Raw genomic sequence first — 138,568 nt, 5'->3', positions numbered from 1 at the left:
ATGAATCACATACTTTGGTTTGCAAAGGAGCCAAAAAATGAAGGATATTAGCACCTTCAACCAATGATAATCTTACACTTGAATCCAGGATAGCACAATTCAGCATCAAACATTGTAAATTGATTATGATGGTGTATTGTAAAGTTGCTGTCAGAGAATGTAAATGAAGCCTTCTCACAAAGATCCTTCATCAAGACTCAAAACAGTTGTGATTAATATAAATATCATAAAGTTAAGCCTAAAAATATTGCAGACTGGAGTAGGACTTCAAAACTGCAAAGGTCTTGAAAAACGTTTATATGAAACTAAAGAAACATGGGAAAATTACACATGCCATGCCCCTCAAAGACAAGAACCAAGAACCTCTAGTAGAAGAACCAAGTGAGGAATGAGAGACTTTTTGAAACACCAGCAGCTCCCAACTAGTCAGTCCTTTTATGTGTAGGCCGGATGTACTTCAAAAGACCAATGCACGCAAGGATGAGTACAACTAATCTGAAGGTGAGTAGCAGACCTACTGTGCCTACTAGAATTTGGAAAAATGGTATAACTAGGTGAAATCAGGTATTAAAACCAATTGAGTAGGGAGTTAGTGACTATAATAAATGCAAAGAGCCTAACAGTTCTATGCCTCTCCAACTGTTAACTGGTAACAGTAGGTTTATAATCTTCCACTTTCTATGTGCAATCAGTCAGAAACAAAATTAACAGATAAATGTATTCTTAAGCACAAACCCCTGTCATATCTTCTGTACAAAGTAACATAGGCTAACCCACACTGAATCTGCCTTGTACTTTCCTGAAGGATAGGTGCTAGTAAGTACTTCCTTTAGGACTAAAGTTAGCCAAGGAGGAGTAGTTATCTTTGTAAATAATGTGTTTAACATTAGCTACGACACACAAAATGTTAATATGTTTTCTCAGCAGGAAGTTTTTGAAATTGCAGTGGTATAATTTTCAAGTATTAAGTTAATACTTGTCTCTTTCTAACATAACTCATACTCTGATGTTACTGTGTTTACTGAACATGTTGAGAATCTCACTAATTACCTGGAGATGAAATATGGCAACTTTAAGCTTTTGTTTATTCCAGACATTAATATTGATATTATGTGTAAGATGCAAACTGCAGTCAGTGCTTCCAATTTGTATTGTACTAATGAACATCCAACAAGACAAGACATATGCTAGAATAACTATGACAGTACTGGCAGTGCGTTTGACATTTTTGTTGATACAGTAACTTAGTAAATGGATATTGTGCTCAAATAACTGAAAGGGTCAAAACTGACTGTGCACCAAACAGAAGAAACTACATTGGTTCATTCCATATCTGAAGCAACTTAGAGATTTTTTTAATTTTTTTTTTTTTTTTACTTGTACACCATGACAAAAGCTGGCAATCCTATTCTGAAACAGATATACAGAACAACATAAAAAGGCAGGGAGGAAACACAAGTAGCAAAGAGTTTATAAATTGTGCAAGTCATGAGAAACCTGCAACCTCAGAAACAGATGAAATTAAATTCTGGAGATAGTGTAGACAATATAGCTGGTCTGACACATGTTACTTTCAGGTTGACTCATGTTAATTGCCAGATTGAGTATCAAGTTGTCTCTAAACTAGGTAACTCACACAGCAAAGCTATATATGGCTTCTCAGACTTCATCCTAACCCACATCATTGATATTTTAGTGACTCCTCTGGCTTGCTTTACAAACTGCATGTTTCAAACCAGAAAATTCCCTGATATCTCAAAATACACATTTTTCCCAATTCTTAAAAATGGAGATAAAAACAATATTGACAGTTACAGGCTAGTATCTCCCGTTCCCATAATATCTACAGTCATAGAACATCGCATGAAAGAGAAATTATGCATCTACTTAAGGAACACTAAACTCTCTTCTTCGTTCTATCACTTCAGGGCTAGTCTGACCAACATAAGCTCTGTGAGATCTCTGGTGATCAACCTTTGTAATGGTGATTCCAATATAGATGAGGTGAATGGAAAAAACAATGGTTGATAAGTCTACAAGGTGGCTACACAAAAACAAATTAATATTAAATAAAAGCAAAACTGAGACTGCATGCTTTTCCTTTCTAATGTGAGTAAAAAATAAATGAGTCTCACTCTGTCAGACATGGGTGAATTAATTTGGATCCACAGCTGAAATGGCATGCAGAGACAGGCCAGATATTCATTAAATTATCACAAGTGATTTACCAATTATGGCAACTGTTCTGGTGTGAAAACAGTGTTCATGTGGGGCCTGGACAGACCGTGCAGGTATTTATACAAACATCAAATATTCCACAATATACAAACATAAGATATTTCAAGAACCTTCCAGAAATTATAAATACTATGTACCTATACCATGTATATCAGATTTGAACTGGCGACTCACAGCATGCTTGCCAGTGATGCTTATCCTATGTTATACTGCACGCATCTCACCTTGCAGTATTGCATCTATACCTGCAGAAACAGCAACCCACTGTTTCAGAAGTTCTCATTGGAGTCAGTTACAGCACCCCACATTTAGAAATAATCAATGGTCCACAGTATGGTGGCACTGGTGGATCCTCATGTTCTGGTCATGTTGCTACATCCCCCTGACTTTGAGAAGCATAAAAGGTAGCCCTTCCTGTCAAAGCTTCCCAACCATCACATGGGTCTGCACTTTCATAGAACCTCTCATTGCCAATTTGTGACTCTGAACAGTAGTACAGCTTAATACAGAGGACATAGATGATGTCTTTGCACTTTTGTCTTCTTGATGAAGTGTCATAATTCTTTATTTCATTTGTGACTTCCAACATAGATGTGATATGTCCCAAGGTAGCCCTTTAGTAACTTTTTTGGTAGTTCCACTTTCTGCACAGGTGTAAAAATCCATATCAAGTTTCCCGGGCTATCTCTCATTGGATGGTGCTTGCTGTTACAAGCTCTTGGTGTTCCTCTTGAGCATCCAGTGTCCATATGCAAGCTAGCTACCTTGCTTCTTTTGTGCTGGTGATGACGTGTTTCCTGTAGTCATACTGAGAGTCATACAATTGAAATGGGAACAATGTATCTATTATCATATAGGCCTCACAGTCATGGAACAGAAAATAAATCATGATGTGAAACTTGTAGTGCCTTGCTTCACTGTGTTGCATATGAATGTCACAACAGGTAGTGTTGTATCCCAATCTTTCTGTTTGACATCAATGTACATTGAGAGAATATCTGCCAACGTCTTCTCAAAGTGTTCTGTGAGGCCATTAGTCTGTGGATGTTAGGCAGTTGTCATCCTGTGAGTGATGTCTCAAGGTGAGATTATCTTTGATACAGTGTTGACTGGATAAGATTTCCACACTCTGAGATCATCACAGGGGGTGATCCATGCATCAAAACGGTGTCCTCTACAAGAGAATTTGCCACTTTCCAGAGCTTTGGCAGTCATTACAGCTTCAGTGGCAGTGTAGCAGATGAGGCAGTCACTGCAGACTATTATCCATCAATTCTTACTTGTTGACTTTGGGAACCACCTGAAGAGCTCAATTCCAATTCAGTGAAATGGCAGTGCTGCAGGCAGAATTAGTATCAGGCAGCATGTGCTTCCATCAGTGGCATTATTTACAGTGGCTCACATAGTGTCCAATAGATTGGTAAAGACTTGGTCAGTGGTATCTGATTTAGTCTCGTCTCTTCATGAATACCAAGTGCCCTGATACTGGAGCTTTGTGGAAATACTTCAGGAGCACTGGCCGTAGATGAATTGGGATGATGAGCAACCATTTCCACCCGTCAGATCATAGTTCCTCTTATACAATGTTCTGTTTATTGATTGAAATCCTCCTTTGGTTGGTTTCTCTTTCTCCAAGGCTTTTATGGTTTTCATCAATGATGGATCTTATCTCTATTCAGTAGTAACATTTAATGCAACAATGCCCAAGATTTCATACACACTGCTGTGTTCTGCCAAAGGTTTGCATGAAAGGCAGTCAGCGTACTTGTGTTTGTGACCATTTTCATATACCATTGTGTCCCATTCACAAGTCAACCCAGCAGATCCTTCAGGCTAGTCAGCCAGTGCAGAGAATAGTCATCTCACAACACTGAATGGTTTGCCAAATAAATATGATCAGAGCTTGTTGATGGCCCAAGTGTTGCAAGGCACTTTTTCTTTGGGTTGTATAGTAGTTCTTCTCAGACTTGGAGAGTACTCTGGAAACAAAGCCTACCACATATCCTGAACCTTCTTGAATTTTTACTAGAACTTCCCCTATGCCAAAACCACTAGAGTTAGTGTGAAATTCAGTCTACGCTTTCTTGTCATACAATGCTAGAACTGGAGATGTTAGCACATCCTTAAGGACAAGGACATATCTTTCTTGCATCTTATTCCAAGAAAATTTGGTGGTTCCCTGCAGTACTCGTTGCACACTTCTACTTGGCTCCTCTGTGATTAGTAGAAGTTGGTTGACTTGCGCTGGTCTGGAATGTTTATGTTCATGTTCATTGCCAACCTTACCTATGTGACAGTATGGCGCGCCTCAACAGTAAGTGGCCATGGTGAATATAGTGTCAATCTGTGTGCATTGTTGTGTGTAGTGATTGTTAACCTTATTTACAAACATGAATGAAGAGGCTATACCTGGTCCTTATAGTGATTCGCCAAAATTTTCGTGTCACTTCTGCAATGCATTAAGCCATTACATGTTCATTTCTTTAATACACTAAAAGCTCACTGTTCTGGAAAAAGGATGATGATGATGATGATGATGATGATATTTGGTTTGTGGGGGTACTCAATGATGTGGTTGTTTGTGCCCATACAAATTCACAATCTTTCACTGCCTAGTCTTGCCATTTTCCTTAAAGATAATGAGATGATGAGGGCAACACAAAAATCCAGTCCCCAGGCAAAGAAAAGCCCTGGTCCAGTCAGGAATTGAATCCAGGACACTGTGATCCATAGGTAGCAATGCTAACCACTAGACCACGAGCTGTGGACTGGAAAAAGGAGGCAGGGCTTGTCTCTGCATCCAATGTACTACAAGCCAATCACAAGCTTCCGCTCCCAGCATCCTCAGGTCAGAGGTCAAGTAAAACTGTGCAGTAAGTAGTCCTTGCAAGGGTTGTAAAAGCACATTTTGAGAAAATTTTTCACATGAATGTGCTGAGGAGTCAGAATATCTGTGACTGCTCTTATTTTCTCTGGCTCGTGACAGACTCCATCACCATTTACTATGTGCCCAAAGATTTTCATTTCTTGGGTGGTGAACAGTAATTTTTTGGATTCAGTCCGAGATCTAAATTCTAAATACATTTCAACACTGTCATCATTTGGCTTAGATGTTCTTCAGATTTGTCTGCAAAAACACAAATGTCATCCAGATAGGAAAGACACATTACCCGTTTAAGGCAACAATGTAGGTTGTCCACTGTAAGCTCAAAGGTGGCTGGAGTATTACATAAGCCAAACAGCTTAACTTTGAATTCAGAGAGACCATCAGAAGTTATGAAGGCAGTCTTTTCTTGGTCGGCCTTGATTTGCCAGAAGCCTGTTCAAATGTCCATAGTTGAGAAATTCTTTGCTTCTTTAAACAGTCCAGTGTGTCATTAATGTGAAGCAATGGATAGACACCTTTCTTTGTGATTTTATTCAGTCATCAGTAGTTTATGCAGGAATGCCATGTGCTGTTCTTTTTCTTTGCAAGGACCATCGGAGAGGACCAAGGACACTCTGAAGGCTCAATGGTGTCATTCTGCAGCATCTTCTCGACTTCCTCGGCTAGTGACACACTACATGAGTGCTAGCTGATTGGTGGATCATTCCCACTGTTGATATGATGTTTTATCGTAGGCTACTTGGTCTGTCTTTTCTCCACTCCAGGTAGCATCCAGAAACTGATGCAGAATGGCTATTACTTGTTGGTGTTGCTCCTCAGTCAGTCCAGATCCTGTTTGCAGTAGCTTCCTCACCTGCATTGTCTATAGAGGTAGCGGAGCATGATTCTTTATTAAGATGCCTTTCCTGGACTCGTTTGGCTGTCCCTATGCAGATACCTTTAGGGATGAGTTGTGGCTGATTGTGACAATTAGAGATCCAAATATCTTCTTCAACACCTACAATGCTTACGATCATTGCTGGCATGTAGATTTCTTTTGTGAGCCTGAAGCATTCTGCAATTGACACAAGATTCACAGTTTGAATATGCATCTCAGCTGATGACTGGGACTGGTCTCCTTGATGGCAGAATAACGTCGCCTTCAATGACAGACAACCACTCAGAGCAATCTTTGTTATGTGTGCTTGTTGAAATAGCTTTGTCAGTCTGGAGCTCTGATCTTCCACAGTCTATGACTGCCTGTATGCCCACAAGACATCCCACTTGAGAATACAATCATGACTACATTCTGTTAAAATGACAAATCGGAAGGGCTGTGTTCCGTCACTGACAGTTATTCTTGCAGTACATGTTCCTACCAGCTAGACATATGAGATCTGTTCAGAACATTTGTAATTTCTCACCAATGGTGTGTTGGAGTGAAATGCAATTGGCAAATAACACTAACCTGCTGTGACATAAGCTAATGTTATCCTCTGGAAGGATTTTGAGTTTTGACCACGCGCGTGTCTAATGGATGAAGGTATAGGACTATAACTTTCAATAGAGTGCAGTTAACAGAAAAACTAAACACACTTTAACTTTAGGTTTAATGAAAGTAGTAAAATTCATATACGAATGAAAAATCGAACAGTTGCCAGCCCAATTAGGCACATTAATTTGAAAATATATGTTTAAGAAAATTTAATATTAATTACTGAAGTTAGTTTCACTAAATTTCCCTTTGAATAGCACATAGAATACAAACTGACACAGGGCACTCTGAACTGTCTGTAGTAGTAGTCACCAGTAATGTACATGCTAGTAATCACAGAAAGAAAAATGGTACCAAACTCACACTAATAAGAGCTACACTCAATATTCTTACTTGGATCAATACTGAAATGTTTCTGCAAGAAGTGTGGAACTAAAATTGGGCAGGATGGGCTTCTGACTTAACTGACAAATACCACAATTAAAATAAATAATACCACAATCTCACTGTTTATACTCCCATTTATAGAAATATATCAGATTTCCTTAGTAGTAATAATAGTCCATTTACCTTTTTAATATGTGAAGAATATGATGTGGACCTATAAACTAGTATGGTGTCACTAGTCAAGCTCTAAGATTACTTCAGTAGCAAAGACTAATTCAAACAAAATTAACTCTTCACTTCACTTGGAATAGTATATATTTTTACTTTTTAAGGAAAATTATGCAACACTGAGCTCAATTAACTTCAAAAATTCGTTCATGATAGTAATCAAAGCTAAATTAAGTTTCAAATGAGTACAACTTATTTGCCTTTTTTCATCACCTGTGAAGCAGGTATTTTAGACAGTAACATTTACACAGTCTGGCACTGAATTTTTCAAAACAATACTTCACAATAAGCTGAGAGTACTTTAGGGTTGGGTTGTTTGGGGGAGGAGACCAGACAGCGAGGTCATCGGTCTCATCGGATTAGGGAAGGATGGGGAAGGATATCGCCCATGCCCTTTCGAAGGAACCATCCCGGCATTTGCCTGGAGCGATTTAGGTAAATCACAGAAAACCTAAATCAGGATGGCCGGACGCGGGATTGAACCGTCGTCCTCCTGAATGCGAGTCCAGTGTGCTAACCACTGCGCCACCTCGCTCGGTGAGAGTACTTTAGTAAAATTCTAAATAGCTTCACTTTTACTAATCCTTGCATATCTGACAAACATCAGTAAACAATAATAGTGCATTTGAAACAGGATACTAAGTTTAATAAACACTTAGGAGGGTATCCTGCATAGGTTCATGATCAGGATAAAAGATACAGTTCCAAACACTGATTTATAGTATTTGTATTATTGTTAAAATCACTCTCACAAATTAACTGGTCCACGCTCTGATACATATCTGTGTGCATGAAGTTGGTGGAGCAGTGGCGAAGTTATGGTGGCAAGCGACGTGGTGGCTAACCATACTCACAGCTCTTGTTGTTTGAATGCTCTATAAAATTTCTTCTTGGCAACAGATTTTTAACACATTAGAGCCATTCCTTATTGTCGAGAGTACCAAGCAACAGCCAAATCCTCATTTGAGGCAAATTTCCTTGCAAAACGGCTTCCAACTGCCTCTCTTGGCACCGCCGATACGTACCGTGCAACGACCAGCCACTGACTGCATACTGTTCACACCAAGGAGCTGCCCAGTTCGACCACCAAAACCATCTTTTACATTGCGCCACACCACTTCCATTGTGAAGGGACTTCACTACATCTTTTACATTTTACAATACAAGTGCCCTAAGCATGAACCAGTTTCCAATACACATTTTTTATCTTATAAACTTACACATATTATAAAATTTCATTACTTTAAACAATCATTTATATTTTTCCATATATACATTACAAACTCTAAATTTTCTGTCACAAATCAATGACTTTAACTAACAAAGAATAACCACTTCATAATAAGAGACATACAAATTTACATAATATAAACCTACTTCTAATCGATGTAAGTGTTACAGGCATTCCTGCAGATGCCTGTGTTTAATGTGTAACTGCCAGATGTTTCATTTTTATATGCCTGTTAGTTATTGTTCAGTGCTGTATAGAGTGGACATTGTGTCGCACAGTTTGTGAATTTCTAGATGGCACAGTCAGAGGAGCAACATGTCTGCATTAGAGTTTGTGTGACACTTGAGAAAACCTTTACAGAGACGCCAAATGATGCAGAAAGCCTACAGTGATGAGTGCTTAAGCTGTACTTGGTGTTATGAATGGTTCACAGAGTTTAAAAATGATTGGCAGATGTTAAAGATCACCCTTGTTCAGGACGCCCTTTGACATCTACCAATGACACTCATGTCAGGAACGTCAACGAAATTGTGCATGACAACTGAAGACAGACTTCTCGAGAGATTGCAGAAGAATGTAACGTTTCAGTTGGATCATGTGATGAAATCCTGATACAGCATCTTGCAATGCATCATGTTGCCATCAAGTACGTCCCATGGCTCATGAGTCGAGACCAGAAATACCTTTGCCTCGCAATCAGTGAACAGCTTTTAGATCGCGCAAATGAGAATGAGATGTTCCTTAAGAGAATTATAGCTGGTGTCGAGATGTGGGTCTATGGCTATGACGCTGAGACCTATGTTCAATCTTATGGGTTGGAAAAGGTTCTTCAAGACCAAAAATAGCTTGTCAGGTCAGGTCACATGTCAAAGCCATGCTAATAGTTTTCTTTGGCTTTGAAGGATTAGTTCATCATGAACTGAAGACACAGGGACAAACTGTTAATCAATGGTACTATTAGGATGTGTTGCGATGCCTGCAAGAAAATGTGAGGAGGAAATGGCCTGAAACGTGACAAGACAATTCACAGCTCTTGCATCATAACGCACTCAAACATTCATCCCTGTTGGTTCGTAACTAATGCACAAAAAATGAAATCACTTTGTTGCCTCATCCTCTGTACTCTCCAGACCCGGCCCTGCAGTCTATTTTTATTTCCAAAGTTGAAAACACTGTTGGAAAGATGAATATTTGCAACAATAGATGAAAGAAAATTTGCAGATGGCACTTTGTGTGCTCCAGCAAGAGGTGTGCGAAGACTGCTTTTGGAAATGGAAACAGCAATGGGAGCAGTGTATTAATTGTGGAGGAGAGTATTCCAAAGAAATAGTAAGGTGAAAGGTACATGCAGAAAAATTTTGTGGACAAAGTTCTAGAATTTTTTGAACAGATCTTGTATATCCCACTTGCAACGTTTAGCACAATTGCTTTTGTATCATAGAACATAGTCTCTTTGTGCTGGCGATGATCAGAATTTGACATTACAGAAAAAAAAGTCACCGTGTCAATTAGTGCCCAGACTGGTTGGCCATCAATGAGAATTCCTGTCGTCTTGGTAGCTGTCATTCATGGAGGATTTTCATTTGCGGCAGCCTCACCTCGGTAAATGGTCACCCTCCTTAGATTTTCTGAATTGAGCAGCTAGGTAAGTGGCTGGTACCTCTGTATGTCGATGGGGAATGGCTGTGGGAGCAACCTTGTCCAGAGTAAGGTGATGAGCTCAGGCCCACAAATCGACTATAATGGTCTGCAGTTGACTGGTGTGAATAGGATTGGAGTGATGGTTGATGTCTTTCAGCATAATATAATTCAGACACTCGTCTTCTTTCTCTGCAGTAACAAACATCATATCTAGGATGCCTGTTGGCCTGTGGGCATTTTACTTGGTAGAATAGAAAGTCTGAGTTGGCCAAGTCCACTCTTTGTGGTGCATTTGAATGGTGCAAACTGATACACCACTTCCTCAAAAGTCTCTATCAGCTCCTGACAAAAGAGGTTGTTCATGGCCATTATCTCTTGTGTACTCCATCCAAAATTTCTTGCTGCCATATACTGCCGTATCTCTTCTCCTGCTATTTGGCATATGAGAGGGCAATCTCATGGCAGTGTTCCCCCGCTGCCACGGGGACCACATTCAGCAATAAATAATACTCTTTTATCAGATTCTTTTCTGTTGCATTTGCTCAATATACTGGCACAACTTGATGACTAAGTATTTCATTGTTACATCCTTCAGCAGAAAAGCTTGGTACACCTTCTGCAACTCCTTTCGTCAAATGTGTGATTTTGTTGGCTTTTGATGTATTCAGATTCACAATGTTGCAAAGGGTCAAAACATTCTGTATGTATGACTGTGTCATTTTGCTATGACATTGGCACCTCTGCTTCTGGTAAGTGGACTTTTTCCTTGATTGTCACCAAATGTTTTTTCCCAGTGTGGCCTGGAGCTTGTCACACCTATTGAGCTACTCTTTGTTGTTCTCAAACCATTGCTTGTCTGTGCCATTTAAGTTAAAAGTATACATTTGCCAAATATATCACATCACCCCGTCTGTTGTATTTGACAACTTGGTTGAATCCTTTCAGCCATTTCATCAGGTCATGACCTGCGCTTCTGGAAAATAGTGTTGGATGCCTGATGTTCAACTGACTTACTGCTGTTTTGGAATCCATCTGCCTCTTTAATATGCAGATCTTAGGAATGATGTACTGCTTGTATATTGGTTTTTAACCATTTAGGAATCGGCTTTTACGTTGCCTAATTAGAGTCAAAGTGATATACAGGGTGTTACGAGAAGGTACGGCCAAACTTTCAGGAAACATTCCTCACACGCACAGAAATAAAATATGTTATGTGGACATGTGTCCGGAAACGCTTACCTTCCATGTTAGAGCTCATTTTATTGCTTCTCTTCAAATCACATTAATCATGGAATGGAAACACACAGCAACAGAACGTACCAGCGTGACTTCAAACACTTTGTTACAGGAAATGTTCAAAATGTCCTCCGTTAGCAAGGATACATGCATCCACCCTCCGTCGCATGGAATCCCTGATGCGCTGATGCAGCCCTGGAGAATGGCGTATTGTATCACAGCCGTCCACAATACGAGCACAAAGAGTCTCCACATTTGGTACCGGGGTTGCGTAGACAAGAGCTTTCAAATGCCCCCATAAATGAAAGTCAAGAGGGTTGAGGTCAGGAGAGCGTGGAGGCCATGGAATTGGTCCGCCTCTACCAATCCATCGGTCACTGAATCTGTTGTTGAGAAGCATACAAACACTTCAATTGAAATGTGCAGGAGCTCCATCGTGCATGAACCACATGTTGTGTCGTACTTGTAAAGGCACATGTTCTAGCAGCACAGGTAGAGTATCCAGTATGAAATCATGGTAACGTGCTCCATTGAGCGTAGGTGGAAGAACATGGGGCCCAATCAAGACATCACCAACAATGCCTGCCCAAATGTTCACAGAAAATCTGTGTTGATGACATGATTGCACAATTGCGTGCGGATTCTCATCAGCCCACACATGTTGATTGTCAAAATTTACAATTTGATCACGTTGGAATGAAGCCTCATCCGTAAAGAGAACATTTGCAGTGAAATGAGGATTGACACATTGTTGGATGAACCATTCGCAGAAGTACCCGTGGAGGCCAATCAGCTGCTGATAGTGCCTGCACACGCTGTACATGGTACGGAAACAACTGGTTCTCCCGTAGCACTCTCCATACAGTGATGTGGTCAACGTTACCTTGTACAGCAGCAACTTCTCTGATGCTGACATTAGGGTTATCGTCAACTGCACGAAGAATTGCCTCATCCATTGCAGGTGTCCTCATCATTCTAGGTTTTCCCCAGTCGTGAGTCATAGGCTGGAATGTTCCGTGCTCCCTAAGATGCAGATCAATTGCTTCAAACATCTTCCTGTTGGGACACCTTCATTCTGGAAATCTGTCTTGATACAAACGTACCGCGCCATGGCCATTGCCCTGTGATAATCCATACATCAAATGGGCATCTGCCAACTCCGCATTTGTAAACATTGCACTGACTGCAAAACCACGTTCGTGATGAACACTAACCTGTTGATGCTACGTACTGATGTGCTTGATGCTAGTACTGTAGAGCAATGAGTCGCATGTCAACACAAGCACCTAAGTCAACATTACCTTCCTTCAATTGGGCCAACTGGCGGTGAATCGAGGAAGTACAGTACATTCTGACGAAACTAAAATGAGCTCTAACATGGAAATTAAGCGTTTCTGGACACATGTCCACATAACATCTTTTCTTTATTTGTGTGTGAGGAATGTTTCCTGAAAGTTTGGCTGTACCTTTTTGTAACACCCTGTAGATGTTTTCAAATAGCCAGTGTCTCCTCTAAAAATGTCGATGTGAAGTCATAATAAGTCCAAATCCTAAGGCAGGGTCATTGACGAAGTAAAACACCCAGAATCACATTCATTATTGACAACAATGTGCAGCTAGATGGGAAGTGAGTTCCTGGACAGAGTGTGCAGTTAATTATACAAACACAGAATATTCCAGAATGCTGGAGTTTATGCAAACATCAAATGTTCCCAATCACACAAACATCACAAGTGTAAGGTATTTCAGGAACCTTCCAGAAATGTCAAATACTAAATAACATACAGTTTCTGGCAGTTGGGTATGAACTGGCATCCCGCACCATGCCAGCCAGCGGTGCTAACCACTACACTACACTGCATGCACCACAGCTCAAAGCCATATCTTAAAGCAGCTTTGTATCCCCAGTGTGTCAAAAGAAATCAAAAGAAATGTGTATTAGATAATGATTTTGTATAAATTCAACCTTAATGGATATGGTGAAGCCACTAGTGAGAATAAATAAAATCATAGACGATGTAGACTTAGAAGGCAAAATGTTGTACAATAGTGATTTTTTTCAGCTGTATTAATTGTTACAAATAATGTGGAAAGTAATGAGGCTGATGTTTGTATTGTAGGCCAACAAATTTTGTAAAGTGAAACAAATTGAAAAATAATATTGTTGCTACCATTCCACATTGATATGGTTTAATTTAAAACTTATGTGTTAAGAGAGATACAAGAAAAAAACATATGCGAGAATTGGAATATTATGTTAAGATTATGAAAAATGTTCTAGATGCAGAAAAATTAGATAAAAGTCTGCAAACCAGACACAGGCTGCATTTGAACTGTGGGGTAAGTGTTTTTCATGCGAAAAACAAGGCAACAATAATTAAAAGGCAAGATCAAACTGAATAACCAAATGTATGAAGACAGTTCATTTGTCAGTGAACTTTAAGTCCATTTTTAGAGTAAAGCTGTCTTAAGCACACACATATGAAGACTAAACATCTGCTAACACCACCATAGAAGACAAAAACTTAAAATATTGCTCCAAAATACACATTGCCTTACTAATAAAGCCAAACATGTAGCTGAATTTTTGTAATAGTGTAAACCACACTTATATATTGTGAATGAACTTGGACACAAGACTGAAGAGATTCATTAGCTAAATAATTATAAAATTGTCAGTGTATGTTGTAGAAAGACAAACATGAGTATGGGTGTGGGTGTTTATGCTAAAAATAACATCAGTGTGAAAAACTTGATTGGGAAGATGAACTTACTGCAATGACAGCCATTTAACCAGCAGGAGTGAAAATAAAGCAAGGCAAGAACAGCTTAATAATATATAGTTGGCTTGTATAGATCACCAAACAGTAACGTGGATGAATTATTCCATCATTTAGAAGAGCTTCTGGACAAACTCTCAAATCATATGAGATGTGACTCTTAAGCTGGAACAAACTGTCTTGTGTACTCTGACATTTTATAGTGTTATAACCTTATCCGCATAAAATTGTTATGAACAACAATGACACGGCCGACAAACATCCACTGACCATGTTACAAATTAAAATATGAAATAATTAGTGGTCAGAACAACTGAATATTATATAAACAAAATTTGACCAAAATAATCTTGAGGAGGTCCTTGCACATTGAGAGTGCGGGATGGAACACAAAGCAGATGATACTAATGAAAAGCACGGACATTTCCACAAAATATTTAGCAACAGTTTTAATCAGTCCAGTGGCAAAAATACTAAGAGGAAAAAAGACATTTAAAATTCCTTCAAAAATTATCAAATTATATAAGATACGAAAGATCTATATTTTTGTCATGCACATCTCACTGCAGTATTTCCTAATAAAGTAAAAACCCCGAAGAGAAACACACAGAGCATCCCTAAAGAATCTAAAAGCATAGAAAGGGTATCTAGACAGCAGTCATACAATTCTACAAATTTGGTGAGTGAGCCAAAGACAATATATGATTCTTTAATAGAACAATTTTGTAAGCCACGCAGGGAAAATGGATGTTTAACAGTACTAATAAACTCAACTAAAATGGAAATTCCCCTTTTCCTGAGAAGTTTTAAGGAACATGATTTCAAATAGTCAGTGGTTGTTATGATGAATCATGTAGATTGCTTAAAGACTGCATAAATGAATTCCTAACATGATTTCAAATAGCCAGTGGTTGTTATGATGAATCATGTAGATTACTTAAAGACTGCATAAATGAATTCCTAAGTCCATTTAACACAATTAATAAACAGATCAGTTGACCAAGGGACTTTTCCTGATCTTTAAACATCACTGACAAGGGAACCTCCCCATCGCACCCCCCTCAGATTTAGTTATAAGTTGGCAGAGTTGATAGGCCTTGAAAAACTGAACACAGATCAATCAAGAAAACAGGAAGAAGTTATGTAGAACTATGAAAAAAATAAGCAAAATACACAAACTGAGTAGTCCATGTGAGATAAGCAATATCAAGGAAAGTGTGAGGGTAGGAGCGCCGTGGTCCTGTGGTTAGCGTGAGCAGCAGTGAAACGAGAGGACCTTGGTTCAAGTCTTCCCTCGAGTGAAAATTTTAATTTTTTGTTTTCAGACAATTATATCTCCAAGTGTACAAGTTAGGTGGGTCGACAACATATTACTGTCATATGACGCACATGCCATCACCAGTATCGTATAGAATATATCAGACGTGTTTTCCTGTGGAGGAATCGTTTGACCTATGACCTTGCGATCAAATGTTTTCGGTTCCCATTGGAGAGACACGTCCTTTCGTCTACTAATCGCACGGTTTTGCGGTGCGGTCGCAAAACACAGACACTAAACTTATTACAGTGAACAGAGACGTGAATGAACGAACGGACAGATCATAACTTTGCGAAAATAAAGAAAGTAAATTTTTCACTCGAGGGAGGACTTGAACCAAGGACCTCTGGTTTCGCAGCTGCTCACGCTAACCACGGCGCTCCTGAACTTCCGTCGTCCATGTTGTTGCCTATGGCGCAAGGACTACTCAGTTTGTACATTTTGCTTATTTTTTCGTAGTTCCACACAACTTCTTCCTGTTTTCTCGATTGATCTGTGTTCAGTTTTTCAAGGCCTATCCACTATTCCAACTTATAACTAAATCTGAGGGGGGGGGGGGGTGATGGGGAGGTTCCCTTGTGAGATAGGACTATTTTATAAAATGGGAACAACCATTAACAAACAATTACAGGTCAATTTTATTGATGTAAACATATCATAAATTATTGTTTGAACAGAACCTTATTTTCCATGAACATAAGGTATTAAATAATTCACAGTACAGATGTCGCAAAAGGTTGACAGGTAATAACAGCAGTAACAACTTTTTCCGGTGGATAAAGGAAACAAACATTGGGATAAAGGGAACAAACATTGGGATAAAGGGAACAAACATTGGGATAAAGGGAACAAACATTGGGACTTCTGTAGATTTGTCGACTCCCTTTCATCTGGTATTCTCACGTGAACTAGCAAATTATGGGATAAGAGGGTTAGAACTCTGTGATGTCAAACATGCCAATTTCGAAATTTTAGCAAACTTTCTCAGCAAAAACATATGGCTATTACTACACACAGAGAAATTGAAGTAGTTTTGTGTTTCAAATTAATTTTATAATCTGTTAATTTTTTTACGTCCCTGGGTACGTGGTCAAAGATTTTTATGCTCCAATACCTCAATCCTTTCTGTATCATACTAACACTGGGTGCTGGATAGTGTAAGTCATATATGAATGCTACTGTTGTTTTCAAACGATGATTGATTGCTGATGACAAATTTCATAAGGGAATATATGTAGTGTTATCCTCTGGTCTGTTGTTGTTGCCATTGTGATCTTCAATTCAAAGACTGGTTTCATGCACCTCTCCACTCTCCTGCACAAATCTCTTCATCTCTGCATAACCACTGCAACCTACATCTACTTGAACCTGCCTCCTGTAGTCAAGATTTAGTCTCTCTCTGCAGTTTTGCCCCCCCCCCCCCTCTCTCTCTCTCTTTCTCCACAACATTACCAAATTGACCATTCCTTGATGCCTCAGTATTTTTCATATCAATAAATCCCTCCTTTATTCAAGTTTTGGCACAAATTTCTTTTCTTCCCAATTTGATTCAGTACCTCTCCATTAGTTACTCAATCTACCGACCTAATCTTCAGTGTTCTCCTGTAGTAGCACATTTCCAGTGGTTCCATTCTTTCATTTATCGGGTTCCATGGGACCATGCAAGCCAAAGCTGCTTGGTCATAGAACAAGTCAGTCTGTAGTTTACAAAATGCTGATAATGTAAGTTCACAAATTTACACTGCATATCAATCTAGTGGCCCTTTTCTGGGCTAAAAATATTCCTGGTGAGTGCACAGAGTTGCCCAAGAATATAACACCATATGGGGTAATAGAATGAAAGTATGCAAAAATAAACAAGCCCTAATGCTTCAGTGTCAGAAATGGGGGGAGTGTATTCTTATAGCGAAGATCACAGCATTCAGTTTCTGCGTAAGATCTTGAACGTGAAACTTCCAAGACAGCCTTTCACCTACCCTCAGGTCTAAGAATTTAAAATGGTTGACTTCACTGACTGATTATCTTCACAAAATAAAATTTCATTTTTATAAGAGTTACGTGTCAGAAGCTGTATGCATTGTATTGTGTTGTGTTCCAGTTAAGCGTTAATCTGTTTTAAAGCCACGTGCAAATGTTACTGACTACCCTATTAGCAACACCGTTTATATTGCATCCATATCTTTGACGGTAACACTTGTGTCATTTGCAAAGAGAAATTATTTTCTCTGGAGAATCTGTCAGAAAGTTTATACTGGAATCCCCACACAAAATAAATCCTCTCTTCTGCAACAAAGTCCTTGCAGAGAAATCAGGAAAAATGTACCCCTTCAAAACAGCCCTCTTATTTCTTCGTTATGTAAATGATGTTCTCAGATACAAATAATGTCAGTGTCAACATCTATTATCAGTTCATCTATTTTGCCTTTAATGACTAATATTTTGATGAAATAAGGTTACTGTGCCTTCTGATCGGCATTCCCCACTTACTGAACTAACTTCCAGCACTAAAGGAACCTTCATCAAACAGGAATACCTCCTACCTGATTCCATACTAAAAAGTTTTGCATTACTACATGTCATCACTGAACTTAGCCTTGGGTGACCCATTATCATCTACTTCTACTGTAATGTCACTTACAGGCTTCACCAACCACCCCAATCCTATTCAGGTGCAGGCCATGTGTAGTATAGCCCACCCTCTGATACTCTCACCTGGTACTATCAAAGTGTGTGTCTTGTCAGTATTCACAATACCCTCTCAAGTCCGACACTGACCTGCCTCACTGCACTGTCAAGATGTGGTTAACTGTTATGGCAGAATAGCTGTGACCATTATGGTCCAGGTCTCAATCCTGTCAGGCACATTCGACTTGGATACCCCAACAAGTCAGCGGTTGCAGAGCACTGTTTGTCTGAAAATCACAAAATGGACTACCAACATACCAGGGTCTTGGCACAGACATCTAAATACTGGGACAGCGTTGTCAGAGACGCTATCAAAATTCATACCAGGGACAGACTCATCAACCGAGATTGCGGCTACAACCTCAGCAGGGCATGGGAACCAGCTTTGAGTCTAATTAAAAAGACGCTCAGCAAAGGAAACGAATGAGTGACTAGGGCGGACGAGGCAATTAAATCGACGCCACCACAAACGATGACGCCAGCGTCTCACCGACCGCTGAAGCACGGGTGTGGAGCGCGGAGAGAATGCCTTGCGATGGGAGGAGATTTAAGACAGCCACCCGTCCTCAGGAACTCAGTTCGTCAGCACACCAGACGATGGCGACGTGTCTGTTCACCGAGATATTGTGCTCGTTGGACACTATGGTCCGGCAGTACACCCGTTGACTGTTCGAGCAAGCAGTATGCCAGGAGAAACAGAAGAATCACATCATGTGTCCTGGTTCTCTCTCACTGTCAGGTCTCCTAGCGACTTCATACTTTCACAACTTCACGTTTCAAAAGCTTTTTTCTGTTGGTTTGGCACCTGAATACTTATTGTTGTGTTGTACCAAGGCCTCCTTATGACACGCTTCTTTGCCTCTAGTATGACGGTATCTCTTGGCTTCCATGTTGTCATTATGCTTCGCTTGCAGACTTGGGCGCTCAGTCATTCCCCCATGCTGCAATAGCTTCCGTGTCTGCCACAACTCGCTCACTATTTCCCCCTAGCAGCTGATTAATACTGGTGGTTCAGCTCCTGGGAGCTGCCAAGGAAGAATTTGGGCAAATTTTTAGTGTCTGCTGGGAATACTAACCTGGGACATAAAATTATAATCAGAATCCATCAGCAGTGGCAGTGAGAAGGTGGTGGAATAGTGTAGCTATCAATGATCTGCTTCATGCAACTGCCCCAAGAGAAACTGATTTCCATCCACTCTGTGGTTGGTTGTATTTTCATTTTGGTAGTTCCCAGATGACTGCTTTGTGTGGTCAGAGATCACGTAGCATAGTTACCACTGCTTGTGGTGTCGCCATTAAATCTATGACGTACATGTCTCTGCCATCAATATATCTTCGTTCCTTGATAGCAAAGATAAAAGATGTTACAAGATTTTACATGTGTTCTGTGTAGCAAGTGACTGTACGTAACTGCATGAATGGCTTTCTGAAAGTTAAGTCCTATGATTCTGGTTTTGTAGATGCTGTAACGATACATTATGAGCTGAGTTTCACATGACCTGTGCCTGTGTGGTCAATGTTGGTCTCTACAGACACACTGATTATCTCTAAGAAATCTCCATACAAGAGCACATAACAGCTTTACAAAAATCTAATGTGATACAGGTTCATAATTGTGACAGAATAAAGTAGTGCAATGGTTGAGACACTTAAACTCAGACAGGGTAATGTCCAAATTCCCATTTGTTCTACCTTTTCTCGATTTTCAACAGTTACCTCAAACACTTCAGGCGGATGCTGGAATGGTTCCTTCCAAAAGTCTGAGGGCTGTTACCTACTATATCATTGTTGAGTCGAAGTTTGTACTCAGTTTCTAATGAACCGATTGTCAATGGAAATTCAAATCCCTAAGATATCTTTTTTCCTATACTTTTGCTCATCTGTTCCTGTGATCGTCTTAAAAAACTGGAATGATGTGCATCTCCTATCATACAGAATGGTCCTTTGCTTCAAAGACTAATGACAAAAACTACTGCTTGAAAAGAGGGTGGTGGGGGCAGTTCTTGTGTAAGACTGTGAGAGGTACCCCTCAGTTCCAATAGCCTTCCTTCACTTGAAGGAGAGTAGTTACTTTCCAGTTCTATAGTTTTATATCTGAGTGCAAGGAGGAATTTTTAGTGTAGTTTTCTTCAGTGAGACCACTTTGTATGTATTTCAACATTATCTTCAGTTCTGAAATATGATCAATGAGTGACTGGATAGACAATTTTTCCTACAGACATTTTATGTAGGAGCATTTTAGCATTTCTTCTTTTTTAAAGAATTTGGCACACAGTATTTTCTTTAACAGTTACTGAATGCTTTCCATATAGAAGTCCTCATTTTGAGCTTGCACTTTCTTCCCCCCTTCACTGAAGCTTCAGCTTTATTTGAATCTCTGTTCTTGTGATAACATTTTAAGACTGTTATTGAAATATGGGATTAGTGATCATGTTATCACCACAGTGCCAAGTTAATAAATCCGTCAAGAAGGCTTGGAGAGTTTTTATGCTGGAAAGAAAAGATACACTGTTGTTAGCATTCTACTTACACAATGAATGTACATCATTTAGTTCAAATATTATGGACAAAGAGGAATTACGAGCAATGTTTACATGGATTGTAAATTACGCTCTGGAAAAGTATGTGCTGAGTACATTGATTAAGGACCAGAAAGGCTCACTGTAGTTTAATAACAAAACTCTGAAAATGCTGAGGAGCAGTTACTGTTGCAGTCTCAGTTCAAAAAAGGACATGCAAATGTTGACAGGTAAAAGCTGGTAGAAATTAAAAGTGTCTGTAAAAAGATCAACGTGGAACGCATTCAAAAACTTCTGACAGTATAGGCTGGCGAAAGATAGTTACAGTCCCATGTAAAATCACCAAGTGGGTCGAAAGCTTCTATCCAATCATTCTTCAACCAGTCTGGTTTGGCAATAGAAGACAGCAAAAGGGAAGATGAAGTTTTACATTTTGGATTTACAAAAGCATTCAAACAGGAGGATCATACAGACACGCAGTCAATCATTTGAGTGTCACAGAGATTCCTGTATGGAGGACATAGAAATAGGCATCCCTGGTGTCAAGAAGCAACTGAGATAGTTAAAAACTACTGAGTCGCCCTATCCAAATAGAATCCGAATTCAGTTTTTACAGAGGGTACTCTCTGCAACTGGCACCTTACCTTGGCAGCTTGCCAAGCTTCACCCAGCACAAAGACCCAAGTGGCTGGAAAAAATCGCAGGTGACTCTTGTGTATACGAAGGGCAAAAGGGCAAAGAAACGAAACTGAAAAATTACAGATCACAATCCTTAAACATCAATTTGCTGCAAAATTCCTGACCACATTCTAAGTTTGAGTATAATAAATTTCATTGAGCAAAAAAACTTCTATTCACAAATCAGCACAGATTTAGAAAGCATTACTCATGCGAATCTCATTTTACCCTTTTCTCACATGATGTGCCACAAACCATGGCTGACGGGCAACAGGCAGACTACATCCCTAGCTTAGTGGGAGGTGTTTGACACAGTGCCCCACTGCAAATTGTCAACAATGGTCTGAACCAATGGATTAGGTCCACGAGTATGAGTGTGACTCAAAGTCGTCTTAAGTAACAGAACCTAGTAGGTTATCCTGGTGGTTAGTGTTCATCAGAGACAAGGATATCATCAGTTCCCAAGTGAAGTGTGGTAGGGCCTCTCTTCTTCACTATATACATACATGATTTGAGTGACAGGGTGAGCAGCAATCTGTGACTGCTGCTGCTGCTAATGTGTTTTATGGGAAAGTGTTGTCATCGTGTGACTGTAGGAGGTTACAGAATTTCTGTCTGGTGTGATGAACGGCACTTTGCTTCAATGTAAGTGTAGAAAAATGTAAGTTAATGGAGATGAATAGGAAAAACAATCCTTCAGTATTCAAATATATTGGGTTGGTGTACAAGTTCATAGAATTTTTCCATACGTTTAATGAACACATCAAATACGCATAGAAGAGACTAGTCATTAATAATATAGTCTCCTTCACTATTTACAACAGTCTGCCAATGTTGGGGTAACTTTTCGATTCTGCAACTGTAGAAATCGTGTAGTTTTGAGGCTAAGAATTGATAGAGCCATGTTCGGAGCATTTTCATCCCAAGAGGAAGTCCCTTGAAGGTTGTTTGATAGAGCGCAGAAAAGGTGACAATTTGAGGGAGCAAGATTAGATGAGTAAGGTGGATGCAGAATGATTTCCCAACCCAATTCCTGTATAGCATTTTTTTGTCAGTTGAGAAGAAGGCAGGCAGCCATTGTCATGGAGTAGCATCACTTCACGCAGTCTTCCTGGTCATTGTTCTTTGACTGCATCTATAAGACATCTCAGTTGTTGAAAATAAATGTCAGCAGTGATGGTTACACCTCGGTGAAGCAATTCTTAGTACACCACAATGTCACAGTTCCAACAGATACATAACATTACCTTTTGGGGATTTGCGTAGGTCTAAGTACAGCGAGTTGCTGCTTTGTTTGGTCAGCCATTCCTTTCTTTTCCTTGTGTTAGCATAAGGACACCATTTCTCATCACCAGTAATGATACAGGATAGAAATGGTGGTTGTTGTTCAGGAGCCAATTGATGATGAGCAAGCAGAGATGCACATATTAACCACCCACTGATTTTTGTGATTTTGGCTTAGAACATGTAGTACCAAAACACCCAATTTTTCAACTTTCCCCATTGTATGTAAATGCTGGACAATGGAGGAATGGTCACAGTTCATCGCAGTTGCAAGATCTTGAGTAAACTAATATCACTAATGTCAAAATGGCCCTCCTTAAAACAAAAACCACTTTCTTGTTGTGCTCTGTCAAACGGCTTTATCCCCATACACAGCACAAATATTTCTGGCTGCCTCTGCTGTTGTCACCCCTCTACTGAAATAGAAGAATGTTAGAAATGGTCTGACTTCACCACCTGGCAATTCATTTTCTAGCATCCAAAGCTCTATCAACTATCTCTAGATCACAAAGTGACTTATATGTATACACAAATAGCGACAGTGAACTACAAATAAAAAATAACCATCGATAAATAAACTCATAGCAACTGGAATACCAACATACAAGACAAGAACACTACAAAACTTATGCACGAACCTATTAGTATTGGTGGTGTGCTGCTTGACAGTCATGACAAATATCTAGGTGTAACATACCAAAGTGATATGAATTGGAACAAGCATGTAAGGTTGGTAGTAGGGAAGCCGAATGGTCTGCTTTGGTTTACTGGGAAAATTTTTGTAACGTGCAATTCACTTATAAAGGAAACCACAAACAGAACACTACTGTGATCCATTCTTGAGTTCTGCTCGAGTGTTTGGGATACCCATTGCACACACATCAAAGTCATTCAGAGGCATGCTGCTAGATTTGTTATCAGCAGGTCTGATCAACACGCATGCATTATGGGGATCCTTTGAGAACTCAAATGGAAATCCCTGGAGGGAAGAGGACATTCTTTTCTTAAAACACTATTGAGAAAATTTAGAGGACCAGCATTTGCGGCTGACTGCAGAACATTTCTACTGCTACCGATATATATTTCATGTAAGAATCACGGGTGAGATAGGAGAAATTAGGGCGAGTATGGAAATATACAGACAGGTGTTTTTCCCTTGCTTCATTTGCAAGTGGAATAAAGGGTCTGACCAATAGTGACAAAAGGTATGCTCTACTATACACCATACAGTGGTTCGCAGAGTATGTATGAAGATGCAGATGTAGATTTTGTAGAGAATGTAACTATCCACTGCATACCCTACTAAACATTTTGAGTGTGTTCACACTGTGATTAATTTCATTTCTGTTTTTCACTGGACAGAAAGACTTGGGTGATGGTCTAAATAAGCAACAGATATCATAAACAAAGTCAGCCATTTCAAAGTGTGAGTACTCTCAAGATAAACTGCAATACCAGGGAATATGTACAACCTGATGTGTTACCCTTCCTTTACCTCATTCATTGCACTGTGTCTCAATCAGGCAATTTTCAACATGTTGCTAGAAATATCGAAGACATTTAAAATGCATAATAGATATCATTTCTTCCTTGGCCTGCCTCTCACCTGATATATCACACACTGTGAGTGTTTTGTATTGTGTCAGTATCATGATGATGATACTAGCCCAGCAGTCAATACAGCTGAATGTTTAGCTTTGACAAAAGATATCTTGAATACCATACCTTGGTAATACAATCATAGTCTGCTCGATTCAAAGACATTAAATGTAGCTCCTATCACAGGATTGATGACATCAAATATTGATTTTGGTCCTGAAATGTGACTGGATTTATCGTTACATTCAAACTTTTCTTTGTTGATATGTGGATTATACCTCATTCATTTATGATTATTTGCTCATGGTGTTGCAATTTCCATTTGTCATACAACAGTGAACCAGATCATTGGAAAGCTCATATTAATTTGACTATGTAGAAGAATTTTTTTTTTTTTCCCTCTGATGGGCATCACATTTCTAATAGAGATTTGTGTGTTTAATTATGAGATGTACTGTGTTGTGCTTGGAATACACACTAGAAGTTAACATTGCTTGACTGTTGAAAATGAAGTATTTTACTGCTTTCATGACTGGATTCTCAAGGCTCATATCTTAGATCTTTTCATGGTATTGGAAGAACCCCATCAGGAAAGCTATTTGTTGTTCTGGGAACATTAGTACAAATGAAACGTCAAAATATGTCAAATTCTTGAAAAGCTGAGTACCTAGACATACATAGACACGTAAAACTTCTCTTGTGATTTTCTTGGAATTGCCAGAGGAGTGCACCTTACTATTTGCACATTATGTTGTTTCAGTGGCCTACTACAGGCATACAAAGTTTGAAGTAAATACATGATCCCAACATCGTGGCCTCCCCTTGTAAGATAATGTGTATATGTGTATCCTGGTTGACTCTTCCCTTCATGATAAAAGCTATGAAGTATGATAAACGAATGATTGGATAGAATTCTTTGGGAAAAAAAGGTAAAGTATGATCTTGAAATCAAGCAATATATTTCAATAACTTGTGGGACCAGTGGTGTCAGACATGTGCAAAAATAAATCATCAATTTTACATTACACTGAATTATTTATTCACCTTTAAGGATTTTCATTATTACAGCTGATTTTCATAAGATCAATTGTCTCATGAATCATTAGTTTTCACTTCAAATAAATATAATTCATACACCTATAAAAATATTACCCCCAAAAACAAAGTACACATGAATGCATACTGCATAGACAAAGCACAGGGTTTTGTACACAAAACCTTTCTGCCACATACAGTCTACACAATTCCTCTCACTGATCCAGTATAAGTCAAAGACTGTACAAAAAAATAAAGCTAATTTCTTGTATTTTCACACTGTCATAAATAAAATTTGGTACATAAGAGGCCAACATAACCAATAAATGCTATTTAAGAACCACGATCCATAAAAACTGTGCACATATATAGAATATACTACCAATTTTCTAAAATACGTATGCCACAAACCTTATTGTCGAAAAGGAATGGTGTTATAAAATCCTGAAACAAACATAAAAACATTAATAGTCAAACAATTATAAAATGTATGAGTTAATTTTACTTAGATGAACTCCGCTACTTTATACGTAATTGATGAGATTACAATATAAAAATTTTTTAGATTTTTAATATTGGGAACTGAAAGAAGCTGAAGATTTTTTTCAATAATAGATACACCGACAAGTTGTGAAGCTTGAATAATGTCCTTGTTTCTTGCATTTGGGACACACAATAATGCGTTTATTAGAGCCTTCACTAAAACAGCCTGAGACCAATGAGATTCAACTGTTCAAATGGCTCTGAGCACTATGGGACTTAACATCTGTGGTCATCAGTCCCCTAGAACTTAGAACTACTTAAACCTAACTAACCTAAGGACATCACACACATCCATGCCCGAGGCAGGATTCGAACCTGCGACCGTAGCAGTCGCGCGGTTCCGGACTGAGCGCCTGAACCGCTAGACCACCGCGGCCGGCAGATTCAACTGTTAAAAGCGAAAAATTCTAAAAGCAGAAATTCCAAAACTGTCACTCTCTTCTTATTCATTCACACTGACTTCAACATGATATTCAAACAAAGAGTAGGTAGAATGATTTCACCTGTCTGCACTAAACTTTGCAGTTAAAACATTGATAGACTGATGGGGGAAAGTGTAAAAGAAGTACTCACGCAAGTGTGACTGGTTGATCATTAGCAACACAAACTGATGACAAAGCTACTATTCAGTTTTATCATGTTAAATCTGTACACCAATAGCACTGCAGATTGGTGGGGAATACTGCCCATTTGATGTTATATTCATTTTAGACTTAGTTTCTACAGCAGGTGGTACCATTTTGTTGACAACTTTTAGTTTTTGAAGGATGTTCACACTACGGAACTGCTCAGCGCCAATTTCTAGATCATTTAAAATAGTCTCCAAGCATTTCAAACTGGATAAACAAAGGTTCTGTAGTGTTTCCAAGGGAACCTTATACCATTTTTCCTACAAATAGTCACACATTCAGGTAAGGATGATGGAGGTGGATGGTCATTGAAGGGAGAAGGAAGGAGGACTAAGAGTTTAACATTCTGTCGACTGTGCAGTCATTAGAGATGGAGCACCAACTTGGACTACAAAAAGATGGGGAAGGAAACTGGCCATGCACTTTCCAAAACGAAACATACCAGCATTTGCCTGGAGTGATTTAGGAAAAGTACGAAAAACCTATTTTGGATGGCTGGACAGGGATTGTGCTTTCATCCTCCCAAACATGAGTCCAGTGTGTCACTGAAGAGGATTGTGGCCATGATCAGGCACCCTTCTCTCCAAAGCAGAACACAAAGGCTGGATAATATCAAGATCTAGTGACTGTGGTGGTCAGGGGAGATGTGACAATTCATCCTCATGCTCAAAAAATCAATCCCGAGCAATGTAAGCTGTGTGAACAGGGGCAATGCCATCTCCGATCACATCCCCATTGGGGAACCAAGACTGTACCATAGGATGGACCTTATCAGCCAAAATGGTCACACAACCATGGCAGTATTGTGATCTTGCAGAGTAAGTATGGGGATCCATGGAATACCATGATATGGCTTGCCAAATCATCACTAAACCCTCACCATGTTTCACTCTTTGGACACAAACAAGCCAGAAGTTGGAAACAGTGTGAAACAAGACTCATCCAACGTAATGACTTTCTTCCATTGTTCTATAGTTAAGATTTTATGGCTTTGGCATGATGTTTTCCTGCTACAGGCATTTTCATCACTAATGAGTGGTATTGGAATTCCAGCTTGCCCTGCAACTCCCTGCTTATGAAGTTCCATTTGTATTGTTTTGAGGCTGATAGGGTTTTTGAGTGTCATATTTAGTTCTACAATGACTTTTGCAGATGTTGTGCTCTTATTACGGCCACAATCCTCTTCAGTGACACACTGGACTCATGTTTGGGATGATGAAAGTGCAATCCCTGTCCAGCCATCCAAAATTAGGTTTTTCGTACTTTTCCTAAATCACTCCAGGCAAATGCTGGTATGCTTCCTTTTGGAAAGTGCATGGCCAATTTCCTTCCCCATCTTTTTGTAGTCAAGTTTGTGCTCCGTCTCTAATGACTGCACAGTCGACAGAATGTTAAACTCTTAGTCCTCCTTCCTTCTCCCTTCAATGACCGTCTATCACCATCACTTACACACTTTTGTCCCTGTCGTGACTTTGCAGATGATGTTTTCGCACTCTTCCTGCATGCAGCATAAATCTTTGATATGGTGCCTCTTGAGACAGTTAACACTTCAGCTAACTCGGTTATGGAAGCACCCACCATACGAGCACCAACAATTTGCTCTGACATGATGCACTCATAACTACACAGAACACTGTTCTGACCATGATTGATACCTGCAACATACTGAGGATATTTCACAGGTGCTGTTTGGGGTCAAATACAACAGCACAACCTGCAAGCTTGCCTAACATCTGTATTTACATTCAAACATGCACATCTTGCAATGCTTTTGTAGTTTCGTACAACCCACAGTTATGCCATAGCCAAATGTATTCATGTTGCTGAACACCGTCATAAACATTTCTCAAAAGTAGTGACTGAGGACACTGTTTTACATTTGCATAATGTTTCTACTTTTCTGGTGTGTAATGCATTTTGATTTGGCACTTCACTCACTGCAGTCATTATTTTGATGTCCCTACAATGGCAACACACCAGCTGGTATCCTGCAATGTGATTTAAACAACAATTTTGAAACATTTATGTCAAAACAGGCAGTCTTTTCCAATAAGTGCTCACAAGTAAATACATGTTTAAGAAAAGATTAAATATTCATGAACTTACTTTTATTATGTAATTGACAATATATTTATCTTTAGACCAAATTTTGAAACATATTCTGACCTTCTGTTGAAACTAGCCATTTTCTAGATACTCCATTGATATATCCTAACAAATCTCATTGGGCATATAATGTGGCACATCATAGCAATTGACAATAGTATAATACACACCAATCATTCTGCTGATGACTCATCTCACAATGGACATGGTTGAGACTAGACATGAAAGTGATTAATGTAACTTGCCAAAAAACTTTCATCCAACATGTTTGAAGTTTTATATAATTTTGTTAGTTAACCTGAATGGCAAATATCCATATCATAACTTTCAGTTCAATTTGATTATAATTTTATGATATTACCGATAACTGATACGCACTTCATAGCTGTAGCTATCTTCATCGGATACGTCAATTAGTGCGACACTATTAGTTGCTATATTACCAAACATTTCAGTGATCACTATCACCATGTTTCAGCACTGCTTTTGCAGAAGCACAAAACATGGGTGTGAAACAAAGGCTGAGCTTGTTCCCCGCACCAATATTCTCCCTGTGACTGTCTAAGTGTTCACTTTTTGACTGTTCATGATTACTTGCTACATTAAAGTATCTGCGCAATAGAAATGAAATGTGTGTAAGTAAGCACTGTAAACTTTTCTTTCGATGATGACTATGACTAGGTGCAAAGGTCTGGTAATCTCATGCACTTAAGCAGGTATATGTATACATGTTTGTGTTTTTCTAAGTTTTTTATTATTTTCTGAATGAAAAAATTTAACAGTTGTTACTTATTCCACATCACTGAAGGCCACTGTACTTAGGACCTGTGTAAGGGACATATAGGATGTCAGTGTCCTGTAAATGTTTATTGAGCATTTTTTCTAAGGATCTCCTCACTATAAGAAATATTTGAGTTTTGTGTTTCATTAATAATGATGATATCAGAAGTTTGTTCATGCTCAAAGCACAAGGATAGGGATGGAAACTGGCCATATTCTTTTCAATGAAACCATCCCAAAATATGTCAATCAGTTTACAGAAATCCTTGAGAAGCTAAACCTGGACTGTCAGACAGGAGTTTGAACCCAAACTTTTCCAAATGAACGTCCTGTGGTGCAACCACTGCACCATATGGCTCAATTCCTCAGTTTGGGTCGGAGAATTGAACAAAGTTTGTGATTCTATGGAAAGAACGGAAAATCTAATCTAATTTCATCTTCTGAGTAATCTCTATGGTGACTGCTTCTCACAGTGGATATATGCAGCTGAGTGAATCTGGATTCTATCTCTGAAAAACTGATTACATAGTTGCCTCAAAATAAATTAATACTGCATTGCTATCAGTCCAAAAATTTCTCAGAATTTCCTAATTTAAAAAGGCAAATGTCTTAATTTAACTCCAATTTCCAGAATATTCTTCAAATTAGTGCCCTCAGACTTCTACATAGCAACTGCAGTGATTTTCTGAATTTTGGAGGCACTGGTAGGAGGAGTCCATTTGCTGTAGGATGTTCAATTCTTGTTTTCAATCAATTTTGACCTCTTCAATGGAGATAACATTTTAACACAAATCATAAAGGGTTAGACCATATGAGCAGCTGACAGTGGTCACACTGTCTTCAACACTGAGTCAAAAAATAAGCAGTGTGTTGCACAGGTACAGCATTCTGTTCAAGCAACTGCTTTTAGTTGTTATATGTTTCAGGCCACTTACATTCAACATATTCCCTGAATATCCTCAAACTGCAATGTAACAACATGGCAAGCTGAAATAAGTTTCTTCTAGACAGTTCCACAAATGATGGGAAGAAAACGTGATAGTTCAATGGCTTTACAGTCTTTACCTGTCTGCTTCCTGTTCCCACACATATCTTCTTCATACACTTTTACAATCAGTTCAGTATTACATGACAGTCAAGCAAAATTTTTGCCATCCTCCACAAACTCTCAGTCGTTTTTGAATTTTCTGAACGGTCAGTCAAGTAGAATACAATATGGCTTACACACTAGAGTGTATGTGCTATTCATCCAAAATTACCAAATGTTACTCCTGTTAAAGACATGGGAAACACAAGAAAAACTAAATCACTTTATGAATTTCCTTATAGTGCCTAATAAAAACTAATTTTTTAAATTATCTATATAATTTTTAAAGAGACAGTGGACTCAGTCTATGAGAATGTAAAAACTCAAATTTTTCCTAGCATTCCTGATGTGACTTGTGAACAGAATAAACCTACAAACAGAGGCTGTTGAGTTACTTGGTCAATGAGAATGATTTTGAAACTTCTTGGCAGATTAAGACTGTGTATCAAATCTAGACTTGATATTGGGATCTTTTCCTTTCACAAGCAAGTGCTCTTGGCTGCCAATGAAGGGCAAAGATCTAGAGTTCACGTCTCGGTCTGGCACACAGTTTCAATCTTCCAGGAAGCCTTCATATCAGCACTCACTCCACTTCAGAGTGAAATTTTCATTCTGTGAATTAAATTAATTTCCTTGCTTTCTGCAATCATCAATAGTCATCACTATTTCACTGGCAATGGAGTGACTGTTTTATCATGGATAAAGAATGTATAAAGATACCAGGGGAGAGTTTGCTATTGTTATGTTTACATTTACAGTGAAACCAACCCCGCTTTTACACTTTTCAAGGGACAAGGTGTAAAATGCGGGAAATAATGTTTAAAGCTGTAAAAGTTACATATAGGATATAACATTGCATTTTTGCACATTATGTATTGCATATGTACATAACAGGCATCAAAAGACTTGTCTGGGACGTGTTTATTATCTAATAAAAACTGCTGATATAACTGGAACTGATGGTTTTGGAAAGCCAGCAGCTGTCATTCATTATTTAAATAATGAAATATTGCACTAGCTACATATTTTTTCAGGCTTAGCATGATGCATTTCGAGAATTTTTTCTCGTTGTCAAATGCAAAAATGTATATAAGTTTTTGTGTGCTGTTTGAATATGTGTTATTCTGCCTCTCATGCACTGTAGTCATCTTTTTGATGTTATCAGGCACTACACCTCCTTAGTTATGCAGAAACCCCCTCCCCCCTTACACACACACACACACACACACACACACACACACACACACACACACACACACACCTCTCACTGTTTGTGTAACATCACAAAAAATACATACGAAAATACTGCACTTGACAACGAGAATAAATTCTTGAAAGACGTTTTACTCAGCATGGAGAAAAATAATAATAATAATAATTTTAAAAAAAAGTAACCGGAATTGTGTTTCAACTAAAAACATTTGAGCAATGCAATGTGAATGACTGTGTCAACTAGCGCTACAAGTGGCCAAAGGCCGAAACACGCTAAATATGGTTCGACAAAGGTGTCACGATGATCACAACAATCACAAAACTGCATTTGCACGGTAAAGACAGTGTGGAAATGGTTGTGATTGGTCATGATATCTTCATTCAAATGAACCTAGTTACTCCCATCAGCCATCACTCGAAGTAGAGCTTGGCATTAGCGGGAGATATTGGCATGAGTTGTTTCAACTTTTACATGTTTACTAGTTCAAATCTTCTGAGTAGAGTGCCCTGGTGTCAAGAAATTTAACCACATAATACTTGTAAACACTACTGGACAGTCAACATCATGCCAGTGCCAGTTTGTTTCCTCCATGAATATTTTTTCGTAGCGTGTAAATCGCTGAAAATTATAAATACGTTGAGGCAAAATCGGGTGCAAATTAACATTGTAGACATAGAAAATTTGACAGGAATGATAAAAAAAATGTCAAACGGCAGGAAAACAATAATTCCGGGAACATAAAAGTGGGGTTATAGTGTACTTTACATCAAGCAACGTGTTTGACATAATGACACCATCTACACATTAAATTTTGTATTTTCTTTCTGCTGTTATACTCAAGCAGTCCAAAACTGTATCTATAAACAAGTGTTAATTTTAGTCAGATGTTACTGTTAATGGGATTGTTGATATCGTCTCCAGTGTTTACTGTACAGACAGCCACGTCAATCGACTCTGTTTGCATTTACAATTGCACTTACAAATCCTACTGTTCACTGATCATTTTATTAGCTCAGAGCTTGCCTTTTTACATATGTATGATTTGCGATGCATTAAGAATGCAATGACGAGACACTATTAAACATGACAAAAAATAAAAACACACCTACAGCCGTCCTTATGATTTTATTTTATTTTGTCGCTACCAGTTTCGATGCTTCATTGCGTCATCTTCAGGCCGTTTTGATGTGGTACAGGTTGATATGATCCCCATGCATAACCCATCAGTTGCCAGCATTACTGGATTCACAGATAATGTGTCAACACTCCAACCATCAACTGTCAACTGGCGCTTGGTTGGAGACCTGACACATTATCTGTGAATCCAGTAATGCTGGCAATTGATGGGTTATGCATGGGGATCATATCAACCTGTACCGCATCAAAACAGCCTGAAGATGATGCAATGAAGCGTCGAAACTGGTAGCGACAAAATAAAATAAAATCATAAGGACGTCTGTAGGTGTTTTTATTTTTTGCCATGATAGTAAACGGCCATCGTCCCAGAGATGTCCTGCAAAAAGAATAAACATACACAAGACACTTAACCATGACCTCAGACTGACTGACTTCCTTTGTCAGATTTTAGTTAGTTTTAATGTTTGATTTCAACAAATTTGAGCTGATTAAATGTTAACCTAAAACAAGATGGACAGAAAACATCGCCCATGCAGCCTCTTTTCTTACTGCTATGGGTATGGCCAGAGAACAGAGTATGTCTGCCCTAAGAAGCCAAGATAGCAGGACATGTGTATCAGCTTTTCTGAATAACTATAAAGGCACACTGATGAAATGACAGAGCTCTTATCACATGTACAAGTACAATATGTCTTTCCAGTTTCTTGAACATCAGTGACTCCAAGAAGTCTCCGATTTCCCATTCACACTCCTTCCCTCCTAAACTAAATCCAATATGTTCCTGTCTACAGAGTTTAGATTCGTTGAGGTTGTTTTCCACTATAGTGTACAACCAGTGGTTTGATCTTCAATATTCTAGCCCTTGCTGACCATATTTTCTCTGCTGTCAATATGAAAGATTGAAGGTGACTGTTTCTATGTATGTGATTGTGTGACACTTACTGGAATATTTCCTACAATTGCAAAATTTCCACATGTTTCAAAAACCAAAGTTCATTCTTGTGATACTATCTATTCTGACACAAGCTAGGTGATGGTTATACTTCCAGTGACTTTGTAACTTTGACATAAAGCTTTGAGAATCTCATATAAAAAATAAAAGTGGGCTTCACATAAGTGCTGCTTCTAAAAATTAAGTTCTTTAATCATTAATGAATAGTTATTTTAAACTTGGGAAAAGTTTGCAGATTTCTGTACAATACAATCGAGAGTGACTCTGAACAACTGCATGTGTATTACTTTTCATATTGTTGAATGGTATATTAGTTCTGCTTATTATAAAAATAATCATCATTGTGTGTGGATGTGTAAGAAGGGGAGGAGGATTGTGCTTGTGTGAATGAGAGGGAGGGCTGTCTGCTGCTGTGCCTGGCAGTAGCAAATGCTGTATTTGTTTTCCTTAAATGAAATGGCACATTCACTAACTCTCGCAAACTGTTAGGAGCCTACAAATAAATTTAATACCTGTGTTGATGAAAAAATGAATACTTCCAAAAATTGATTGTTTTGATGGTACCACATAATTTTACTTACCTACAAAACACATCCTTCTCTTGATTATTGCCAAATCTGCCATAATCTCAGCACATTTCAATGCCAATAGCAATACCCATTCCACCTCCAATACAGAGAGCGGCAACACCTCGCCTGCCTCTGGTCCTTTGAAGAGCATGAAGTAAAGTCACTATTATCCGTGCTCCTGAAATGTATATCATCACAATTATAGCAGATTTCTTCAGATAGTGGATATCTAACGCAAGGTAAATGAATGAGGTTATGTTAAGGCATTATCAAGCTAAGGGACTACAATAATGATGGATTGGTTTGTATTATAGTTATAGATGATTTAGCTTTTATGAGTTATACATTCCACTACCAATATTACATTTTTCTCTAAAGAATGTTTTGATTGGTCTACTTCAACTACATCTCTGTACTCCCTGTCTATTCCAAATATTATCTACTTGACAAAAATAAGGTAAGGATTTGCCCATGTGACATCAATACACATGCTGCCTTCATTATAGTGCTTAAAATCTGCACTGTATGAGCCATATCTCTAATATGCAAGTGACAAATGTGTGCAAATTGGATCAACCATGTGTTATAATGATTCTGTGCTGACAAATTATTTCCTTCAATGATTCAAAATATTGTTCTAGTAATGACGCTGATTTTGCACATAGTTAATAATATGGTTGTCACTTGTTGGCAAGCAGGTGTATAAAACATTCTTGAAATTGGAGCCATAGTCGTTATCTACTAATGACTAAAACTCAAATCAGCTCCATATTGTGACTCAAATTAACGGAAGAAGACAATATTAAATTTTAAAGCCAGTTTTACAAAATAACATGCCACCGCTGACACAATGGCTCATACTCATGCAGTTAAGTAGAAGAGGTTGAGTAGAAGCATTTACAAATAGAACATCTTGAAAGCAAGTACATACCAGAAGCCCCCAGTGGATGCCCTAGGGCTACTGCACCACCACTAACATTAACTTTTGCTGGATTAAGACCCAACTGCTTCAATACTGCTATGGCTTGGCAAGCAAAGGCTTCATTTATCTCAAACAGATCTACATCAGATATGCCCCAGTGTACCTTCTCTAACTAGAATGAAGAATAAAACAACACTTTAGACAAAAGCAGTCCCCTTTTCACAACACAGTGTTCTCCATTAGTAATTTACTACAGGAACTTCAAACAAATAAACAACATCTGACAAACCAATACTGATACAAAAATACAGAGACACAGTAACAGCACAATAATACTGTGGACTTCACACAGCACCAGAATTACTAAAGCTCAAAGAAATGCCATTATCTATACAGGGTGTCTCTCCTAAGACTCAACTGGCACATTTTCTCTGGTGTTTCAACAGATATTTGCAATTTTGTTTCTGTGCTATGTAACTGGAGCCAGCCCAAATGAAAATGTTTATGTGAAGCCCAATTTTGGCGGAAAGTGTTTGCTAGTTCGACTTACAAGCAAAATGAATTTTAAATCAGAATTTTATGTGCCCATTTGACAGAGTGGTCCCAGGTTAGTCTAGTCTGATATTTGTTTTATCAGTATGTGTTAACACAAACAGTAAAACACAAAGAATAAGCAGAAATCAAGCACCTACTCAGTACTGCAACATGCTTGGCAGTAGCAGTCAGTGCATGCCAGGGCAGTGCTGTCACTGCAGGAGTACTAGTTACTCTTCGAGTTTTACTGTCCCTGTTAATATATAACAACAAAATAAATATCGCACTACACTAATCTGTGACACTCTATCAAATGGGCACATAAAATTCTGATTTTAAAATCATTTTGTTTGTAACAGGAAACAAACTGATGTTTTCTATCTTCACCAGGAGTTACTTGAAAGAGGTGATGAGCACTATTTGTTTGGGCTGACTACAGATACACAATGCAAAAATTAAATGGCAAATACCTGCTGAAACAGCAGAGAAAATGCACCTGATGATTCTTAGGAGTGACACCCTGTATTAAATAATTGCCAAGGGATGTAAAATTGGAAAATACTACCTATAAAACTAGGAGAGGAGCAGACAAAGGGTAAATATAGCCAACAGGCTGTTCCAGGTCTAGTGCCCACTCGGTGGCAGCAGCGGGCTAGGCAGGTCAGGGCAAACACAGCTTACAAGTGGGCAGTCAAGCAGACATGACGAGACATACTAGATCGTACTACATGGCCGAGAGTCTGTAGCTGCACCTGCCTTCTGATGAGCTGATGGGTGCCCTTGCCTTATGGGATAGTGCTGGAAAAGCCTGGGGCAGATAGAAGGGGCAGTTCAGCATAAGATATGGGGGATTGTAATGTTGGATCATCAGATGGCTGATTTAGTAAATTTTGGGCTTACAACCATGCAAATTCCACCTCTCCCACTGGTATATTTGCCATTTATCAAGAGTCTCTTGGTTCACTCCCAGGTGGTCTGGGAGATACACAGCCAAAATATCAGTGGAAGCGGAATTTACACAGCTACATGCTCAAAATTTGATTATTCATGATGCCTTGAAAAGCTGAAAATGCACATCCAATAATTAGTTCAGTATCACAATGTTTTAATAAGAATGGTCATATAGGATACGCCTATGCCCCTGCTAGATGGATTGAACCTATTGATACTTGTTGTTGGCTCTGTCTTTTGATGCAATGATGATGTACTCTTTTGACATCATATGTGTGCAAATATAAATAGAACATAACATTGAAAATTATTTGCATTCATATTATTTTCTAGAATACATACTATCATGTAATACTGACCTGTAATGTGCCCTGAGGTCTAGGTTAAGTTGGAAACTGACAGTTTGGTTCCAAGTTGGTGAAGTTCGCAAATTAGGATATGAAACATTAATTGTGATGAATGTATAATTCAATTAGTGGTTTATATCCATTCTTTTGATGGATTCATGTTGCAAAGATGTTGGATGCTATTGGCTGATTAAGTATTTCCACCCCTGCCTTCCTTTGATCCAATAACCAGATTACCCTGGTGATTAAACACTCTACAATGAATGTCTTAAATGCTGTTACAGTTGCTTACAAGCTGCAACAGCGTGCAGAACATGATGCAAACTGTACACTTACAGTTTATCATGGAATATACACTATGGTGCAACTTATAAGCAACAGTGAGAGCATTTTAAGCGACTGATGGGAGAGTGTTTAATTGAGTGGCCATACTCCACATTGTTGTACAACACATCTGAATGGAAATGACAAGACATTAGAAAGATGTAAAGAGATAGAGAACAAGTGTACAATGATAAAATGAAGACAGGGCAAACTACACTATTACACATTATTTGAAGTTCCAACCCACAAAAACGTAGATCCCTCAGTGCTGACACATGTAACTATGAAGAATTTTATGTTGTGCATTTTAACAGATAAATGATCAGCAGTAGATTATTAGTTGACACTGGTCAAAACTTGCAAGAGTAATAAACTGTAGCACTGAAAGAGAACAACGTGGTAGTCATCTAGTTAAAGAAACTGAAGAAAACTTGTATTTCTTTTGATTGCATTTCTGGGATGCAAAGCAAAAACCTTCTTCATGTGTTCAGCATTTTACTGCTGAGTCACCTAACGTAATTTCTCAATTACTAGAGAAAGGAGTTTAATTAAAAGGCTCTGTTACAATTTTCCACAGCAGAGAGGAGACTATTATGTAACATCTATCACATTAAAAAAAGTTTTGAAACCTATGCAGTCAGCACACCAGCTACCAAGAAGAAATGATACAGACCTTTCACACAGTAAAAGGGTAGTAAATGTCTACACCAATAAGAAATATCTCACATCACGAGTGCAACCTCACTTACTGTAGGGGAAAAAGGTTTCTGCATGACATGCAACCTAAATAACAAGATTTAAGTTAAGCATTTAAGCTGTGCCTGCTGTCTGTTAGTTCCAAGGAAGGACATTGCCCAAAAGCTTAGTTACAATATAAATCTAACTAGTGTGTATTTGTCACTCAACACCTCATCTACAAGAAGAGTGGTCACCTTCACTCCCTATGTTGTTAGTATTCTTTTTACGACTTTCCAGTATCATTAAGCTAATATTACTGAGATAATATTTTCTGTTTAGATCATCACAAAAGTATGGAGAAGGGCTCTACGTTATGTGGCATGCACGAACTACACCTTCCACCTTGACTGATTAACAGAAGGAGGTTATGGGACTAAATGGCGAGGTCATCAGTCCCACGATTCCAAAGCTCCACACAGAAGAGAGAGGGTCCACTAAAAGTGGACGGATCCAGTCAGAGGAGTCAAACTATAAAACAAGGAAGTTAAAACACACACATTAGAAGGTATAAAAGGGTACCCCCAACTCTAAAAACTGGGAAAACGGCGGGATGAAAGAGCGGTCTTTACAAGAGGGAGTGGTCATGGGTCCCAGATCAATAAAACGTGAAGAGACACCCCACCACAACCACCCTGCCCCTGCTCCAGGAGTAAAGCAAAAAACTTATATCTGAAGATAAAAACCACTTTCACAGAGGAAACAGAGGACCAGATCTACCATCCATGAACAGTCTGCTAAAATTAAATTTATGTAATCTGGAAGACTGTACTTAGTATGAGGGACCAAAAGAAGGGGACATTCCACTAATATATGGGATACCGTCAGTCTGCCTCCACAACCAAATTGTGGGCGTAGTTCGTTATGTAAGAGGAAACAATGAGTGAGTCTGGTATGACTAATGTGTAGACAGCATAAGACAGTGGATGACAGTGGACTCCCAGAGGAGCAGAAGAAAGAGTGCCAAACCGCAGTAGACTCCTTGATTGTGTGAAGTTTATTACTGAGAGCAGTAGTGCACCAGATGTCATTCCAGTTTTGGGCAACATGAGATTTCACTCAGATCTGCATATCCGGAGCTGGAATCATGAAAGGGAACAGGTGGTAAGTATCTACTACTCTGGCTGAACGGTCAGCCAGTACATTCCCTGGGATGCCCATACGACTTGTGACCCAGAGAAAGACAACTGAGCAGGCGGCACAGCCAAGCACAGAGAAAGGGTCATGGATAGCAGAGACCCAAGGGTGACGAGAGTAGCATCAGTCGATAGCCTCAAGGCTGCTCACGGAGTCGGTACATTATAAAACACTGTGGAGGGAGACCTGAGAAACAAAATGGAGGGCCCTGTTGATGGCTGGTAGCCTTCTGTGAACATACTAGAGGATCCCAGCAATAAATTGTGTTCTAAGCTAGGAGGAGACGTGAAAGAGTATGCCACCTTATCTGTCGTCTTAGAACCATCAGTGTAGAAGATGGTGGCAGCCTGGAACTCTGCAAGGATGGAATGTACAAGATGCTGGAAAACCATAGTGGTGACAGAGACCTCAGCACCCTGGACTAGGTCGGTCCTAATACGTGGTCTAGGCACCACCCGGGGTTGAGGGGCGAGGAGGAAATAGACAGGGCACATTCCAGTGAGTGGAGATAGATATCCCAACAGAGGGGAAGAGGAAGTGAGATGCATTCCAACTGGCAATCCCACCTGAGGACAGTTAACAGGAGGAAGACATGCCTCGTTTGCAAAGAGGTCCGGGTATATGGGATGGTCAGGAAATCTGTGAATGGTAATTGCATAAGAAACCAAGAATTGGCTCCGTCGTATTTGTAGAAGGAAGAACCCCACTTCTGCAAGGAGATTGTCAACGGGATTAGTGCGAAAGGCACCAATAGCCAGACGCACCCCACAGTGGTGAACAGGGTCAAGTATTTTCAGATTGGAAGGAGCCACTGAGGCCTATACTTGACAACCATAGTCTAGTCTGGACCAGACCAGAGCACAGTAAAGATGCAGAAGAGTAGCATGGTCTACTCCCCCAGCAGTGTGGACCAGGAGGCAGAGAGCATTTAGCTTCCGCATGCACATAGTCTTCAGGTGGTGAATAAGGGGTAGCCACATCAGCTTTTTATCAAAAACAAAGTCCAAGAACACCAAGGAGCTGGTCACCTAAATAAAGTTCTGGATCAGGGTGTACTGTGGGTCACTGATAAAATTGTATTACCCATGTTTGGGGGGAAAAATCTGGAAGCCATGGGAGGCAACCCATGCAGAGGCCTTTTTTTTTGGGGGGGGGGGGGGGGGGGGGGGGGGTTTAAGGGTGCTCAACTACTGAGGTCGTTAGCGCCCAGTCACAATTGTTAGAGCACATACAATCTAGTAAAACTCAAGGGGGGGGGGGGGGGGGACACCAGAAAGTTCTCACAAAGATGCAGATAAAATAAGTGAAAGAGTTAGATGTCTTTGGATAAGCCAGTCAAAGTAATAAAACGAAGAACACGAGCAGCTGCTCGAGCGTCATCAGCTAAAATATCCTGTAAAGTAGATGGCAGAGACAGGCCAACACGAGATTGACTAAAACGGGGACACGACAATAAAACATGGCGCACTGTTAATACATGACCACAAGGGCACTGCGGGGCTGGGTCACCGGAGAGCAGGTAGCGGTGGCTAAACCGACAATGCCCAATCCGCAACCTGGTCAGAAGGACCTCTTCTCGCCGAGATGGTCGGGAGGAGATTGTCCAAGCAGTTGGGAACAGTTTTACTGCCCGGAGCTTGTTTCCTTGAAGTGAGGACCAAGCATCCCACCACAACGACACAAGCCTCTTACAAACAACCCCACTAACATCAGATGACGGGACACAATGGGAGGCTGGCCGAGGCAGGAGGACTGCAGCCTTGGCTGCAGCATCAGCAGCCTCATTCCCAGGCACTCCTACATGGCCAGGAACCCACAGAAAGCTGACAGGAGAGCCACCATCAGCAAAAGAATGGAGGGACTGCTGGATCCGTTGCACCAAGGGATGGACCGGATATGGAGCTCCAAGGCTCTGAAGAGCACTGAGTGAATCAGAGCAGAGTACATACGATGAATGGCGGTGGCGGCGGGCATACTGAACGGCCTGATGGAGAGCAAAAAGCTCGGCCGTAAAGCTGGAACATTGGTCGAGGAGCTGGTATTTAAAGGTGACGGCCCTGACGACAAAGGCACAGCCGACAGCATCGTCAGTTTTGGAGCCATCAGTGTAAATAAAGGTGTGACTGGCAAGTCGCGCACGAAGTTCGACAAACCGTGAGCAATACACTGCAGCCGGAGTACCCTCCTTCAGGAGCGAGCTGAGATCGAGATAAATATGAACCGGAGCCTGGAGCCAAGGTGGAGTCGGGCTCTCACCCTCTCTGAAGGTGGTAGGGAGGGCAAAATCCAATTGTCGAAGCAGGCGACAAAAGCGGACTCCAGGGGGCAGCAGGGCAGACACATACAACCCATACTGACGGTCGAGAGAATCGGCGAAGAAGGACTGATAAGAGGGGTGGTCGGGCACTGACGACAGCCGGCAGGCATACCGACAAAGCAGTACGTCGCGCCGGTAGGTCAATGGTAATTCGGCAGCTTCAGCATAAAGACTCTCGACGGGACTAGTGTAGAAGGCTCCGGTCGCAAGACGTAACCCCCTATGGTGGATGGAGTTGAGACGGCGTAAGAGGGATGGCCAAGCAGACGAATAGACGAGGCTCCCATAATCCAGCTTCGATCGGACTATGGACCAATACAAGCGAAGCAGGACAGAGCGATCCGCTCCCCAAGATGAACCACTAAGAACTCTGAGGACATTAAGGGAACGTGTACAACGGGCAGCCAAATAAGAGACGTGAAGAGACCAACGAAGTTTTCTGTCCAGTGTGAGCCCTAGAAACTTAGTTGTTTCCACGATGGGAGAACAACAGGACCAAGAAGTAAGGATGACAGAAGGAACGCTTTATATCACCAAAAGTTGATACAAACCGTCTTCTCTTCAGAAAACCGGAAGCCATTTGCCACACTCCATGAGTATAGGCTGTCTAGACAACGCTGAAGGCAGCACTCCAGGAGGCATGTTCTCTGGGCACTGCAGTAGATCGCGAAGTCATCGACAAAAAGAGAGCCTGAGACATTAGGTGGAATGCAATCCATAATAGGATTGATCGCTATGGCAAAAAGGGCTACGCTCAAGACGGAGCCCTGAGGCACTCCGTTCTCCTGGAGGAAGATGTCGGACAAGGCGGAACCCACACGTACCCTAAACTTTCGGTCTGTTAAAAAGGAATCAATAAAAAGGGGCAGGCGACCGTGTAGACCCCACCTGTGCATAGTGCGGAGGACACCTCCTCTCCAACAGGTATCATAAGCCTTCTCCAAATCGAAGAACACGGCTACCGTTTGGCGCTTTCGCAAAAAGTTGTTCATGATGAATGTCGACAAGGTCACAAGGTGGTCAACAGCGGAGCGGGTGGCGACGAAAGCAGCATTGAACATTGGTAAGTAGCCGTCGAGATTCAAGAATCCAAACTAACCGAGCGTTAACCATGCGCTCCATCACCTTACAGACACAGCTTGTAAGAGAAATGGGGCGGTAACTAGAAGGAAGGTGTCTATCCTTGCCGGGTTTGGGTATAGGAACAACGACGGCGTCACGCCAACACATGGGGACTTGACCTTCGGTCCAGACGCGATTGTAGGTACGAAGAAGGAAGCTTTTGCCTGCCGGAGAAAGGTGTGCCAGCATCTGAACGTGAATGGCATCTGGCACCGGAGCAGAGGACCGGGACAGTGCAAGTGCACGTTCGAGTTCCGCATAGTAAAGGGGGCATTATAATTTTCCAGATTCAGCGAATGGAAGGAAGGTCGCCGAGCCTCTTCTGCCTCTTTCCTGGGAAGGAAGGCAGGGTGGTAATGGGCGGAGCTTGAAACCTCCGCGAAAAAGCGGCCGAAGGCGTTGGAGACATCCACAGGATCAACAAGGACCTCATTACCTGAAGTCAGGCCAGGTACCGAGGAGTGGGCCTTAATGCCCGACAGCCGGCGTAGGCCACCCCAGACGACAGAAGAGGGAGTAAACCTGTTAAAGGAGCTGGTGAAAGAGGCTCAACAAGCTTTTTGCTGTCTTTGATGACTCTGCGGCATTGCGCTCGGAGTCGTTTGTATCCAATACAATTCGCCAATGTAGGATGGCGGCGAAAGGTGTGTAAAGCACGTCGTCGAGCACAGATAGCGTCTCTACAAGCCTCATTCCACCAGGGGACGGAAACGCGACGTGAAGAAGAGGTAGTACGAGGAATGGAACGTTCGGCAGCATTGATGATAACAGCCATGAGGTATTCGACCTGACTGTCACAACTGAGAAAATCGGGGTCCGGAAAGTTTGCCAGGGAGGAGTAAAGTGCCCAGTCAGCTTTCGTTATGTTCCAGCTCGAAGGACGTGGGGATGGGGTGTGGTGTAGGAGACGAACGACACAGGGGAAGTGGTCGCTCGAATAGGTGTCAGAAAGGACATACCACTCGAACCGACGGGCAAGAGTGGTAGAACAGATCGAGAGGTCCAAGTGGGAGTAGGTATGAGTGGAGTCCGAGAGGAAAGTCGGGGCGCCAGTATTGAGGCAGACAAGATTGAGATGGTTGAAGACATCCGCCAAGAGGGAGCCTCTCTGACAGGATGCAGGAGAGCCCCAAAGGGGATGATGAGCATTGAAGTCGCCAAACAATAAAAACGGTGGAGGAAGATGAACAATCAGGTGCATCATGTCAGCCCGACTAACTGCGGATGACGATGGAGTGTAGACAGTACAAACAGAAAAAGTAAAGGCAGAAAGAGTAATACGGACAGCTATTGCTTGGAGTGGGGTGGTCAATGGGATGGGATGGTAATAGACATCGTCCCGAACGAGCAACATGACCCCACCATGAGCTGGAATACCGTCCGCACGGGTGAGGTCAGACCGCTTCGAGGTTTAGTGGGTAAAAGCAATACGGTCAGTTGGGCGCAACTTGGTTTCCTGGAGACCAAGGACGAGCGGACAGTGCAGGCGGAGGAGCAGTTGTAATTCCTCCCGATTAGATCGAACACCTCTGATGTTCCAATGTAACAAAGCCATCGCTAGTCAGAAAAAAGGGGGGAACGAAACGGGGGAAAAGCTAGTCACCTCGACGGCCGCGGAGGGCCAGGTTTCGAGGGAACAATGCTACAACCGGTGGGAGGCGGATCCTGTTCCATTGAGTCGTCGCCAGCTGCGGCCGCTTTCCCGGGTTGCGTAGGAGGGGCAGCATCATTCGCCGACGAGAGGCCAGCTGAGCGCCTGGCAGCAGAGCGTCCCGGCGAAACTGAGGACAGCCGGGAGCAGCGACTCGCGGATGAAGCGTCAGACGAAACGCGGGGATGGTGGGCTGGACCCGAAGAAGGTCCTCACGCGCGGGGTCCGTTTTGGAACGCCGGACCTCGGAAGCGGGGGTCCGGAACGTTTCCCCGATGGACGCCTGAGAAGAGGATCGCTTCTCAGGTGGAGGAGGGGGAGGAGGGGGAGGAGGGGGAGGAGGGGGAGGAGGGGGAGGAGGGGGAGGAGGGGGAGGAGGGGGAGGAGGGGGAGGAGGGGGAGGAGGGGGAGGAGGATTTGGAAGGGAGGGATTTGGGAGGCGGAGGCATAGACCCCGGATGGGGTGAGGAGGTGGAGGGGGGGGGGGGGGACAGGATAGGGGTGAGGATACAGTGGAAGGAGTGGACACGACTGAGGCAAACGAAGTTGTCAACGTCACGGGATGGAGGCGGTCATACTTCTTCCTGGCCTCAGAATAAGAGAGACGATCCAAAGTTTTTAATTCTTGTATCTTCTTCTCCTTCTGATACGTGGGGCAGTCTAAAGATGTAGGCGAGTGGATGCCAGGACAATTGACGCACCGAGGTGGTGGGGTGCATGTATGTTCCTCACGAAGAGGACGTCCACAATCGCCACAAAGGGGCTCAGCCTCACACCGTGACGACATGTGCCCAAAGCGCAAACACCGAAAGCAGCGCATAGGAGGCGGGACGTAAGGTCGCACGTCGCACCGGTAGCACATCACCTTTACCTTCTCCGGGAGAACGTCCCCCTCTAAGGCGAGGATAAAGGCTCCGGTGTCGATGCGACGGTCTTTGGGGCCGCACTGAACTCGCCGGACGAAATGCACGCCTCGGCGCTCCAGGTTGGCCCTGAGCTCCTCATCAGATTGCAGCAGGAGGTCCCGATGAAAAATAACCCCCTGCATCCTATTCAGTGCCAGATGCGGGACAATGGACACTGGGATGTCCCCTAGTCAATCGCACGCCTGGAGTGCCGCTGACTGTGTGGCGGAGGCGGTCTTTATAAGAACAGACCCCGAACGCATTTTACTGAGAGCTTCGATTTCCCCGAAGATGTCCTTGATGTGCTGGACAAAGAACATGGGCTTGGAGGTGGCGAACGTCCCCCATCGGTCCGAGAACAGACTAAATAACGGGGGAAGTACTTCGCCCCAAGCCGGCAGGCCTGTCCTTCCTCCCAGGGAGTGGCCAAGGGGGAAAGGGCAGGAGAACCAGAACCAGAGACAGTACCTTTCTTTTTAAAAGACTCGGCCGCAGAGCGACCTGATACATGTTGACGTTTCATCTGCGAAACGTCCGCCCCGATACCACCCACTCCGACCAGGGGCTCTCCACACGGGCGCCACCCAGCCTCAGCAAGGGCCACCTGGCCGGATGACCGTTGCCGGGAGTCCTGATGCCCCAAGGAGACGGGCATCTACTCCTTGGCCGACGTGGGGAGGGTGCAGCTCAGGTATCGGCAGTACGATCCCTGTGTTGTCAGGGGGCTACAACCTAGAGGGTACATGATGACCCCACCACAACGGGCTAGCTACTGTGCTGGATTTCGGGTGCCATAGAAAGTCCATCATGATCGTAGGTGCAGATGGGGACGCACTATGGGCGGAACGTGTGCAACCCATCAGGCGTTTAGGCCCAATTGGAGGAATAGTGGGTGTGGTTACAACGCCGTTACAATGCTGAGTGCCAAGGTCTTAGTGCACTGAGGACCAGTGATACACCACGTAAGGCGTCCTTCCCCAAAAGGCTCGTACTTCTGTAGAATTTTGAAAAATGGAGGTCAAACCCCAAGGGGGACCTACTACTAGGAGGCCGAAACGGTTCAAACTCCTTTTAGTCGCCTCTTACGACAGGCAGGAATACCTCGGGTCTATTCTTACCCCGGACCCGCAGGGGGGATGCAGAGGCCTGTCGGATGGCACCTTGGAGCTGGTACTCAGCAGATGCTACCGAGTGGGAGCTGCACCAGATGCAAAAATTGTTGACATACAATGCCAGGGTAACCACAGGCCCAACAGAGGTTACAAGCCCATTGATATCTATGAGGAAGAGTGTGACACTTAACACAGAACTCTGTGAAACACTGTTCTCCTGAATCCAAGGGGTGCTGAGTTAATTTTTTTTTTTTTTTGTTTTAGGGCGCTAAACTGCTATGGTCATTAGCGCCCGGTCCGTGACTTAGGAAACAGTAAAAACCGAAAATGGAAACCAGCAGAAATGGGAACGAAACTCAAAAAATTGGAGAAACTAAAAGCAGAAGGAAGGCTTAAAAATCCACTACAGAAAGGGGTTGGTTGTCCCCAAAAAAAGCTTCAAATGACTGACGTCATTTCACTGGTACTAATAAACTCGAGAACGCGATCGGCCGAGCGCGTGTCATCTGCTAAAATGGACGATAAATCAGGCGACAGCTGTAGACGGGCGCGTAACGGAGTAAAATAGGGGCACTCAATTAAAAGGTGTCTTACCGTCCACAGCTGAGAGCAGTGGGGACAGAGTGGGGGAGGATCGCTGTTTAAAAGATGTTGATGGCTAAAAAGACAGTGCCCTATCCAGAGTCTAGTTAAAATTACCTCCTCCTGACGACGCGTTCGGGAGGAAGAGGTCCAAGCACAAGGAAGAGCTTTCACGTCCCGCAATTTATTATGGGGAAGTGTCGACCAATACATAACACACAAAACGCTCCGTAGATCGGTGAAGGGAATCGATTGAACAGCTGGCCGAAGAAGAGAGACTGTAGTCTTGGCCGCTATATCGGCTGCCTCATTTCCACAGATACCAACGTGTCCTGGGAGCCAGAGGAATGCCACCGAGGCGCCCCCCAGGTGGAGCAAGCGCAGACAGTCCTGAATCCGGTGGACCAGAGGGTGGACAGGGTAAAGAGCTTGGAGACTGAGGAGAGAGCTGAGAGAATCTGAGCAGATAATATACTGTATCCGCTGAGGGCGGCAGATGTAGTGGACAGCCTGGAGAACAGCGTAAAGCTCCGCAGTATAAACCGAACACTGGTCGGGAAGCCGAAATTGATTTGGGGTGTCGCCAACAATATAGGCACTCCCTACACCTAATGATGTTTTCGAGCCATCAGTGTAAATAAATGTGGCTTCCTTCATTTGTGCACATAGAGCAGCAAATGCCCGACGATAAACAAGTGAAGGGGTACCATCCTTGAGAAATTGACAAAGGTCACGGAGCAGGCAGATCCGGGGACGGAGCCAAGGCGGTGCTGTACCCCAAGTTGTCAAGAAGGTTTTAGGAAAGCGAAAGGAAAGAGAATGGAGAAGTTGACGGAAGCGAACTCCCGGTGGTAGTAGGGAGGATGGGCGGCCTGCGTACCCTACATCAAAGGAGGCGTCAAAAAAAACGTCATGGGCTGGATTAGCAGGCATGGAACACAGAAGGCTAGCATAACAACTAAGAAGGACTGCTCACCGATTGGACAGCAGAGGTTCAGCAGTCTCAGCATAAAGGCTTTCCACAGGGCTGGTGTAAAAAGCTCCAGACACTAAACGTAATCCAAGGTGGTTGATAGAGTCGAGACGACGAAGAATAGACGGCCGAGCAGAGGAGTGAACTATGCTTCCATTGTCCAATTTCGAGCGCACTAAGGCGCGATAGAGACGGAGAAGGACCACTCGGTCCGCTCCCCAGGAGGTGCCATTCAGGACACGGAGGGTGTTGAGGGACCGCAGACAGCAAGCCGAAAGATAGGAAACGTGGGAGGACCAGCACAGTTTTCTGTCAAACATAAGACCCAAGAATTTAGCGACATCCGAAAATGGAAGGTTGACAGGTCATAGATGTAAGGAGGATGGAAGAAACTCCTTACGTTGCCAAAAATTAACACAAACGGTCTTACTGGGAGAAAAACGGAAGCCGGTTTCGATGCTCCAAGAGTAGAGGGGATCGAGACATCCTTGAAGACGTTGTTCAAGAAGGCTGGTCCATTGAGAGCTGTAGTAGATCGCAAAATCGTCCACAAAGAGGGAGCCCGAGACATCAGGAAGGAGACAATTCATAATTGGATTTACGGCAATGGCAAACAGTACAACACTTAGCACGGAGCCCTGGGGTACCCCGTTTTCTTGGGAGAAAGTACGGGAGAGAGTAGTGTTCACCCGCACTCGAAATGTGCGCTCTGCCATAAATTGGCGAAGAAAAAGGGGCAGCCGACCTCGAAAGCCCCAAGAGAACAGTGTGCGGAGGATGCCTGTCCTCCAACAGGTATCGTATGCTCTCTTCAGATCAAAAAATATTGCTACTGTTTGGCGTTTCCGGAGAAAATTGTTCATGATGTAAGTGGAGAGAGTAACAAGATGGTCAACTGCAGAACGATGCTTTCGGAAACCGCATTGGGCAGGTGTTAAAAGACTGCGGGACTCCAGCCACCAAGCTAAACGGCAATTCACCATATGCTCCAAAACCTTACATACACTACTCGTGACAGAAATGGGGCGATAGCTAGAGGGGAGATGTTTGTCCTTTCCAGGTTCCGGAACAGGAACGACGATAGCTTCCCGCCATCGTCTGGGAAAAGTACTGTCGGTCGAAATTCGATTATAAATGCGAAGGAGGTAACGCAGACTATGGGTTGATAAATGCAGCAACATTTGGATGTGGATACCATCCAGTCCCGGGGGCGGAGGAGTGAGAAGAATAGAGTGCATGTTGGAGTTCCCGCATGGAGAAAACAGTATTATAGCTTTCGCGATTTTGAGAGAAGAAAGCAAGAGTTTTCACTTCCGCTGCACGTTTCTTCAGGAGAAACGCTGGCGGATAATTTGAAGAGCTCGAAATCGCAGCAAAGTGTTTACCCAAGGAGTTAGAAATTGCGACAGGGTCCACTAACGTATCACGCGCGACAGGGAGCCCAGAGACCGGGGAGAAACTAGGCGCGCCAGATAACCGTCGAATTCGACTCCAAACTTCTGAGGAGGGAGTGAAGTTGTTAAATGAGCTAGTAAAGAATTTCCAGCTTGCCTTCTTGCTATCACGGATGATGTGACGGCATCGCGCACGGAACTGCTTATAGCGGATACAGTTGGCCAAAGTAGGATGGTGGCGGAAAACGCGAAGAGCACATCGCCGCTCACGTATTGCGTCACGGCATGCCTCGTTCCACCAAGGAACTGGGGGGCGCCGGGGCAATTCGGAGGTGCGTGGTATTGAACGTTCCGCAGCTGGAAGAATAACGTCGGTAAGATGTGTGACCTCATCGTCGGCGCTCGGAAAGTGACAGTCATCGAATGTCGCTAGAGATGAAAAAAGTGTCCAATCTGCTTGGGCAAACTTCCAGTGTCTCGGGTGCATATATGGCAGTTGAGGCTGCAGTCTAAGGACACATGGAAAGTGGTCACTCGAGTGTGTATCATCAAGGGCGAACCATTCGAAGCGCTGAGCTAGCGGAACGGTACCGACCGAAAGGTCCAAATGAGAGAAATTTGTCGTGGAGGCAGACAAAAATGTAGGAACCCCAGTGTTGAGGCAAACTAGATCTGCTTGATGGAAGACGTCTAGCAATAGTGAGCCATGTGGACAAGGATGTGGAGATCCCCAAAGCGGGTGGTGGGCATTGAAGTCCCCAACCAGCAAATAGGGGGGTGGAAGCTGACCAAGAAGATGAAGGAGATCAGCTCGTGCCATTGGTGTGGACGATGGAATGTATACAGTACAAAGAGAAAAGGTATATCCAGAAAGGGAAAGACGGACAGCCACAGCTTGGAAGGAAGTGTTTAAGTGGATTGGGTGATAATGGAGAGTATCATGGAGAAGAATCATGAGTCCCCCGTGGGCTGGAGTGCCTTCAACAGAGGGGAGATCAAATCGGACGGACTGAAAATGGGGGAGAACAAAGCGGTCATGGGGACACAGCTTTGTTTCCTGAAGACAGAAGATGACCGGCGAGTAGGATCGTAAGAGGATCGACAATTCGTCCCGATTGGCTCGAATGCCGTGGATATTCCAGTGGATAATGGACATAGGGTGAACAGAAAAGGGAGGAATGTGACCAAGGTTGCCGTCAACTCAACGACTGCTCAGAGCTTGCGACCGACAGCATGGAATGGCATTCAGCCGAAGGCAGAAGATCCTGATCCATAGGTTGTTCAGGAGCAGCTCCTGCCACCAGCGATCGGCCGGTTGATCGGCCGCCAGCAGCGCGCCTCGGCGACACAGAAGACGGCCGAGGGCGATTTTCGCCAGGTGGTGCTGTAGATGGGACATGCCTTGGCGGAGAAGGAGATGAACTGGGTTTCTTATTAGCCTTCTTGGAAATATGATGTTTAGATGAAGGAGGAACCGATGGTTGTGAAGTTGGGGTACGTAAAAAATCTTCACGAGTATGCTCTTTTTTCGAAGTCTTGGTGTCTGACTTTTGGGCTCGAGATTTAGCAGAACCCGATGAAGGGTGTGCCATAGAGTGGGCAGGCGAAAGTGGTGAGGTTGAACGGGCGATCTTTGCGCTGGCCGATCTGACGACCGTGGTACTAAAGGTGAGGTCGCAAGTCTGCGTGGCCGCCTCCTTTGTTGGCTGAGGAGAAGCAAGGACAGTGCTGTATTTTCCTGTCTGAGGCACGGTGGGCTGTCGACTGGCGAATAATTTTCGAGCAGCAAAGGTCGACACCTTTTCCTTCACTCTGATTTCCTGGATGAGCTTTCCGTCTTTAAAAATGGGGCAATCTCGAGAGGAAGCAGCGTGGTCACCCATACAGTTGATGCAGCAAGGGGATGGAGGTGGACAAGCACCCTCATGGGCATCCTTGCCACACGTAACACATTTGGCCGGATTGGAACAGGACTGGCTGGTGTGATTGAACCACTGACACCGATTGCAACGCGTAGGGTTTGGGACGTAAGGGCGAACGGAAATTATCTCATAGCCTGCTTTGATTTTCGATGGGAGTTGAACTTTGTCAAATGTCAAGAAGACAGTGCGGGTTGGAATGATGTTCGTGTCAACCTTTTTCATAACTCTATGAACAGCCGTTACGCCCTGATCAGACAGGTAGTGCTGAATTTCTTCGTCAGACAATCCATCGAGGGAGCATGTATAAACAACTCCACGCAAGGAATTTAAAGTGTGGTGCGGTTCAACCCGGACAGGGAAGGTGTGGAGTACGCAGCAATTTTTGTGCCTGGAGGGCACTGACTGTTTCTAACAACAAGGTGCCATTCCGTAATCTGGAACAAGACTTTACAGCACCTGCAATTGCATCGACACCTTTCTGAATAATGAAAGGGTTGACCGTGGAGAAGTCGTGACCTTCATCAGACCGAGAAACAACAAGGAACTGTGGCAACGATGGAAGAACTGTCTGTGGCTGAGACTCAGTGAACTTACGCTTGTCAGCAGACATAGTGGAAGGTGAGGAAACCATTGCGGAAGAATCCCCCATGATTACCGGCGTCTCCGATGGCGTGCTCCTCCCTTGTGGGGGGCCTCTCTGAGGGCATTCCCGCCTTCGGTGATTGTTCACACCTCAGGTCACACCTCCCGACAAACGGACAGAGGGACCAATCGGCACTTTCGGAAGGTATCAGCTCGGGTAATCACACCTCCCTGGGCCTGGCCGTTACCAGGGGGTACGTACGTGTCCTACCTGTCTACCTGGGGCGGGGAATTACGCGTTACCCCATCACCGGCTATGCATGGAAATGCATGGGTTGGCCTTCAGACACGCACAGGGAGGAAAAAAGAGAAAGGGAAAGGAAAGAAGAGGGGTCTCAAACGCCACAGCAGAGAAAAGGGCAAAGAGAAGAGGTAAGGAAAAGAGAAGGACAGAGGAAGGATGAAGACTTGCAAGCGGAGAAAGCAAAGAATTTGTAACAGATTCGAGCGTCCGTCTCCAGACATAGGCACAAACCATACTCCCAGAGGGGGAGAAAGGGAAGGAAAAAGCCAGAGGTGAGGGGGGGGGGGGGCGGCAAAGATGGGGGATGGGGAAGGATGCGGAAAGGGAAGATATGCAGTCCGGAAAGGAAGGAGGGCCACATTAGCTCGGGGTCCCGTGCTCGCTACGCACGTATCCACAAAAGAGTTGTGGACCCCCTGGGGGGGCTGAGTTAAGTGCCAACTCACTCTGAAGAGCTGGCAGGATAAAAACTCACAGAAAAAAAAATCAGAAGGGGGTCACAAAAGCCCCAGTCATGGAGGGTACCTAAAATGTGATGGCATCAAGTCATGTCATATGCCTTATGTAGGTCAAAGAAGACTGTGACAAGGTGCCAGCAGTTAGTAAAAGCCTGTCAGATTGTTGTTTACAATTTGAGTTAATGGTCAGTTGGAGATCAATTTTCCCAGAAGCCACATTAATACGCTGACATAAGGCCCCCAATTCAAGTACCCAACATAATCGGAGGCTACCCATCCTCTCAAAGCACTTTGTCAGGCTAATCAGGCAATAGTTGTCAAGAGATGTTGGGTTCTTCCAATGGTTAAGGATGGGGATAACTATACTGCCTCACCATTGTGGAGGGAAAGCACCTGTGGGCCAAATGCAGTTGAAGATCATGAGTAAATGTTGCCTCTGGGTAACATCCAAGTGTAGGATCATCTGGTTGTGGATGGAATACGGACCTGGGCCATGTCATGTGAAGATGTAAGAGCCTGTAAGATTTCCCATTTAGTGAAGGGTTGATTATAAGATCCAAGATGGTGGCAGCTGAAAGAGGGCGGGGGAGGGGGGGTCTGTTCAACTCGGCATTTCTGCTGAAGAAAGGTAGCGGGATAGGAAGAAGATGATGATACTGTCGCAAACTGTGTCACAAAGTGTTCTGCAAGGACCAGTGGATCAGTGCACAGAGCACCTTGGAGGATAAAACCCTGGGCAGTTGAATGTCGCTGATGGCTCAGAAGGCTACAGAGCTTGGACCAAACCTGTGAGGAAGAGGCATACGTCCCCCAGTGAGGAAACAGTGCTCCCAGTATTCCTTTTTACTCTGCTTAATATGGTAACGAGCCATAGCATGGAGACACTTAGAAGTGAGGAGGTTGGTCTGTGAAGGGTGTAGTTTAAATCACTGCTGTGCCCGTCAGCGGTCCTGGACAGCAACTGTTAACAGCCTTGGTCCACACCACAGTACTGGTCAATGATGAGGGGGACCTGTGGATAAGGGGACAGCACTGCCAGCACCTTAAGAATAGTGGCCGAGACACCCTGCATGACAGCATCAATACAATTCGAAGTGCACAGCAGACATGCATAAAGGCCAACTGGCCTTGCAGAATGCCCACCATGAGGGTCTGTCTGCCTGGCAGTGGCAGGCGAACAACAGAATTACTGGAAAATGGTCACTGTCACAAATATCATCATTGGGTGACCAATGCAGGGAAGCCAAGAGATCATGGGAAGAGGTAGTGAGATCGATAGCAGTGAAGGTGTCATGAGTGCCACTGAAGTGGATAGGGGAACTGTCATTGAGGACACACAAGTCAACTTCTGTAATACGTTGTTCACTTACGAGGACCCTACCCATTGAAGTGGCATTCCCCTACAGAGGGTTGTGTGCATTGAAGTCCCTGAGGAGCAGAAACGGGGGCGGGAGTTGTTGTACTAAGGTAGACAGTTCAACATAAGGAAGTAGCCTACCTGGAGGGAGGTAGACATTGCAAACTGTGATTGCCGGAGTCATTTACACTCTAACCAATATTGCTTCCGCATTGGTACAAAGGCGAATCTGAAGTGCAGACCCCTCCAGATGCTATCCCGGAGCTGGCATGAATCCAACAGAACGCCAGATAACCATGAAACATTGGAAAGTGGCCATCATGGAAGTGCGTTTCTTGAAGAACAAGACAGAATGCAGAATACAAGGAAACAAGACTCTGTATTTCTGGTAGGTGATGATAGAATCTGTTGCAATTCCACTGGATTATTGTGTGGTCTGAGTCCAAGCTAGACATAAAGAAACTGAGGAGGAGGTCATGTCATTCGGTCAGTGGTTGTCACTGAGAAGGATGGGGTGACATCCATGAATAAGAGGTCAGACTCAGATTGCGATGAGAGAGATGACACCTCCAGGGGCACTGCGGGGGTCTTGTCGTGGGACTACTACTTCATCTCTTTCAGAGGTGGAGACGGGCAGTGAACAGAAGGAGTACAGGGCTCTGCATGACCCGGAACTATAAGAGAGTCGGGAACCTTGGGGAGCACAGATAGTGCTGCTTGTGACAGAGTAGTGGTAGTAGGCTTCAAGCCTGAGACATGCCGCAGAGAGGGTCGGGGGGGGGGGGGGGGGCATCACTGGCAGGTGCCAAAGAAGAGGGGGCACTTCTTTGGCTGGGGTGAGGGAGTGGCTACCGGAGGGAAGGTCATGGGAACTGCAAAGGAGGGGGATGGGGGTGAGGTAAGGAAGAGGTAGGAGTGAGAAAGGATGTAACAGAGGCAAAAGTTGAAGAAAGTGACGCCAGATGGAGTGTTTCATATTTTTGACAAGCCTAAGCTAGGCAATCTGGCGAGCGAGGGAGTGGCGGTCACAATTGACACACACAGGTGGTGGAACACAGGGGCTACCCTCATAGAGTGCGTGTCCATCGTCACCATACAGAGGGTTCGCCGTACAGTAAGACATATGACCAAAACACAAGCACCGAAAGCACCTCATGGGTGGTGGGACGTAAGGTTTCACATCACATCTGTAGTACATAACCTTGACCTCCTCTGGGAGGGAATCCCCTCTAAAGCCGGAATGAAGGTGCTGGTATTGGCGCAGTTGTCTTTGTGACCCTTCTGCACACATCAAACAAAATGAATGCCGCATCACTCCAGATTAATCCTGGAGTCCCTCATAAGTTTGGAGGATGAGGTAACTATGAAAAATCACTGCCTGGGCCATACCCAGAGATTTGTGAGTAGTAATATACGCTGGGAGATTGCCAAGATAATCACAAGCATGAAGAACTGCAGATTGGGTGGCAGTAGAAGCTTTGATCAACAGGGAGCCTGACTGCGTGTTATTGAGAGACTCCACTTCACTAAACTTGTCCTCTATCCTCTCCACAAAAAACAATGGCTTTGAGGCAGTGAATGTGTACTCATCCATCCTAGTAAAGACAAGGTAGTGGGTAAAGTGTTTCATCACCAAATGGCGAGCCTGGCCCTCCTCCCACAGTGTAGCCAGGGAATGGAAGGCTGCTTGGTCAAGTGAAGCAGCATTCAATGATCCTTCACCATTTGAAGAGACGGCCGTTTGAGAATGGTCAGATTTTTGCAGCTTGATACGCTTCATGTGCCAAGCATTTGCCCTGATACCACCCACTCCGATCAGGGGCTCTCGATGTGTGCCACCCACCCACAGCAAGGACCACCTAGCATGGCAGCTGTTGCTGGGAGTTCCAATGCTCCAGTAAGACAAGCAAACACTCCTTGGCATCCATGGGGAGGGAACAGCTCAGGTATCAGTAACGTGATCCCTGTGTTGCCAGCGGGCTCAACCAGATGGGTACATAACAGCCTCACCACACAGACTGCCTGCACCACACCCCAGACACTAGAGAGAGGGTTCTTCCCCAAATGGCTCACACTAAATACAGAAAATTTAGAAGTGGAGATCAAATACCAAGGGTGCACCAAAATACCAAAAAGGATGAAAGAGAACAGGCAAGAGGAACAAAATTGCAAGGAATACAGTGAGCCAGGTGGATAACCAGGTCAAAATAAATCAGAACACCAGGAGAGGAGGAGGAGGGGGCAACGGGGATGGAGTGACGATAGGGAGGGAGGGGCAGGATGAAGGAAATGAAGCTAGGGAAGGAAGAACGGGCTGCAATAGCTCAGGGGCCCAAGGGCGCCATGCACAGACTAACAAAATAACCAGGAGCCCCTGGGGTAAGGAGGTGGGGGGGGGGGGGGGATTCCACCTTAAAATTAACAGCAATTAATAACAGGGTGCTTGTGAACATTAACATGCAACTTTATTTTTCATTTGCGAAAGGATGGCTGAACAATGTCAAGCAGAGAGAAAAGTAATTTGGTTTTCAAGCAAACCATCACTTTATCTCTACTGAATATCCAGACACAGCAATGACAAACTTAAAATAACCAAACATACACCCATTCAACACAACAATTATCCCACGTTCACAGCAAACAATACCCTGTACTATAACATGGAAATACTGACACATTCACATGTTACACATTAGAGGCATAGCAAGCTGCAGCATAATGAATGTGTTAGGTAAGAAAGGAGGGAGGGAGGGGGAGAGCACAATTGGAAAATAATATCTAACTGATCACATATTCTAAAGATAAGAATAGGTAAAACCTCAATGCACTGCACTACTTACCAGTGCAGTTATAGCTGGTACAGGACCCATACCCATATACTGTGGGTCAAGACCACCTTGCGACCATCCAATGATTTTAGCCATAGGCTTGATACCTTTCTCCAAAGCAAGTTTGCTGGACATCAGTACTAATGCTGCAGCACCATCATTTAAACCTGATGCATTTCCAGCTGTGATAGTACCATTCTGTAATAAGAACAATATACCAGACCAATTAATTACATTATTCTAATTAGAAATTAGTACATTTTTTATAGTCATTTCTGTTTAAGATACTACAATAATGAGAAGAGAAAGATAGAGTTAGACAGAGAGAGAGAATTAATATCTAATGAAGAGCTAAGGTTTAAAAAATTAGTGTGTGACTTTCTGATAAGGTTTTTTCATCAACTTGTCTAATATCTATTCTGTCTATTGGGGATGGATATATATTGGACACCTTTTGCAACAACATTCGCATTTTGTTCTGCAAATTAGTAATATCATTGGTTTGGTTTTTGACGTTCACATCCATCTCATCTAAAACATGTTTACTACCGAGTAATGCAATTTTACACCTTTCTGGTTTATTTTATTGTGTGTCAAGCCACTTCCAGTTGGAACTGTTGCATGTCTTCACTTTTTATAAAATGCTCTCCATCTAGAGTTTTCTTGAGTGGCCTGAGTACATGAAAGTCACAAGGTGATGGGTCTGGGCTATAGAGCCAACGCTGAAAAGCTGTTCAATACCTATCAGCTAAAGTTTGTTGCATTAATTGCTGTGCTGCAGAGTTTAGCATAAGCTTTGAGCAGCAACACACATACTGTTAGTCTGTTGTGTTGATCAAATTAGTATGCAGCTCAAACATAGTGGAAACCACAGTAGTATGCAAAATTAATTCTTTGAAATTCATGGAGCAAACTTACTAACACAATACCTTTGGAGTCACAGAAAATATGTTGCCATAACTCTATATGCAATATCCACATTCTGGCTATCACTTTAACACCTGATAGCACAAGAAGTGGCAATGGCTGAAATTGTAATTGCTCCCTATGCTAAGCTGATCAAATTACATAGTGCACAATACTGCTTGTAAAACGATGGGGTACTTGTAACAAAGAGTGTAACTGATGGAGCCACACCTTATTGACACACAGCATGAAGCATGCATCCTCTAAAAATAGAACACAAGAAAAAAGCTTCATGTCATTCCTAGGACTTCAGACATGGAAAAGACACTGAAGTCATGTGGTATAGCCAAGCACAGGGGAGAAAAAAAAACTGAATATTGGGGCACTTAGTATAGTGCCTTCGTAGTTTGGTTTTGTAGTTGACTATTTGATGAGTAACTGCATAATGGCAAGTTTGAGATCAAATCCCACTTTCAACAGTTATTTTTTATTTTGCTGTGTCAATTCATTTAACCAACAAAAAAAAATCAGAAATTAAAAGAACAGACTGTTTACAGTTCTTAATAAGAGGATTTCAGCCCTCAAAATGGTACCACATGTAGTTCCTCTACTGCTTTATATTCAGTCCAAAAGCCTCCTACAGTCACGACTACGTGTATCCTGCTAGAAAGGGAGTCCATGAGGTGTGTAATAAATCTCTCTCATTCTACCACCTGCCATCATGCAGTTGATCATCTGACTCGATTACACCACCCAACTATGAAGTCATTATACTAAGAGCTCCAATACTCATGTATGTATTGCTGGTTTCCATGCGTGACATCTCGTGGTCTTAAGTGCCTTTTCCATGTCTCAAATACTAGGAATTATATGGCACAGATTTTCTTGTGTTCTTCCAGGGGTTGTGTGCTTCATGCTGATTGTCCATAATATAACTCTCTTAATTACAAGTCCAGTACTTATATGAGCAGTGCTGTAAATTCTGTAATGTGACTGCTTTCTCTGCAACAAAGGCTTTGCATAACGTAACAAACAATTCAAATTTTTGGCACGTGGTCCATTTTAGCTCCGGCCATACGTTTTCAAAGGGGGCTGAAGTCTGGTGCAGTAGGAGAAAGAGAAATCTTCTCCCATTCTGCAAACCCCTCCTGCAACATAGCTAACATGTATTCAACAATGATCCTTCAGAATACAGTTGTCATGCTGATGGGATCTTAACATTACCCACGATAAGAGTATACTGGCAGCATAAAATTGAATAACTATCCTGTGCATTATCCCAAGTCTAGCTTCAAACAGCATTAGATATGAAGTCACAACAAGGTAACTTGTATTTATATTTGGATAAAAATGGACATCACACTTTACCATCATTTGATCTGGAAAATACTGGCTGTCAGAAAATATTGCAGTCTCCTTGTCACAATATGTACTTTCCTCAGCAAATGGTAATCACTAGAGTCGATTATCGCTGTTGCCTCTCTTTGATACGTGCATGTTTGCTTTGTAATCTAGCATCCTGAAAGTGGAGTCAAGCTGGGTCAACTGACCCAAGAAACTTCATGGACATCACATTTAAAAAAGGATAGTACTGTGATATGTTAGCAACTTCAATATCTCAGACTGGCATCGTTACATGGCAGTGTCCTGTTCCTACATGCCTACTGGAGAATCCAGTATCACATAGTTCTATGTTTTGCTGCATAATGTGATCAAGAACACCGTGAGGAGTTCCAGCTTCTGACACCACCAAATTCCCTTCCTCAACAACAGTGATGACATGGTCATGAATATCCTGTGGATGACGACGCAAGGCTCAGGTAATGTGGCTGGATTGAAAGCGAAGTTGTTCTGGCCTCTGGCCACAAATTGTTTACTGCCATTGGATGTTGTAGAACGCACGGTGCGATGACAAACATAATCTGTTAACATTGCCAGTGAATACAGATGAATACTGCCACCTCATGTAGGAATTACGTCTAATGTGATAAATTACTCCAAAACGATGTTCCCCTTGACCTTTCAATGATGTTTAGCAGTTTGTGTTCATGCAGAGTTTGGGTTACTAAGATATTAGTTAAAAACTGAAGACAAGAATCATCACATGCGAGTGTTATACCACTTTCAAGTGGACTTTTGCGCAGCAGTTAGACTAATTGTTCAGTCTGTAGTCGACATATTCAACCTGAGAGAATCAGCAACTATATTGACATTTAAACAATTCTCACTTATTCTTTAGTTTCAGTTGCACATTTTTAATTATATGTGCATGTTTGGATGTGTCTGGATTATCTTCAGATCTAAGCAGTTGCATCAGCAACCTGTCTTTTTTGTGTCAGAACCTTATGTTGGGTTGTGTTGGGGGAGGAGACCAAACTGCAAGGTCATCGGTCTCATCGGATTAGGGAAGGAAGTCGGCCGTGCCCTTTTCAAAGGAACCATCCCGCCATTTGCCTGAAGAGATTTAGGGAAATCACGGAAAACCTAAATCAGGATGGCCGGACGCGGGATTGAACCGTCGTCCTTCCGAATGCGAGTCCAGTGTGCTAACCACTGCGCCACCTCGCTCGGTCAGAACCTTATGTCACAGTACTCTTATATGAGGTTCTGAACAGACAAGAAGGGCTGCTGACTTAACTACTTGCATGATCCACAGACATTGGAACATGGCACACAATTAAAAAATGTGCAACTGAGACTGAAGAATGAATTAGAATTGCCTGAGTATTTACTGATGTGGGCATCACAATTTAAAATCCTTGCAGTCTTGTTTTCTTTTATTTCATATGGATAATTAACAGTGCTTAATAAAACCAAAGATTACTTAACACAATTACACAGTAATATAATAATACAGTTAGGGATAATACAATATGCAGTTACAGATAATCCTAACACATACTGTTTCATATTATCATTCAAGCATAGTCTTACCTGTAACACACACAGACATATTTTCATGAACATAATCCAAGTTGTTTTTTTTTTCTTTTTTCTCCCCCCCCCCCCCCCCCCCCAAGCAACTATTAAGTAAAAGAAAAGTTCATGCACCAAAGTGTCTCTTATTCATTATGCAAGATCCAAAGGCATATATGTCTTCAATGCTGGTATGACATTCATTGCCAAACCAAAGTTCAGGAAGAGGCTACCTGAACAGTAATACGACATGATATGTGTTACAATTACATGTATGCACCAATTTTTAAAAATAGGCCTATTGACCTAATCCCTTATACAAGAGTTACTTTTGAGTCATTCTCAATCAATGAAAATCAGTGGGATGCCATGTGAAGCCTCCTCTTGCCAAAATTCAGTAATATAACATTAGAAAACCTGTTTTATTGCTGCTACTGTTGTGTAGTCTGAATAATCAGCTTCTGATAATCTTTGTCCTACTGCCAGGCTGAGATGGACTTAATTATGTAATTAATTTATTATTAATATTACTGTTGTTATATTTTTGCAGGAGTCAGAATCATCCCACATGTGTGGATTAATGACAGATATTGACGCCAGTTCTGCCACAATGTCACCACAAGTGACCCTTACTGATTTACAGCCTAAAAACTGTCACATCTACAGAGGAAAATTAATTGCACATCAGAATAGAGAGTTGTTTTTCTTACAGCAAGGAACAAAACAAAAAGTCTGTTACAACTTAACACGAATTCAAACCTCTGCCCTTTTACACACAAAGGTTACAGGTTGACCAGTTAACTAAGTGATGTTCAGCAAAACTTGCCATGTTAAGTGTATGTAGTGCTTCTGCTACAACTTAACACTGAATCAAACTTCTGCACCTTTAGATAGAAAGCCTACAGGTTGGTCATTCAGCTACAGTGTTGAATGCTTTTTGGAAATCTATGAAGATTAAATTTACCTATTAATCTGTTTACAAGATATAGTGTATGAATAATGCAAGCTGTGTTTAATGCTAGTGGATTTTTTTGAAGCTATGCTGCCTTTTACAGAGAAGCTGCTTCTATGATCTCACTACCTACACAGTAGAGTTCCTTCACTTTGTGTATTTCAAGCTGACAGAATGGGTTGCGCGCACACTAATAAAGAAATCTTTCCAAAATTTGTCTGAATTGCTCCTCAGGCGTCTCTACAAGTAGCAATAGGCTAATATTTTATTTTAATTTATTCTTTAGTTATTCCAAAAAAATGTGACCAAAAACACAAAACAAAAACATCCTCATTTCAAATGTCTGGCCCATTTTATTATTTTGTCAAGTTTCACAAAGCTGTGCTATTACTCCATGTGCAGTATCCTATAAATTAAGAAAACTGTTTAATTTCTGATTTCAGGTAAGATTTGCAGACAGCAGAACTTCTGTCATGAACACTCCTCATTTTGGATAGAGCAACTTTAACTCCTTGTATGGGGCCCGTAAATGATGAGTGAATTTCTTTTTTTAAAAAAGTTGGCCAAGAATCAAAAAATAATGTACAAAACGAGGCAAATGGATCCATAATTTTTTCCCCCCACATTCTGTTCTAAGTTGCTTGTTTCCGCTCAGATAATCTCAATTTCCATAACATTTTGCCAAATGAGTTATGTCATTTGCAAACGCTACACTGGTTTACTAGAGAAATATAGCAAAAAAAGTATTCCTTCAAATAATTCAACCCACAGCCATGGAGCTCAACCACCATTAACAAGGCTAAATTAATGTCTAGATTATCTTGTTCTTTCCCCAATGTATGTACATTTATGTTTTAAAAAATTCATTCACCACCTTCATTATCTCTTCAACATTAAAGTTAAACAACAGAGGAAAGAAGATGCAATCCTGCCTTAATACGAGCTTCAATCTTTCTAGATTTTTTGCTTTCATTTTTCGTCATTTTATTTTTGTATATATTTCAGACTGTATTTGTCAGTCTCTGTTCTTTATGCCAAATCTTTATAGGATTTCAGGCTTCTTATTACCAGTTTCATTGTCAAAAGCTTATACAGAAATGCTGTGAAGGTATCCTCATTTAAGTTATCTTGTTTTATTGGCACACAAGATCAGAGATGTTGGATGGATGAACTGATGTGCCTAAGGGACCGAATGATGAGATCATTGGTCCCTTAATACTTTGTATGGTATGTCAAACCAAGAGTAGTCCCTAGAGAGGAAGGACACAGAAAGCAAACCTCAATGGACTCGATTGTACCTGTTTAAGGGTGAAGGTGGGAGAGTTGCCCAGCCCAGAAAGCAGCTGGAGGACACCAAGACATTTTATATGATCGAAGACACACCCTCTGCATTTGACCAGCGCTTCCACATCCTCCATTATCACAAGAGAACTAGCTACACAGACAAGATCAAATCTCAGGAAAGAACAATGATGAGTATGTCAACCATCACCAGAGAGTAAAAACCACTTTCATGGGTAAAATGTGAAACCAAATATGCTGCTTTGGTATCATCCACTACAGACAGGCACCACACCGAGAGTGGGGTGGATCTTCACATCACAGGATATGGTCATGGGTCAGCCAAGTGTGGCCAATGCAAAGCCGACAGAGGACAGTAGATTCCCTGCAAGAAACACGAAGGGAAGGAAACCATGATATACCAATACACCTTCCAAGTCTCCAACAACTGTAGGTGTAGAGTCAATCGAAGATCCGGTTAGAGTACCCCATCTCCAAAGTCAGCATCCTGCTGGCCAAATTGTCAGCATGTTTGTTCCCTGGGATTCCAAAGTGACCAGGGGTCTATACAAAGATTACCAACCTTCCAGCATGGTAGAGGCCATATAGGAGATCCTGGCTACTCAGAACCAATGGGTGTTGAGCGTAGCACTGGTCGACAGCCTGAAGACTATTCAAAGAATCACTGCCAATCACTGCATCTTGCATGTGTGTAGGCAAAAGTGGTTCATCTGTCAACAGTAGAGCCATCAGTGTAGACCATGTCTGAGCCCGGGAATGCATTAAGGACGTCCAGGACCAGAGGGTGAAAAACCACAGCATGTATTGAACCTTTTGGTCAGAAGGAGAGATTGAGGCATATCCAAGGATGCGGTACACACAAAATTTCTGCCTGACAAGGGCAATAGTGGGGAAAGATGGCACTCACAGCACAGACTGTAAGAGAGCTGCGATCGTGACTCCAGACCTTGGCCTCTGTTGTGGGAGGTAGATCTTCCTACCAGGAAAAAATACATGGTAGTTCGGATTCTCTGGGGAGCAGCAAATGTTTACTGCATATTGAGCAGCAGCTGTTGGTGCCTGATATGTAGGGGAGGGATCCCAGCCTCCACAAGTAGGCTGTTCACAGAGCTGGTCCGAAATGCACCTGTTGCAAGCTGGACCCTAGAATGGTGTATTGGGTCCAGCATTGGCGATACTGAGACACATGCCAGACTCCCATAATCAAGACGCAACAGGGTCAGAGCTTTGTAGAGCTGCAGAAGTGTAGAGCAGTCTGCACCCCCAACTGGTGTTACAAAGACAGTGAAGAGTATTAAGGTGTGACCAGCAAGTTCACGTAAGTTGGTGAAGATGGGAAAGCCATATCAATTGGGCATCAAAGACCAAAAAATGATAAGCCTCCAAAACATTGAGCATTTGTTCATTGCAGTAGAGTTATGGTTGGGGATAGACAGTATGGCAGCAACAGCAGTGCACAACACATGCCTCGGTGACAGAAAACTGGAAGCCATCAGTGAGAGTCCAGGTCTGCATCCTTCGTATGACACCCTCAGTCAGCATTCTCAGCAACACCCACATATGAGGAGCAATAGTAGATGCAAACAGTCAGCATACAGGGAAAGTTTCACTGTGCATCCCCCAGCTGCAGCTAGACCATTGACAGCCACCAGAAAAAGGGGCACACTCAATACATAGCACTCTGGGATCCCATCCTCTTGTATATGGGGAGTAGTGTAGGAAGCACCAACTTGAACCCGGTAAGTATGACGAGGTATGAAGTTCTGGACAAAAATTGGTGGGCTTATGTGGTGTCATAAGCTCTACACAAGCCGAAGAACACAGCAATAAGATGTTGATGCCAGGCAAAAGCTGACTGAGCAGCTGGCTCCAGGTAGACCAAATTGTCAGCAGTAGAACAGCCTTGGCGAAAACTGGTCTGGGACGGACCCAAAAGACCACGAGACTCAACTTATCAACACAGCTGTCGGCTCACCATGCATTCGAGCAACTTGCAGAAAACATCAGTTAGGCTAATTGGGCAAGAGATGTCCATCTCAAGGGGCACTTTACCTGGTTTCAGAATTAGGATGATCATGCTTTCACGCCACTGAGAAGTAAACTCATCCTCACTCCAGATAGGGTTGAAAACTGCAAGGATCTGATGTTGGCAATCCACTGATAAGTGTTTGAGCATTTGGCAGTGGATGCGGTCTGGCCCTGGAGCCACGGCAGGTTGGTTGGTTGGCTAGTTTAAAATATGGGGAGGGGGAAGAGACCAAACTGTGAGATCATTGGTCCTTTGTTCCCGGTAAAATAATTACTCAAGGGAAAGAAGAAAAGAAAGGAGACATACAGCACAATAACAGGAGGAAGGAAGAACCAGAAGAATGACAGAAGGACAACCAACACTACTATGGTCAAAACAGGAAAAGGAAGCCACAGAGGGAAGCAAGAAACAGGTAAAAGGGGTAAAAACAAGAGAACAGATGACTGTGGCTGGCTGACCACGAGAAAAAAAGGGAAAAGCCAGCCACTCTGTGACACATTAAAACATCCACCCTAAAAGCATTAGAGTGTAGAACACGAAGGAACAAAGGACATGTGCTAAAACTTATATAGAATGATAAAACCCACCGTCACATATAAAACGTAAAACCAAATTAGCCGATGAGGCGCTGTCAGCTAAAATTAATGGCAACGAGTCCAGTAACTGAAGAGTCCATCGCAGGGCAGCCAAAGGAGGACAGCTCACAAAGATATGGGCCACTGTCAGCCGCGTGGCGCACCAACACTGAGGTGGGCTAGGGCACTGAGGAATACCCCCTCACTGAATGGAGCATTATAAGGTTACTGGTGACATGTAGTAAACTGTAAAGGAAGTTGCTCTGCTCTCTGAGGACACAAACTGCAAGTTGATAATTTTCATATGAAGATGCTCGAGCATAATGAAAAGCAAAATTTTCAGCAACAGTGTCAGTAGCAGTGCAGACATCACCACTCACACAGATACAAGGAACACCTGCTGCTACGCTCCCTAGTGTTCACAGAAGTGTCAGTTCTTCCCCACACCTGCAAAGAAGGCATACATGGTTCAATTGTAGCAACATACCCCTCCCAGTATTCTTGTTTCTGTAATTTTATGAGGTGGCAGACCTGGGCACGGAACCATTTAATGGCAATGAGTGCTCCATTAACTCACGTTGTTTATGGTGCTGGAGAGCCCATCTGAAGTCTCTAATCACCACAGCGATTTCATGGGTCCACCAAGGTACTGTCTTCCGATGGGGGTGATCCCAAGGAAGAGGGGACCACTGAGTCAGCTGCTGATAGAATGGCTGCAGTTGTACTCTGGACAACCACATCGGTACCTCCATGTGGTGTATTTCGTTTTTGTTTTGTTTGTGGTTTTAGGGCGCAAAACTTCTATGGTCATTAGCGCCCAGCCCGTGACGTAGAAAACAGGAAAAAAACGAAATTTAAAATCAGCAGCAATGGAAACATAGTCAGAAAATTGGAGAAACTAAAGGCAGAAGGAATGCTTAAAAGTCCACTATAGAAAGGGGTTGGTTGTCCACAAAAAAAAAGCTTCAAATGACTGACGTCATTTCACTGTCACTAATAAACTGTAGAACGCGGTCAGCTGAGCGCGTGTCATCTGCTAAAATCGACGATAGATCAGGCGATAGCTGTAGACGGGAGCGTAACGGATTAAAATAGGGGCATTCAATTAAAAGGTGTCTGACCGTCCACAGCTGAGAGCAGTGGGGACAGAGTGGGGGAGGATCACCGCTTAAAAGATGTCGATGACTAAAAAGACAGTGCCCTATCCGGAGTCGAGCTAAAATTACCTCCTCCCGACGACGCGTTCGGGAGGAAGAGGTCCAAGCGCAAGGAACGGCTTTCACTTCCCGCAATTTATTGTGGGGAAGTGTTGACCAATGCGCATGCCATAAATGAGTAACTTGGCGACATAAACCGCTCCGTAGATCGGTAAACGGAAGAGACTGAAGAGCTGGCCGAGGAAGAGAGACTGCAGCCTTGGCCGCTATATCGGCCGCCTCATTTCCACAGATACCAGCGTGTCCCGGGAGCCAGAGGAACACCACTGAGACGCCCCCCAGGTGGAGCAAGCGCAGACAGTCCTGAATCCGGTGGACCAGAGGGTGCACAGGGTAAAGAGCTTGGAGACTTAGGAGAGAGCTGAGAGAATCTGAGCAGATTATGTACTGTATCCGCTGATGGCGGCGGATGTAGTGGACAGCCTGGAGAACAGCGTAAAGCTCTGCAGTATAAACCGAACACTGGTCGGGAAGCCGAAAGTGATTTGGGGTGTCGCCAACAATATAGGCACTCCCTACACCTAACGATGTTTTCGAGCCATCGGTGTAAATAAATGTGGCTTCCGTCATTTGTGCACATAGAGCAGCAAATGCCCGACGGTAAACAAGTGTAGGGGTACCATCTTTGGGAAATTGACATAGGTCTCTGAGCAAGTCGATCCGGGGACGGTGCCAAGGCGGTGCTGTACCCCAAGTTGTCAAGAAGGTTTTAGGAAAGCGGAAGGAAAGAGAATGGAGCAGTTGACGGAAGCGGACTCCCGGGGGTAGTAGGGAGGAGGAGCGGCCTGCATACCCGACATCAAAGGAGGCGTCGAAAAAAAGGTTATGGGCTGGATTAGCAGGCATGGAAGACAGATGGCTAGCATAACGACTCAGAAGGACTGCCCGCCGATTGGACAGCGGAGGTTCAGCAGTCTCAGCATAAAGGCTTTCCACAGGGCTGGTGTAAAAAGCTCCAGACACTAAACGTAATCCACAGTGGTGGATAGAGTCGAGACGCCGAAGAATAGACGGCCGAGCAGAGGAGTAGACTATGCTTCCATAATCCAATTTCGAGCGCACTAAGGCGCGATAGAGGCGGAGAAGGACCACCCGGTCCGCTCCCCAAGAGGTACCATTCAGGACACGGAGGGTGTTAAGGGAACGCAGACAGCGAGCCGAAAGATAGGACACGTGGGAGGACCAGCACAGTTTTCTGTCAAACATAAGACCCAAGAATTTAGCGACGTCGGAAAACGGAAGGTTGACAGGACCTAGATGTAAGGAGGGCGGAAGAAACTCCTTACGTCGCCAAAAATTAACACAAACGGTCTTACTGGGAGAGAAACGGAAGCCGGTTTCGATGCTCCACGAGTAGAGGCGATCGAGACATCCTTGAAGACGTCTTTCAAGAAGGCTGGTCCTTTGAGAACTGTAGTAGATCGCAAAATCGTCCACAAAGAGGGAGCCCGAGACATCAGGAAGGAGACAATCCATAATTGGATTAATGGCGATGGCAAACAGTACAACACTCAGCACGGAGCCCTGGGGTACCCCGTTTTCTTGGGAGAAAGTACGGGAGAGAGTAGTGTTCACCCGCACCCTAAATGTGCGCTCTGCCATAAATTCGCGAAGAAAAAGGGGCAGCCGGCCTCGAAAGCCCCAAGAGAACAGTGTGCGGAGGATGCCTGTCCTCCAACAGGTATCGTACGCTCTCTCCAGATCAAAAAATATTGCTACTGTTTGGCGTTTCCGGAGAAAATTGTTCATGATATAAGTGGAGAGAGCAACAAGATGGTCAACAGCAGAACGATGCTTTCGGAATCCGCATTGGGCTGGTGTTAAAAGACTGCGGGACTCCAGCCACCAAGCTAAACGGTAATTCACCATACGCTCCAAAACCTTACAGACACTACTCGTGAGAGAAATGGGGCGATAGCTAGAGGGGAGATGTTTGTCCTTTCCAGGTTTCGGAACGGGAACGACAATAGCTTCCCGCCATCGCCTGGGAAAGGTACTGTCGGTCCAAATTCGATTATAAAGGCGAAGGAGGTGACGCAGGCTATGGGTTGATAAATGCAGCAACATTTGGACATGGATACCATCCGGTCCTGGGGCGGAGGAGCGAGAAGTAGAGAGTGCAGGTTGGAGTTCGCGCATGGAGAAAACAGTATTGTAGCTTTCGCGATTTTGAGAGGAGAAGCAAGATGCCGCACTTCTGCTGCACGTTTCTTCGGGAGAAACGCTGGCGGGTAATTTGAAGAGCTCGAAATCTCAGCAAAGTGCTGACCCAATGAGTTAGAAATTGCGACGGGGTCCACTAAGGTATCATGCGCGACAGTGAGCCCAGAGACCGGGGAGAAACTAGGCGCGCCGGAGAACCGTCGAAGCCGACTCCAAACTTCCGAGGAGGGAGTGAAGTTGTTAAATGAGCTAGTAAAGAATTTCCAGCTTGCCTTCTTGCTATCGCGGATGACGCGACGGCATCGCGCACGGAGCTGCTTATATCGGATACAGTTGGCCAAAGTTGGATGGTGACGGAAAATGCGAAGAGCACGTCGCCGCTCACGTATTGCGTCACGGCAGGCCTCGTTCCACCAAGGAACTGGAGGGCGCCGGGGCAATTCGGAGGTGCGTGGTATTGAACGTTCCGCAGCTGTGAGAATAACGTCGGTAAAATGTGTGACCTCATCGTCGACGCTGGGAAAGCGACGGTCATCGAATGTCGCTAGAGACGAAAAAAGTGTCCAATCGGCTTGGGCAAACTTCCAGCGTCGCGAGCGCATATATGGCAGTTGAGGCTGCAGTCGAAGAACACATGGAAAGTGGTCACTCGAGTGTGTATCATCAAGGGCGAACCATTCGAAGCGCTGAGCTAGCGGAACAGTACCGACCGCAAGGTCCAAATGGGATAAATTTGCCGTGGAGGCAGACAAAAATGTAGGGACCCCAGTGTTGAGGCAGACTAGATCCGCTTGGTGGAAGACGTCTAGCAATAGTGAGCCACGTGGACAAGGATGTGGAGATCCCCAAAGCGGGTGGTGGGCATTGAAGTCCCCAACCAGCAAATAGGGGGGTGGAAGCTGATCAAGAAGATGAAGGAGATCAGCTCGTGCCATTGGTGTAGACGATGGAATGTATACCGTACAAAGAGAGAACGTGTATCCAGAAAGGAAAAGACGGACGTCGACAGCTTGGAAGGAAGTGTTTAAGGGGATTGGGTGATAATGGAGAGTATCATGGAGCAGAATCATGAGTCCTCCATGGGCTGGAGTGCCTTCAACTGAGGGGAGGTCATATCGGACGGACTGAAAATGAGGGAGAACAAAGCGGTCATGGGGACGCAGCTTTGTTTCCTGAAGACAGAAGATGACCGGCGAGTAGGATCGTAAGAGGATCGACAATTCCTCCCGATTGGCGCGAATGCCGCGGATATTCCAGTGGATAATGGACATAGGGTGAACAGAAAATGGAGGAACGGCACCAAGGGTGCTGTCAACTCAACGACTGCTCAGAGCTTGCGACCGACAGCATGGAATGGCATTCAGTCGAAGGCAGAAGATCCTGATCCATAGGTTGGTCAGGAGCAGCTCCTGCCACCAACGATCGGCCAGTTGACCGGCCACCAACAGTGCGCCTCGGCGACACAGAAGATGGCCGAGGGCGATTTCCGCCAGGTGGTGCTGTAGATGGGACACGCCTTGGCGGAGAAGGAGAGGAACTGTGTTTCTTCGTAGCCTTCTTGGAGGTATGTTTAGATGAAGGAGGAACCGATGGTTGTGAAGTTGCAGTACGTAAAAACTCTTCACGAGAATGCTCTTTTTTTGTAGACTTGGCGTCTGACTTTTGGGCTCGAGATTTAGCAGAACCCGACGAAGGGTGAGCCATAGAGTGGGCAGGCGAAAGAGGTGAGGTTGAACGGGCGATCTTTGCGCTGGCCGATCTGACGACCGTGGTACTAAATGTGAGGTCGCAAGTCTGCGTGGCCGCCTCCTTTGTTGGCCGAGAAGAAGCAAGGACAGCGCTGTATTTTCCTTTCTGAGGCACGGTGGGCTGTCGACTGGCGAGTAACTTTCGAGCAGCAAAGGTCGACACCTTTTCCTTCACTCTTATTTCCTGGATCAGCTTTTCGTCCTTAAAAACAGGGCAATCTCGAGAGGAAGCAGCGTGGTCACCCATACAGTTGATGCAGCGAGGGGATGGAGGTGGACAAGCACCCTCATGGGCATCCCTGCCACACGTAACACATTTGGCCGGATTGGAACAGGACTGGCTGGTGTGATTAAACCGCTGACATCGATAGCAACGCGTAGGGTTTGGGACATAAGGGCGAACGGAAATTATCTCATAGCCTGCTTTGATTTTTGATGGGAGTTGAACTTTGTCAAAAGTCAAGAAGACAGTGCGGGTTGGAATGATGTTCGAGTCAACCCTTTTCATAACCCGATGAACAGCGGTGACGCCCTGGTCAGACAGGTAGTGCTGAATTTCTTCGTCAGACAATCCATCGAGGGAGCATGTATAAACAACTCCACGCAAGGAATTTAAAGTGTGGTGCGGTTCAACCCGGACAGGGAAGGTGTGGAGCAGAGAAGTACGCAGCAATTTTTGAGCCTGGAGGGCACTGTGTGTTTCTAACAACAGGGTACCATTCCGTAATCTGGAACAAGACTTTACAGGACCCGCAATTGCGTCGACACCTTTCTGAATAATGAAAGGGTTGACCGTGGAAAAGTCGTGACCTTCGTCAGACCGAGAAACAACAAGGAACTGTGGCAACGATGGAAGAACCGTCTGTGGCTGAGACTCAGTGAACTTACGTTTGTGAGCAGACATAGTGGAAGGTGAGGAAACCATTGCGGAAGAATCCCCCATGATTACCGGCGTCTCCGATGGCGCGCTCCTCCCTTGTGGGGGCCCTCACCGAGGGCACACCCGCCTTAGGTGATTGTTCACACCTCAGGTCACACCTCCCGACATACGGACGGAGGGACCAATCGGCACTTTCGGAAGGTATCAGCTCGGGTAATCACCCCTCCCTGGGCCTGGCCTTTACCAGGGGGTACGTACGTGTCCTACCTGTCTACCCGGGGCGGGGAATTACGCGTTACCCCGTCACCGGCTACGCATGGAAGTGCGTGGGTCGGCCTTCAGACACGCACAGGGAGGAAGAAAGAGAAAGGGAAAGGAAAGAAGAGGGGGTCTCAAACGCCGCAGCGGAGAAAAGGGTAAAGAGAAGAGGTAAGGAAAGGAGATGGACAAAGGAAGGAAGAAGACATACAAGCAAGGAAGAAGAAGAATGCGGTACATTTACAAGCGTCCGTCTCCGGACGTAGGCGCAAACCATACTCCCAGAGGGGGAGAAAGTGAAGGAAAGAGCAAGAGGTGAGGGGGGGGGGGGGGGGTGAAGACAGGGGATGGGGAAGGATGCGGAAAGGGAAGGTATGCAGCCCGGAAAGGAAGGAAGGCCACATTAGCTCGGGGCCCCGTGCTCGCTACGCACGTATCCACAAAAGAGTTGTGGATCCCCTGGGGGGTCCATGTGGTGTAGTGAGAAGGGCGATGGCAGTGGTGAAAGCATCCCAGTCAGCTTTGCAGAGAGCCGATCTGGGTAGACACCCAGGTAAGTGAAGCCGAGGAAGGGTCAAAACGATTGGAAAATGATCACTGTCGCACAGGTCACCATGGACTCTACAGTGCATGACCGGGCAAATACACTGGCTGCAAATGGAAAGGTCATTGGCCAAGTAAGACCCACACGCCACACTGAAGTGTGTGTGAACACCAGCATTCAAGAGGCAACGATCGAGCTCTGCGAGCAAGTTTTCGACAGCTTTGCCATGGCCAGTTTCACCCCATAAAGGGTTACAGGCATTGAAGTCATCCAATATAAGAAAGGGTGGGGTGGGCTGAGGAAACAGTGCAGACAATGCATTCTTAGGCACTTCATCATCGGGTGGAATCTTCACATGAACAGAAACAGTCACAGACTCCAAAGTTGTACTGAGTGGCATAAAAAAATCTCATTTTGTTCATGATTACACCTCATCCTCCAGTCCTGTTGCAGGCTTATCCTACCCCATCATAGGCCAGGCCCCCTTTGAAAGCAGCGATGTCCTATGTGAACTCTGCTGCAAACACAGCATAGCTTTTTGTGTTGGTATGACTATCAACCAGCTGTTCACCAGGAGAAATGACCACTGTCACACTGTCACCAAGAACAAAGTTGACCACTGAGTGGCAAAACATGCACAACTTCAATGGTTGCTTCACAACCTGGGCCACCTGCTTCCTTCCCTCTACTAACAGCTTCTCTGAATCATGCAGATAGAAGTTATCCTTACAACATCTCCTCTGCTCCTGTAATTTCCCTGGCTTCAATTACCAGTAACTTACTGCCAATGCACCCTCCATACAAGAGTTTCCCCATTCTCCATCCTGTTATCTCCTCCCAATTCATGTCCCCACATCACCTTTAGTGTGCGTCATTCCCCACCAGCTCCAATGACCGTGCCTGTGTACTCGCCACCTCTCCATCCTACATTCCTAGCCAGCATGCCAGCTGTCACCCTCCAAGCTGAAAGTCACCCACCTCCAATCCCTCTCTCTGCCTCCCACCTACCTCTACCCACCCCACCTTACACTAACCCCATAACCAAGTCCACCTGCCAAAACGCATCACCAGCACTGTAGTCCAGCCGGCACTATATATATATGTGTTTTTTTAACTCTAGCTAGTAAAAGGGTTACTCCACATTCTAGCAAGTTTTCTTTCTTTCTGTGTAAAACTACATACAAATCAATGTTTCCGCTCTCCAGTGTCTCCTTTAATCCAGAAGTATTTATATTCTATCAGAACTTCCCTAGAACATTAATAATATTTTATTAGTGCGAGTTATTGGTAACCTACCAAAAGGCTTCTTGACTGAGTCAGTGGTGTTAGTCCCACATGGTGCAACAGTCCCATTGGGAATGTTTTTATTTGAAGAATTTGGAACTATTGTGCTCCCATGAGCAGTTGGGCAAATAATGATTGATCTTGACTGTCCCCATGTTATACAGATGAATCTAATATAACCAAGGTGTGGCAGTGCCCTAGAGATTGACTAATGACAAGTTTGCCTCAGCAGTTATCCAACCACATCAGTACGGGGTACACCTTGCAGCTGAGTCCCTTTTTATTTTGATAGGGGTTTGTGCTATTCTTGTCACCTGGGTTGTTCATCCCGGAGCCCCATTTCCTATGACACAACATGCCCAGAGCTTATGTTTATAAAGAACTTGCAGTGCTTGTCAGTTGTCAGTTTGAGAACCATGGTTTCACCAGACCTGTACCAGCCAACACTTCCAGAGGTTGCTGAGATGCTCCCTATTTGGCATGAACCAAGGGTTGTGCTGAAATTACTAAATGTCATGGACATGAAAAGCAGTCCTTCCTCTCTACAGCAATAAGCCAGAGTATTTCATATGTTACTCATGGCAATTTCACATCTGCCTTTCTTTTACTCAAAATGGCCAGCAAAGCAGCATTTCCTTCTTTATTGTACACTGATGGCCATTCAAAGTGCAACAATTTGAAGACAACATCCAACAAATGTCAAATATGTCAAATAGGGATAAAGTATACTAAATACTTGGATATGCAAAGATTAGCATTATTTCAGGGCAACTGTGTGTCTCTTCCCCTCCCACACGCACACTTGGTAACTGCCATCTACATTCTGTATGTAATGAAAGATTAAGAAATGGGCTTCTCAATCATAAACCATATTTGAATGCTGTCTGTCTGTCTGTGAGAAGATCATGTTATGCCTCCTCATATAAGAAACATCTACCAGCATGTGTTGTAATTAGACAGTGGCAGGATCGCAGTCTAGATTAGATTAGATTAATTATTCATTCCATAGACCCATAAAAGAGGGAATCATCCTGGGTGTGGAACATGTCAGATAAACACATTACAAACATGTAATTAGAAAAACTTGAGTTTCATTAATTTTAATGATCCTCAGACAATAAACAGTAAAATTATGTACACGAGTTAAATTTAAACTTCTAATATTTACAGGTTTAATACTTACATCTGCTTTCATTAAATTCATCATTCAGACATTTGCTAGTTTCTTGGCTATTACAACCAAGTATTGTCAAAAATTAAAGTAAATTACTCATTTCGGTGATCCTCAGTTAAGAACAGTCAGATTATGAACACGATTTAAAATTAAACTTCCACTATTTCCAGACTTAAGACTTACATCTGCTTTCCATACATCCATCATTCACACAGTAGGTAGTTACTTGGCTGTTACTACCAAGTATTGTCAAAAATTAAAGTATAATAAATTTTCATTAAAATGGTCTACTGCACTTGTTGAGAAACTCATGGATGGAACAGAAGGAGTTGGCCACCAAAAATTCTTTCAAATTATGTTTAAACTGTGCCCTGTCTGAAACTAAACTCTTAATGGTTGCTGGTAACTTATTGAAAATATGCATTGATGAATACTGGACTCCTTTCTGGGCAAGAGTAAGTGATTTTAAATCTTTATGTATATTGTTCTTATTCTTAGTATTGATACTGTGTACTAAGCAGTTAGTTGGAAAAAGAGATGTATTATTTACAGCAAATTTCGGAATAAATATACTGAGAAGCTGTGGTTAATATGCCCAATTCTTTGAATAGGTTTCGACATGATGTTCTTGGATTTTCACTACTCATTACTCTTATTATACGCTTCTGTACTCTAAAATTGTTTTCTCTGTTTGTGGAGTTACCTCAAAATATGATACCATATGGCATAATGGAGTGAAAATAAGCAAAATATGCCAGTTTTTTTTATATTTGCATCTCCTATGTCTCACATCATTCACATTGCAAACACAGGCTTGTTTAGGCGCTTTAACAGTTCATTAGTATGTTGCTCCCAACTGAATTTATTATCAAGTTGTAATCCCAAGAATTTTACGCTCTCAACTTCTCCTATTTCCATGTCGTCATATTTTACACGCGCACCAGAAGGAAATCTCTTGGAAGTTCTGAACTGCATATAGTGGGTCTTTTCAAAGTTTAATGACAGTGAATTGGCTATGAACCACTTACTAATGTCAGTAAAAATTTGATTAGCTGACCTTTCTAAATTTATATTTGATTTACTATTTATTGCAATGTTTGTATCGTCTGCAAATAAGACAAACTTGGCATCTGGTAATGTGACAGATGACAGATAATTAATATACACAAGAAACAGTGGTGGACCTAGTATGAGACCACCACATGTAATTTCTTCCCAGTCAGATGATGTCTGATTGCCTACTGCTGAATTGTTACGTAATGACACCCTTTGTTTTCTATTAGTAAGATATGACTGAAACCACTTTGCAGCACTACCAGTGATGCCATAATATTTTAATTTACTTAAAAGAATGCTGTGATTCACAGTCAAATGCCTTTGACAGGTCACAGAATATGCCAGTTGTCTCTAATTTGTTGTCCAATGAATTAAGGTCATTTTTGCTATAAGTGTAAATAGCTTTCTCAATATCAGAACACTTATGAAACCCAAACTGTGACTTTGACAGTATGTTATTTTCACTAAGGTTCTTAAGCAGACGCTTGAACATAACCTTTTCAAAGATTTTTGAAAAAGCTGGCATTAGTGAGATCGGTCGGTAATTTGACGGCATTTCTTTGTCCCCTTTCTTGAGGAGAGGTATAACTTCAGCATATTTAAGCCAGTCCAGGAATGTTCCTGTGACAAGTGCTTGATTACACAAATAACTTAAGATATGACTAAGCTCACATGAACACTCTCTTATTGACTTTGTTGATATATTATCATAACCACTAGAATGCTTTGATTTCAAGGACTATATATATGATGGGTTCTATTTCTTTGGGTGAAGTAAGTGTCAATTCCATTTTACTGAGATTGTTTGTGTGCACTGGTGTCGGATATTCTATTGCATTATTTACTGAACCTGACAACCCCATGCTATTAGTAACAGAGACAACATACTTGTTTAAATGGTTTGCAACACAACATGCATTTGTTACCAGGGTTTCATTTATTTTTAGAGCTATTTGTTCCTCTGACTTAACTATATCCCATATTGTTTTTATTTTATTGCTGGATGTATTTATCTTCTTCTCCCAATACAGGTGTTTAGATTTCTGGATAACCTTCTTCAATATTTTGCAGTAATTTTTGTAATGAGCTATAATGCTAGTATCAAAGGTGTCCCTACGTATCAGATAGTGTTTCCTTTTTGTCTCACATTATATCTTTATCCCTTGTGTGATCCATGGTTTCTTATTAGACCTCTCCTTAATTTGAGTTACCTTCAGGGGAAAACAATTTTCAAATAAGGTGCTAACTTTATTAATGAATGTTTTGTATTTTCCATTTGTGTCTTGGATGCTGTAAACATCCATCCAATTAATTTCTTTGAGCAATCTCCTAAATTTCTCAGTTTTTGACTGTTTTATTGGCCTTCTGTACTCAGTTCTGATAGATGTTTTACCACGACAATTTTCAAAATTTAATGTTAGGTGTTGCATGTCATGGTCAGATAGCCCATGTACTACTGGTTTTGTGATGTGGCTTAGCTGCCTAGAATTGTCTATAAATATATTATCAATGGCAGTCTTAAAACATTTGTATACCCTAGTTGGGAAATTTACAGTAGAAATTAAATTGAATGACAATGTAACTGATTTCAGTAACTGTTCACTGACAGTGTTTAAAATCACCAGCAACCACTAGTTCTTTGTTTTTTAATTTTAGATGAGATAATAAATCTTCAAGACCGTTTATAAACAGGTTGAAATTTCCTGAAGGTGCTCTGTATATGGCTATTATTATAAAGGACCTATTATGAAATTCTATCTCTGTTGCACATGCTTCTAAGTGCTGCTCTAAGCAAAATTTATTAATGTCAATATTCTTAAATTTAAAACTGTTTTTAACAAATGTGGCAACTACTCCTTTCTCCATCTTTTGTCTACAGAGGTAGGAGGCTAACTTAAATTCTGTAAGGTTTAACATATCTATACCAGTGGTCACATGATAGGCCTATCGAGGCTACAGTGCTTCGGTCCATGATATTTCTACTTATGTTGGTCGGGATTGCACGACTCATAAATATGGAATCAATGGGTTTAGGAGGATTATACTCAATGCCATGATGGAACTGGTGGCCCCACAACTAACACCCGAGAAAACAGACATTGTTTCTTCACAGTGTAGGATCATTCAGCCACATTACACACTAAGAGTCAGGAAATTGATTTCTTTGCAGCGAGACAAATATCCACATAGACAGTGCAATGAAGTCTGGAGTATCATGAACTCTTGACATGGTGACAATTGCTGTGGCTTCCCTTAGCAGATGTAAGTGAGCCCACAGTGGTGCACCAAGAAAACAAACATTAGCAGATTGCATCTGTCATTGTCATCACCACAGATCTCAGTCATGAAGTGTAATGGTATGGGGTGGTATTGGGTACATAATACGCTCACCTCTGGTTAGTGTAGCAGGTAATTAGGACAGCAGGTGTTACGTTACCAACATGTTAAGGCCATTGGCTGTGTTCTATCTTCAATGTCTGTGATATCTTTCAACAAGATAATGCATAACCACATACTGCCTGTGATGCCCTGCTCTACCTCAACATAGATCATGTTTGTTTCCTTGGCTGGCACATTCTCTATGCCTCTTATCCGCTGAAAACGTATGGGCATAGATTGCCAAAGGCTGGCATACCACCACTCACCAACAAGAACAATCTGACTCCATGCCCAGTAGCGTTAGAGCTAATGTTGCTGGCAGAGGTGGCAGCTCAGTGTACTAAATAAGTCATCCTGTAAGTGCTCAAATCATCTATAAATTTAATCCTATATTCTTCCTACTATACTGTACATGTACAATAAGGAAAATTTCACTATTTGCTATCCTTCCTGGTGTTGCAGTTTAAATGGCTAGTGCAGTGTATTTAAAGTTCTTTACAGTGAAATATTCTTAGTAATCTACTGAGACCACTGATCTCTAGCTCCAGGGATTTTCAGTGTGTTGTTCCAGTTCTAATTTCATTTGTTTATTTGTGACTGATTTATATACAATGCCCCCCCCCCTTCCCCCAACACATTCATGCACTTTTCTTTCATTTATATTCATGACTGCATTAAGGTATGAATCTGTACCCACATGCAGGTACCCAGATGTGTCATGCAGCCTAGTAATTGGTTCTTAAATATTTCTCTAAGCATGTAATAAACCAGTTAATGTCATTTCAGTATCCAAAACTTTTGGTGCACATTTGCTGTTCTATGTCTTTGGAAAAGGATGTACACTAACCCCAACAAAAATACTATTGCATAGCCCCATAAGTATTTTTCCCTCTTGTTTTCACCCCCAGTAAACATCCTCTAATAATACTATCATTGTTTCCCTAACTGATAATAGCATTCCAAAAATACTGGATTATTGTCTTTCGCAAAACTGGAAGGAATCCGAAAACTTGACAACTGGCTGAGTGTATTGGAGGCACCATGTTTTCGAATTTGCTTCTTTGCACTGGAGGAACCAAGTCTCATGCAACAGTATATTAGTTGTTTGTCTGATGATTTAGGGAAGTCAGAGTGTGTCTAAGATAGCGAATCATCCAAGACTTGAATCAAAGCAATGAACACCCATACCCAAAGCAGCCATTCTTTGTCTCTTTCAAGAGGTTAATACATTGCCTCCTCCTTCAATATTGCACAACTAATGTTCATTTTATAAAAGATAACAAACGCATGATTTCGTAAGACATCAATAATGCAGTTTCTCTCACTGTCATTATCATAACAGATTAATATCTATGTAAAAACAGGTCTCAAAAATTTCACTACCTTTCGGAAAATTGGTTTCAGCCTTTGCAAATTTTCAATTTTCAGATCCTTCCTGGGATGTTCGTCAGTTGATACTAACGTAGTTCCATCTCTCTGTGGTACAGGAACTGGTACAATTTCCTTATCAAAGTGTCCTTCTTGCTGAGATTTTGCATAACGATGCTGAGACTGAAGGGCAAACTCATCTTGTTGCTCACGAGTAATTCCCTCTTTGTCAGCAATTCTTTCCGCTGAAACATAAGAATGCCTATATGAAACCTGCTAAAACAACAAATTATTTTTACTTCAACTATTTTCTTTCATTATAGTTACAAAATTTACAGTTTTCACATTAAGCTAAAGAAAGGAACACAAATTAATTGTATCAATTCACTCCTGATAGACGAGAGTTTGGTGCACTATCACTTATACACAGTGCAAAAGCACTCATGCATAGCAGCACTGCCAGAGTAACACAAGAAAGGAAGTGTTATATAGTATTTAAGCATTGTGTAACATACTTTCAAGAGGAGGAAACCAATACTGGAATAACAGTAAGACACTGCAGCCAACACATTGGTTGTGTGACTTATTTCATACCCAGATTTTGTACACGATATTATATCAAAGGAGTTTATTCCAAAAACAAGATGTTAGTCATGCCATTTATAATTTCCAGTTACTGAAATAAAGTATTTTTCATTTCTCTTCAGTTGACACGTATTAAACAGAGCTACAATTTTATCAAGATATGATCTGATGCATGGATTACTCTCTTTATGATCTATCTGTAGATTTGAATTTTGTTATATGTCATCACAACAACAGAACCTTTACCTTTCATGTATCTACAGGGAGTGTAACCACATTATATTACTGTGCATGCCAAACAATGTTACTATGCAGCAACATCATATCTCTCAATTGTTATTGAACAATGAAAAGCATATTCAGTGGCTCATTCTATTGAAATTACATTTCCTCTTCAAGTCTATTCAAACTGGCCTGCAAAGTTCCGTACCGTGTCATAATATTCAACCAAGATCACAGTTAGTCAACAGTGTGTTGATCACACTCCATAACTGACTATAATGCAGTAATGGCCCATTTATGAAGTTCAGAAGCGTCTAATTTTGCCCAATACCAAAAGTTGTGTTTGCTTAAGGAATGACAAGAGATCACTCTCATCCTGTCTGTGGTTAACTTCAAAGCAGCAGACAATTTCTTTGAAGAGCTTCAAACATGAATCATTATTGATTGTTCTCACTTGAGTAACATTAAATGCTTTGGAAATATACTGTATTCTATGTGCTTTTTACAAATAAAGATTATTGTCTTCCTTATTTCAATTGACTTCTTACTGTCATTCGTGATTTGGGGTAAATTTCCTATATCCAATACAGCTCAAGCGTAACGGAGTTGATTGGTTACTTAGTTAACTCCAAATATCACACATCATGACGTGATTTCTATTGAAATAATGCAGTAAAAGTTCATTTAGAAGCTATGTACACAAAACTTGTGTGTGTATCTGGACATACTTGCTATTTACATATTACTAAATAGCACAAGAGAATGTGATTGTATTATTCTGGGAATTATTGAAGACAGGATGTAAGTAAGTATTATACTGCACATAAATTAATATGCAAAGTCTAGTATGCTGACTAAATTCTAATAATTAATGACACACACACACACACACACACACACACAAAGAAATTCATTCTCTCTCTCTCTCTCTCTCTCTCTCTCTCTCTCTCTCTCCCCCCCCCCCCCCTCTCTCTCTCTCTCTCTCTCTCTCTGATCGACCAATCTAAAATCATCCTGGAAAAAAGGCCTACTCTTGTTATAGTTTGACAGTTGTCAGAATCTGTACACCTTCCTTCAAAATTTCAACAAATCACAAAGTGAAATGCCACATGTTTTATCTGAATGTTTGAAAAAAAAAAAAAAAAAAAACTGCATGGAGGAATACTCATCAATTTACCATAAACAATGAGTGTTTCAACATCTCAAGTCATTAGTTTTCACAACAAAATAAGACTGACATGAGAATATAACCACAAGGTGTCTGGGAAGTGTGCAGAAGTTCTGCTGGCCATTGTGAACAAAAACCTTAATATATGGTCTATTCTGTGCAACTGTTGAGAGTCACATGTAAACATTAAAAACTGCTGGTAGTTTTTCTAACCATGTTCAAGTGACATTTTTAGGATACAGGCACTATTCTTATGTGACAAATATTTTAAGGTATGTTATAAAAAAATTTCAGAAGATACTTGCAAACTGCACCACTTTCTTCACTCTATTTTTGAAATTTATTGAAGTAAATGAGTGTTGGTTATTGAATGTAGCTGTGATGTTTCTTTCCAGCACCAAAACCACACATTGTGTATGCAATCAGTGAGTTCCATGTGTTAACATTCCATTTGAAAACCTTATCCTTCACTTAATCTCATCAATAATAAGCCAGGTGGTTGATCTCTGGATAACTGAGTGACCAAGTAATATAACCTCCCCAGCTATTTCACAAATTAGGAAGCAGCACACAGAAAATACCAGCTACCTACAGTTCCAATAATGAGGTGGAGCCTATCATGATGAAAACACACTGCCACGAGGGGGGGGGGGGGGGGGGGGGGAGAAGAAAAGAAGAACACTTGAAGAGATCTGATGACAGCATATGACACCTGGGAGATAGTAGATGTACTGATAATGATTTCATCATCATCATCATCATCATCATCATCATCATCATCCACCAACAGTCACCATAATGGCATAGCTACCAGAGTGCCATCTGTTTCTACACTGTAACAGGGAATGCTCGAAGCCAGAGGGCTCAGCGTGGTGCAAACATGTGACATAAGCAGTCAACCATGCCAGGGGGAGACACTAGGGCTTCCTACAGCCTACTTAGCGAGTTCGAAAGGGGTCAAATTTGAGCCTTCTGAGGCGGGATGGTCCTTTTGGAGAATTGCCACACAAACTGGATATGTTGCATCATTTATGTAACGATGCTGGTCTCAGTGATCATGTGAACTTTCTGACACTCACAGGTGAGTTTCTGGATGTCCACACAGCACAGACGCCCACCACGATCGACGTATTGTAAGGTCAGCAGTGGTAGGTCATACAGCTACCACAGAACAGATAATATGGCTGGTGAGCCCAAATGTGTCAACACAAAGTGTCGCGAACCAGTTATTAGCTATGGGACTACAGGCATCTGCACCTATAGCCCGTCTTCCACTCACCCACAGCATTGATGTACACGGCTTGAATGGTGCCACCAGAGGACCACTTGGAAGATGGAATGGTGCATCGTGGTCTTCAGCCATGAAAGCAGAGTCTTCCTGCATGCAAGTGAAGGTCGTTTGCATGTACGACATAGACCTGGTGAGCGCTGTCTCGTAGAGTGAATTCGTCCAAGACACACTGCCCCACACCAGGTTCTATGGGCTGTGTGTGATAAACTAAACCTCTTGTTTACCTATGGTGTTTCTGGATGGGATGCTAACTAGTGCTTGGTATGCACAGACTTGTTGACCCAGTCTTTTGCTGTTCTTGCAACAGGAAGGTGAGGTGTTGTTCTGAAAAGATAGTGCTAGCCCACACATTTCCTGTGAACCACAATGTGCTCTGTAAGATGTGTAGCAACTTCCCTGGCCAGTACAAAACTTTGGACTTGTCTCCAATCAAGCACATGTGGAACATAATGGGACACAACCCTTACGAGAACAGGTTGAGCAGGCGTGGCATAACGTATCCCACGACAGTATTCACCATCCGTATGATCAACTGGATGCCAGCATCTGCATTTCTATCCATGGAGGTTACACCATGTACTAACGTGGGTGTTTCAGCATGGGTCAATACTTGATAACTCAGAACTGCTTGTGCTATTGTTCTGTAAACATGATTATTTCATGTACTCCATATGCATTTTTGCAACAATGGATCTTGAGTGTATTGGAAACATCTAAAGGTGAACACTTTAAGGAACATTCAACAGTCCTAGTACTATAGCTTGCAAAACACAGTTATGCTTGTCCCTCCGTATCACTGTGGGCTCTTAACACCATGTTCAATGCAAACTGCACAGCATATTGCATGAGAAACAATTCAGAAATTTTTTATCCACACTATTTTGCTGTTTTTGCTTTTTTAATCACCAAAAGTGACTTATGAATACTAGAGGTAAACATAGTGTCAGCAATGAAAATGATTCCTAGTATCAAATGTCAATTGGTTTCAACCTGATATCAAAGCTGTAATCTCTGTGGATGGACGCAGATTTTGCTCGTGGCACAGAAGAAAGGTTCTAGTATTTTACAATTGGTCATATAGTTATTACTGTAGCTTCAATACATGTACTTATTCATTTCAGCTTGTAATATGACTACAGTGGGCCTCATCAATAATTTTCAATTGTTCCTCCACATTCCATCAATGCATGCGTTTTGATGATACATGAGCATTACACCTTGGCAAATGGACACAATCAGGCTTCTGTGCCTCAGACAAGGTCATGGTGTTCCCATAAGGAAACAGTGGAACTTCAATTACAGAAGACATAAAAATTGAGTCTCACTACACACCTGCATGGATCTGTGACATGTTGTCCAAATGTCATTAAACAACATTAGTTGCACTGTATGTCTAGCACAAAAAATAATAATGACTTGCACAGATGATTTATTTTTATTTTAAACTGTTAATACACTGGTAACTTATTCAAACATGTTTCTGCTGGGACAACATTATTGCGCATCAGGGTGTGTTATTACCTGAAGAAAACTGAAACATCAGGATTTTTAAATGTTTAGTTTCCCTGCCACTTGAACTTGACAAGAAATAAAATATCAGTTTCTCACTGTTGACATTCAAATAGTTCAATCCTGATATGATTCAGAATGTAACACATGTTTATATTAACTTACTTGCTAAAAATTATGTTACATCTCCTAGAATATTATGCATTCCTCCACAGATGCACAGGATATTACACATGAACTTCTGCTTTGGTACCTCATATACAAGTGAGGATATTTTTAATACTTAACAGTTGCCTGAAAATGAAACAGATTGAAAATCAGCTTGCAATTTAATTATCACAGTGGGAAATCTGTAAGATCATGTTGTTCAAACACTACTGTTCATGAAAATTATGACAGCATGAAGAAAAGGTCAGAAATTTAGCTCACATATGACCTATGGGATAAAAATAAATGACTAAATGCACATAACAACAAAACTATATAAAACATTAGTATTTGGTTCAGCTACCCCCTTATGAGAGCTTCTACACACCATCACATCAAATAAAACAGACTTGCAGGAATGGCGTTTTGAACAGTCTCTACCGCAATAAAAATTTCAGCTACACTGCTACTGAACTAACATAATGAGTGATTTATAAACGGGGAAATTCTAAACTTATTTAACACAACATGACAGCTGAACAGATTGGTCAGGGAAATATGGGTGTATATCATATAAGGAAATACTACAGCACACTCCATACAACAAGTGGTTTAATAATGTCCCATTGGAACACAGTTCCAAGAATTCATGAAATAAAATAAAGCATATCACATCGGACTCTACAGCTTCCTTAATGTAATGTTACAGAAGGTGTCCTATTCAAATGTGACCTAATCACACACCCATTCTCATTTTCATCCACTTATGCCAAATTCTATGCGATTCAGTCCATTACTCAAGTCCTACTGTAAAACCTATCATTAAAAGACAATATGGAGATATGAAACAAGCTACAACAATCAAACAGGGGAATGTGGATGGCTGATCAGGCTAAAATGGAATATTCAGCAGAGGGAATGTGACAGTAGTTCCAGTTATTCTTCATTTCATGTACAAGGTCTATTGCTTTCGCATCAAAGTGATAACTCACAAGGGAATGGACATTAGCTGGGATATCGACTACAATATTTCTCCAAACTCTCATGTGCCTAAGAAACCAGTAATGACACCTTCCCCCCACCCCTCCCCTCCACAAAAGTGTAAAATATGAGGTTTCTGTATGTTTTAGATGTGTCTCACTGGTCCATGAAGAATTTCTTGCCATGATCACATCTCTTGGATCCACTGCTTACAAGGTTGCATATTTATGCAATTCAGGCGAGAATAGAATAAATGATACTGTTCAGACTTTAAAGTACATAAAACCACTGTGTGATTCATTAACATAAAATATGGCAAAAAAAAAAGACTTTACATTATGTTCACTGTACTAGGGAGGAACGAAAGCAGTGGCTGAAAGGGCAATTGTAGAAGCTACCCTCTACCTTTTCTGCACACTTCTCCCACTGGTGGCCTCATTGTACACCACAAGTAGGAAGCCTTCGGTTCCCATGGGTTGAGACAAACTGGCAAACTATGCCATCAGACAATGCTGTGTGGTACATGTATGCACACTGCATTACAAGTTGCTCACTTGAAAATTATACAATACCCAAAATTGGCAGATAGCGCATTGCAATTAAGATTCTACAGCCAGAAATGGACAGTCATTTTACACAATTTATTATGGCTGTGAAACCATATATCAAGAAACTGTTTAGAAAATTGTGTAGTGAAACAGGGGCTTCTCCACGTTAATGTATTCTCATGAGATTTAGAATACATATTACAACAAAATACATATTACAACAAAATACATTATTACTGCCCATCTGTTAAATTATCAATCTATTTCAGTTTTGATTATGTGAATATTTAAGCATTCCTCAGCTGTGTATGTTAGTTTTAAACTCTGTACAAAGAAGAAAAAACCGGTCGTTTGTTCCCCACAAGTAACACTGACACACATCCCAGCACAGACAATGGACACTGAGGTGGCAAAAGTCATGGGATAGTTATATGTACATATACAGATGGCAGTAGTATTGCATACACAAGGTATAACAGGGCAGTGCAATGGCAGAGCTGTCATTTGTACTCAGGCGATTCATGTGAAAAGGGTCCAATGTGATTATGGCCACACGATGGGAATTAACAGGCTTTGAACATGGAATGGCAGCTGGAGCATGACGCGTGGGACATTCAATTTCAGAAATTGTTCAGGAATTCAATATTCCAATATCCACAGTGTCGAGAATGTGCTGGGAATACCAACTTTGATTACCTCTTTCCATGGACAATGCAGTGGCTGATGGCCTTCACTTCACGACCGAGAGCAGGGGAATTTGCATAGAGTTCTCAGTGCCAACAGAGAAGCAACACTGCATGATACTGCAGAAATCAATGTGGGACGTACGACGAATGTATCCGTTCAGACTGTGCTGCAAAATGTGGTGTTAATGGGCCAAGGCAGCACATGACTGATGCAACTGCCTTTGCTGACAGCATGACAATACCTGCAGCACCTCTCTTGGACTCGTGGCTGTATCTGTTCGACCCTAGATGACTGGAAAAGCGTGGCCTGGTCAGGTAGGTCCTGATTTCAGTTGGTATGAGCTGATGGTAGCATTCAAGTGTTGCATTGATCTCACAAAGCCATGGAGCCAAGCTGTCAATGAGGCACTGTGCAAGCTGGTGGTGGCTCCACAATAGTGTGGGCTGTGTTTACAAGAAATGGACTGGGTCCTCTGGCCCAACAGAACCAATCACTGACTGGAAATGGTTATGTTTGGCTGCTTGAAGACCATTTGCCCCCATTCATGGACTACATGTTCCCTAACAAGGATGCAACTTTTATGGATGACAATGCAACATGTCATTGGGCCACAGTTGTTTGCAATTGGTTTGGAGAATATTCTGGATGATCTACTTGGTCAGCCACACTGAATGAATCCCACAGAAAATTTATGGGACATAATCAAGAGGTCAGTCCATGCACAAAATCCTCCACTGGCAACACTTGCAATCACAGATGACTATAGATTTAACATGGTTCAATATCTCTGCAGGGGACTTCCAAAAACTTGTAGAGACCATGTCGAGTTGCTGCACTACACTGGGCAAATCAAGGTCCAACACAATATCAGGAGGTATCCCATAACTCCTATCACCTCAGTGTTTGTCCGGCAGCTGTTTTGCTTCATACTGATATATTTTTGGTGGTGGAGAGGAAAGGGAAGATGACAGGGAAGGGATTGGAGAGAGTGAATGGTGATTATAGCTTTGGGGAGGGGAAGGAACAGGAAATATAACATTTAGTGCAATTTATTGCTGTTTAATTGCTCTTTTCTGAAAAGTCACTCAGAGGAGTCATTTGTAGCAATGATGCTTTCAGCAAACTTTACTTGGATGTGTTCTTTCAGAAAGTTATTTTCTTGCAGATTTACAGCATGGCATCTGCCTTCCACTGTGATGTCATCAATGGCTTCCTCAAGTAGTCTGCACATTTTTATTTCAGTCTCAATGCACAATTTACAGATGTGACCTTTCATTTCAAAGCGCCCCTACAGCCTCTATCTGGTTGTAATGGCAGTGATAAGGAGGCAGCCTCATAACATCATGGCTCATTTCTGCTGCTTAGCTGTTGAATTCAAATCGATTGTGAAGGGTGCTTGTGGAACCTGACTTCCCCCAATATTTCCTTTTCCCCTTTTCCATATAGCAGCCTAAAATTGAAATGCTTTTGTCTTCCCGTCACTATGAAATTTCTTCCTTCTTCATATTTGAATTAGGAAATGTCTCATTTTTTCTTTATATGACTATCACACAACCCCCTTCTAATCCACATAATAAATCTAACAATCAATTTTTAAATACAATGCTGAATTTGCGCGATGTAAATAACAGCTTCAGACTTCTGATAAAGCCATAGTCAGAAGATCCAGCATGACAGACAATAAGTCTGTTTCCTTTGCCAGCTGGCAATTAAAAACTGCCACTGCAATTTGAATCCCGCCAGATGTGCTTCCTTGTGTCATTTTGCCTGAGCCAGATCTCATCGAGATGAATAATAGAGTGAGGATTTTCTTTTCTGATGTTGTGGATATTGCTCAGAAAAGCTGCCCTGGCCACACACACACACACACACACACACACACACACACACACACACACAAAAGCTATCATCATCAGTGTGCATCTTCCATCATCACATTTTCTGTACCTGAATCCCAGAGGTTTTGGAATTGTTCCAACCGAATGTCAGTCCCCTGTGAAAGCAATCTTGTTGTGTGAAACATCTGTAAACCTTTGCATAGTAGGATATGTGCCACGGTCATAAAATTTCAATACAGTACAATGAAAACCTCTGTTTGGAAATTATCCAAACCAGTGACAGTTCTTTCACAAATATCTTTCCTCGGAGACTGAAAATTCACTTCTTGGCCACAGCCAATGCACAGGCTTTCGCAAATATTATCTGTACGGTTTGTAGAGAAGCACCACACACCTTCGTTGTTGCAACCTACAGCACCAATAAAATTTCACCTTCTGGCATTTTTTTTAAGGTCACAAAGAAAAACATATACCGTGTATGGAAGTCCTTTTACTTGGTTCTGTGTGTCTTGGAATTCAGTCATCTTAACTTGAAAACAAAAACAGCAATACCACATCATGGAAAAACTCTGCTCTCTTTGCAAACATGCAGGACTCCCATACTGAACACATAAGTGAATATTAATCATATGAATGAATTTATCCATAGTGGATGCTGTTGAAATCCGTGGCTGTTTCTTTTTGGTATTCCTGTGATATACAGTCTCAATTTTACCTGCTATTATGATGTAGGTCAAAGCAATGAATTAAAATTTGTACCAGTGCTGGTAAAAATTTTAATTCATTGCTTTGGCCTAGACCATTATCATACATAAATGAATGATTGACAGCAACAAAGTTGCAAAGCTGTGCCAACAGCACTGCGCCTTCTGATGTTACTTGGACAGCATCATTGAGATAAATTACACTATGGCAACAATGTGAGCTTAGAGTCACAGACTAAGCCGACCAGGCCAGGGGTTTTTTGCTGGCACTTACAAACTGAGGAAGGACAAAGGGTAGGAGAACTCATCTACTTCTCTGAGCTGCCACTTTCGCTGTTCTCTAGTACAGTATAATTCTTTCTACATTCTTCCGTATCTGGGAAAACTATAGGTGGCCTCAAAAATAGCAACAAAAGTCTTTACTGCTGCTTAAGAAGTGTCATTTGATCTGCACCATTTGTATGAATCTGCAATGGCTTCACTGCCAATGGATAATTTGTGAAACTAGGCTCAACTCAACATGAGCAGTACTATGAATTACAGGTAACTGCAGAGCAGACAAGCTACCATATGCTTAAGACGAGGAATCACTACCAGGTGGCAACTGGCAGCTCACTGAGACTAAAAATGGAACTGATTCTAATGACTCCAGATACCTGCCAAATGTATCTGCATTGAGTTGATCACTTTCAGGTACAACTGCCTTGTTACCTACATTCCATAATAAAACAAAGATCACACAAGTCTTTTAGAACTTGAGCAGACATACTTAGGATATTCTCCATAATCTGTAGCTATGATGTTGAGTATCTCAATGCCCATTGTTTTCAGATTTCTTAGTGATTGTAACCACACCAGTTGTCCATTGGAGTCGATGCCTAAAACTTCGCTAATTTAAAACAGTTTCTGTCACACGTAACTGAAATGAATTAAAAACTACTGATCTCACCACTTGTCTATTTTTATTCTTCAGTTCAGCTCCAACTTCCTTTCAAAACAGTAAACACTATGTGTATAGAAAAATATTTGGATGGCAAAAGTCATAAGGAAACAGAATATGTCCTTCAAAACCACATTTATAGAGCTATGAGGCTGGAATAAAAAGTAACACACACAAATTATTTCACAAGATAATTAATGCATTGGACAACAGACAAATATCTACACATACTAAGTTACACTTAGCTAGGTTTCAACATAAATTCCCTCACATATTTCTCCCAGTGGGGCACCATTTGCAAAATTTTCTGTTCATAGAAGTTTTGTTGTCTGGATGTATAGTTTCCTGTGCACAAAAAATAGGCAACACAGGACTGTGAAACAAAGGTTTGGCACCTTGATACATTCTACAACTTCTTATAGTGTGTCAATATTAATTTTTCTTAATTTTATTGCCTTTATGACTTTTTCAGTTGAAACAAAACAGCAATACAATTTGTCTGATTAAAGTTTCAATAATGTGGATCAAACCAGCTATGGCTATGAGCTGTTTTAGTCATCACATGGTGCATCTGTGATTATGGATTGATATAAAATCATCTTTTTGTTAAAATATAGCAGTCAATTTTTAAAAAATCAAGAGATTTCCTGAAACACTGAGTGTCAGAAGGTGTTTACAAAAGGTTTTAATATACAATTTCTGTAACAAGGAATACTGTTTTCATACTCAACAAGCTGAACTTGTTTTCAAAAAAATCCAGTCGTGTTTTAATAGTAGTAGTTAATGGTAATGACAAAGAACTACAAAAAGTACAGTGGTACTGCAAAGAACTATTTTTTATACTAATGTATGTACACAAGAATAGTGATGTTGAAGTTTTAGTGAATGTGACCTGCAAAAAGAAACACACAAGTGCAGAAAGCTTAAGGATCAAAGTAATTTTCATATGATGTGTCACTGCCAAGTAACAGAGCTCGTACTTTCAACAACTGCTTTCTAATTGTAGCAGCAAAAATAGGATTAAATGGTTCAATTGTAGAAGCAAGAGAATACATTAAAATTTCATTCCACAAAACTTTAAGAAACTAGAAGTAGCACCAACTTTCTTCACTGAAATTTATAGAATTATAAAACATGTAAACCATTTTTGTTCCAATACATTACAACAAAAACAGTTTAATGTATTTATTAATTAACCTTAAATATGGAAGTATTTCATGAAGAACTGACGGAAGAATCCATAAATAAGAATTATAAAAGTTCTAGAAACAAATGCTCATGTGGTGTTGATAGGATTTCAAACAGAAGTCTGAAAAGTTGTTCCAACTTAAATAATAAATAAGGTCCTTAGTGATATGTTTAATGTATCCCTGGAACAGGGAATTTTTCCAGGTAAGTCAAAATATGCTATTGCTAAACCTCTTCAAAAGAAAGGTGACAAGACAGACCTAAACAATTATCATGCAGTTTCCTTATTGACATCACTTTCCAAAATATTCATTAGAGTAGTAATTTACCATACGAAAGCGCTGGCCGGTCGATAGAAACACAAACAGACACATACATACACACAAAATTCACGCTTTCGCAACAAACTGTTGCCTCATCAGGAAAGAGGGAAGGAGAGGGAAAGACGAAAGGAAGTGGGTTTTAAGGGAGAGGGTAAGGAGTCATTCCAATCCCGGGAGCGGAAAGACTTACCTTAGGGGGAAAAAAGGACGGGTATACACTCGCACACACACACACACACACACATATCCATCCACACATATACAGACACAAGCAGACATATTTAAAGACCTTAAATATGTCTGCTTGTGTCTGTATATGTGTGTGTGTGTGTGTGTGTGTGTGTGTGTGTGTGTGTGTGTGTGTGTGTGTGTGTGTGTGTGTGTGTGCGCGCGCGTGTGTGTGCGTGCGTGCGAGTGTATACCCATCCTTTTTTCCCCCTAAGGTAAGTCTTTCCGCTCCCGGGATTGGAATGACTCCTTACCCTCTCCCTTAAAACCCACTTCCTTTCGTCTTTCCCTCTCCTTCCCTCTTTCCTGATGAGGCAACAGTTTGTTGCAAAAGCTTGAATTTTGTGTGTATGTATGTGTCTGTGTTTCTATTGACCGGCCAGCGCTTTCGTATGGTAAGTCACATCATCTTTGTTTTTAAATATATTTTTCCCGTGTGGAATGTTTCCCTCTATTATATCAATAGAGTAGTAATGTACTCAAGAGTGGTCTCACACTGAAGTAGAAACAATTTACTTAGCATATCACACTTTGGATTCCACAATGGTTGCCTGACTGAGTATTCTATTTATACATTCGCTAATTGAACAGTAAAAGCCTTAAATTAAAAAAAATAAATAAATAAATAAATAAAAAATACCACCAATGGGTATTTTTTGCAATCTCTCCAAGTCATTTGATTGTGTAGAATACGTTACTCTCTCAGAAAAACTCAAGGTTTTCGCACAGCTGATCTGAATCATACTTCACAAACAGAATGCAAAAAGTTGTGCTGAATAATTCAAACAATGCTGATAGGGTAGAAAGTTTCAGCGGCCGGGGAGAAACTACAGAGTTCCACATGGTTCAATTTTGGACCTGCTTTTCCTGATGTGTTAATGACCTTCCACTTAACATTCAACAAGCAGAATTGGTACTTTTTGCAGACGATCTTAGTGCTATAAATCCTACGACAAAGAAAGCAGCATGAGATCATGAATACTGTTTCCATAGAATTATAAAGTGGTTATCAGAAAATGGACTCTCCCTAAATATTGAACACACACACACACACACACACACACACACACACACAAACACACACACACACACACACACACACACACACACACACACACAAAAAACAAGTAAAGCTACTTTTGCTCTTTGTATAACTGCTAACCTTAGAAACAAACAAATTAATTTCCAGACATATTGTACATTTTTTCCACTCAATGATGTCTGGAATAATTTTCTGGGGTACTCATCACTTAGAAAGCAAGTACTGACTGCACAAAAGCAAGAAGTAAGAATAATAAGTGGTGTTCATCCACACACATCAGGCAGGTACCTCATCATGGAGCTAAGGCCGGTATTAAACTATCAAATTTCTTTGTCAAAGATTTGATCAAAGATGTGATCAAATATTCCGTCAAATATATTTGACAAAGATCTTTGACGTAGCGCTAGAAGGGGTATTACACTGTCATCAAATTTTTCGTCAAAGTTCAAGATGGCTGACAACAACTTGTTATTAACCGCAGCAGTTCCATGTACCGCAATTGCATTGTGTGCACATGCGGAAAAGAAGTGGGGGAACGAAAGGAACCATACATACGAGGTTGACACTCTTAAATTCCTGGGATTACAACTTGATAATAAATTCAGTTGGGAGGAGTACACCACAGAACTGCAGAAACGCCTTAACAAATCTGTATTTACAAGTCGAGTGTTAGCAGACATAGGCAACATAAAAATGAAAAAGCTTGCGTACTTTGCCTGCTTTCATTCCATAATGTCATATAGTATAATATTTTGGGGTAAATCTTCAAGTCAAACAAAAGTTTTCAGAGTCCAAAAGCGTGTAATATGTATTATTTGTGGAGTAAATTCACGGATGTCATGTAGAAACCTCTTCAAAGAACTGGGTATACTAACCACTGCCTCTCAGTATATTTACTCCTTAATGAAATTTGTCCTAAATAATATATCTCTTTTTCCAACAAACAACTCAGTTCATACATACAATACCAGGAACAAAAATGATCTGCACAAGGACTTAAAAGCACTTACTTTGCTTCAAAAAGGGGTCCACTACTCAGGAACACTCAGCTTCAATAATCTGCCAGTAAACATAAAAAGTTTATTTACAAATAAAGATCAGTTTAAAAGGAGCCTGAAAGACTTACTCCTACTCCATTGATGAAATTTTTAATAGAAACATATGACGTATTGTATTTATTCATACTATTAGTATTGTTATTTCAGATTTTTTAAAAATTGACATGTTTCACATCCACGAGGATCTCCTCAGCACAGATCTGTAGAACGAAAAACTAATCTAATCTGGGTGAAGCTGTGGGTTTTACGACAACACGATAAAAGCATTCAACAAAACTTGTTACGTGAGCTTACAGTGGAAGACGTCAAGTCATACATCAGTTACTTAAGAATGGATGAGCATACATTTCTGTATGTGCTCAGTGAAGTGTATCCTCATATCACAAAGCACAATATTCACTTAAGAACTGTTACATCTTCAGAAGACAGGCTCACTGTAACACTCCGATTCCTTGCTACAGGAGAAGGTTATGTTAGGTTAGGTTAAGTTAGGTCAGGTCAAGTCAGGTCACCAATCTTCTTAATCTATTTTTGTATTCAGGGTGCCTCACGCTGTAAAGCGCCTCATCAGCTTCATACATCCCTATTAATTTTGTAGTTGTCGGCGCACACCAATTGTATTTACCGGCAATGTTTATAAAAACACTACAGACGACAGAACGCTGCAGCGATGCTAGCGCTCCATGTGGTAACATGTCACATTGCAGTGAACAGAAGACAAGCGACTTCTTTGATCAAATCTACAGCGAGGCCCTAGATTTGATCAAATATTGGACAACATTTGGCAAAGTTCCTATTACACCATCAAATACCTTTGACAAATATTTTTGACAAAGATATGTGACAAAGAAATTTGATAGTGTAATACCGGCCTAAGCATTTTAACTACGCGGTCACAATACATACACTCCTGGAAATGGAAAAAAGAACACATTGACACCGGTGTGTCAGACCTACCATACTTGCTCCGGACACTGCGAGAGAGCTGTACAAGCAATGATCACACGCACGGCACAGCGGACACACCAGGAACCGCGGTGTTGGCCGTCGAATGGCGCTAGCTGCGCAGCATTTGTGCACCGCCGCCGTCAGTGTCAGCCAGTTTGCCGTGGCATACGGAGCTCCATCGCAGTCTTTAACACTGGTAGCATGCCGCGACAGCGTGGACGTGAACCGTATGTGCAGTTGACGGACTTTAAGCGAGGGCGTATAGTGGGCATGCGGGAGGCCGGGTGGACGTACCGCCGAATTGCTCAACACGTGGGGCGTGAGGTCTCCACAGTACATCGATGTTGTCGCCAGTGGTCGGCGGAAGGTGCACGTGCCCGTCGACCTGGGACCGGACCGCAGCGACGCACGGATGCACACCAAGACCGTAGGATCCTACCCAGTGCCGTAGGGGACCGCACCGCCACTTCCCAGCAAATTAGGGACACTGTTGCTCCTGGGGTATCGGCGAGGACCATTCGCAACCGTCTCCATGAAGCTGGGCTACGGTCCCGCACACCGTTAGGCCGTCTTCCGCTCACGCCCCAACATCGTGCAGCCCGCCTCCAGTGGTGTCGCGACAGGCGTGAATGGAGGGACGAATGGAGACGTGTCGTCTTCAGCGATGAGAGTCGCTTCTGCCTTGGTGCCAATGATGGTCGTATGCGTGTTTGGCACCGTGCAGGTGAGCGCCACAATCAGGACTGCATACGACCGAGGCACACAGGGCCAACACCCGGCATCATGGTGTGGGGAGCGATCTCCTACACTGGCCGTACACCACTGGTGATCGTCGAGGGGACACTGAATAGTGCACGGTACATCCAAACCGTCATCGAACCCATCATTCTACCATTCCTAGACCGGCAAGGGAACTTGCTGTTCCAACAGGACAATGCACGTCCGCATGTATCCCGTGCCACCCAACGTGCTCTAGAAGGTGTAAGTCAACTACCCTGGCCAGCAAGATCTCCGGATCTGTCCCCCATTGAGCATGTTTGGGACTGGATGAAGCGTCGTCTCACGCGGTCTGCACGTCCAGCACGAACGCTGGTCCAACTGAGGCGCCAGGTGGAAATGGCATGGCAAGCCGTTCCACAGGACTACATCCAGCATCTCTACGATCGTCTCCATGGGAGAATAGCAGCCTGCATTGCTGCGAAAGGTGGATATACACTGTACTAGTGCCGACATTGTGCATGCTCTGTTGCCTGTGTCTATGTGCCTGTGGTTCTGTCAGTGTGATCATGTGATGTATCTGACCCCAGGAATGTATCAATAAAGTTTCCCCTTCCTGGGACAATGAATTCACGGTGTTCTTATTTCAATTTCCAGGAGTGTATATTCACTAGTGAAATTCATCATAATTAACCCATCACAATTTGAGTAGAACAGTGATTGCCATACCTACAACATTACCCATTACTGAAGCTATAAGTGGCTCAAGAAAGGAGTTCAGTACACAGCAACAAAAATTATTGATTATTTGCCAAATACATAGAACCTCTGACAGCTAACAAAGCAAGTTTTAATCCAACTACAATCATTTCTCTTGGGCAACTCCTTCAGTAAGGGAATTTCTACTTAACCAGTTAAGAAAACATCATCATTCCGATAAAAGAATCATTTAAGTAATCTATGGAACATGTAAGGTACTAAAGAGAGGAATAGAAATTACACTTTTATTAGAAGACAATAATAGCATGTGTGACCACCACAGATGGTAATGCATGCTCTGCAACATGCTCCCATTCTGGCCATGAGGTTGGTAAGGAGTTCATGTAGTAGTGTGTTCCACTCCTCCTGATAACTGCTGGACAATGATTGATGCATGTGGATGTGCTGCAGTATGTCTCTCAAACACATCCCACAAATTCTTAACGAGATTCAGGTTGGGAGAATGGGCAGGTCAGTCCATTTGCCAAATAACCTCTTGATACAAGAGCACTTCCATCTTTGCTGAAGTCATGGCCACATGCACCCTGGAAAAGATGCACACTGGGAAGGAGCACAGTGTCTCAACAACACAGATCAGTGATTGTACCATGCTCAAAGATTTGGAGGTCAGTATTTCCATGCAACATAATGCCTCCCCACAGCTTAACAGCTGGACCACCAGAACAATCATGTTCGTCAATGTAGCTGAGAGCAGTTTCCGCATGTAGCAATATGACAGTACATCCAGCATTGTCGTACACGATTGTTTTGATGAGCCATGTGTTATGGTACAAGGACGCACAATGTTGTATTGGTCTACTGATCTCAAAAATCTTTGGACATAGTACACTCACTGTTCAGTATTACTGTGACACTGCACTCCTTCCTCAAGTGTGTCTTTTCGGGTGTGCATTCTGCCCTGTCTTCATTTTCATGGGCGAGAATGTGCAACTCCATCGAACAGCACAGGTGAAGGAGCTCTTGGGACAAGAAGATATTCAGGAAATGGCTTTGCCTGTCAGTTCCCCCCAACTTAAATCCCACGGAACACAAGTAAAATGCATTGGAGATGTATTGCAGCATGTCCACATGCAATAACGACCATCTAGCACTTGTCAACTGCTCTGGTAGAGGGATGGAATGTCCTAGCCCAAGAATTCCTTACCCACCTTGTGGGCTGCGTGGGAGTGCACTGCAGAGCATGCACTGCTGTCCTTGGTGATCTCTCATCCTATGTATGGTCCAGGTTTCATCAAGCTATGTTACTTGGAAGCGACACATCAAGTGAAAGTTACTTTTGCACGCCAATGTATATAGTGTTCTTTCAGTGTCATGTAGAAGTTGTGACATGTTGTGGCAAATTATCACATTATTAATTTGCCTTGGTGCAAGATTTTCAGAGAACTACAGAGACTAGCAGATGCTGAACATGAGCAATGGACTGAAGCCACAGTATATGATATTGCAGCCATACATAAACTGACAGAACGCAAAGCTAGAAAGAAAGAGATCTTTCTTTCTTTTAAAAGGAAAAATTAACAATGGGTCACAAAATAAGGAGTCTAGTCAAATCTAAATCGGTTTACTGTCATGTACAACAGAGAATCAAATATCCATTATGAGAGTAAGGTTATCAACAAGAACTAACATTTCACAATGAAAGCACATTTTGTGGGCACATTAAAGTGAAGACAGAGCTGAATTGGTAACCTCAGGAGTGTGTGCTCTTAGTTATATTTACACACATTGTTTTAGCAAATTACAGTATTCCATAGATGATTAAGTCCCAGAATCTTCCAGAAATCACAAATGTTACACAATAAAGAATTGCCAAAACCAGGAATTGAACCAGTGATGTGCACATCACCAGCCAGCAAATACAACCATACACCAAGACAATCGATGTGCCTCAGTGTACTTAGGAACCTACTTGTGTTGTACGAGTAGAAGGGATGGGGCCTGGTGAGTAAGACGTGACAATCCAGAATGAATTTTTCACTCTGCAGCAGAGTGTCAGCTGATCGCTGAGTAAGTGGAGTAAATGCTCATGAGATGAAAAGGTTGAAGATTTGAGTCCCAATCTGAAACAAAGTTTTAATCTGCCATGAAGTTTCAAAAAGTGACTTCTTTTTTAAGGAGGGGCTTACAAGCCCATACACCATGTACCCACAATCAAGCTGAGACTGTACAAAGGCCTTTGTCATGAGAAGGGCTACAAAAAACTGCTACTACAGAGTGCTTGCAAATAAATAACAACTAAAAGTTCATGTTATATGCCTGCACATACGCACATTAAAACACACATGGAAGTAGTACAAAGTACATTACAAAATTGTAAAAAAATTTGACTTGGAAAGGCATGACTTATCAAAGATTAAAAAAGGATTTGTTTAAATTTGCAATTACGCTTCTTGACTATTCATCAGACGTAAAATCTTACAACATTTGTCTCATTCCGTGGTTTATTATTGCGGCTATCCATATTCCAAAATGTTTATTGCCCATTGAAACTGAAACATAACAACAAAAATACATGTAGTGTGCCTGCATGTAAGCACAATAAAGAATCATCACTGTAGTTTGTGGGCACAAGATTTTATCTTTCAACACATTAAAATATTTATTTATCTTAAAAGGATATATTCCAATGTTTTATCTTTTTTGTATTAAAAAGGTAATACATCATAATTACAAAAGGACTTGTTTGATTTGCCAGTGCACTTCCTGACTACATGTCAAACATGGAAACCAAAGACTTTTCTTCCTGAAACAAACACTGCAGGGCCAAAAAATAGTAAAGGGAAATGTGGTTGTCTATATACCCAACTTCAGAAAAGTCATTACAGAAGTTATCATAGTTTTTATGTGCCTTCACAACAAATTGTCAAAAACACTAAAAAACCATTTCCTACTATTACTGATTTGCCCGTTGATTAGCAGTTCTGGAGCCACTTGACTCAATGCATTCCAATTCCTCCAAGATGCCAAATTGTTTCCCTTCCCCTCTGTGTGCAGAATTGTCATGCTACTTTCTAGTTCTGCTAGTGTATGGCTGCTATCTTTTAAATGGGAGCCTAACGCACTGCTTGCATACGCATGTTCTTTAAACCTCATTTTCAAGACTCGCCTGGTTTGTCCCACGTAAAAACGTTCACATGATTTGCACTTTTAGTTTATAAACTACTGTGGGTGTGGGTCTTACAAAACTTTTTTTGCACAGGTTCCAGACTGTGCCCCAACAACCTGCCCAAATTGTTAACCATTTGTAATCCAACCTGAGCATTAAACTTTTTGTACAAACTTGTGGTCTTTTGTGAAAGTGGTCCAAAAAACATTAACACAATGTAATTTACTTTTTCTCTAAATTCCTTAGCAAGAACTTTTTCACTAAGTTTCCTAATATTGGCTTCATTGTATGCATTTGAGAGACTGACCTGTACAGTTGTCCTGATTTCCTTATTTGGCATAACCTTTGGAACATAGAAGAAACGACTTTTTTTGTTTTCAGGGTGGCAAGAATATATCGGGATAAGGTCTGATGCTGTTGGAATCCAAAAAATACCTAGTTCAAAGGTCCAACTAGGTATTTTTTGGAAATCAACAGCACGATATTTTATCATCCCGATAGTTTCTTGCCATCCTGGAAACCAAAAAAAGTCGTTTTTTCTGTCTATGTTCCCTAGATTACCAAAGTTTGATTTAAACAAGTATGCGATAAATAAGGAAATTGGGACAATTGTGCAGATCGGTCTCTGAGATGGGTACAATGAAGCCAATATTAGGAAGCTAGGTGAAAAAGTTTTTGCTAAGGTTGCCCCAGGCAAAGTGGAATATAGGGAAAAAGTAACACACATTGCTTTAATGTTTTTTGGACCATTTTCACAAAAGACCACAAGTTTGTACAAAAAGTTTAATGCTCAGGTTGGATTACAAATGGTTAACAATTTGGGCAGGTTGTTGGGGCACAGTCTGGAACCTGTGCAAAAAAAGTTTTGAGAGACCCACACCAACACTAGTTTATAAACTAAAGTGCAAATCATGTGAAGGTTTTTACGTGGGACAAACCAGGCGAGTCTTGAAAATGAGGTTTAAAGAACATGGGTATGCAAGCAGTGCATTAGGCTCACATTTAAAAGCTAGCAGCCATACACTAGCAGAACTAGAAAGTAGCATGACAATTCTGCACACAGAGGGGAAGGGAAACAATATGGACATCTTGGAGGAATTGAAATGCATTGAGTTAAGTGGCTCCAGAACTGCTAATCAACGGGCAAATCAGTAATAGTAGGAAATGTTTTTTTTTTAGTGTTTTTGACAATTTGTTGAGAGGGGCACATAAAAACTATGACAACTTCTGTAATCACTTTTCTGAAGTTGGGTATATAGACAACCACCTTTCCCTTTACCATTTTTTTGTTCCCTACAGTGGTTAGTGAATGCCACATTAATTAGGTTCATCAATGGTTCAAGAAGAAAAGTCTTCAGTTTCCACATTTGATGTTTAGTCAGGAAGTGCCCTGGTAAATCAAACCAAGTCTTTTTGTAATGAGCACATGTTATCTTCTTATCTCTACAAAAAAGAAAAAATTAAATGTTGAAATGTACAGTCCCTTCCCTCTGTAATACTCTAATCAGTGAATCAAGAAAAATTTTTCTGTGTAATTTTGACACATTATCCTTTTTAGTTAAATAAATATTTTAATATATTGAAAGGTACAATCTTGTGTCCATGTACTACAGTGATGCTTCTTTTATTGTGCTTACATGCAGGCGCACTAAATGTATTTTTGTTGTTGTATTTTGCTGTTTTAATGGGCAGTAAACACTTTGGCATATGGATAGCTGCAATAATAAACCACAGGATGGGACAAATGTCTTAAGATTTTATGTCTGATGAATAGTCAAGAAGTGTAATTGCAAACCTAAACAAATCCTTTTGTAATCTTCGACAAGTCATGCCTTTCCAAGACAAAATATTTTTTCAACAATTTTGTAATGTGCTTTTGTGTACTTTGTACTACTGCCACATGTTTTTAATGTGTATGTGCAGGCACCCAGCATGTACTTTTAGTTGTTATTTGTTACTGTTTTAATTTTTAGTGAACATATCGGTGTTTGCACAGTGGTAATGACATTAGGTGGTGCCCTCTTGCACCACGTGATTTACATAGCAAGTGTGAGTGCACTGAAGTAGTGGTTTTTCACAGTCCTACTCATGACCTAAATTCCCATTTCACAAGTTTAAATTATATGCTACACCCTTTAGTCCATGAATGTATGAGTAAGGAACAAGCTTTCAAAGTTATTTTTGCTATGAAATGGTATGTACTGGTTCTGACAGTTTGATTTTTCACTTTTTTGTTAACATTTGGTGTTTTAAAAATGTATAACTAATTATTTGTTATATTTTTACACCAGGAAATCAAATGGGCAGAGCCTGAAACATGTAATTTGGAATAAATGCACGAAAAAAACAACTTGTACCTGTTTGTTTGTGACTACTCAGATTTTGTAAAATCCAGTTAATTATTTTAATAATATGGTTGCACACCTCTCTTGGCAGTTTCAGGCCAACATACAGAATCAGATTAGGAAATGAAAACACTAAAAGTAGTAGATGAGTTTTGTTATTTGTGCAGCAAAATAAATGGTGATAGCCCAAGTATAGAGGATATTAAAATGCAGACTGGCAGCGGCAGCAGCAGCAAGAAAATCGTTTCTGAAAAACAGAAATCTTTTAACATCAAATATAAATTTAAAGGTTAGGAAGCATTTTCTGAGTTTTCTTTGTCTATAGTGCAGTCTCTCTAACATGAGTGAAATGCGGATGATCAACAATCCAGACAGGAAGGGAATGCAAACTTTTAAAATGTGGTGCTACAGATGAATGCTGAAGATTAGATGGATAGATTTCATAACAAATGAGGAGGTACTGTACTGAACTGGGGAGATCAGAGAGGAGGCAGGACACATTCTGAGGCATCAAAGAACTGTCAATATGATATTAGAGGGAAGTATGGGGGCCAAAAGTGTAGGAGGAGAGCAAGAGATGAATACAGTAATCAGGTTCAAATGAGTGTAGGTTACAGTAGTTGGAAATGAAGATGTTTGCAAAGGTAGACTAATATGGAAAGCTTAAACTAGTCTTTGGACTGAAAACAAAAACAACAACAACATGTAAAACTTCAAATGCAAAAGGGTAAGCAATTTTTTGTAGATGAAAATAAATAATTTTTTAATGAGGCTGCTCCATGTTATCACTTATTTGTATAAGGAAAAGAAATTCCACCACACAATTAATTTATGTGCGCATTACTTAATACACATAGTAGCTGAACTGTGGAATTTCTTTTCCAATAAATATTTTTATGCTTTGTGTGTATTTTATTCTCTATTGCAAATACTAATTTAATCCTCTGTTACTTTTGTTTGAAGTTCTGTACCTTCTGTCCCTAGCAAACATTGATTTTCTTTGTCAGTACCTACAGTTTAATTTCTTTCATGTAACTTCAGTCCAATTATTCTCATTACATGGCTTTCTATCAGTATGCAAAACAGGGTTTGAAAATATTTTAACTAAAATCAGCTCAACAAATACTTGGGTATGGTAAGAGGAAGTCTTCCCAGTTCATACCCTCCACCACCATCTCCAGCATGCAATCTCACACAATAAATTCTAATAACAGCACCAAACAAAATAAGAAAGGATTTTTTTGTGACATGAAGAATAAAGACTGTTCTCATACTGTTTTTCTCCCACTCAGCTGTGCTGAACATTTTATGAATTTGCGATCATTTCAGAGCAACTATAGCTCGTTTCAGGTACTACCATATTTTATAGTAATTATACAACTTTTTATTGCCATACCACAGGATGTTGGAGTACAACAGCGAGATATCCACAGAGTGGTATATTGCACTGACCACAGAGCTAAAGTGGCTGGAGATGATGCCATGGTTGCTTCCAGAATGATAGTAAATAAAAACAATAAACATAGTAGAGAGGAAGAAAAATAATAAGAGACTTTCCATTATTCTCCATAACAAAATATTTCACAGCTGATGTCCAGTGCTACAGAAGGAATAAGAAAAGAATTTTGATCTACAATTTTGTCAAAGCTTGTCACAAAGGATGAGCAAATTATGAGTTAGTTTTCCATCATAGTTTGAAGTGTCACCCACAGAGTGTTAATTGCAAACTGCCTCACATGTTAATGTTGGAAAATATTACAACCAACACAGAAACTCTTCTCAGTACTGTCAGCACCAGAACCCAGAAGAATTATCTCCAATCATCCACCAACCAAAATGAAACTTACCAGTTTCTCCCATATGTACATTATAAAAAGCATCAGTCAGACCATCACACAATAGGGTGTCACGCAAAGATGTATCACCCATCTTTAATCCTTTCCTCATATTAGTAACATGAGGAGTTAAGCTCATTGATTCCTGTCCACCACATACTGCAAGTTGTGCATCACCATTTCTGATACTCAGGTATCCATCAACAACAGCCCTATGGCAAATTAGGAGAAATGAAGGAAAAGATAATGTAAGCCAGAGAATGGTAGAACTGCCTTTAAAACATCACCTACCTTATTCCAGAACCACACACCATATTGACAGAGTATGCTGGAACTGTGTACGACAATCCAGCATGTATTGCTGCTTGACGGGCCGGATTTTGACCTTGCCCAGCAGTTAGCACCTAGAACAAAAATCTTTTGAATAGAGACTACAACTATACCTAAAAATAATAGTAAAAACCATCATAATTTAGCTCTTAGCATAAATTCTGTAACTACAAATAAAGGTAAATGAATCTGCAAACATAATTGACAGTTTGGAGTTGTGTGATTTACTGATGAATGGCATTCCCAACAAAATTTCCATTTGAGTATTTGTTAGAATTTAAAGAAGTTCCTTACCAAGTAACTGTAATGGTATGATGTGAACGTTATCTAGTGACAACCAGATGGAATAAGATGTGGCTTGACAAATTATTATTATTTCTAATATGAAGAACACCAAAAATATTGTATCACAAAGGCCACACAGCCCACATGTAGAGAAAGTGGCATACAATTTTTTAAATAATACCCCTCCTGTTATGGACTGAGATGGAAATTCTCATCATGGAAAAGAACCCACCAGAGAAAAACCTTTGATGTGCCACTACATTTGTGTAATTACCTTTAGGAACACCTAAAATAGTTTTAGCAACATGGGTGCCTTAACAAACTGTTTTGCACAACACAATATACCAAGAAAAACTGACCAATGAAGAATAGAAAAGAGAAAGAGTTGATGGAAAAGTTATGGAGAAGTAAATAAATACATCAGGAATGTCCACATTGCAGGGACTACTATGATAAGAAAGATGGAAGTGCTTAGTGTAGTTCTTTGCTTCCTGCCAAACAGGGGAATATCACTTGCTACAATTGTATCAACGAATGTAAAGTAAAGAGACTAGTCAAACAATGTAATAAATCACAATGGAACATTCCAATACCAAAACTTCAGAAAATTTTACAGAACCTAGTGAAAGACCATAGGCACTGCTTGCAGAAAGGAAAGGTCCAGGTTTGTAGTGTGTTTAGGCATAAAGGTTTAATCTGTCACGAAGTTTTTCTATGGATCGGAGTAGATGCTTAATAAAAGTTTCACTGTAGAGCCTAACATTGTATACCAATATAGTAACATCACTCAAACAACGGAAACCAAAATATACTTATCTGTACACCACAGTATGCAGAGAGACTTCTTGAATGCTATTTGTCAGCTTCGAACATAATGCTGAATAATATTAATCACATTATTATCCACATAACCAATTCTAAGGTATCATGCACCAATCATCAGGCAAAGCTAATACGAGAATGTTAAAAACTTACACAACATGAGTAAAAAAGAATAAAATCAGTCCTAGCACACTGTGAAATATTGGACTATTTGTATTTGTCTTATCTGATATCAAAAGTCAACTGCATTTAATGTTAGCTCTGTTGTAACAGCCCTGGTGATGCAACATACTGTATCCAGCTAGTTTTGGGCCTAAGCAAAGTGTCCTATGGTATGCATCCTCCACATTCTTTGTTGCTCTCACTAGTTGGTAATGAAGACTGTGATGGATGCATACCGTTGCCACCTCTTTGAGACAAGTGTATCCCATGTGACATAAATTTCAGTACAGTCAGATTCATTCTGAACCCACTGATGTTCCATTGAAGAATGGGAACCAATGTATTTGTGCAATCTGTGGGTGGGGAAGACAGCTGATGGACTTGCTAATTCTCTTAGGGAGACAGCAACTTCCATACCCTGAGCTGTATAGTCATCATCTGATCCGTCAGTCAAAATCAACGTTGGGCCATTCTTTCCTTTGCTTTTACATTTTCCACAGAATGTTTGCTTTATTAGGAGGTTATTTAATTATCAATTTGTTATACACATCCTGGTTTTTCCTGTCTCTGTCTGCATAGTTGTACAACTAAAATGCACTTTTTTCTGCAATAACTGGGAACTGAATATAGAAGAGCAAAGTCTCCTAAATAGGTCCACATTTCTGGCTGGACTTACTGTTACAAGTGTTTATCTAGAGACAGTAACTTCCCGCATGAATTTTAGACCATTCATGTTATAATGCCTTGCACACCTTTTGCCCTTCAAATTAGAGAATATATTAGGCATTTTAAATTCTTGCATTTTACTCTCACGTACTCTGTAACTTAACTGGGGTGTTATCAGTGTAGCTGATATAGTGTGTTGGAGATGAACACCACATCATGCTTGGCCATTACACACCAGTGTGGCTTAGCCAAAACCTTGGCTGTTAAAATGTCTCAGTAGTTTGGTATGTAGCATAAAAATTTCTGGTTGAACCAGTGGTTTGAACATAAAAACAAAATCTGCTGGCTTTAGAAGCTCTTAATATTTGTACCATCGGTGTTACACCTGACACCATTATTTTTGAAGTTCATCTGTATCAAGATACAGAGTGTCTTTGGGCATCACATCACATTTGCAGCATTCTGGTATGCTGTGTAACTCCATCACCATCTAATAGTGACTAGGGCAGTTAGCTTCCAAAAGCATTGAGGCCCAACAGAAGGTGAAGGCTTTTATAGTAAGTCTCATTTCTAGGTCTTCTGATGGAATTTAGCATTTTTACAATACTATACAGTTCTTTCTGTATGTAGGCAGTTGATAATTTTCCAGATGTACTTTCTTCATGTTCCATAATTAAAAACACATTCTGGGAAACTACATGTGATCTGCTACTGTTGTTTTCTGCCTTCCTAGACAAGTAACCCTCTGACTGACTGCCTGGCCAAACATGTTTGTTGGATTTTATGTCAGTTGTGTCCAGCTGTCCAAGGGAGATGTTTGAAGTGTTTTGTGGAAATTGATATCAGTCACTTCATTCGCATGAGTAAATAGGGGTATAAAAGTACAGTCAGATGGAGTTCTGCACAGCTGAGTTAGCCTAATTCAACTTAGGAGCAGTATTGTGCACCATGGGTTGCCCACTAACATTTTCAACTCTACAATTATCCACCACATTGGCACATGGAACACCTTATGGTTCAGCTTTTCGTATGTTACACGGGCAACATATCAGGCAAACATGCAGGCCAGAGAAGCAATGGTTTCACCCGTACTCCAAAACGGGTTTGAACATTTCATATTATATTCAATGAGAATTATGCTGCTGATGTATGGCATGTGATACAGCCTACAGGAAAGGCAGTGCCACGGACTCTAAAACCACTCTGACATAGCAGTTGCTGTTCATATTGCTCTGAATAAATTGGAGCATAATTGTTGCACACTGAATGGCACCTCACGCCATTACACATGAAAGGTGTTGCTCAAACAGGTTGCCAAACTGCAGTCACCATGATAGAATTTAATGTGTACAAAACCATCACTGTAGAGCAAGTTGAAGTGGGACTCATTCCAAAAGATTACACTTGGCCACACAGCACGCGTCGGTATTCAGGTGTGCATTTCAGATGGAGGCACTGGTGAAGTCTGGACTATGGTAGTCAGCACGATGACAAGTGTGTACCCATTCCATACCCCAGCAATCAGCATTGGCTTGTGTATCTTGTCCGGTCCACATGTTACAGGGCTCCAGTGTTGAGCACACTGTGGGTAAAATTTTGTGGTTCAATAATGGAAAATCCAGGATGGAATAATGACAATATAATCAAATGGATAGACTGCTACTCACCGTTATTGGAGATGAAATGTCGCACAGCAAAAATACTGCTAAACAAGTAAGCTTTAGGCCAAAAGGCATCCTTCTGAATTAGACATCTCATCTGTGTGTGTGTGTGTGTGTGTGTGTGTGTGTGTGTGTGTGTGTGTGTGTGTGTGTGTGTGCGCGCGCGCGCGTGTGGACTCAACATCTCCACTACACGGTGAGTAGCAGCCTATCCTTTTCATTATACTGTCAAACTTTATGGTCTGTTACAGCCATGTGGAGAATATCGCAGTCATGCTGTACTACTGGCGCACTGAATATTCTTTTACCAAAGCACTATTTACACAATCACCTTTTATCTCCTGGTTTAACACATGTATCACTGGTGTAGCATGATGTCTTGTACAAACTGAAATTTTGCAGTACGAGAACACACACATACTAAACCACTTGATATTAATGAGATACAGTTGCACTTGCTTTCCCACTTACAATTCTTTTGACAGCTGTTCACTGACCAAACATGATGTAACAAACAATAGTGTTTCCAGCCACACACAAGAGAGCACTGTGGGTCGACATATACATCATTTGTCTGCAAACTTAACCACTTATTACTGAAACTAAGGATTCATTTGAACAAAGCTTTCTTATGTGGCATTAACACTAGTCTGTGTCTTATCAATAATGCCGGGAAAACCTAAGGAGCCACAACACTGAACTGTACCTTCTAGCTCTGAATTTGATGAAGGGAGTCTTAAAAGTGAGAGGTGGATTACTCTCTCAGTTTCAAGCTATTACCAAGCAACATACAGATGTTAGTGATGTAAACATTTCAGTAAATTCAATGGAAGAAATGTTTTACTGAAAGATACACTAACTGGTATTTGTTGCAAAATCTTAAACTGATAAAAAGCCATATTTGCTAGGATACTAGCACTTTGCATTATTATACTTTAGTTCTGCAGATTGCAGATGGTTCTCTAATCTACTACCACACCTAAATTAGCACATCTCCCCCATCCCCACCACTATTATCATGGGGTTCAACACATGCATCACTGGTGTAGCAACATGTCTTGTATAAACTGAAATTTCTTAGTACAAGAACACTCCTTTCTTCAGGTAGTGTTTATTCCTTCTTGTCTTGAAAGAAGTTGATGTAGCCCCCACTAATAGCATGGTACAGCATTCCTCATTATTCCTACACTATAACACACACACACACACACACACAGCATCCTATGTGTATACATGCTCACCTGCCCCATAATGACTTCACATATTCCAGGTGTATTAGCGGGATCAATTTGTGCTCTCTGCAAAGCTTCCTTAATTACTATCGTGCCCAGCTCATCAGCTCTAAGGGTTGAGAAACAACCACCAAGTGATCCTGAAATTACATACATAAACACCATTTGCAAATTAATTTTTGCGCTGTTTCCACAACTGCATAAAAACTGAACTGACATTATCTACAACAAAGGCAACCACTACTTTACGAGTCCAATAATTGTACTGTAAATGGTTTTAAGTTGAGGAGGAATGTAGTGGCAGCTACAATGATAACTTTTACAGAATTATTAAACTTATGGCTTACAAAAGAATACGGTATGATCTTTGCAAAGAAGTGATACTGTGAAGAACAGATTCTAAGCTGCTAGATGTCATCACATAATAATTGTGGATACTGAACTGCAGTTTCCCTGGATCAGGTCATCACAATCCACCACACTGAAAAATCTATTTATTCGTGCACACTATGACATCAACCACTATATCACTATAGAATCAAATATCTACTTAACATATATTATTTTAACTTTTATTGTTTTGTCAATAGTGAAAAGTTTTTCAGGACTTATATGGTAAGTGAACGATATTGCCACAGGCAGAATGGAGTCAAGTTGTGTTCAGTGACTAATCCAAGAACTATGTGAATAATGGTCTGATCCATTAGGTTGTCAGTATCTCCCAGAGATTTCCTGATGTATATATTCCATTATCATTGCTCAAAAAATCACTGCATCACATATTCATAATACCCAAGAGCAGCATGTCACATTCTTGAATACTCTTAATTGCTTGAAATACTACCAAGTGCATCTCTACAGTATTCTGTGAGGCTACCCACTGTCACTCTTGATTGTCGTGTGATACTGATAATCTTGCAAAGTATTTTCGAATCTAGTTTATGTCTATTATTAAATAGGAAGAAAGATACAAACTGTGGCCATTGTGTAAGACATGTCAAGGATGATATGCTGATATCTACCAACAATATTTTGGCCTTATTTTTTATTTACATTTGTGCGTGTTTTCTTGTTTTCTTTCTGTCTTTTGCAAGTAAGAACAAGTAATGTTCACATTATGACATGCATGCGGGGTGAAGTGTGGGGGATGGGGGCTGCTTGAAACACCTTGCAGGATTCAGTCAGTTCAACTACAAAGAGCCATCAGGGAGTCTGAGTCAAATGATTTTGTAAGACCACAAGGCCAAGATTAATTCTTTTTTTTTTTTTATTCCATTAACTTCCAACCAATTATGTTTGCTGATGACAGTTGGCCTAAGAATTCTCTAATATGTGATGAGCACACAGCAAAAGGGCCAAAACTACATCTTTTCATGCTCCTACAAAATTTGGTCTTAAAGATGTTTTGATATTCAAAATATGTCGTATGTAGCTCCCTATACTAGTCTATGCTGAGGAAGTCTCTTCACCACTGCATAGCTACTGGCACCCTAAATCCACTTGAACTTTACTTCTCTTCCCAAATTTCTCCTTGGTTTCCATCAAAGTCTGCTCATTGTACAGAGAGAACAACAGCAGGGATGGGCTATAACCCTGTCTCACTTCCTGCTCAGTTAATGCTTCCTTGTTATGTCCAGTTCTTATCACTGCTGCATGGTTTCTGCATAAGTTGTTGTATGTAGTGATTTACGAAGAATAGCCTTGTATTTTGGTAACAGGGTAATGTGAATTTACACTGCCTGTCCCGCTACTGCCTTGTTTTGTTTCAGACCGCCAGTGTAAGGTGTAGACAGCTCAGTCATGAGGCAACCTCCATACAAGCATCAATGGGAGAGTAGTTCATTATTTGTTCATTGCAATACAAACTTCAAAGGAGAACTGAGTTACTTATTTAACTTTGTCTTTGTGTTTGTGTAGTTTCATCTTAAATTTTTTTGTGTATTTGTGTCCTGAGTGTGGATAGGGGCTGTGAATACTGTGTTCAGATGCAAGCCAAGTTGGTGACTCTTCACTCACAGCTACATGTGGCTCTGGCTTCAGTCATGCAGCGGAGGGTGTTGCCATTGGGCTTCCACCTATTGGTCCACAACTGCGGCTGGCCGGTTACTGTCCACTCTGAGGCTGACCCCTCACTCGTGCTGAAGTGGGAAGGTTGCGTCAGAGTGTTGGGGGTGGTTAAAGACTTTCTGTGGGACAAGTTGAAAGGTATCCCCAGTTTGCCTGACAAATAGGTTTCAGGTGCCAGTTGTAGCTGATAAATATCCTGAGCCAGCTGTAGTTTTCCCTGTTTCAGTGAAACCTACTCAGCCTGCAAGTTCTGAGGATTCACAGAGGGTAGGATTATTGGTTGTTGGAAGCTCAAATGTTGGGTGCATGAAGCAGCACCTTAGGGATATAGCTGCCAATGAGGGAAACTGGTAACCAGTTTGCGTCGTCCTTTGCGTATGCTACTCCATGCTCTGTACTCACTGGTCATACACCATGTCCTGTACTCGTCTACCGCTACACAGCATTTTTTGTGTGTATTGCTGTGTGTAAAAACTATTATCATCTCCCACCTTGTGCTATTTTCAGCATAACACATGAAGATGGGCATTATGTTCCTGAAACCAGGCACGTTCTAAATAAAAGAATCTTACAATTCTAATGGTATTTTCAACCTCTGGCATATAATTATAGTTGATGGTGACTTCAGTCTACCTTTGATATGTTGGCAAAAATATATGTACATAGGCACAAAACATAATCCAAAATTGTACTAGCCAAAATTTTCTATCTGAAAATTATTTTGTACAATTAGTTAAGGAGCCCGGATAAAGTGTAAATGGTTGCAATGACATACTAGACCACTTGACAACAAATAATCCTGAGCAAATAGGGAGCATCATGACAGATATAGGGACTAGTTACCACAAGGCCAATGTAGCAAGACCAAATACCAAAACATCCAAAACCACCAAAGATAAATGTAAAATATATTTAGTTAAAAATGCAGATAAAAATTTGTTTTTTAGACCAAATGTAGCTTAAATGTAAAGAAATAGTACTGATGACAACTGAGAGGTTCAAATTACGGAAACTAAGAAGAAACTGAACAGATTCCCCATGCTACACAAAACAGATCAGAACACTGTCGCAGAAGCAACAATGAAAGCACACCATATTTAAAAGAATGCAAAATCTCCAATACTGACAATGTCACAGAAGCTTGAAATTTATTGTGGACTTCAATGTGAGTTGCTTTTAATAGTTTCCACAATGAAACTGTGTCTTGAAATCTGACAGAAAATCCGAAGTGCTTCTGGTCCCACACAAAGTACATTAGTGGCAAGCTACTCAATAACCTGAACTGTGCAACAACAATGGTAATGTTACAGACTACAGTAGCACTAAAGTGGAGATACTAGACATGCTTTTTTGAAATTTCTGCACCAAATATGATGCAGTATACATTCCAGAATTTGAATCAAGAATAGTTGCCAATATGAGTAATTTAAAAGTAAATACCCTCCATGCAGTGAAGTAGCGTAAATCACCTAATAAAGGCAAGTCTTCTGGTCCAGACTATAGCGCGACTACTTGGTTCCTTTCAGAATATACTGATATAATAGCTTCATTCTGAGCTTCGTACTTAGCAGTCACATACAACCACTCACTTGATGAAAGATCCATATGTAAAAGACTGGAAAGTTGCACAGATTAGACCAACACTCAAGAAAGGAAATAGGAGCAACCTGATGACTTACAGATCCGTAGCACTGACATCAATTTGCAGAAGGATTTTGGAACATATATTGCATACAAACACTATGAATCACCGAAAAGAAAATGATCTATTAACAGGCAGGCAGCATGGATTTGGAAAGCACCATTCTGATGAAACATAACTGGTTCTTTATTCATATGAAGTAATGAGTGCTACTAACAGAGGATCTCGAATCGAACTGATGCCATATTTCTAGATTTCCTGAAGGCTTTTGACACAGTCCCTCACAAGTGGCTGCTCATCAAATGTTGTCCCTAAGGAGTATCATCGCAGTTGTGCAACTGGATTCGTCATTTCCTCTCAGGATGGTCACAGTTTGTAGTAACTGACAAATAGTCAGTAACTAATGAATAATGATCAAGTGAAGTGGAACTGATGTCTGGCATTTCCCAAGTCATGTTATAGGCCCTCTGCTGCTCCTAATCTATATAAACAATTTAGGAGATTTTGAGCAGCCCTCTTAAGATTGTTTGCGGATGGTGCTACAGTTTACCATCTAGTAAAGACATCAGATGCTCATATTCAATTGGGAAGTGATTCAGAAAACGTACCTGCGTGGCACCAAAAACTAGTAATTAAGTATAAATAATAATAAGAGTGAGATCCTCCACACGAGTACTAAGAGGAATCTGTTCTATTTCATTTACACGACAAATATCACAAATTCAAAGGTTGTTGATTCAGCTAAATACTTCAATATTATAGTTATGAACAACAAATGGAATCCAAGCTGCCGGAGAAGGCAGTCATGTGTGAGGTCTGCTTGCTTGTATGAATGAATGTGAGTGTGTGTTTCTGAAGAATGCTTTGGCTGAAAGCTATAAGTGAAAGTGTCTTTTCAGTGTGCATGTCTGCAACTCCACATGTCATCTAACCTCTGTTTCAGTCAATCATTGCCTAATGCTTCTTTTGAAACACTGAATAAGCCATGGTTCTTTCAATTTCTCCAAGTACCACTTCCCTAATTACCTACTTTTTGCAATTTCTTCAGTTTTAATCTGCTGTTCATAAGCCATAAGTTATAATCAAAGTCCACATCTGCCCATGAAAATGCCTTGCAGTTTAAAATATGCTTTTGAAATCTCTATCTTACCATTTTTAATATGTCTGAAATCTTCTAGTGTCTCCATGTATCTTCCATGTCTACAACATTAAGGTCTAGTGAATAACACAAGCCATTGGTATATTCTTTGAAGTGTGATGTCATGTTACATAGATGTTGTCTGGGATCTCTTTGTGTGTGTCACTTGTAAATGTCAGTCATATACTTTCTTTGTAACACGTTTATTTCTTGTGGGTGATGGCTTGGACTGTACTGTTTACAGACTGACCGAGCGAGCTGGCGCAGTGGTAGCACATTGGACTCGCATTCGGGAGGATGATGGTTCAAACCTGTGTCCGGTCATCCAGGTTTAGGTTTTCCATCATTTCCCTTAATCGCTTCAGGCAAATGCAGGGATGGTTCCTTTGAAAGGGCATGGCCAATTTCCTTCTCCATCCTTCCTTAATCCGATGGGACCGATGACCTCACTGGCCCCTCCCCGAATCAACCAACCACCCGACTGAACTGCAGCATAGCACAAGGTCTAAGTTAGGTTGTCAGGTGACAAGTTTTGTTGCAAGTTGGTAAAGCCAACAAATGTGTCATGACAAGCTTTTTTTTATGTATAAGCTACCATTTCAGTTACATTTGCATCCTAGATCTAATCTCTAATACTGTTTTATTTGTCTGAAGGCATTAGTAACAAGAAAATTTCCTGGCATGTAGTAATTCCTTGGTAATGTCTTGGTTGCTAAATATTTTATTTATGACGTATTTCTAGTAATCATCATCACGTAACTGTGGCCAAAATTAACACAAATGATGAAATTAGAAAAACTTAGATATGAATACTACAAGACCAATCTAACATAAGTAATGAAAGTACACACTGAGTATAAGTACTTAACAATATGCTTAGGATAGCTAATACAAGTGAGCAATACAAGAAAAATGTTGTCTCTTGTGCATCTGCTGTTAAGCGTATTTGAAAGACATTAGGGCCTACTTTGAGATGTCACATACTACACTGGAGGCAGCAGACTAGAGAACTGTATTACTTTAACTTGGCACCAGATGGCGTTGATCTTAGATGGCCAGATTGCTTAGAGTTAAGAATTAAGTTTCCGTTGTGTTTATGTTATTGTGGTGTCGTTTGATGCTATTAGTTTGCTGTTTGTCATGTGGTAAGTCGTTTAATTCAATTTGTGGCTTCTTTTGTTAGGTATGGATATGACTTCTAACTTTAATAGTGCGCATCTGTTGGCTGAAATGGGGGACGACATGTTGTCTGTCATTAAGTTTCTGCAACTTTTTGGGCTTGTGACAGAGACAGTAAAATGCGGCGTATGCCAGCAGAATATGCTAGTTGGGGATTAGTGTGTAGTGCCGGAACTTTTTTATGGTAAGTAGTCATGTTTTTGGGTCTACAGTTCACGTGTTATGATGTTTGGTGGGGTTTTTGTGTGTTGTTGGGTCGGTGTTATTTACTGCATGTGTTGGTGGTTGATGTTTTGGTATCGGTACTTTTGGTTGATTTATGTACCTTGGGAGAAATACTCTATGTCAATTTTTTTGGAATCGTCAGCTGTATTTGAGCTGCATAGGTCATGGGAAGTGACTGACTGCAATTTGTTGTGATAGCTGTGTGTTTTGGTATTGTGAATTGCTGTTGACCCATATAGGTTAAGGGAAGTATCAGATTCCAATGTGTCGTCGTAGCTATGTGGGTTGGTATCGCGAACTGCTATTGGCCTATATAGGTAAAGGGAAGTGTCCGATACCAATTTTTGTTTTAGGTGTTGGTTTTGTGGTATCGATAGTTGTGGCGTGATTATAATTCTTGGAGTAGTTGGTTTTTATCTTGTGGTATCGACAACTGCGGTTGAGCAACGTAGGTGAAGGGAAGTGGCCGATTCCTGTCGATATTGTAAGTTTAGCGGAACTTGGGAATTTTGTGGTGTTTTCATGTCGTCGTGTTTTGTAGCTTGGGATCATGGTGTGTCTCTGTATGTGTTTATATTTAGTTTGTCCCCACCCAAAAACCCCATTATTCCCGCACTGGTCCCCCGTTACTTCGATTATATTTTTCGAGAGAGAGTTGTGTGCTAGTTTTATATGTATTTTGGCGTTTGTTGTCGTGTATGTAATGAGGACATAGGCTCCATATTGGAAACGTTGGCATTGTTCGTTTCCGCCATATTGGTCACGTCAAGGATCACAGCAGACGGGTGGAATCGGACGCTTCTGTACTCCCCACCACTCTGTACTGCTGCATGTTCACTCAGTGAACATTATTATTTACTTTGTGTTGAACGTGTAGTCCCATTTATTTATTAATACAGTCATAAATTAATTGATTTAATTATAAACTTTCCTAAATACAAACCAATCTGCTAAAACTAATTATAGGGAAATCTACAAAATTACTGCCCGAATCAATCGCTATTCCCAAGCCCTATAGACGAATATTCCACGAAGGAACCCAAACACTTGGTTTAATTGTAAGCACCCTCCAGCATAAATACAATGTTTGCAGAGTATAGATGAGGATCAATAAAGAACAGCGTTTTAATTTTCTAACGCAAAATGTAATAACGAATTAGATGCACCTTCCACTCCATCAAACAACATAATACGCTTGCAAGTTACACAAAACGATTAATTTCCCATAAACTCAGTAAAATGTTACGCGCATCGAAGGGACATTATTTCAAGCGAGTCTGCTAATTCGCGTGGATGGTGGTTTAGCTTCCAAACTTCTATATGAACAATGGCAGCATGTACGGAAAATCGTAACATCTTCAAATACTTCCTGGGTCTGGATCTATAAACTTCTGGAAAAAATTATTTTCACCTGTTTCTTATCAAAACAACTATCAATACAGAAATGAGTTGTCTCTTAGAATTTCATTTAAACATGCTTTGTAGCTCAGTAATATGACACATGAACTTACCTATTGGTGTTCTGACACCAGAAACAATCACAACTTCGGTCATTACTAGGTTTATATTACTTTTTTTATGATATCACGCCACTGGTACAACCCAACCGTACACTAAGTTGACGTGGACTGCCGGCTTGACCAGAGACATTCTTTGGGTAATCCTAGCCCCTGATGCTCATATGTTACGACCGACAATGATGCCCATGCAGTGATTGGTGCTAAGATGGCGGATGGGAAGGGTGTGAAAGTTGAATCTCCAGAAACCCCAGGTAAACATATGTTGTTATTTGTGTATGGGAATTAGCAACCACACAAAATCACGACTGGGTGATAACGAATCCAGATATCAAGTCGTCAACAGTTTTGCGATGTTATTACATACAGGTCGTGGTCTTTCCCAGGTGTGGATTAACACAAAATTTTGTTATTTTTATGATACGAGAAAATAAAAAAAGATTTAAAATCAGACACTGACAAGGAATTATAGACCGTGTCTGGTGGAAAGTCATTGTAGAATTGATGCTGCTGACTGTGGTTGCATGATATGCAATAGATACCCCATAATTCGTTTTATGTGGAAATTTTCCAGTGCGGCGATAGTTATTGTCACCATCACGTGCCATAAAATTAGCTGTCCCGGACAATATGTGTCCTTCCGTCATCAAGTGCTGTGTTTTATGAAAGATAATTTCCAGGGACATAATTTGAGCCAAATACACAGCCTTGCAGAGATTTAAATCAAAGCTTGTAGCTGACGTTTAACTCCAGCAGAAAGCTACCATTTAAATCTTTTTAGCAGCCTGTCTATATTTCACTGTTTTCTCGTGACAGTCTGACTGGATTTGAGCCTGGTGAATCTTGTTACAGCAGTGAAGCAGTCTAATATTCGGAAGCTGTTGTAGTGCTGTTTCTGCCCATCTAGGGGCAATGAAGTGTGAAGTGCGTGACAGCAACAAAGTGTGATTTTAGATATTGTGTGTGTCATTGACAAGGGCGAGATGATAGTCCAGGAATAAATTTGTCATGTGATACTATTTTATTTATATATTTTACACACATCACGCACAGGTACATTTTTTGGGCGTCATATTTAGTAAAACTTAGTTTGGTGTCATTGCCAGGCTGTCCGGAGTTTGTTTTTTATGTAAGTGAATACCGAGTTTGCTTTTGCACCTGGTTCTAAATACTGTGACTGCTCTTCAGAGCCGTGAAAAGTCTGTTTACTAGCGTAGAAAGTGGTACACCTGAAATCTCTGCTGCCAACCATTGTTTTGGGAGGCACGGAGTAAGGAAATATGTGAATACTTTTTGAAAAATCAATCTGTGTGTGTTGGACGGCATCTCTGTCAGAAACACTATGTTTACCTGTTAACAGTATTCCCCATACGTTGTCTTCATCATGAACTTCACTCTCTGTTAAGGTAGCGTGGATAAAGAGGAGCATCTCCCCTTTTGGCATTGATGTTATTGATTCTTTGTGTATCACTACTAAAACTCTGTCTTCTAAATTGCTACTTAATGTGGGCAGTAATTATAACCAAGCATAATCTGAAATGTCAGATGGCTTTGCCAGCTCACAGCTGAGCTCTCCAGCTAACACAGATCTTGAGATATCCTACAGATCCATCTGTAACTACAATCTTCATCCTAAGTTCACACTTTCATCTTTTGTCAACGATGACCATCAGCTAAACAAGTTTGAGAGAGAGAGAGAGAGAGAGAGAGAGAGAGAGAGAGAGAGAGACTAGCACCAGCAACTCCCTTCAGACATATTTTAAAACAAATGTCCGTTTGAAAAAACAAAATTTCCTTTCAAGGAACTGAAATCTGTTTTTATTTTTTTCTCAGTGTAACAATGTCTGTATTCGGACAACTAAAATAAAGTAACTTGAAAGTTATTCATATGTATCTTGACAGCAGGCAGAGAATAAGGAGTGTCGTGTAATTCTTAGTTTAGTGTTGAGCTTTGTAAAATAATGGCCCCATAAAATTGCTATCCTGAACTAAATAACCCTGTAGCTAGATGTTCTAATTCATTGAAACTATTTGCTAACTTTTATTTTCAACATACACAGTAGAATTTGCTGTTATCACTGATCAAGAGGGTTAGTCATTGTGAAACAGTAAAACTGTCAGTATTAATTTAATCAATTGCAGCCCACAATAGAAACATTATTGGCCACTAAAAGTTTTGAATGAGCAATTTTTATAACTATGTAGACTGCATGGTTTCCATGTCATATGTTACAGGAAAGTGGAAAAATAATATATTTTACATGTTAGCGTACCGAAACAAATATCTGATTGAATACGAAATATGATATGAAAAGGTTCACCATATAATTTTATTTCTTTATTTATCTTTATTCATCCATGGATCATGTCACAAAGATAATGGCCTAGTGTTTGTCAAAGTAATGAAATGGCAATCAGTGGGCCACAGTATAACACACAGCATACTTAACATGCAGTAAGAGGGTATGCCTGGTAGTCTATGGGGATAGGACGACTGTTCAGAGAATTTAAGCCATGAATAAAAACTAGAATATAGTAATGCAACTTCTGAACATAAATATATATGTTAAACTGGTTCATGATATATTTGTCTCATCTCTGTTGTGATATCTGCTTTTTCAATGTAATTCATGTGTGCAGATGTAACAGTTGATAAAGACACACAATTTTAATAGCATGATGAAGGGAGCATAGCATTCTATCTATTTGTTATGAATAGAAGGTGATGAGCACAGTGTGACCATTGATGGCTTCATGAGTGTGACTTAATGTATAAAATGAATATTTACATTTGGTAATAGTCTAATAAGCAAAAACGAACTTGTAATAAACAAAGATTAGTGGAAGAAAATTCAATTTATTTGATTTTCAACCTTCTGTATTTTTCTTCTGTTTGTATATTGCATGATGAAACAGCTTTCTTAAGAATAGTTGGTAGTGAGGGAAAATTCTGTTGTCAAATGATGAATGGTGAATAATTCTGCTGTAGTCTAATGATCACATATGACTATAAGGGGAACAACACAGGGAACATGTGATATCAACACAACAGTCATAGCTTTTCTCAAACAGTTTTTGCTCATGGTTATTTTAATTGTACATCAGCAAACTATGATGTCAATAGATGTTTCATTTTGTGTAAAAGTGGAACTTAATGCAGTATGGTATTATGTGAAGCCTGCCATGATAAGTGAAATAAAAATCCCATTTTTGCTGTAATTGGAAGCTACCTTTTGTCTTGATGACAAGGTATGCTTCACACACTTTAGGTGAGCTAAGCATTTCATTTTAGAAGTGGCTAATGCTTGTGAAGTAATGTAGGTTATCTGATATATCAAACGAAAGTGCTGGCAGGTTGATAGACACACAAACATACACACAAAATTCAAGCTTTCGCAACCAACGGTTGCTTCATTAGGAAAGAGGGAAGGAGAGGGAAAGACGAAAGGATGTGGGTTTTAAGGTAGAGGGTAAGGAGTCATTCCAGTCCCGGGAGTGGAAAGACTTACCTTAGGGGGAAAGAAGGAGAGGCACACACTCGCGCGCGCGCGCACACACACACACACACACACACACACACACACACACACACACACACACACACACACACACATATATATCCATCCGCACATACACAGACACAAGCAGACATTTGTAAACCCACGTGGAATGTTTCCCTCTATTATGTGTTTATTTCCTGGTGCTCATTGGCACTAAAATCTTTTGTACTTACATCTGTAAAATGGTACTTCGTCATAGTTAATTTAGGGCTGTTTTCGTATTAAGTACGAAGTGGGGTAGCACAGTGGTTAGCACACTGTACTCGCATTCAGGGCGACGATGGTTCTGACTTGCTTCCAGCCATCCTGATTTGGGTTTTCCATTATTTCCTAAATTGCTTAAGGCAAATGACTGGGACGGTTCCTTCGAAAGGTCATGGCCGCTTTCCTTCTTCCTCCTTCCCTAAGCTGAGCTTGTGCTCCATCTCTAATGACCTTGGTGTCCACAGGGTGTTAAACACTAATCTCCTCCTCCTTATCATCATAATCATCATCATGTTAAGTAGATTAAATGTTAGCAACAAGAATAGGCTGATTACAAGTATTGTTGAAATGAAGTAAAAGCAGAAATAGCACATGAAGAAAAAAAGAAACTACGAGGGATTCGTGTTCTAGTTCTGAATCCAGAGAAGAGGCTTCAAACAAGAATGAGTGAAGGAATGCTCCACACACACACACACACACACACACACACACACACACAAATAAAACATCTCTCAGTTATAATTCACATAAACTGTTTAAGCTGATGTAAAGTTCAGGATGGAATGAAAGCCAGAGATAGTGGTTTTTGTGTGTGTGTGTGTGTGTGTGTGTGTGTGTGTGTGTGTGTGTGTGTTTTTTTCAACTTTAGAAGAAGACCTTTTGGCCAAAATGTCAGATGTATAGCAGTCGCTTTGTTGTGCCTGTCTGCAACTCAGTATATCCTCTGTATGATGAATAGCAGTCTATCCTTATAGAACTGACATAAACTACTTACTTATTTGCAAGAACGCTGTAAGATTAAAGTGGACGGGTTTCATATGTATTTGCTAGATGAATTTAAGTAAATGAGATTTATTTAGAAATTACTCATGTTGAGGTGAGCAGGATTTCTTAATCCAGTAACATAAAATGCAACTGTTTCTAATAGTAGTCTGGGTACTTCATACATCATATTCATATTTACATTTCATTATGTGTGAAGGAACTCCAAATTAATAAAGTAAAAACAAAAAGTGATATGTTGTTCATTGGAAATCGGTGCAATATTAAGTGAGGTGTGCTTCATATGCGAATTTCTCAAAACCGTTTGTGAATTTTTATGTGCATCAAAAGGTAACCAGTTGTAATTACTTGCTTAGAATGCTGAATGAGAAAAATTTGCCATTCATGTGTTAGATCTGTAAGAGAACTCAGTGTTGACAGTAGTTTTTGGTTCTTCTCAAGTGCGTGACATCAGATGTGTCTTTCACTACATAGTTGATGGACTTGTGCCTGCATTACTGATACGAAGCACAGCATACACACACAAGCTCCCAGTGAAATGTTGTTGATTTGTGTAACTTCCAGATTTAATATTGTTACTCCTTTATACTACCCCTAAAATCTCCTGTAGACATCAAGTCTGTCTTTCTTCTGTAAGGAACATCAGATTGTATAATCATTTGCTTTTCTTTTTCCTGATAAATGGGGAGATCAATTTGTATGTTCTGTGTATAGTTTTTTATTTGGAATGAAATAAACTGTAGCACAGTCCTGCTCATATGGTACTGATGGTATAGGCTGATCTCAGAGTATTCTAGATTTCGAAAATGTCAGATATCTAGGTGTTTGTTGGGGACTAGGTTAGGAGTATTATACTGGTAGTTCTTTTACTCTCTGGCAGAAGTATTTCTTCAAGGATAAAGTAGAAGATGCTGTAACATGGATGTACTTAGTGCATAACAGTAATTCTGTTTGGACGTTACCTTTATCTACTACTTATGAGTTATGGAACTTCGAAGTTTAAGCACTGCAAAACTATGTTTGCTTGTCTGGGTTTTGAATGGTGTATCATTCTATTTTCTGAATTCCTTTTTATTTTGGGAAAAAAAAACTGATATTGAATTCAGTTTGAGTAAATGCTCCAGCTCTGAATGCCTCCAAGTGTTTACCGATATTGTCAGTCCAAGTAAAATCTTCTTCATCTGAGCAATGTCATTTTCCTCATATTGAGTAGCACAGTGTTGGCAAGCTAGATGGAAAAAAGTGATTATAGGTCTACGCTGCTCAAAGCTGCGGTTGGATCATCCACAAGCCTAGCTATAATGATCAGCTATACAAATTGTTGGATGTCGTGCAAACATGATTGCACACGCTAATTATTGTAACAGAGAATATGTTTCAGTCTGTAATAAGGAGAAAACTAAATTTTGATATTTAAAAATTTATAAGTACACTTTATGTTGCTTATTGTTAGTTAACGTAATTGAAATACTTACTGCTGATAATCTCATTACATCATCTCTTTTAAGGAAGAACACTTGGTTCTAAGAACTTAAAAACAGAAGAAAATATCTTCAGCAAAACCAAGTGTTTCCGTCTATCTGCTTGTAGTTGGCTTTAACCCACAACTTTCTTGAGTGGGTAAGTGGTTGAGGCTCATATGGGTGAGCTAGAAAGTGGTGATTGAAATGTGGCATGTTACACAGAGAGAGTGTGATGTTTTAATCTGGATTTCATTAATTCCTGTAGTGTAATGTTTAAATGATTTCCAAGTTACGAGTCACTCATTGTGTTCACAGATGTATAAATATATAAATATACTTTTCTGATCACAATCTACTGAAATAAAGTAATCATTTAAAAGTTACTCTAGCAGTAGTAGTTAGAGATGGACTGTAAGGTACAAAAAGAAGTCGTCAATTGGTCTTGACCGCACTAGAATAGTCCCTTGTGAACCAAAGACGAGGTAAAGAGGAGAAGCTTTCAATGGGAGACAGTTTTTTTTTCTGTCTTCAATTCTTCTCTCTCTCTCTCTCTCTCTCTCCCTCTCCCTCTCCCTCTCCCTCTCCCTCTCCCTCTCCCTCTCCCTCTCCCTCCCTCTCCTGCTCCCCTTTCCATACTTATAACTATTAGTAGTAGCACAAGTATTTTTATGACTGCTTGCCATCTCTGCATTGTTTGTATTTTGAAAGAACCATCAGCAGCAGCTCAGTGTTTGTGTTCTCTCTATTCGAAAACCTACTGTTTCTGTGGTCAGTGTATGGACAATGTTATCTGGGTGTACTTGTTCCCTGTAAGTAAAAAATGTTAGCTAAAATTGCATAACGACACTGTCTTGCTTCATTATGTTTCATTCAGGAATGCTGAAAGGTAAATATGCAGAGTATGGATATTTACTGAAAAAATAATTAATCTGAAATCTGCCCCCCCTCTCCCCCACCCCCTTTTTTTTTTTTTTTTTTTTTTTTTTTTTTTGAAAAAGGAAAGTAACATCCTCTAAATATCCATTTTAGTTTTTGTTTCATTGGTAGCAGCACCAGACATCAAGTGCAATAGCTCTTTGCATACGAAATATAGGTATATACATTGGTTGAAGTAACTAATACAAAGAAGTGATTACTAACATCACACAATATGTCACAGTTGTATGTCTGAATGCAGGCTTTCTCAGAAGACACATTAGATTGAAGAAAAAAGAAAAACAATCACATAAAGTAGGCTACAACTTAGAATCGCCATTGTGAACTGATAGGCTTCGGGCATGTTTTGATTACTTTTTTATGTACTTGTTCTGACCAGTTTGGCATAAATTGTTAGCTAAGAGAATTGTTTTTAAAGTTTGGCTCCAAACCCTGCACTCGTGTATTGTAATGAAGCTTTACACAGTAAGACGTGTAAGATGACAGTCTTTTAGCAAATAAATGATCCATACTGAATACACTACATTGTCTCAGAACTTAATTTGTATGTAATTCTAATGACAGAAGGGAGCCTAATTTGTATTTAATTTTGCAATGGAACTAATGAGAATCCTTTCTCTGTGTGTGTGTGTGTGTGTGTGTGTGTGTGTGAGAGAGAGAGAGAGAGAGAGAGAGAGAGAGAGAGAGAGAGAGAGAGAGAGAGAGAGAGGGGGGGGGGGGTCAGGAATTTTCACCTGCCTCGAGATGACTGGGTGTTTGTGTTGTCCTCATCATTTCATCATCATCCAGGAAAGTGGCGAAATTGGGCTGAGCAAAGGTTGGGAAATTGTACGGGCGCTGATAACCGCGCCGTTGAGCGCCCTACAAACCAAAACATCATCATCATCATCATCATGTACTGTCTCAATTAAAGTTACAAAATTATATGAAATTATATTCAGTGTATATAGAGAAGCTACTGTAATTTGAGCAGGAGATGAGTTGCAGAAAGTTCTAAAGAGTTCGGACAAGTGGGAATTAACACACATGATTTTCTTTTCTTTCTTTTCACCCCTTCTATGATTTACTGTCCTAGGTTTGTTTGTAATGTAGGCGTAATGTTGTTTCAATAGAGTGTGGGGATGTAACAATAAGACTTTGAACAACCAATTCTGATTTAGGAAAATGATGTGTTACATAAATAGACAGGGATGTGTACCAGTTTGGTCTCGATCACAAGTCGTTTATTATTTTGCTGTGACACCTCAGTCAGTCAGAAAATAACATTTTGTGTAAATGGTATGTGTTGACATACCAGTGCTTATGAATTTTTAAGGGTGTTTCTCTTGTCATGATCCTTTCAGCAATGTAATTAATGTTTCTAGAGTGGTATTGTTTTGATACACATTTCGAAGTTTGCAAGCGTATTTTATTGAAAATTTGTTCAGTGTCCGAGTGAGAACAATGCACAATTGGTCTCTCTTTCCTTCCTGTGTAATAGTGCGAATTTTTCAGATGAGGCCCACGATAACAATAAAAATTTAATTTGTCTGTTTTTGGGGATTAATTGATTATCTTAAACATGGAATTAAACCCTGATTGCCGTAGTTCTAATCTCGGTAACCAACGGACTAAGGTGTCAAGCCCAGCCTTTAGCATGACATTTTTTTGTAATACTGTTACATAGGAAGCGATCATTCTCATTGTTAGATAGTCTACCACAGCCAATGTTGTGTGTAATATAGTAGGTAGTGAACCACATGTAATAACTGAAGCACCCAGGCATATAGTAGTGCACACAATTCGCCCCATTCACTTCTCTTTCCCAAGTTGGTGCCAAGTGTTGTTTATGCAAGGTAAGAGGGACACTGCCCAATCGTTTTTGAGTACTAGCAGAAATTCAATCATCATTTTCCTCTCAGAGTTTGCAGTTTCATTTCAGTTCTCGTGTCGCTGATCAAACATTGCACTTGAAACTTTACTGTATCGCTGCCAATGCTGGTGTTTAAACAATAATCTGAGAGAGAAATAATGAAGTTTCACAAGCCACCATAATGACCTACAGTTGTTGAGCAGAACAGTGTTAAAACTAACCATACATCTTTGTTAAGATAATTGTGGTCAGGAAATATTAGGGTTGGGATTAGGAACTGTTTTAATATCCAGTAAAGTTGCACATCCAAGTGCATTCAAGATTTTTTAACTTAATGATTTCTGTTACAAACGAGTGACCTTTGTGGTGAGCTGTAGTGCTACAGCGTCATTATCCCACTCTAATCGCTGAGTGCTAGACTTCTGATTGCACCGAGCGAGGTGGCGCAGTGGTTAGCACACTGGACTCGCATTCGGGAGGACGACGGTTCAATCCCGTCTCCAGCCATCCTGATTTAGGTTTTCCGTGATTTCTCTAAATCGTTTCAGGCAAATGCCGGGATGGTGCCTTTGAAAGGGCACGTCCGATTTCCTTCCCCATCCTTCCCTAACCCGAACTTGCGCTCCGTCTCTAATGATCTCGTTGTCGACGGGACGTTAAACACCACTAACCTAACCTAACCTAACTTTTGATTGCGACTGGTATACAGTGCTCCGGCCCATCACCTTGTCTTGCTCACCACCTGACTGTCTGTCATATCTATTAGCGGGTTTCAATAGGTGTCACATACCTCATTGTTCAGTGGGTGACTGTTCAACACTTCTACTTGGCCTATAGTCAGATCAAAGGACATTTGTCAGGGAAGAAGTAAAATAAATAAGATGGAGAAATGCATTGGTTTCAATAGTACACAAATACCTCAGGTATGTTGTTTGTAGACAGAGTGTTGTAGCAGACTTTGTTGAAATTTCCCGATCATGTAATGACCCCCCCCCCCTCTCTCCCTCCCTCCCTCCCTCCCTCTCCTCCTCTCCCTCTCCTCCTCTCCCTCTCCTCCTCTCCCTCTCCTCCTCTCCCCCTCCCCACACCGATTCATAGTAAATGCGTTAGATACGGAACATCCATCTGACATTTATTTCCTGCAAGCATTTTTACTTGTGGAATATAAAGTATATATTACTTAATCAAACTCTTAACGGTATCAAGGTTCCCCCCCCCCCCCCCCCCCCTATCTCTTCCGGAAGAGTAGTAAGGAGGGAGTAGCTGTAATTGTTGGACGTCTGTCTTCATTTTCGGGATAACAGAGCTACTAAGAGTTTATGTTGTATTTACACTTATATTTTTGATTCGTTATTTTAGTTTTGTCTTCATAGATTGGATCTTGTTTAGTGGAAGGTTTACAATCCTGCCATTTGCCACGCAACTCGGTAAAAATTATCGAAAATTCGTCATGTTTGCGACATTTCGTTTAGTTGAATCTACGTTACGTGTTGTTGATACTTTTCTTGGGAAATCATCACGTGTTAGTTTCGTGGTCTCATCAACGTTTCCAGGATGCAATTTCTGTAGTGTTTGAAATTTGTGTAGACGAATGGCTGACTTACATCTTGGGATTTCATATTTCCTAGAGATCGAGGTGTGCTGATATTATGTGATCTTTGAGACATTTGTGTTTACCTCGTCAGTGGAATTGTTTTTAAATTTCACTTCCGCCGTGAGTTCACCGAATTTTCTGTCTGTTCTATAACAGAACTGTTTGTTATATTTTCTCCAATCATTTGGAACCAGAAATTTAAGCATTTATGAGATTTGTTGCAACAGAAAGAGCGAGACGTATTTAGATAGTTGTTTTCGATTAAATGTAGGTAAAATTTCTGTAGTGGATTTCGTTCTACGCCGTTATATTACCACAGAACGACTTCGAAAAGTATAACAAGAAAACAGATTCCCTGAAGCAATTGCATTACAAATTTAATACCAAGGTACGCTAAAGTTAAAAATGATTTTCTGTCTCTCAGACCAGAACTAGTCACCGATGACAATCACTGTACTGATCGAGCTCTCCATATTGGGCCGTAGTACCTAACACGACGCCGTTAGCGACGAGTGTGTGCTATATGGATGTTACCAAATAGGGGGAGCTGGCTGCAAAGCACTGAAATCTGAAGCTAAGGAGGGAAGGCACGTGCATAGATCTTCCGTGGTTGACGGGCTCTCCGCCTAACGCATTTCAGCGCTATTTTATGCCTTCAATTCCCCAGATCTCTCTCACGTGTTAAGTGTGAGTCATGTAGCGTTTTCCTTCAAATGTAGGATTCATGTTCGTACGTCCCATCGACGGTGAGCTCATTAGACACAGCAGAAGCTCATATTAGACGACGACTGGGAAAAAGTCGGCCTTTCCATTTTCACCATAAATGATTTGGAGAAAACATGGCAAACCTAAACCAGTATGATAGTCTACCACTGATGACGTTGGGTTTAATATTGTTGGTTGTGAAATCCCTAATGCAAGTTCAATGCCTCAACCCTGTTCCACGTCGACCGGTGTCTTTTTCTGTAGATCATCTAGAAGCAGTCATGTAAAACATAGACACTCACGAACAATTTAATTAGAGATGACCAATTTTCGCCGGCCACGGTGGCCGAGCGGTTGTAGGCGCTTCAGTCCGGAACCGCGAGACTGCTACACTCGGGCATGGATGGGTGTGATGTCCTTAGGTTAGTTAGGTTTAAGCAGTTCTCAGTCCTAGGGGACTGATGACCTAAGATGTTAAGTCCCATAGTGCTCAGAGCCATTTGAACCAACCATTTTGACCAATTCACACACACACACACACACACACACACACACACACACACACACAGAGAGAGAGAGAGAGAGAGAGAGAGAGAGAGAGAGAAAATAGATTACTGGGTATGTCGCGAGACAGCAATCTTGTTAGACCCTGTATTGAAAGTCGGCATGACAGTCGATCAAGATGGGGTCAAAGATCGAATTATCAGCGTACGTGATGGGTGATAGAACGTGGATAACACTCAATTTCCGAGGCCCTGCGAACACTGGCTTCTTCGCGTACCACTGTGTCAAGAATGTAACGTACGTAACAAAATTTGGGAAACCATCCTGCCAGAGTTAGTTACCTTGAGCGTCAATGTGTTGATTGGGGTGGTTGTTTGGCTATTTCGGATTGTAACAATAGATAGATTGGCTGTAGCGCAGCACATTACTCGCCATTTCAGTGCTGGACAACAACAGTTGGTCGCAGATGTGAAATTCAGAAGCATCTCTTCGCTATAAGGTCCGGAAGCCCCCCCACCTCCCCCCGGCCCCTTCGCCCCAGCCGCTCGTTTAACCCTCCTCTCCGCATATCACAAGGCATAGATAAAAGCGCAGGAACAGGAAAGTCGCCAGTAGATCCTTGGAGGACGGAAAAACTTCGACTGTGTTATGAATCACAATACACGTTGGTAGACGCTGCAGGGCAGGGTACGTAGAAAATCACAGGAGGCGATACATACCATTCATCCCGGTGGTGTAGGTGTTCTTGTGTGGTTAATGTTTGCACGAGACGTAATGGGGTCCGTCGTACGCTAGACATCGTTTTCACCAGCACAAGATAAAGCAGCCTGTGTCGTACGATACCGAACCTCCGTTTGTTCATCTGAAACACCCGCCAGACGGTCTGTACGTTCAGCTAGACAATGTACCCCACCCCATCCCATTCCCTTCACAGTTGCGTCGAAATGGTTTGAGGAATTCTAATATGAGGGTATGCTCAAAGTCACTTCAGGCCTACAGAACCAGGAATAGTCCCGAATGATTTCAGTGTTACAAGAAGTTCATGTCAGTTTGTCGTCATCATCGGGGTGGAGAGTTTGTAACGCTAGTAGATAAATATCTCTAATGCTCATGAGAGTTAATAGCATATAGTGTTTCCTTCTGTTTTTATTTCTAAAATGCTGAAGCTAAATTACGGTGTGTTGCGGAAGTTTATTTGGGTACCAGTATCATTTCCTTCCTCTCCTGTTCCATTCACGAATGATTCGCAGCCAGGACGGATGTCAGTAAGCCTCTCTATTAGTTAGAATTTGTTTGAGGTATCCGTCATGGTCATATCGCGAATTGTATGTGGGACGAAGCAATACTTTATCTCACTTCCTGGAACGCAAGTTCTCGGAATTTGTCAAGTAAACATCTTTTTAATACATAACTGCTGTCATGGAACACACTTCCCCGGAATTTAATGAGCATCTCCGTGACACTCTCGCGCTTACTACGAAACCTGTAACGGAAGGCGCCGCCCTTCTTGAGAACTTCCCTACCTCTTATTTATCCTATCTGGTGGTTGGTAGGGGTCCCAGGCTGACGAGCAGTACTCAGGAGTAGCTCGAACGAGAGTTTTGTACGCTGCCTCCTTCGTGGATATATCATACTTTCTTAAGATTCTTCCAGTGCATCTCAGTATGACGCATGGTAACAGCTAGCTTTTATGACAGTTCCACATTAGGTCGATCCAGACGTAGATCTCTACGTCACATATCGCAAATCGTGTAACCAAACTACGAGTATAATGGGTCTTTCCGCCTGCATATGCACAATACTGTACATTTATTCGTGTTAAGGATCACCTGCATTTAATACAATTTTCTAACGTAACTGACCTTTATATATCAGCATTATTTACAAAAAACCTCATGAAGCTTCCGACATTATCCACGAGATTATTTATATATATAAAAACTGTAACGGCTATTCCCGTCACATAGTTCTAGAACTTGTGGAGGGGAGTGAGTAGATAATATTTTGAATTGGAACGCAAGTCCGGAAACGTACCTTTTCCGAGCTACAACCATTTGAAACTATGTTACAAGTAGTTGATGAGGCGTGACCCAGTGCATCTCTTGTTTAACAGTTCCACTCATTGATAGCTGAAGAAATTGCTCGTGTACTCGTTGACGGGTTCTCTTCAACGTGATGCAGTACTGCCTCTTACAATTTGGGTGTGCGGCATCTCCTTTGAACACCAATCACGTCTACTGTCGGTGAAGGTACCCTTTTTCGAAGCTGTTGCGTAATTGTGGCGAAAAGGGTATGCGATGAAGTCGGTCGTTGTGGAGAACGGTCTTGATAAATGCACCGAGCGAAGTGGGGCAGTGGTTACCACACTGGACACGCTTTCGGGAGGACGACGACTCAAACCCGCGTCCGGGCATCCTGATTTAGGTTTTCCGTGATTTCTCTAAATCGCTTCAGACAAATGGCGGGATGGTTACTTTCAAAGGGTATGGCCGACTTCCTTCCCCACCCTGCCCTAATCCAATGGGGCCGATGACCTCGCTGTTTGGTCCCCTCCCCCTAATCAGCCAGCCAGCCAACCAACCAACCAATCAACCAATCATGATAAAGGCGACAAGCAGCTGTTCCATTATCGTGAGCGTCGCCATTGAGAAGTACCATGTAAATGCATTCTGCAAACGTGTAGTCAACCATTTTTCTCTAACACTCATAGACACATGAATGAGGCTGTAACTGGGTCAGAGTGATAGGATAGATGTCAAGTGGCGGCACCTGATCCGATGTAACCATCCCCCACCATGACTGCCCCGTTCCATACCTGCCTAGTTAACATGGTTTCAAACGGCTACGTTTCCGAACATGGGTTCCTCTTCAAACTATTAAGTACTCATCCCCCCCCCCCCCCCCCCCTCTGCTAGTCCTAGAAGTATGTGACGTGAACTTTTGCACACCCTCTGTAACGCTTTACCGCAGTACACTGGAAATTATCTTTATCTCTACTGTTTTTGCCCCGTTAAGAACGGCGCATTATGTTCTGATAGCCAGGAAGTCCTGACTCCAATCACAAAGCTCGTACAGTATTCCGTAATCTTTTATTTTGGTCACTAGGCGAGTTTGCGTAGCTGCTTAGAATTCGTTTCGGTAATCAACGAACACGGCATTTTTACTGCCTTCTTTCGTACTCCAAAAAGCTCCCACTATGTGAGCATAAAACGCTTTTCATTAATTTTAAAACAGAGAGACATCAGCAATATATGTCTGTAGTTAAGCACATCCGTCTGACACCATTGTAAAATGAAATGAACTGCGTCATTCCAATCGCTTGGAATGCTTCATTGCTCCAGGGAGTTACGATAAACTACTAATAGAAGCAGAGTGAGTTATTCCGGATTATTTTAGAGAATCGTACAGGAATATGAACAAGCCTAGTAGCCTTTTCTCTGTTGACAATGTATTAGTTGATTTCTTTATTCCACTTTCATTTATCTTGATATCTATCATTTAGGCCTCCTCGTCATGATTGTCAGGTGAGTCTGTATTATGCTTCTGTTCTTGGCTTTCCAGTAACTGGGTTTTCAACAAATATATGAAGAAATTTTTTTGTTAGTCTTGCATAAAGCTTTCGCACTACCATGTGTAAACCACACAACTATCATGTAACACATTTTCTCGAGAAAACCTGAGTTCTTATCATGTAACTCACTGTTTCTGTATTCGTACAGATAATTTTAAACCTAGGGCAGCCCAGCTACAGTAATTATATATAAGTGATGGAGTAATTCATACAGCATAACAGGTGTTAACATATAGGTGTTAAAACTATTGAAATATAAAACTTAATGAAACGTCCAGTCGTCCGATGTAGCTGTATTTATTAAGTCGATTAGATACCCCCACAACCGCTTGCGTCTTTTGGTGTATATAACGCTATGTCATATGGTATGGCCGGCCGCTGTGGTCGAGCGGTTCTAGGCGCTTCAGTCCGGAACCGCGCTGCTGCTACGGTCGCAGGTTTGAATCCTGCCTTGGGCATTGATGTGTCTGATGTCCTTAGGTTAGTTAGGTTTAAGTAGTTCTAAGTCTAGGGGACTGATGACCTCAGATGTTAAGTCCCGCAGTGCTCAGAGCCATTTTCGTATGGTATGGGGAGTTCTTACAGAATGTCGCAGAGTAACAGTTGGCGTGGCTAGGCAAAGTTCTCAGCCTTCTTTAGTTGATAAGAACCATCATCAGTGATGATCATCACTTTAACGACTAAGCTATGTTCCTATGAGCCTGTGTCAAGCAACAAACGATGCCCCTCGTAAATGTTATCCAGGAGAATATTGGGTCCGGAAGCCGACAAGCTTATGTGTGTTTGTCACCAACATAATAGTAGTCGTAGAAGCTGACAGCAGAAGTTATGAGGTGTTGCCAGAGCGTTAACTGTGTCAGTACCGGACGGCAGCAACTGCACACGCTCCGGCAATACACGTGGCACTTCGTAGCTTGTGTTGTCAGGTGCTACATTACCATTATGTTTATGACACACGCACACACATAAGCGTATCACCATCCGGACCCAATATTTTCCTGAATAACATTTACAAGGGACATCGTCTCATGCTTCACGTAGACCCACAGTAACATATTTTAATCGTTAAAGTGATGAAAATTCAGGATTTTAACACAGGCTTGACATTTATCATTTATGATGGCTTTAATCAGTTGAAGAATGCTGAGAACTTTTCCTAGTCACGCCAAATGTTACTCCCTATACCGTGTGACATAGCATTATATACATCGGAAGATGCAACTTAAAAGTTGCAAAACCGGTTGTGTGTGTCACTAACCGACTTAAATACAGCGAACTTTTGGACTTTTCATTCAGTGTAGTATTTTAATAGTTTTAGGACCCATATGTAAACACCTGTTATGCTGTATGAATTGGTCAATGACTTATGTATCTGTATTCGTCCTGAGTGGGAAGACTAGCACGACCGATAATCAGGACAGTGCGGTTGCAGTCGCGGCCCAAATATCCTGAATAGGATTTTGTGTGGTTGCTATAGTCACTCAGACGAATACGGAACTGGTCCTTTCTTGAAATCAGTCGTGATTGCTTCAGGAGGTGGGCTGCATGATGATGACACGAGAGAACTTCAAAAAGTTAGTTACATATGTCGTCCCACGTTAAGAGCACTGCACAGTGAGAGTGGCGCATTGCCACAAGAGACTGTGTTCCGCGTTTACTACGAAGTTCTGCTGCGGTACAGATAAGTGGTGCATCATAGTGGGGGAGTGAAATGGTGCAGCAACTGAAAAAAACTCCAGAGTTGTAATGCAATTCTATGTAGCAAAACATCTAAATTACACCCAAATTCACCTTGAAATTCTGGCGGTATATAGGTCAAATGCAGTGTCGCGTCCAGCCGTAGAGAAATAGTGCAAAGAATTTGACCAACGCCCTACAGACGTGGATGGTGCTGATCGGGAAGGAAAGCCAACAACATCGACCACTAACGACTGTCCAGGCAGTCGAGGAACTGAATCGCACCAATCGCAGATTTTCCGACGATGAGAACGTTCACGCAGCGGTTCTCGAATGGCTTCGTGACCAATGAACGCGTTTCTGTCGTTAACGAACTGAACGGTGATAGAACGTTCCGACTGTTGTTTACTCACAGTGTGCAAAAAAGTAGACTGGTGCAGCTGTGTCACTTTGAAGTGTATTCCAGCATTCAGTAAAAGGTTTTTGGCTTGTCACAATAATATGTACATTACCGAAGTCCCCTATGATATTGCAAGTATTGTCCGACTAAGTTAAGTTTGTGCTTGGCGAAGCTGCCAGATATCTCCCATGTTGTTCTTCGGAGGGGAACGGAGGGTCTCTTCAGCACGTAAGTATCGAATTTTGTAGTCCATTCTAGTCTTCTCTCCGGACAGGGAAAACAAAGGAGAGAGAGGTGAATTACATCCTATGCATACTGCATTTCGAAATTCAACAGCTGACCGTTCGAGCAATTATATCAGTTGGTCAGGATATGCGATTACCCTGGCCATTATGACATATGCTTGTATATTTTATACCATTTAGATTCCTTTCAGAGTATGCTGATATAATAGCTCCGTACTTAACAAGCATATATAGGGGATAGGCAAAATAATGTGAACAGTGCTAGTAATGGGATGGTTGTGTTTGACGGTCAACAACGCAGGTAAGGCAAGTGTCGCGCGGGACTGCGTGTTCAGTACGGACTGGGCATCAGTGCAGGTTGTTTACGAATATGCACACTTCGTATTTGCATTCAGAGGCCGAGGTCGACGTACAATGAAAGACCTAACGGGCTTCCAAAGGGAGCAGATTGTGGGGGCCCGATTAGCGGGAGCATCAGTAACCAAGACAGCCAACTTATTGAATGTTTCAAGACCAACTGTTTCCACAGTCGTGACAGCCTGCACAAAGCATGGAAAGACATCACCGTGTAAACGTAACAGTGGGCGAAAATCACAACTAAATCAAAGAGATTGTCGTATGCTAACACGAATTGTGTCAGAATAACACAAAAATACGGCCGCTAAAGTGACTGCAGAGCTCAATAGCCATTTTGGGACCCCGTATCTATCGACACTGTCCGCCGAGAACTTCATAAAGCGAATATTCACGTACGAGCTGCTAAACCGAAACAATTAATGACGAAAACCAACGAAAAGAAGCGTAAAACATGGTGTAAGGAGCAGAAATGCTGGACGGCTTATCAGTGGAAACACGTCATATGGTCCGACGAGTCAACGTTTTTGTTATTTCCAACATCTGGCCGGGTTTACGTCTGGAGAAGCGTACATCCCTGATTGCTTGATTCGAACTGTTAAGCATGGAGGTGGAAGTGTGATGGTGTGGGCAGTCATATTATGATATTCTGCTGGGCCCATCATTACTCTCAAAGGCCGTGTTACAGTCAACGATTATGCGAACATTTTAGGTGATCAGGTGCCCCCTATGATTCAAATGTTGTTCCCCAACAATGGTGCCATATTTTAGGACGATAATGCACCCATTCACACAGCCAGGACAGTACAGTCTTGGTGTTAGGAGCATGCAACTGAACTGCAGCATGTTCCCTGGCCAGCACAGTCCCCGGGCTTGAACATTATCGAACCATTGTGAGCAATATTGGAGCGCATACTCTGGAGCAGATTTCCGCCTCCCTCGTCACTAAAGGAGGTAGAAGAGGTTCTGATCGAAGAGTGGCATAACATTCCACTGGAGACTATACAATCGTAATATGTCAGTATTGCAAGAAGAATCGCAACTGTATTACGAGTAAATGGGGGCCCAACTCCTTATTGATAAACCATTCCCAAGTAAGTACAGACGTTCACATTATTTTGCGATTCCCCGTACATCCTCTCGTCCGATGAAAGATCCGTACCAAAACACTGGTAAGTTGCACAGTTCACACCAATACTCAAGAAAGGAAGTAGGAATAATCCGATGAATTATAGACGCATTTCACAGATGTCGATTTGCAATAGGATCGTGGAACACATATTGTGTTCAAATATTATGAATTATCTCGAGGAAAACGATCCGTTGACACACAATCAGCACAAATTCAGAAAATATCGTTCTTGTGAAACACAACTAAATCTTTATTCTCACTAAGTAGTGAGCGCTATCGACAGAGGACCTCAAATTAATTCCGGATTTGTAGATTTCCAAATGGCTTTTGATGCCGTACCTCACAAGCGGCTTATAATCAAGTAGGCTCTTGAATGTCGCCTTTTTATGCGACTGGATTCGTAATTTCCTCTCGGAAAGCTCACAGTTCGTAGTATCTGATGGAAAAGTCATCGAGTAAAACAGAAGTTATATATGGCGTTTCCCAAGGAAGTGTAATAGGCCTTCTGCTGTTCCTAATCTATATAAACGATTTAAGAGACAGTCTCAACAGCCATCTTAGATTGTTTGCAGATGATGCTGTCATTTACCGTGTAGTAAGTCATCAGAATCTCAAAACTAATTGCAAAATGATTTAGACAATATATCCATATTGTGCTAAAAGTGGTAATTGATCCTAAATAATGAAAAGCATGAGGTCATCCACATGAGTACCAAAAGGATCCTGTTAGTTACGTAGGAATTTCAGTTAGGAACAGCTTAAATTGGAACGATAACATAGATAATGTGGGGAAGGCAAACCTAAGATTGCATTTTATTGGCAGACCACTTAGAAGATGTAACAGATCTCTTAGAGAGACTGTCTACACTAGGCTTGTCCATCCTCTGCTGAATGGGATCCCTACCAGATGGGACTGACGGAGAACATCGAAAAAGTTCAAAGAAGGGCAGATCGTTTTGTATTATCGCGAAACAGGGGAGAAAGAATGACGGATATGATATGCGAGTTGAGATAGTAATCATGAAAACAAGGCGTTTTTTGTTGCGGCGAGATCGTTACACTAAATTTCAATCTCCAACGTTCTCCTACGAATGCGAAAATATTTTATTGACACCCACCGCCTTGGGGAGAAATGTTCATTGTAATAAAAGAAGAGAAATCAGAGCTCGTACGGAAAGATTTAAGTGTTCATTTTTACCGTGCGCTGTTAAGAGAGTGGACTAGTAGAGGAATAATGTGAAAGTCGTTTGATGAACCATCTGCCAGGCACCTGAGTGTGAATTGCGGAGTATTCATGTAGATGTAAGTCATTTAGCGGTGTATTGTTAGCTGCTTTCGTTGTTGCTGTGATAATAATCGTCTTTTTTACTTTCTGATAGTAAACTTTTGTTTCTAGACGATTTGGTCTCCTGTTGTCTGCTCATTGGAGGCCATAATAAAACATCACTTACCGAGCGACATAGCACAATGATTCTTAGTCAGAGTCGGTTTCAAGTGATAGTTCAGCAGGTTTATAAGGGGTTTAGTACAACAGTAATGGAGAATACTGAAGTGACTACGTGAACAAGATGAGCTGATTCCTTTACTCGGGCTAAAAATAAGCATGTGCTTCACCCTTAGGAATATTACCGATAATAGGAAGTTAAACTGTAAAAGATGCAAAGCGCCCACAACATTAACACAGCAACTATATCAGGTAAGTTGCAGTGGTAGGGACTAGTGCTCTGTAGTTGTTTTTTTTTCCCTCTCCTACAAACTCATATCACCCTAAGATGTAGTAGGTGCTTACCTCCTCCTCCTTACGTAGAAATAAAAGGGATCCATAGGTGGAATGTTGTTCTGTATCTTTAAATACTCAGATGGAACGTATGTCTGTTAAATGTGGTTCTCACTCAGCTCCCCATGGAAGTTCAGAGATCAATTTCAACTCTATCAATTTGTTTCATATACATAATTGTGCTTAAGAGGGCGGAAAGTAACTTTCGCATGATGTGTCACTGGCAACTAACGTAGTTCGATGAAACTTAGATCATACATAGAAAGAACTGATGCAGTATAGTGCAGAAGTTAACTGGAAGAAATACGCAGCGAGGCGAACAGAAATGGGACTTTCATACTAAGACAATAATTGCATTGAAGTCACTGCGATTTATGGTGGTACCATGGACATTACAGAAGACGGGAGATGGCTTTTAATAGCATGTATGATAATCATGGATGGCAATGCATGCTCTGCAAAGTGCTCCCATGCTAGCCAATAGATTGGTAAGGAGTTCTTGTGGTAGGGCGTTCCATTCGTCCAGTAGCGCGCTTGAAACTGCTGGATAGTTGTTTATGTATGTGGACGTGCTAGAATACGTCTCCTCAGAACATTCCACGTGTGCTCAATGGGATTTAAAACCCTCTCGTTGCAAGAGCTGCTCCACCTGTTCATTTCGATGCAGTAGCGCATTGTCATCAATTAGAAAAATGAAGTCTGGGCCGAATGCACCACTGAAAAGGAAGCAAATGGCGAAGGAGTACAATGTCATGATAATGTTGGCTGGTGAGGGTATGTTCAGATTTGAAGGTCCGTGTTCCCATACAACATTATTCCTCCCCACACCATAACACCTGGACCACCAAAACGATCATGTTGGACAATGCTGGACATACGCTGTTATGGCGAGAGGTGAGAACACGTAATCCACCCAAAAATATTGTCGAACGTGTTCCGGGGTGCTTTAAATTTCACATAACTTCATTTGTGCTAAAGTCACGGAGTAAATAATATTTTCTGATATATTTCGATAGTGGAAGAGTGACATCAACAGCACGCACATGCCTTTTATAAAGTTACTTTTATAATCCCCTGTGCTAGTAATGTCGATTGGTGTTTATCAGCCCCTACACAAACCTCATGTTGTCATCCAGAGGCGCGCTATCACCTTGTGACGTATACACGAAACAGCATAATGTTCTTCACGCAACTACCCCTAAAAACAGGCGAGCCTTAGTGTTTCCCATGCCTTGATGGCTCTGTATTTGG

At 41.4% G+C, this 138,568-nt stretch overlaps 1 protein-coding gene across 1 annotated transcript; it reads right to left on the bottom strand.

Annotated features, from left to right (window-relative positions):
• Window positions 1–25,200: 25,200 nt before the first annotated feature.
• Window positions 25,201–116,710, bottom strand: LOC124721162 (acetyl-CoA acetyltransferase, cytosolic-like). Its single transcript, XM_047245991.1, has 9 exons — window positions 116,555–116,710; window positions 108,802–108,932; window positions 103,926–104,038; window positions 103,647–103,846; window positions 79,460–79,689; window positions 56,706–56,891; window positions 35,168–35,330; window positions 34,249–34,414; window positions 25,201–25,664 (listed from the first exon to the last, which is right to left on the bottom strand). Exons 1-8 carry the CDS (start codon window positions 116,595–116,597, stop codon window positions 34,296–34,298), a joined length of 1,185 nt encoding a protein of 394 aa, XP_047101947.1. The 5' UTR covers window positions 116,598–116,710; the 3' UTR covers window positions 25,201–25,664; window positions 34,249–34,295.
• Window positions 116,711–138,568: the final 21,858 nt, after the last annotated feature.

Source organism: Schistocerca piceifrons, chromosome X, assembly GCF_021461385.2.
Source record: "Schistocerca piceifrons isolate TAMUIC-IGC-003096 chromosome X, iqSchPice1.1, whole genome shotgun sequence".
NCBI classification, from domain to species: domain Eukaryota; kingdom Metazoa; phylum Arthropoda; class Insecta; order Orthoptera; family Acrididae; genus Schistocerca; species Schistocerca piceifrons.
Note: the sequence above shows the minus strand (reverse complement) of the source record. Positions and strands in the feature narration are given on the sequence as shown.

Excerpts from the sequence above, each read along its gene's own strand:
- LOC124721162 (XM_047245991.1), bottom strand. The coding sequence starts at position 116,597 with ATGACCGAAGTTGTGATTGTTTCTGGTGTCAGAACACCAATAG. Across the intron at positions 108,933-116,554 it reads TGGTGTCAGAACACCAATAG|GATCACTTGGTGGTTGTTTC; the intron begins GTAAGTTCATGT and ends ATGTAATTTCAG. Across the intron at positions 35,331-56,705 it reads TACCAGCTATAACTGCACTG|TTAGAGAAGGTACACTGGGG; the intron begins GTAAGTAGTGCA and ends TCTTCATTCTAG.